Source organism: Bos indicus, chromosome 5, assembly GCF_029378745.1.
Source record: "Bos indicus isolate NIAB-ARS_2022 breed Sahiwal x Tharparkar chromosome 5, NIAB-ARS_B.indTharparkar_mat_pri_1.0, whole genome shotgun sequence".
In the NCBI taxonomy this organism is placed as follows: Eukaryota; Metazoa; Chordata; class Mammalia; order Artiodactyla; family Bovidae; genus Bos; species Bos indicus.
The window spans coordinates 718,155-862,333 of record NC_091764.1 but is presented as its reverse complement, the minus strand read 5'-3'; positions in this window follow the sequence as shown (position 1 = coordinate 862,333).

Sequence of the window (144,179 nt, the reverse complement as noted above, 5' to 3'; positions counted from 1 at the left end):
GCATTCTTTAAAGAGTATCTCATTTCTTTCTCAAAAAACTATGATTTAGAAATAAGTACACAAGGAAACCACATAGGCACAATTGGGTGGGCTTGTCAAAGATTATTCAGTGATAAGATGCAAGTTAAATAAAGTTCAGTCACTCAGTCATGTTCAACTCTTTGCAATGCCATGGACTGCAGCAGGCCAGGCCTCCCTGTCCATCAACAACTCCCGGAGTTTACTCAAACTCATGCCTATTGAGTTGGTGATGCCATCCAACCATCTCATCCTCTGTCGTCCCCTTCTACTCCCACCTCCAATCTTTCGAAGCATCAGGGTCTTTTCAAATGAGTCAACTCTTCACATCAGGAGGCCAAAGCATTGGAGTTGTAGTTTCAGCATCAGTCCTTCCAATGAATGTTCATTGGATTTCCTTTAGGATGGACTGGTTGGATCTCCTTGCAGTCTAAGGGACTCTCAAGAGTCTTCTCCAACACCACAGTTCAAAAACATCAATTCTTCAGTGCTCAGCTTTCTTTATAGTCCAATTCTCACATCCATACATGACTACTAGAAAAAAACCATAGCCTTTACCAGACGGACCTTTGTTGACAAAATAATGTCTCTGATTTTTAATATGCTGTCTAGGTTGGTCATAACTTTCCTTCCAAGGAGTAAGCATCTTTTAATTTCATGGCTTCAGTCACCATCTGCAGTGATTTTGGAGCCCAGAAAAATAAAGTCTGACACTGTTTCCACTGTTTCTCCATTTGTTTGCCATGAAGTGATGGGACCAGATGCCATGATCTTAGTTTTCTGAATGTTGAGCTTTAAGCCAACTTTTTCACTCTCCTCTTTCACTTTCATCAAGAGGCTCTTTAGTTTTTCTTCACTTTCTGCCATAAGGATGGTATCATCTGCATATCTGAGGTTATTGATATTTCTCCTGGCAATCTTGATTCTAGATTGTGCTTCTTCCAGTTTGGCATTTTGCATGATGTACTCTGCATATAAGTTAAACAAGCAGGGTGGCAATATACAGACTTGACGTACTCCTTTTCCTATTTGGAACCAGTCTATTGTTCCATGTCCTGTTCAAACTGTTGCTTCCTGACCTGCATACAGATTTCTCAAGAGCCAGGTCAGGTGGTCTGATATTCCCATCTCTTTCAGAATTTTCCACAGTTTCTTGTGATCCACACAGTCAAAGGCTTAGGCATAGTCAATAAAGCAGAAGTAGATGTTTTTCCGGAACTCTCTTGCTTTTTTGATGATTCAATGTATGTTGGCAATTTGATCTCTGGTTCCTCTGCCTTTTCTGAAACCAGCTTGAACATCAGGAAGTTCGCAGTTCCTGTATTGCTGAAGCCTGTTTTGGAGAATTTTGAGCATTACTTTACTAGCCTGTGAGATGAGTGCAATTGTGAGGTAGTTTGAGCATTCTTTGGCATTGGCTTTCTTTGGGATTGGAATGAAAACTGACCTTTTCCAGTCTTTTGGCCACTGCTGAGTTTTCCAAATTTGCTGGCATATTGAGTGCAGCACTTTCACAGCATCATCTTTCAGAATTTGAAATAGTTCAACTGGAATTCCATCACCTCCACTAGCTTTGTTCATAGTGATGCTTTCTAAGGCCCACTTGACTTCACATTCCAGGATGTCTGGCTCTAGGTGAGTGATCACACCATCGTGATTATCTGGGTCGTGAAGATCTTTTTTGTACAGTTCTTCTGTGTATTCTTGCCACCTCTTCTTAATATCTTCTGCTTCTGTTAGGTCCATACCATTTCTGTCCTTTATCGAGCCCATCTTGGCATGAAATGTTCCCTTGGTAGCTCTAATTTTCTTGAAGAGATCTCTAGTCTTTCCCATTCTGACACTGGAGCTGTGGGCAGCAGCTGCGTGGCACTGGAGCAGTGAGCTATGCAGTGCTGGAGTGACAATATGATGCAACTAGGGCTAAAATCTAATTTTTTTGTTCTGAGGTTTATGCTCTTTTTACTGCACCTTTTATTTTCTAAATCATGTTGTCCAGCAGTAAATTTGTGATATTTCCTCCTGTGGATAATTATAGCTTCAATTAATCAAGCACCTTATATGTGTGATAATCTCTTGGGAGCCAGGCAGGTCTGGGATTGTGTCTTCATTCCAGCAATTACAGGCTTTCCAGAAAGTATAATTTGGGGCAAATTACTTATTCTCCTTGGATTGTCTGTATAAATAGGAATAATAATCTTACCTACCTTGTGGGCTTACTCTGAAGATGATTTGAGAAACTACATGTAAAGTGGTTAGAACTTCTTGCACACAGTAGTTGCTCAATAATTCTTAGCTATTATACTCATTAACTCATTAAATCCTTCCCAAAACACTTGTGAGAAAGTATTATCTTTATTAATAGACACGTAAATTAGACTCAGCAAAGCTAGTTGAGTTGCCTAAGATCAAGATCAAATAAAGCAAGATCAAACTAGCAAGAAGGCTAGTTTATTTTACATCAGGGTTCATTCTACACTTTACTGCAAAGTTGAAATGATATTTGCACACTTGATAGGACAAATACTTGATACTGTAAGTTATTTAATATAGTTCAAGTTGTGAACTTCAAAGCTAAGATGCACGTTACAGGCAGAGGGCGGGGCTCATCAGGTATGTGAGGGTGGTGCGCCAGCAGGGGGTGCTGAGCGCGGCCGGAGCTGCCTCAGCGGACCTGTCCACATCCCAGTTTTCCTGCCCGAAGAGGTTGCGTCTGATCTTGGCCGGGCCATTCAGAAACCAGACAGGACCCGCTTGGTGAGGCCCGTCTTTTGCGCGAGCTGCTCTAAGTCCTTGGGATTGGGGTTGTGGTTAATGGTAAAGCAAGACTTCATGGTCCGAAGCTGGTGGTGCTTGAAGGAGGTGCACAAGCACTTGTCTTCTGGCTCGATAGCCTTGACTATAGGGACTTTTGTTGGCAAGGTGATGTCTCTGCTTTTTAATAGCTGTCTAGGTTTGTCATTGGAGAAGGCAATGGCACCCCACTCCAGTACTCTTGCCTGGAAAATCCCATGGACGGAGGAGCCTGGTAGGCTGCAGTCCATGGGGTCCTGAAGATTCGAACACAACTGAGCGACTTTGCTTTCACTTTTCACTTTCATGCATTGGAGAAGGAAATGGCAACCCACTCTTGCCTGGAGAATCCCAGGGACGGTGGAGCTTGGTGGGCTGCCGTCTATGGGGTTGCACAGAGTTGGACACGACTGAAGTGACTTAGCAGCAGCAGGAGCAGCGGGTTTGTCATAATTTTTCTTCCAAGAAGCAAGTATCTTTTTATTTCATGGATGCAGTCACTGTCCGCAGTGATTTTTGAACCCAAGAAAATAAAATCTGTCAGTGTTCGTGCTTTTTCCCCATCTATTTGCCTTGAAGTAATAGGACTGGATGCCATGATCTTAGTTTTTTGAATGTTGAGTTTTAGATCAGCTTTTTCACTCTCTCTGTCACCTTCATCAAGGGGCTCTTTAGTTCCTATTTGCTTTCTGCCATCAGAGTGGTATCATCTGAAGTTGTTGATGTTTCTCCTGGCAATTTTGATTCCAGCTTGTGATTCATCCAGCCCATTTTGCATGATGTACTTCGCCTGTAAGTTCAGTAAGCAAGATGACAGTTTACAGCCTTGCTGTACTCCTTTCCCAATTTTGAACTAGTCTTTCCATATCTGGTTCTAACTGTTGCTTCTTGTCCTGCATACAGATTTCTCAAGAGAGAGGTAAAGTGACCTGGTATTCCTATCTCTTTAAAATTTTTCCACAGTTTGTTGTGATCTACACAATCAAAGGCTTTTCCATTTGTGACTATATGGATTTCAAGGTTTTGAAAGCTAATGCCAATTGAAAAGAGATTCTGCAGACAATGGTCATGGCTCTAAGTGTCCACTTTGGAAGTCTGTCTCCAAAAGATTGCAGAGTTAGAGACAAAGCCTGAAGCAGAGCATTGACTGAGTGAAAGTACAGAAGAGGAACTGATGGGTGAAGTTCGGCAGGTATTAGCATTAGGAGATGGTTGGCCAAAGAGAGAGGGACTCAGGCAAGGGGATTGCACTTCTACTTTGTAATGTTCATCTTAAGTTCAGTGCTGAGTCCATGGAAAGAACCTAGATTGATAGCGGTAAAGGAAACTTTACAGTGTGCTTCCTTAGGCAGTGAAGGTGATTTCATTTTTCATATTCTGATTTCCATTCCCAGGTGATGAAATTGAAATTTAGAAGGATTAAATTAACAATACAAGGCCACAACTAGTAAAATTGCTGATACTGTGCTTAAACCTGGAGACTTTCATTGGCAAAACCCATGGCTCTTTTCATTACAGGGACTGCCTTTTATAGGCAAGTTTGCCGAGTGCTGTGTACTGGGAATGGAAAGGAAACAGAAATGTGAGACTGGATATTTAAATATGCAGTGGATTTCAGATTGTGCTAGTTTAGAAACCCATTGTGGAAGGGGCCTCTGTGAAACCCCAGGATTAGCTTAGTTTGTGAGTAAATATTAAACCTCAGATATACTCTTTTTGGCAGTCTGTTCATATGGATTTAATATGATGTTAAATTGCTCATAGAAGTTAAATAGATCTTGGGGGCCCTACATTTCACGGAAGTTTCCAAGAATTTTTTTATTGCATGTTCATAAAATTTTACAAACACTGCAGTGTGTGACTTCTGACCAAGTCTCTGCAAAGGACACAATTAACTAGATACCACAAGAAATCATCACTGACAAGTTTTTGTAATTCCATGTTGTCATCCTTAGGAATTATAGTCCCAGAAATACCCAAATTCAAGTGAGCCAAACACAAGCTGAAAATTCAGCTGTCAACTGCAGCACTGCTCAAAGCAGAAGCAAGTCCAGAGTGAGGAGAAAGAATTTGAGTCTGTATGGAAACCATCAGTTTCCTTTCTTCCCTGGAGAGTGGATGTGTAATTAAAAATAGGATGTAATTACTGCTCTTCAGTATTTGAAAGAAAATTCAGCAAGGAACAGGCAGCTGGAAGAATTAAATCACAGGTGCATTTAAATCCCAACTTGCAACTTGGGAGGTTACTGCCACATAATTTATACTGCATCATGAATTAGGCTCCAGATGAGGAACATTTGGTGCACATAACATGGAGCAGCTCATTTTTATAATAAGCAGCAGGAGAATATTTTAATCTCTCAGATCATCACTATGTTAGTGAAAGGCAAGGGTGATTTTAGCAAAAACTTCAACTAAATTTTGAACCCCAAACTGAAGTGATGCTTACTAATTTGCTGACCCTCACCCAATGGGAGACGATTTTTAAGCATATGTGTATTTTTAAAATAATTTACAATATGCCTACTTCCAGAAAGGATTTAGTACTAATGGCACCCCACTCCAGTACTCTTGCCTGGAAAATCTCATGGACAGAGGAGCCTGGTAGGCTGCAGTCCATGGGGTCGCTAAGAGTCAGACACGACTGAGTGACTTCACTTTCACTTTTCACTTTCATGCATTGGAGAAGGAAATATCAACCCACTCCAGTGTTCTTGCCTGGAGAATCCCAGGGATGGGGGAGCCTGGTGGTCTGCCGTTTATGGCGTCGCACAGAGTCAGACACGACTGAAGCAACTTACCAGCAGCAACTCCACTCTAAAGAGAAAGCAAACTAGAATACAAGGCAAACAAAAATATGTGTGTGTATGTATGTACAAACTAAAAAAAGTATTATAAAACTATCTAGCTCTTTTATATTTTTGAATGAAAAAATAAGAAGGCTGAATAACAATATGAAAATATTATCTGAATATAATTCTACAAGACCAATCTTTTTTCCATCTGTAAGAATTCAGTAATCAAATCACCTTGTTCCCCTAGGAGGGCCTTTCAGGTTTTTTTTTTTTTTAGATTTCATATTTTATTTTATTTTTCAGCATCTGAATTTTTTTTTAACTTTACAATATTGCATTGGTTTTGCCATACATCAACATGAATACGCCACAGGTGTACATATGTTCCCCATCCTGAACCCTCCTCCCTCCCCATACCATCCCTCTGGGTCATCCCAGTGCACCAGCCCCAAGCATCCAGTATCGTGCATCAAACCTGGACTGGCGACTCATTTCATATATGATATTATACATGTTTCAATGCCATTATCCCAAATCATCATACCCTTGCCCTCTCCCACAGAGTCCAAAAGTCTGTTCTATACATCTGTGTCTCTTTTGCTGTCTCACATACAGGGTTATCGTTACCATCTTTCTAAATTCCATACATATGCGTTAGTATACTGTATTGGTGTTTTTCTTTCTGGCTTACTTCACTCTGTATAATAGGCTCCAGTTTCATTCACCTCATTAGAACTGATTCAAATGTGTTCTTTTTAATGGCTGAATAATACTCTATTGTGTATACGTACCACAGCTTTCTTATCCATTCGTCTGCTGATGGACATCTAGGTTGCTTCCATGTCCTGGCTATTATAAACAGTGCTGCGATGAACATTGGGGTACATGCGTCTCTTTCAATTCTGGTTTCCTTGGTGTGTATGCCCAGCAGGGTATACACCCACGATCGCTGGGTCGTATGGCATTTCTATTTCCAGTTTTTAAAGGAATCTCCACACTGTTCTCCATAGTGGCTATACTAGTTTGCATTCCCACCAACAGTGTAAGAGGATTCCCTTTTCTCCACACCCTCTCCAGCATTTATTGCTTGTAGACTTTTGGATCGCAGCCATTCTGACCAGCGTGAAATGGTACCTCATAGTGGTTTTGATTTGCATTTCTGTGATAATGAGTGATGTTGAGCATCTTTTCATGTGTTTGTTAAAAGCCATCTGTACATATTCTTTGGAGAAATGTCTGTATAGGTCTTTGGCTCATTTGTTGATTGGGTCATTCATTTTTCTGGAGTTGAGCTGCAGGAGTTGCTTGTATATTTTTGAGATTAATTCTTTGTCAGTTGCTTCATTTGCTATTATTTTTTCCCATTCTGAAGGCTGTCTTTTCACCTTGCTTATAGTTTCCTGTGTTGTGCAGAAGCCTTTAATTTTAATTAGGTCCCATTTGTTTATTTGCTTTTATTTCCAATATTCTGGGAGGTGGGTCATAGAGGATCCTGCTGTGATGTATGTCAGAGAGTGTTTTGCCTATGTTTTCCTCTAGGAGTTTTATAGTTTCTGGTCTTACATTTAGATCTTTAATCCATTTTGAGTTTTTTTTGTGTGTGTGGTGTTAGAAAGTGTTCTAGTTTCATTCTTTTACAAGTGGTTGACCAGTTTTCCCAGCACCACTTGTTGAAGAGATTGTCTTTTTCTCCATTGTATATTCTTGCCTTCTTTGTCAAAGATAAGGTATCCATAGGTGCATGGATTTATCTCTGGGCTTTCTATTTTGTTTCATTGATCTGTATTTCTGTCTTTGTGCCAGTACCATACTGTCCTGATGACTGTGGCTTTGTAGTAGTGCCTGAAGTCAGGCAAGTTGATTCCTCCAATTCCATTCTTCTTTCTCAAGATTGCTTTGGCTATTCGAGGTTTTTTGTATTTTCATACAAATTGTGAAATTATTTGTTCTAGTTCTGTGAAAAATACCATCAGTAGCTTGATAGGGATTGCATTGAATCTATTGATTGCTTTGGGTAGTATACTCATTTTCATTATATTGAATCTTCTGATCCATGAACATGGTATATTTCCCCATCTATTAGTGTCCTCTTTGATTTCTTTCACCAGTGTTTTATAATTTTCTATATATAGGTCTTTAGTTTCTTTAGGTGGATATATTCCTAAGTATTTTATTCTTTTCGTTGCAATGGTGAATGGAATTGTTTCCTTAATTTCTCTTTCTATTTTCTCATTATTAGTGTATAGGAATGCAAGGGATTTCTGTGCATTGATTTTTTATCCTGCAACTTTACTATATTCATGGATTAGCTCTAGTAATTTTCTGGTGGAGTCTTTAGGGTTTTCTATGTAGAGGATCATGTCATCTGCAAACAGTGAGAATTTTGCTTCTTCTTTTCCAATTTGGATTCCTTTTATTTCTTTTTCTGCTCTGATTGCTGTGTCCAAAACTCCCAAAACTGTGTTGAATAGTAGTGATGAGAGTGGGCACCTTGTCTTGTTCCTGACTTTAGGGGAAATGCTTTCAATTTTTTTACCATTGAGGATAATGTTTGCTGTTGGTTTGTCATATATAGCTTTTATTATGTTGAGGTATGTTCCTTCTATTCCTGGTTTTTAGAGAGTTTTTATCATAAACGGATGTTGAATTTTGTCAAAGGCTTTCTCTGCATCTATTGAGATAATCATATGGCTTTTATTTTTCAATTTATTAATGTGGTGTATTACATTGATTGATTTGCAGATATTGAAGAATCCTTGCATCCCTGGGATAAAGCCCACTTGGTCATGGTGTATGATCTTTTTAATGTGTTGTTGGACTCTGATTGCTAGAATTTTGTTAAGGATTTTTGCATCTATGTTCATCAGTGATATTGGCCTGTAGTTTTCTTTTTTTGTGGGATCTTTGTCAGGTTTTGGTATTAGTGTGATGGTGGCCTCATAGAATGAGTTTTCTGGAAGAGTTTGAGTAGGATAGGTGTTAGCTCTTCTCTAAGTTTTTGGTAGAATTCAGCTGTGAAGCCATCTGGACCTGGGCTTTTATTTGCTGGAAGATTTCTGATTACAGTTTCAATTCCCTTGCTTGTGATGGGTCTGTTAAGATTTTCTATTTCTTCCTGGTTCAGTTTTGGAAAGTTAAACTTTTCTAAGAATTTTTAAATTTCTTCCAAGTTGTCCATTTTAATTGGCATATAATTGTTGGTAGTAGTCTCTTATGATCTTTTGTATTTCTGTGTTGTCTGTTGTGATCTTTCCATTTTCATTTCTAATTTTATTGATTTGATTTTTCTCCCTTTGTTTCTTGATGAGTCTGGCTAATGGTTTGTCAATTTTATTTATCCTCTCAAAGAACCAGCTTTTGGCTTTGTTGATTTTTGCTATGGTCTCTTTTGTTTCTTTTTCATTTATTTCTGCCCTAATTTTTAAGATTTCTTGCCTTCTACTAATCCTGGGGTTCTTTATTTCTTCCTTTTCTAGTTGTTTTAGGTGTAGAGTTAGGTTATTTATTTGACTTTTTTCTTGTTTCTTGAGGTATGCCTGTATTGCTATGAACCTTCCCCTTAGCACTGCTTTTACAGTTCCCACAGGTTTTGGGTTGTTGTGTTTTTACTTTCATTCGTTTCTATGCATATTTTGATTTTTTTTTTTGATTTCTTCTGTGATTTGTTGGTTATTCAGCAGCATGTTGTTCAGCCTCCATATGTTGGATTTTTAAATAGTTTTTCTCCTGTAATTGAGATCTAATCTTACTGCATTGTGGTCAGAAAAGATGCTTGGAATGATTTCAGTTTTTTTTTTTTTTTTTTTTTTTTAATTTACCAAGGCTAGATTTATGGCCCAGAATGTGATCTATTCTGGAGAAGGTTTCGTGTGCACTTGAGAAAAAGGTGAAATTCATTGTTTTGGGGTGAAATGTCCTATAGATATCAATTAGGTCTAACTGTATCATTTAAATTTAAATTAGGTCCACTGTATCATTTAAAGTTTGTGTTTCCTTGTTAATTTTCTGTTTAGTTGATCTATCCATAAGTGTGAGTGGGGTATTAAAGTCTCCCACTATTATGGTGTTATTGTTAATTTCTCCTTTCATATTTGTTAGCATTTGTCTTACATATTGTGGTGCTCCTATGTTGGGTGCATATATATTTATAATTGTTATATCTTCTTCTTGGATTAATCCTTTGATCATTATATAGTGTCCTTCTTTGTCTCTTTTCACAGTCTTTGTTTTAAAGTCTATTTTATCTGATATGAGTAGTGCTACTCTTGCTTTCTTTTGGTCTCTATTTGTGTGGAATATCTTTTTCCAGCCCTTCACTTTCAGTCTGTATGTGTCCCTTGTTTCGAGGTGGGTCTCTTGTAGACAACATATATAGGGGTCTTGTTTTTGTATCTATTCAGCCAATCTTTGTCTTTTGGTTGGGGCAATCAACCCATTTACGTTTAAGGTAATTATTGATAAGTATGATCCCATTTCCATTTACTTTATTGTTTTGGGTTTGAGTTTATACACCCTTTTTGTGTCTCCTGTCTAGAGAATATCCTTTAGCATTTGTTGGAGAGCTGGTTTGGTGATGCTGAATTCTCTCAGCTTTTGCTTGTCTGTAAAGCTTTTGATTTCTCCTTCATATTTGAATGAGATCCTTGCTGGGTACAGTAATTTGGGCTGTAGGTTATTTTCTTTCATCACTTTATGTATGTCTTGCCATTCCCTCCTGGCCTGAAGAGTTTCTATTGAAAGATCAGCTGTTATCCTTATGGGAATCCCCTTGTGTGTTATTGGTTGTTTTTCCCTTGCTGCTTTTAATATTTGTTCTTTGTGTTTGATCTTTGTTAATTTGATTAATATGTGTCTTGAAATGTTTCAACTTGGGTTTATCCTATTTGGGACTCTCTGGGTTTCTTGGACTTGGGTGATTATTTCCTTCCCCATTTTAGGGAAGTTTTCAACTATTATTGCCTCAAGTATTTTCTCATTGTCTTTATTTTTGTCTTCTTCTTCTGGGACTTCTATGATTCGAATGTTGGGGCATTTAACATTGTCCCAGGTCTCTGAGATTGTCCTCATTTCTTTTAATTCGTTTTTCTTTTCTCCTCTCTGATTCATTTATTTCTACCATTCTATCTTCTGCCTCACTAATTGTATCTTCTGCCTCTGTTATTCTACTATTTGTTCTCTCCAGAGTGTTTTTTTTATCTCATTTATTGCATTATTCATTAAATATTGACTATTTTTCATTTCTTCTAGGTTCTTGTTAAACCTTTCTTGCAACTTCTCAATCCTTGTCTCCAGGCTATTTATCTGTGATTCCATTTTGATTTCAAGATTTTGGATCATTTTCACTACCATTATTTGGAATTCTTTATCAGGTAGATTCCCTATTTCTTCCTCTTTTGTTTGGTTTGGTGGGAGTTTATCCTGTTCCTTTACCTGCTGGGTATTCCTCTGTCTCTTCATTCTTGTTTATATTGCTGTGTTTGTGGTGGCCTTTCTGTATTCTGGCAGTTTGTGGAGTTCTCTTTATTGTGGAGTTTCCTTGCTGTGAGTGGGGTTGTATGAGTAGCTTGTCAAGGTTTCCTCATTAGGGGAGCTTGTGTCGGTGTTCTGGTGGGTGGAGCTGGATTTCTTCTCTCTGGAGTGCAATGAAGTGTCCAGTAATGAGTTATGAGATGTCAATGGGTTTGGAGTGACTTTGGTCAGCCTGTATATTGAAGCTCAGGGCTGTGTTCCTGTGTTGCTGGAGAATTTGCGTGGTATATCTTGCTCTGGAACTTGTTGGCCCTTGGGTGGTGCTTGGTTTCAGTGTAGGTATGGAGGCGTTTGATGAGCTTCTATCAATTAATGTTCCCTGGAGTTAGGAGTTCTCTGGTGTTCTCAGGATTTGGGCTTTAGCCTCCTGCTTCTGGTTTTCAGTCTTATTTTTACAGTAGTCTCAAGACTTCTGCATCTATACAGCACCATTGATAAAACATCTAGGTTAAAGATGAAAAGTTTCTCCACAGTGAGGGACACCCAGAGAGGTTCACCAAGCCACATGGAGAAGAGAACAGAGAGGAGGGAGATAGAGGAGACCAGGAGGAGAAGAGGGGGAATCAAAAGAGGAGAGAGCAAGCTAGTCAGTAATCACTTCCTTATGTGCACTCCACAGTCTGGACCGCTCAGAGATGTTCACAGAGTTATACAGAGAAGAGAAGAGGAAGGAAGGAGACAGAGGTGGCCAGGAGGATAAAGGGGGAAATCAAAAGGAGAGAGACAGATCCAGCCAGTAATCAGTTCCCTAAGTGTTTTCCACCCTCTGGAACACACAAAGAGATTCACAGAGTTGGGTAGAGAAGAGAAGGGGGAAGGAGGAGATAGAGGCGACCTGCGGGAGAAAAAGGAGAGTCCAAAGGGGGAGAGAGCAGTCAAGCCAGTAATCTTGCTCCCAAGTAAAAATGGGTACTGAAGATTGGGTTCTTAAAGGTACAAAATTGATAACAAATACCAAAAAGCAAAGATTAAAAGTCTAGAGTAGAAGTTGGATTTTCAAAAATACAATATTAATGGGGAAAAAAAAAACAAAGTCACAAAAATTATAAAATATATATATGAAGTTTGCTTTAAAAATTAGGGTCTGTCTTTTTTTTTGCAAAGTAATAGTAGGTTATAAAAATAAAAATTAAAGGAGTAATAGAGGACTTAAAAATAAAAAAAAATTAAAAAAGATAGTAAAAATAATAAAAATATATCTAGGACTTTCTCTGGTGGTGTTGTGGGCAGTGTGGGGTCAGTTCATTTTCGGATAGTTCCTTGATTCTGCTTATATTTCTCAAGATCTATAGGCCCCTTCCTATGTAGTTAGTACTAACTGCTGCTGCTGCTGCTAAGTCGCTTCAGTCGTGTCCGACTCTGTGCGACCCCATAGACAGCAGCTCACCAGGGTCCCCCGTCCCTGGGATTCTCCAGGCAAGAACACTGGAGTGGGTTGCCATTTCCTTCTCCAATGCACGAAAGTGAAAAGTGAAAGTGAAGTCGCTCAGTCGTGTCTGGCTCTTTGCGACCCAATAGACTGCAGCCTACCAGGCTCCTCTGTCCATGGGATTTTCCAGGCAAGAGTACTGGAGTGGGGTGCCATTGCCTTCTCCACAGTACTAACTACAGGATTTTAATCTATGGCACCTGTCACTTCCAAGGAGGTTCCCTCTGTTTTAGCTCCTTCTGTTTGCTGGTCTCTTCAGTGTCTAATTTCCACCCTGACACAAGGTGGGTGGTGGTGGACACTTTTTAGGCTCACTTGTTCCGTCGTGCTGTGGGGAGGGAGGGACGCTGCAAACAGATAACACTGGCATGTGTTTGCAGTGTCTCGGCCACACTGGGTTTGCCCCTGCTCACTGTGTGTGTGCTTTCCCTGTCTACACTGCTTAGGCTCTACGTTGCTTTGCTGGGAACCCTCTGAGGCTGGCCCTGGGTTGTATGCACTTCCCAGGTCTAAGCCGCTCAGGTTCAGGCACTCGGGTAGTGCTCAGAGGCATAGACTTGGTTGGGCCTGCGTTTTGTGCCCTTCCCAGATCCGAGCAGCTCAGGTGACCTGGTGTTTGGAGAGCACGGTTGCTGCGACTCATCACCTCCCCAGTCCCTGCCACTCAGTTTTCTGGGTGTACAACCTGCGCACCTTCTCAGGTGGATGTTGACCGTTCAGAATCCCAAGAAGTCTTGGTTAGCAACGAAGCCTGCCTGCAGTTTGGTAGATAATGCCTCTCTGTGGCCACGATTGCCCTCTTCCGGCTCTGGCTGCCCTCGCCTGCCTGTCACCAGAGGGGGATAGGATGGTCTGCAACCGGCTAGCTCTTCTCAGCCCTTTCTTCTGTGAGTGGCCTGGCAGTGTCTTAGGTTAGGGCTTTTCATGTGGTAGCTATCTCACAGTCTGGTTTGCTAGCCCAATTTAGTTCCCTCAGATTGCCCTCGGGGCATTCAGGCCCAGTCCTTACTCTAAGCAATGCAGCCTGTGCCTCTCCGCCCAGCCCCCGTTTGCTAGTGGCGGATGCACTGCTTCTCCGTTGGGGGAGTTACCGTTGGGCACATAATCTGTGGCTTTTAATTATTTATTTATTTTTCCTCCCAGTTATGTTGCCCTCTGTGGTTCCAAGGCTTGCCACAGACTTGGCAGTGAGAGTGTTTCCTGGTGTTTGGAAACTTCTCTTTTTTAAGATTCCCTTCCTGGGATGGAGCTCTGTCCCTACCTCTTTTCTCTCTCTTTTTGTCTTTTATATTTTTTCCTACCTCCTTTCAAAGACAATGGGCTGCTTTTCTGAGTGCCTGATGTCCTCTGCTGGCATTCAGAAGTTGTTTTGTGGAATTTACTCAGCGTTCAAATGTTCTTTTGATGAATTTGTGGGGGAGAAAGTGGTCTCCCCATCCTATTCTTCCACCATCTTAGGACCGCCCCACCTTTCAGGTTTTATTTTTTGTTTATTTTTAGTTTTCAGGTATTTTTAATTCAGTTATACTCTGTGGCACTGATAATGCCCCCCAAATTGACTTTTTCTTCTTTCCTTGATGCATTGCTGAAGTAATTTCCCAGAGTTCCTGTATCAGGTAGGTCTGAGTGGCTACTTCCTAATGATAGAAAGTGAACAAAAGTGGTGCCTGTTACCTCATAGCAAAGATGGTTAGGAGCAGGTGAGCTTTCTCTGAGAAGTCTTCTCCCCACCCACTAGTTGAACGCTGAAGGTAGTTCCTGGAGGCTCTTCAACTGTGGTCCTGCAATGGGATCCCAGGACCAGTAGTGCACATGCCACCTGGAAACTTGTTCAAAATGCAGATTCTCAGGACCTACTCAAGACTTACAAAGTGAAGGTCTCTGGAGTTAGGCCCAGCGGTCAAGGCATTAACAAGCTCTCTAGGTGATTCTGAGTTTGAGAATCACCTTCTAGACAATAGCAAGGTCACAGGATGGAAGAATCATGGGTCCCTGGATAACTGTAGAAAACAGAGACTCCTCTCCTGTCCCCCTTCTTACTTCAGTGCACTGAGACAGAAAACAAAATGCACATTGCATTAAGCCCTTAAGACCTGCAGGTTGCTTTCTATAGCAGTTACTCCAATTTGACTAATAACTGCTTCCTGCTGTTTTTTCTATAATTGCTCTTGAGGAATGCAGTATCTTCCTGATCTTGTCCTGGTCACAACAGGTCCTATAGGGAATGAAGAAGTAGGAATAAACCAACCAGCTGATAAACATTGTTTTCCCTCAGGTTATGCTATCTTCTCCCTCTTTGAATTTTCACCTACTGTTCCCTCTGCCCCAGATGTCACCTACTGCTCACCAAACAAACTCCTACTCATCCTGCAAGCATCTCCACATCTATAAAATCTTCTAGGAGCATTTTATATGGTATGGGGATCACCTTTCTACAGAATTCCTTGCCCTTCAAAGATCTGATGTCCCTTAATATGAGAGGCGTTTCCCTGGTTGCTCAGTGGTAAAGAACCCAACTGCCAATGCAGGAGATGAGGGTTCAGTCCCTGGGCTGGGAAGATCCCCTGAAGAAGGCAATAGCAGCCAACTCCAGTATTCTTGCCTGGGAAATCCCATGGACAGAGGGGCCTGGCTGGCTATGGTCTGTGGGATTGCAAAAGAATTGGACATGACTCAGTGACTAAACAACAACAATATGAGAGAAGCTTCTCAAAACCCAAATTTTGGCATAAAATTACATAAGATGCTATTTATACAGCCGAAATTTTTTAAAAACTTTTTTTACATGGACCATTTTTAAAGTCTCTATTGAATTTGTTACAATATTGCTTCTGTTTTATGTTTTTTGGCCTCAAGGCATGTGGGATCTTAACTCTCCATCAGGGATCAGACCCACACACCCTTGCATTGAAGGTGAAGTCTTAACCACTGAACTGCAAGCAAAGTCCCTAGTTGAAATTTTTTTTTATTTTAAATTTTATGCTACATTTTTCTGTTATCTCTCTTTAGGGGAAATGCTTTTCTCCCACCATGTATATGTATTTCTAGTGAGTATGTGACAGCTCTATCCAACCAGAGTCCGCCCTTGAAATTTTTCTATGTGGGCTTATCGGAAAACTTTAAATTGTTCTCAGCACTGTAAGGTTGTGACCCTGGAGCTGTCTGCTGTCAAGTTGACTTTCATATGAAAAAATCTGTGAGAAAGAAAGAAAGGAACACTCAGAGATAACAAAGTGTCAGTTCTGACAATATCCTTCTCTAGGGATCCAGTCATACCTGAGGCTGGATCCACATCTCTGTGATTTGGATACTTAGGTAATAAATTTTAATCCTTTGCTCGAGATAGTTTGCATTCCTATCACAGGCTTTCAAATACTGCCAGCTATAATGGATATAGAAATCACTTTATTCACTTCTGAAAATGAGACATTGCAGTAGACTTAGGGCTGCCAGGAAGAAGAGTTACCTAGAAGAGTAGGAAGAAGTGAAAAAAAAAATAAAGATGATTTAAGCATAACAATGAGAAATAATATAGGAAAATGTCAGATGAACGAAGAAATTCATCTCAGTTAAGATAGGGCAATACTCCTCAGACCTAATCTTTTATTTAAAAGCTTCATGGTTTTTAATTTTTTTTTTTTTTTGTATATGTCTCTTGTATTTTCTTAACCTTAAAAAAATGCAGCTTTGGTTTAAGCAACAATGTCAACAAAATTATGGTTTGAGTTGCTACTTTTAAATACATGTGCATGCTGCCTGCATGCTAAGTCACTTCAGTTGTGTCCAACTCTTTGCGACCCTGTGGACTGTAACTGGCCAGGCTCTTCTGTTCATGGGATTCTCTAGGCAAGAATACTGGAGTGGGTTACCATCCCCTCCTACAGGGGATCTTCCCAGTCCAGGGATTGAACCTGCATCTCTTGTGTCTCCTGCATTGGCAGGTGGGTTCTTTACCACTAGTGCCATCTGGGAAGCCCTTTTAAATACAGAGTCAATAGAATTTTTCAAGCTCATTATGACCTCCTAAAGTGATAGATACAAATGGTATGAATATCATACCGGGAAATACTGAGGTGGTGGATCAAGTCTGCTGCAGACTAGAGGGAAGTGTTCGTGGGTGGAGGGAGAAAAATCAACCTTCTCTTCTCATGTCTGGAATTTAGTCTGCTTAAGAGCAGCTTTGCTACCTTTGGTTGACAGCCTAAGTGAGAGCAGTAGACAGGAAAACCACATGGCATATGCAGAAAATGTGGTGGCCTTATAGCTATATGTCTTGTTAAACATTGAAACACTTCTGTGCAAGCTGAAAAACAGCTATTGCTCTGAGCTCAGACAGAGCTCCAACACCCTGATTACCTTGGCCTCACCTTGGGACCATTTGAATCACCTCACGGTCCAGAAAGGAAAGGGGAAATACCAGTACAGCAGGGAGCCTCTGGGACTTTGTGCCAGCTCTGGGGCTAGCTTCTGGGCTTCCCTGGTGGCTCAGTCGGTGAAAGAATCTGCCTGTAATACAGGAGATGTGGGTCTGATCCCTGGATTGGGAAGATCTCCCAAAGAAATGAAGGGAACCCACTCCAGTATTCTTTCCTGAGAAATGTCATGGACAGGGGAGCTTGGTGGGCTAATCCCCATGAAGTCACAAGAGTTGGACACAACTTAGCAACTTAACCAGCACGGCCATGGCTAGCTTTTATTCTGATTGATCTGTGTCTTTCCCAGCTTTTGTGAAATAACATAAAATTCCTGGATATATTCCTCTATGCGAATCCATAGACTGTTGCCCACGTATTCCTCTATGAATGTGTAGAGGAATAGGTTGTATTTATTAGTTTACTTGTCTGTTTTCCTTCCCTGATTTTCATTAGTCTAAAGGTAGGAATTACACCTATCATATTATCCAGTGTCTGATATGACTTGAGTCTTCAAGTTGGAAAGAGGTGAGGAGATGGCTGGGATCTAGAGCTTTCTGGCTGCTTAACCATTTATTAACTGTATAAAGAAAGACATTAGCAGTTGGGCAGGAGGTGATCAAGTGCTGTGCTTAAGGCTGGAGTCTGAAGTTAGTCTGCCTGAATTCAGATTCTGGTTTTGTTCCTTACAAATTGAGTGCTGGTGGATAAGTTACTTGATCTCTTAGTTTCCTCATCTGTTAAGTAGGGGAGAATACCAGGACCTATCGCATGATGATGATATGAAGATTATATGATTTAACATATATGAAGCATTCAGAATGGTGCCAGGAATATAGTAAACATTCAATGGGTAGCAGCTATAATTCTGATTGTTACTTTATGAAGATGTGAAAACAGTTCCAGATAGAAGTCACTCTATGATTCTAAAGCAGTTTTATATAATCAATTTTACTCTTTTACAACATGTAAATAGACCTTCCATGTAAAGAATTTCTGTGGTTAATTTTGGTTTGGAAATGTAGAATTATTGGAGATTGAATAAACTTTGCCGCTGGATACATTAATATTCTAATCTAGTCTGTTAGATTAGACTAGATTAGACTAAAACTCCAAGAAGGTTTTTAAAAATATCAGTTTAAAAAACTCTAAATTTTATCATCAAACTTTTTTTTTGAGAACACCTTTTTGGCAATGCCACTCTAAGGATTTTGGCCTCAATCCTTGTATAAAAATACCAGGACCTCTTGGGTGGATCATAATTGAACCACAGTGTGCTTTTTAAAAGGCTGCTAAGTGGTCTGGACACCAAATAGGCACGTGGGTGCCCTCACTGGCTTATTTCCCCTAGACTCACCTTATGTAGGTGAGATGACTTATCTTCTGGTGTGAGAAGAAGCAAGGAAACACCAACCTTAGTTCAAGAATGCAAGTGAAAGGCCCTTTCTCCTTTAAGCTTAGAATGGCTCACCAAGGCCTTCCACATAATGCGTCCTGATTCTAATCTGGTCCTGTTAGTCCTTCCCAGGCCAAACGCTTTTTCCTACACTGAAGTCAATCCCAGTCCCATTTTACCTATCAGTGGATTTTAGTTTCAATAGACATTTCAAAGAAAGATTACATTTAAAAACATATAGACACAGGAAACACAACCATCTTGGCTTATAATCTAAGAAGTAACCATGTGCTTGACCTTAACCAAACACATGAGTACCCCTCCTCATGTCTAGAGTCAGAAGGAGAGGTAAAGGCTCAAGTGTGCCCCTAGAGCAGGGTCTGGCACAGTTAACAGTCAATAAATGCTTGTTGAATTAATGAAAGGATTAAAAATATATATTTAGGTAAGACATGGGAGATAAAACTAAATTTTTAGTGATGCTCATAATATTGCTGTCCTTACACAAATTCTACCAGCACTAAAATAATAAATGTAAAGGTACTTAATAAATAAAATAAGTTTTCACTGTGGAAAATTCTGAAAGAGATGGGAATACCAGACCACCTGATCTGCCTCTTGAGAAATTTGTATGCAGGTCAGGAAGCAACAGTTAGAACTGGACATGGAACAACAGACTGGTTCCAAATAGGAAAAGAAGTAAGTCAAGGCTGTATATTGTCACCCTGCTTATTTAACTTCTATGCAGAGTACATCATGAGAAACGCTGGGCTGGAAGAAACACAAGCTGGAGTCAAGACTTCCGGGAGAAATATCAATAATCTCAGATATGCAGATGACACCACCCTTATGGCAGAAAGTGAGGAGGAACTCAAAAGCCTCTTGATGAAAGTGAAAGAGGAGAGTGAAAAAGTTGGCTTAAAGCTCAACATTCAGAAAACGAAGATCATGGCATCCAGTCCCACCACTTCATGGGAAATAGATGGGGAAACAGTGGAAACAGTGTCAGACTTTATTTTTCTGGGCTCCAAAATCACTGCAGATGGTGACTGCAGCCACGAAATTAAAAGACGCTTACTCCTTGGAAGGAAAGTTATGACCAACCTAGATAGCATATTCAAAAGCAGAGACATTACTTTGTCAACAAAGATCAGTCTAGTCAAGGCTATTGTTTTTCCTGTGGTCATGTATGGATGTGAGATTTGGACTGTGAAGAAGGCTGAGCGCTGAAGAATTGATGTTTTTGAACTGTAGTGTTGGAGAAGACTCTTGAGAGTCCCTTGGACTACAAGGAGATCCAACCAGTCCATTCTGAAGGAGACCAGTCCTGGGATTTCTTTGGAAGGAATGATGCTAAAGCTGAAACTGCAGTACTTTGGCCACCTCATGCGAAGAGTTGACTCATTGGAAAAGACTGTGATGCTGGAAGGGATTGGGGGCAAGAGGAGAAGGGGACGACAGAGGATGAGATGGCTGGATGGCATCACTGACTGGATGGACGTGAGTCTGAGTGAACTCTGGGAGTTGGTGATGGACAGGGAGGCCTGGCGTGCTGCAATTCATGGGGTCGCACAGAGTCGGACACGACTGAGCGACTGAACTGAACTGAACTGATAGAGGCATTTTAACCTTTATTTTCTTCTCCCTTTCATTGATCTTCAGCATTTTCATATACGGGTTTGGTGTTCTCATTTTTCATGTGTGCATGGGTGTCCTAATTTGCTAATGAGATCTAGTTGTGTTGACTTATTAGCATCATCTCTCTTCCTTAAGTAAATTTTTCTTCAGTTATAGCCTTGATTATCTGTCCTGTTGTGTTGATCCTACATTCAGAAATACCTATTAATTTTTAGTTAGAGTGCTGTTCTACTTTCAACATCTGTCATCTTCTCTTACGTTATTGTTTGTTGTTGTGCATCCTGCATATGTTCCTGGAATCTGTCTGTTGTTTCAAGAATATGATTCCCCATAGGAAAGTCTATACTTTTTACTGCCACTGCTGTCAACAGAATAGTTCTAGAATTCAATCTTGTCTGTCCTTACCATTCTTCTTTTCATCTTGTTGATAATGGCTAATAGTTCTAACCCAAGCATTTCCTTTGAGACTTCTGCACATTTCTTTTTCTTTCGCTGTCGGGTATTTTCTTAGAATGATTCATTACTCCTAGTTTCCTATACCCAGGATACTGGACTTAGGCTGAGGTTCCAGGAGCAAAATGGGTCAAGATTGACCTATGGGTTAAAGACTAAGGAGAAAAAGAAATCTGGAAAGCAACACTGAGTGATGAAGCCAGGGTCAAGATCCAAAGACAAAAAGAAGGCAGCAATGTGAAGAGAGGCAAAGACTTGGTGTAAAACACTTGGGTGGAAAGCAGAGTAAGTGGCTTTGGACTGGAGAGAAGAGGTCAAGTCTTGAATCTCTGAGACACTCTAGGGAGCTAATAAATTTACTGGGAAGTTTAGACAGGAGAAGTTGGGGCAGACAAAAAACTCCCATCTCGTACTTCTTGTGGAGCTTATGTTGAAGAAGACTAGGATGGGGTCCTAGGGCTTCTGGTAGAGATCATTCTTAAGACAACATTTGTAGGTCAGTTTGCCTGCCAATATTGCCTTAATCCCATTGATCACAAATAGGAATAAGCCAAATTCCATTTATTTTGGCAATTGATGAGGCAGCTTCTCTCTTGTGTATGATTCTACAGGTATTTTACTGGGGGAAAAAAAGGGAAAGAGTTATTGGGAGCTTTGATTCAATTTTTTTTATTTTCTGTTCATTCCCCAATTTTATTTAGAGGCATATGGATCAGTGGTAAAGAATCCACCTGCTAATGCGGAAGACATGGATTCAATCCCTGGGTCAGAAAGTTCCCCTGGAGGAGGAACTGGCAACCATTCAAAATTCTTGCCTGGACAATCCTATGGACAGAGGAGCCTAGCAGGCTATAGTCCATGGGGTCACAAAAGAGTTGGACACAAATTAGTAACTAAACAACAGTAACAACAACAAATCTTTGTAACACACAGAAGAAATATGAACATAAAATATAAGTCCCTATTTCTGTATAATATTCTACAAGCATACTTCCCCCACACCCACTCGCAGAACAGACTAGAATTAATTTTAGATGTAGTACTCATGGATATAGACTGTTTACATAAGATGGTGAACAGAAGTGTCAGTTGCTCAAGTTTAAGTGATGTGGAAATGTGCCCAGAAGAAACTAGAATGATATTGTTAGATCACTTTGGATTTTCCAAAGCCTTAATATGATAATCTCTTTGAGAGATGACTGGAACGTTTTGGTATTAAGTTTCTAGAATCAATGCCATTTAAATGAAGCATATCTTTTAAGGGAATTTTCGAAAAGCTAATGTGTTAGTGTAGAAGTATTAAGGTAAGAGTCAAGGAAGCTTGCAACATAATGTGCTTTACCGGGCTAAAAACTTACTGTCTAGCTCAGTCTTGGATCAGGGAAGACAACCTCTGGAGACTTGTAAAAACATAAACAGAGCACTGAGTCACAGCACGTCTTGGACTTGAGAAATAAGCCTTCTATTATCATGCTTTCATTCCAGAATTCCCTGCTTAAGTTCTACTATATGCTGAATTTTAAAGATACATGGACAGAGTCAGTATGCAGCACAGGCTCAGGCCAATGAAGATTAGATTAGGATTTTAACAGCTAGTATACATGAGCTTGTCTTTCCAACCATGGGGAAATGTTTCCTTCATTTCATTCATAAATCTTGCCTTCAAAACTTACTCTCACTTGGGAACTATTTTCCTTAGCACCTGTTTATTGACATCTTCATTCATCCATCCTTCCGTTAACCCATTCAGTATCTTTTGAATGCTCTGTTGTTGTTGTTCAGTTGCTAAGTCGTGTCTGACTCTTTGCAACCCCATGCACTTCCCTGTCCTTCACTGTCTCTGGGAGTTTGCTCAAACTCATGTCCATTGAGTCTATGATGCCATGCAACCATTTCATCCTCTGTCATCCGCTTCTCCTCCTGCCCTCAGTTTTTCCCAGCAGAAGGGTCTTCTCCAAAGAGTAGGCTTTTCGCATCAGGTGGCCAAAGTATTGGAGCTTCAGCTTTAGCATCAGTGCTTCCAATGAGTATTCAGTGTTGATTTCTTTTAGGATTGACTGGATTGATCTCCTTGCTGTTCAAGAGACTCTCAAGAGTCTTCTTCAGCACCACAGTTCGAAAGCATCAATTCTTTGGTGCTCAGCTTTCTTTATGGTCCATCTTTGAATGCTTAGTATGTGCCAGTCCTCAAGTGAGTGGCTGGGAATACAATGAAGAATCAAAGAATAAAAATAAACAAGACAGACCCTGTCTTTGATCCTGTCTTGTGAAATCTAGCTGCCTTTACCTCCCCAGACTTTCAGCTCCTCCTCAACTCAGGAATTTTTCTGGATTCTGCCTGGGCTTTCCCTCCCTGCACTATGTAATGGAAACATTCCCAAGGCAGTAGACTGGGGAATCCTAGAACTCGCTTACTCATTTCCTTTCTCTTGTTATCACTGTTCTTTATTGCCTGATGTCCAGTATCTTAAAAACCATTGTGTCATATATTTTGTGTATTCAATTTGGGTTATTTTAGCCAAGAAGGTAAGTCCAGGCGCTGTTTCTTGACCTTGCATAGAAGAAGATTTTTACTGTTGAATCCTGAGTGTTTTTTATATACTCTGATTTTTTTTTTTTTTGTCAAATGTGTGATTTGCAAATATTTTCTCCCAATCTATAGCCTGTTTTTTAATCTTTTAATGATGTCTTTTGCATAGAAAAAGTTTGCGATCCAAAAGTCTACAAATAATAAATGCTGGAGAGGGTGTGGAGAAAAGGGAACCCTCTTACACTGTTGGTGGGAATGCAAACTAGTACAGCCACTATGGAGAACAGTGTGGAGATTCCTTAAAAAACTGGAAATAGAACTGCCTTATGATCCAGCAATCCCACTGCTGGGCATACACACTGAGGAAACCAGAAGGGAAAGAGACACGTGTACCCCAATGTTCATTGCAGCACTGTTTATAATAGCCAGGACATGGAAGCAACCTAGATGCCCATCAGCAGATGAATGGATAAGAAAGCAGTGGTACATATACACAATGGAGTATTACTCAGCCATTAAAAAGAATACATTTGAATCAGTTCTAATGAGGTGGATGAAACTGGAGCCTATTATACAGAGTGAAGTAAGCCAGAAGGAAAAACATAAATACAGTATACTAACGCATATATATGGAATTTAGAAAGATGGTAACAATAACCTGGTGTACGAGACAGCAAAAGAGACACTGATGTATAGAACAGTCTTATGGACTCTGTGGGAGAGGGAGAGGGTGGGAAGATTTGGGAGAATGACATTGAAACATGTAAAATATCATGTAAGAAACGAGTTGCCAGTCCAGGTTCGATACACAATACTGGATGCTTGGGGCTGGTGCACTGGGACGACCCAGAGGGATGGTATGGGGAGGGAGGAGGGAGGAGGGGTTCAGGATGGGGAACACATGTATACCTGTGGCGGATTCATTTTGATATTTGGCAAAACTAATACAGTTATGTAAAGATTAAAAATAAAATAAAATTTTAAAAAAAGAAAAAAAATAAAATATAAGTTGAGATGTCAAAAAAAAAAAAAAAAAAAAAAAGTTTTCAGTTTTGATGTTCAATTTGCTCTCATAGCCAGCCAAGAACTCTTTTCCTAACAATCTAGGTTGCAAAAGTTTCCTTGTTCACCTTTGCTACTTTAAACTATTGTTCCTTTCATTCTATTTCAGTTGTGTGCATGTGAAACATGAGTTTTTGTTTCTGCATTGTATATCAACTGTCTCAAACCAGATATATCTGTTTTAGGCTATAGTCCTTGGGGATTTTGAGACACCTGTAATTATCCTCTGTCTCCACTGGATGTCAACACTGCTCAAGGAAAAGAAGTTCAGACAATATTTTGGGTACACAAAAAGCAGTCTATGCTTTTAAGAAGTGTTAGGTTGGAATTGTCAAAAAGGAGGCTGGAAGGTATGAAATTCACAAAGAAGAATATTTCTTCTTCAGCCCTGCAATAAATGTCAAGCAAGGTGCTGGGATGTAGGGCTGGAATTTGTAGCAGCGTTGAACTTCAAACTTGAAAGATTAAATTCCATTTTCCACTCTGGCTCTTTGGTTGCTGACTCATGCAAAAATGAAACCACACTTTTACTTGAGTTATTTGGCTACTTCTCACAAGGTATTTTACTCAACTAGAGTTAGAGGTCCAATCTTTTTTCTTTTTGTTCACCCCCAAACATGTACAAATTTCACCACTGATGAGGTAGAAAGAAATGACTTTGGTAAGAAAATTACTTGGGCCATTTTGGTCTATATCCAAGGATATCACTATGCTCAGGAATAAGAAACAGTATGGCAAGAATCAAGTGCCCTTTGATAATATTTCTGAGCAGGTTTTGCTTCCAGGAAGGAGCTAGACTATTCAAGGACTGAAACAAGATAAGAAAAGTTGGATTTATATTGCTTTTGCCCTCCTAATGATATGCCACAAATTGGGATATGAGGATTAAACACCTTAAAATTTAATTCTAGCTAGTTGTTTTTAGTTTCCTCATTCTGAAGTAGGTAACTATATATTTTATCAGTAAGTTTTTATATAAAATCTCATCTGTTTATAAAGTGACCAATTTTGAAAATTGCAAAGGGTAGAACCTATAATATTTTGACTATATATCTTACAGGTGGGACACAAGGATACAGGATTCACCAGGTTCTTCAGCCAGGAATTGTTTCAGTATATTAGATATGTACTGAAATAACTACATTAATAGATATTTTCAAAATATCTCAAATGCATTATATTGTACTTAACAAGGCTGTCAGTTGACAGAACATAGAAGTCAGCTTGCCACTGTCTGATAAGCACTGTACTAGCAGTAATAAAAGTCTTGAAAGACTGGAAATAGAACTGCCTTATGATCCAGCAATCCCACTGCTGGGCATACACACTGAGGAAACCAGAAGGGAAAGAGACACGTGTACCCCAATGTTCATCGCAGCACTGTTTATAATAGCCAGGGCATGGAAGCAACCTAGATGTCCATCAGCAGATGAATGGATAAGAAAGCTATGGTACATATACACAATGGAGTATTACTCAGCCATTAAAAAGAATACATTTGAATCAGTTCTAATGAGGTGGATGAAACTGGAGCCTATTATACAGAGTGAAGTAAGCCAGAAGGAAAAACATAAATACAGTATACTAACGCATATATATGGAATTTAGAAAGATGGTAACAATAACCTGGTGTACGAGACAGCAAAAGAGACACTGATGTATAGAACAGTCTTATGGACTCTGTGGGAGAGGGAGAGGGTGGGAAGATCTGGGAGAATGACATTGAAACATGTAAAATATCATGTAAGAAACGAGTTGCCAGTCCAGGTTCGATACACGATACTGGATGCTTGGGGCTAGTGCACTGGGACGACCCAGAGGGATGGTATGGGGAGGGAGGAGGGAGGAGGGTTCAGGATGGGCAACACATGTATACCTGTGGCGGATTCATTTTGATATTTGGCAAAACTAATACAATTATGTAAAGTTTAAAAATAAAATATACATATAAAAAAAAAGAAGACATAGATATAAAAAAAAAAAGTCTTGAAAGAACAATGTAACTAAGCAGATGGAATTTTTGAGTAAACAATTTTTTAAAAGTTCTAACATTTGGAAGAAGATATCCAAAATATTGCTTGAAATATGGGGATAATTTGATTCAAGCAGAATCATCTCTTAAAAGTAAGGTGCTATTTCAATAAATATTGTATATTCAATTGTCAGAGATAGAGCAAACTTAAGGTTTTTAGCTTTTTCTACACATCGACATCACCAGATGGTCAACACAAAATCAGATTGATTATATTCTTTGCAGCCAAAGATGGAGAAGCTCTATACAGTCAACAAAAACAAGACCAGGAGCTGACCGTGGCTCAGATCATGAACTGCTTATAGCCAAATTCAGACTGAAATTGAAGAAAGTAGGGAAATCCACTAGACCATTCAGGTATGACCTAAATCAAATCCCTTATGATTATACAGTGGAAGTGAGAAATAGATTTAAGGGACTAGATCTCATAGACAGAGTGCCTAATGAACTATGGACTGAGGTTCATGACATTGTACAGGAGACAGGGATCAAGACCGTCCCCATTGAAAGAAATGCAAAAAAGCAAAATGGCTGTCTGGGGAGGCCTTACAAATAACTGTGAAAAGAAGAGAAGTGAAAAGCAAAGAGAAAAGGAAAGATATAAGCATCTGAATGCAGAGTTCCAAAGAATAGCAAGAAGAGATAAGAAAGCCTTCCTCAGCCATCAATGCAAAGAAATAGAGGAAAACAACAGAATAGGAAAGACTAGAGATCTCTTCAAGAAAATTAGAGATACCAAGGGAATATTTCATGCAAAGATGGACTCGATAAAGGACAGAAATTGTATGGACCTAACAGAAGCAGAAGATATTAAGAAGAGGTGGCAAGAATACACAGAAGAACTGGACAAAAAAGATCTTCACGACCCAGATAATCACGATGGTGTGATCACTCACCTAGAGCCAGACATCCTGGAATGTGAAGTCAAGTGGGCCTTAGAAAGCATCACTATGAACAAAGCTAGTGGAGGTGATGGAATTCCAGTTGAGCTATTTCAAATCCTGAAAGATGATGCTATGAAAGTGCTGCACTCAATAAGCCAGCAAATTTGGAAAACTCAGCAGTGGCCAAAAGACTGGAAAAGGTCAGTTTCATTCCAATCCCAAAGAAAGCTAATGCCAAAGAATGCTCAAACTACCTCACAATTGCACTCATCTCACAGGCTAGTAAAGTAATGCTCAAAATTCTCCAAGCTAGGCTTCAGCAATACGGGAACTGTGAACTTTCAGATGTTCAAGCTGGTTTTAGAAAAGGCAGAGAAACCAGAGATCAAATTGCCAACATCCACTGGATCATGGAAAAAGCAAGAGAGTTCCAGAAAAACATCTATTTCTGCTTTTTTGACTATGCCTAAGCCTTTGACTGTGTGGATCACAATAAACTGTGGAAAATTCTGAAAGAGATGGGAATATCAGACCACCTGACCTGGCTCTTGAGAAACCTGTATGCAGGTCATGAAGCAACCGTTAGAACTGGACATGGAACAACAGACTGGTTCCAAATAGGAAAAGGAGTACGTCAAGGCTATATATTGTCACCCTGCTTATTTAACTTATATGCAGAGTACATCATGAGAAACACTGGTCTGGAAGAAGTACAATCTGGAATCAAGATTGCTGGGAGAAATATCAATAACCTCAGATGTGCAGATGACACCGCCCTTATGGCAGAAAGTGAAGAGGAACTCAAAAGCCTCTTGATGAAAGTGAAAGAGGAGAGTGAAAAAGTTGGCTTAAAGCTCAACATTCAGAAAAGGAAGATCATGGCATCTGGTCCCATCACTTCATGGGAAATAGATGGGGAAAGAGTGGAAACAGTGTCAGACTTTATTTTTGGGGCTCTAAAATCACTGCAGATGGTGGTTATAGCCATGAAATTAAAAGACGCTTACTCCTTGGAAGGCAAGTTATGACCAACCTAGACAGCATATTGAAAAGCAGAGACATTACTTTGCCAACAAAGGTCCATCTAGTCAAGGCTATTGTTTTTCCTGTGGTCAGGTATGGATGTGAGAGTTGGTCTGTGAAGAAGGCTGAGTGCTGAAGAATTGATGCTTCTGAACTGTGGTGTTGGAGAAGACTCTTGAGAGTCCCTTGGACTGCAAGGAGATCCAACCAGTCCATTCTGAAGGAGATCAGTCCTGGCATTTCTTTGGAAAGGATGATGCTAAAGCTTAAACTCCAGTACTTTGGCCATCTCATGCGAAGAGTTGACTCATTGGAAAAGACTCTGATGCTGGGAGGGACTGGGGGCAGGAGGAGAAGGGGACGACAGAGGATGAGATGGCTGGATGGCATCACTGACTCGATGGGCGTGAGTGTGAGTGAACTCCAGGAGTTGGTGATGGACAGGGAGGCCTGGTGTGCTGCAATTCATTCGGTCGCAAAGAGTCAAACATAACTGAGCTGCTGAACTGAACTGAGGGACCATGAATTTTTCATTGTGACACGTTTGCTGTAGGAGTTTGACTTCCCTGTATAGTCAAATATCCAATGATCTTGTTATAGGAATTGTAGTAAGTGTTGATGTTTTGTGGGTGTTTGCTCAGTCGTGTCCAACTCTTTGAGACCCCATGGACCATAGTCTGCCAGGCTCCTATGTCTATGGAGTTTTCCAGACAAGTATACTGGAGTTGGTTGCCATGCCCTCCTCTAGGGGATCTTCACAACCGAGGGATCAAACCCATGGTTCTTACCTCTCCTGCAGGCATTAGCAGGTGTCTTCTTTAACACTGCACCACCTGGGCAGCCCAGGTAGTAAGTGTGCTACCTGACAAATGCATGCCCTGACATCCGCACAGTCTTCTGTCCAGCTGTATGTGGTTGGTAGAGTTCAATTGCATTCAGTTTAATATTTCATATGGGGACAAATTCTGTCCTAGCATGTGTAATTTTTTTACCTATTTCTCTATAGCATGCAACATGTCAGATTGTTCTAATCTTATACATGCTTTAGTAGCTGACTTAAAGCCTTATACTATTATTCAGCCCTTGAATCAACAAGATTTGTAAGAAATGTAAAATTAGCAACACTTTTATTCATCAAATTTGCTCACATCAAATAGAAGACCTCGATTGTCTGCTTGTAACTCATGGGTTGTATTTTCCTATAGGTTGCTGGCATAAGATACAGAAAATTGTGAAGGTGTAAATCATACTCCAATATGGCTAAAAGCTTTGTTCCAGACATGGTATTGGCTCAAAACTAAAAATATTGGATTGATTTTCCCTAAATCCAGAGCCATGGTTTTCATATCCTTTATTTTAATGCCAAATTATATCACTAGTGTTATTTTTCTGTTTTGACATGATCTTGTATTATGGTCCCATCTTTCAAATTTCCTATTCAAATTATTCTCTGGCTTGTCTTTATCAAATCAGAGGAATTCTGAATCTGGAATACTGCTTAAAATCCTTTGGATGACCACTTTAATACTTAAAGGTAAAATACAGCCATTCTATAAAGATAGAATATTGGAAACATTGCCCTAGAATAAAATCAAAACAGTTAAAACAGGTTTTTAAATAGTAATCATTGGTTCCAGCGTGTCAAATTAAATCTATGCCTCATAAGATAGTAATTTTTCCGTTTTCAAATTAATTGAACTAAGTTTTAACTTGTGTTACATAATAAATCTTTTGCTATCATTTGTTTGGATAATAAGTAAACATTAAATTGTTTGAATTAGAGCTTTGTTGTTTTATAAAAATTTTTCCTAGAAAGGGAATGCATGGTAAGGAGAAAGCCTATGTCTCGATAATAATAATTAAACAAATTTTTAAAATCCCAGGCATTTTTAAAGTATTACTTGTTACTCAAGATTACTTTCACATAAACTTGTTCAGCAGTGGTGTTTTCTTAGATGACTCAAAAATACTAATTAAAAATAGATTTCACCATCAGAATCCTTTGAGTAGAAGGTATAAAGGTAAATATTTCCTCCCCCCCCCCCCCCCCCCATAGCCTTTGTAAACTAGGAAGTCTAGAATTTAGGAATGTGTGGCTTTAGGCTACAGAGTCACTTAATAAAATAGCTGAGTCACTATTTGTAGTGTGTTTCTAGTGTCAGGTGGACCCATAGTGGGTGTTCAGTAAAATCAGTCATTTACTCTAATTGAATGAATGAATTTGTGGCTTCAGTGCATTAAAGTATAGTACAACCAGGGGTTCTCTGAGAGTGGCAGAGTAGATTTGGAAGCAAATCATGGAAGTGGAGTAGCAATAAAGGTGCCAGAGGTAGAGTCTGTTGCATCTTTATCCCTAAACTAGTAATTTATGTTGAAGGAAAGCATACAGGCCCACAATCTTTTATATCCATTTTCAAAAAGCTCAAAAAACTGAAAGCCTTTTTCCTAACTTATTTGAAGGTAAAACCGGACCTAACTTTGCAGAGGGAATTTAGGTTGTTTATGTATCCTGCTTCATGTAAATATTCACATATTTTGCTGCAGAAACACTGATATGTTTGATTTCTGAGTTCCACTTCAGACATTGGTGGGAGATTATTTATTATGTAATATAGGCACTTTGGGCTTTCCCAGTGGCTCAGTGGTAAAGAATCTGCCTGCAATGCAGGAGCCACAGGAGCCTCAGGTTCAATCCCTGGGTTGGAAAGATCCCCTGGGAAGGGAATGGCAACCCACTTCAGTATTCTTGCCTAGAAAATCTTATTGACAGAGGGGCCTGAAAGGCTACAGTTAATGGGGTCACAAAGAGTTAGACAAGACTGAGCGACTAAAGAACAACAAATAGGCACTTTAGTACCTTTCTGAAATACATATAATTCTGAGTTTTAAAACATTTTGGCCTGAGGTTTGGAACAAGGGGACCTTTGTTACCTGTACATAGTTTGTGAATAATTGGAATACATTCTGTGTATTTTCGTGTTTTTCAGTCATCTTCTGTTTTTTGATGCTTTCATGCGTGCTAAGGCCCTTCAGTCATGTCAGACTCTTTGTGACCCCATAGACTATAGCCCATCAGGCTCCTCTGTCCATGGGATTCTCCAGGCAAGAATACTGGAGTGGGTTGCCATCTCCTTCTCCAGGGGATCTTCTGATGCTTAGCTTAAAACGACTTTCTTGGGCAGGAGCTTCTCTTCCAGAGGATGAATGCTGCTCCTTCTGTTCCTTGATTCACAATGTGAGTTGCTTCCCGTCATCAGCCATCAACCCTCACTGTGACTTGGTGCTCGGGGGTGATGCTGTCTGTGCTTGGTTAACAGGGGAGCGTCCCAATACCACATGTGGCCATATTGAGGAGCACACAATACGTGACTTGGCTCACTGTGACATGTCTGAGACCATCGGAGATGTCACACCATATATATGATCACGCACACAGAGTGATTAGTATCTATAGACTGTGTACAGTTTTCCCCATGGAGTATATCAGAATATAACCTATCATTTGGGCTTTTTCAGTTTCCTTAGCATTACCCATCTGGAGATCCAGGCTAGAAAATCCAGCTACTACATATTTGTCTTTGACCAAAGAATGGACTTCCTGTATCACTAGAGAAAGGTGTTTCTGGATAAATTGAACTTTTCCATGAAAGCCGAATCTGATAGATCTACTCTATAAGGGACAACTCCTAAGTAAGAATGCTTTTACATCTGGCTTTAAGTAACTCATCTCTTTTGCCCAGATCAAGACTTAATCAGAAGAGCAGAAAAGTGAAAGTGGAAAGTGAAGTCACTCAGTCGTGTTCGACTCTTTGCGACCCCATAGACTGTAGCCTACCAGGCTCCTCCGTCCATGGGATTTTCTAGGCAAGAGTACTGGAGTGGGTTGCCATTTCCTTCTCCAGCAGCAGAGTAGGAGTAAGACTAAAACTAGTTAAGTCAGTTCTTCATAAACAGTTCTGGCTATGGAATTTGCTGAGAGGATTAAGGGTATTTAATGCGCTAAATTTATCCATGTAATCACTGTGCCTAACTCTACTAATGGTAGAGTTGCCTTGAAACTTGACAACCCAGAGAACTAGTATTTCAAGACCTGCTGTGATAACCCAGACATAGGAGAGCGGGAATTGGGTGGCTTGCATGTCTTATTTCTCCTTGACCCTGGATTTTGGAAGGTCCAGAGAAAGCAGTAGCCCTGTTTCATTGCTCTGGTGACGTCTCTCTCCCTCCTCTTGCACCCTTCCTCCTGACCCTCCTTCCCATGTCCCTGGCTCTGACTTTCTCTCTGTAATTATCTTTTGCTCACTGTTAGTCTCTTCTTGCCTGACTATGTCTGTCATTCACCTGTTTGCTTTTTTCCCCACACTGGGAAAGTATGAGAAAAGATGGGAAAGGAGAGAAATGGACATTTGATATCTACTCTGTAGACTTAAAAATATTACTGAAATAATTTTTATACTATTTTTAGCTTTATAAAAAAAATCCTTTGTGTAGTAGTCATGACAATTCTTAAATTTCACTTTGAGAGCCACTTAAACTAGAGGTCATTTCATCTGGATGCTGTGGAAAGGAGAGTTAATCTATAAACCATTTTGAATTCTTTGGGAGATTTCAATTCAATTGAAAGGTGCTAATCCTTTGTATTAAAATGAATCTGCTTATCCATTGACCCTGGAATACATTTCCCCAAATTACGCCACATTGAATTTATTTAGCTATCCCTCAGTGGGTAAAGAATTTGTCTTCAATGCAGGAGACACAAGAGACTCTTTCAATCCCTAAGAACCCCTGGAGGAGGAAATGGCAACCCACTCCAGTATTCTTGCCTGAAAAATTCCATGAACAGAGGAGCCCGGCAAACACAAAGAGTTGGACACGATTGAGCAACTAAGTGTGCAGCATGTCAGGGAAGGTTCTAAAAGTTTCATTTTGGAGGAGAGCACATGGGAAATTTTCTTATCCAAATTCTTGTCTTGATATGTAGGCTATGTGACTCTTTTATCTAGTCAGAAAACAATTAAACAAATAAATAAAACTCCAGAGTCTGTAGAAAGTGAGTAAATACTTCTTGTTTACTGTTTCTGAATGCTTGTGCTCAGAATTGTTTTGTGAAGTGTGTTCAAGAAATCTTTTTGCCTTCTGAACCAGAAGCTAGAAGGTGAGTTTTACACAGTTGCTGACAGGGTGGCTGCAGGGCACGAGGCTCTGTAAGTGGCATCTCTAGGGGGAGGCAAATCTCAGCTTCTCACCTGAAACAAGCAGGAATAATAAGAAAGATGATCTCTGGGAAGCTGAAAACCTTAATATCCTGCATTCTGGCACTTTTTGCCCTCTCCTGTTTTTCACCCCATATTTTTCACGCTTCTTACCAAAGCTTCGATGCTATTGTTGGTTGCACTGACCCTGGACCAGGGATTATAAAGACAAAAGCAGACAGGTCCCAAGTAAGAGCTATGCATGAGTGAAGTGGGCCAGCAGTGCTGCAGCCTGGGTCAAAGGAAAGGTTTCTGCCCAACTCTCAACCAGGACACACATGTGACCCACATAGACAGACACGTACATGACCAAATAGAGATTCCAGTCTTTATTTTCAAAAGAAACACAAAATCCAGAATATATTTTTTTTCCTTCATCTTTTCTTTTATTAAAGTACATGCTCATTCGCCAGTCATGTCTGACTCTTTCGCCACACCATGGGCTGTAGGCCTGCCAGTCTCTTTTGTCCATGGATTTCCCAGGCAAGAATACTGAAGTGGGTTGCCATTTTCTTTTCCAGGGCATCTTCCTGAGCCAGGGATTGAACCCGTATCTACCTGTGTCTCCTGCTTTGCAGGGAGATTCTTTACTGCTGAACCACCAGGGGAGCCCATACATTTGGGAAAACAGATCTGGTTGCATTAGCAATAAAGCTGTATTATGCCCATCTATGAGTGCCTGGTGAATGGATAGTATCTGAGTTATTTTTGTTTTCATTATTTCCAGTAGCTGACACATACTAAATATTGCATGAATGAATGGAAAATGGATGATTACAGATTGATGTCCCAGACATAAGTCATCATACTTAGAAGATAAAGTGAATTTCCCTTAATATTTTCAAAATTTTCTCAACAATTGTTAGTTGTTTTTTTTTTTTTAATTTTAACCTTATTTAACTATATACATATATACAATAGAATATTACTAAACTGTAAAAAGGAATGAAATTATGCCATTTGCAGAGATGTGGATGGGCCTAGAGACTGACATACAAAATTAAGTAAGTCAGAAAGAGAAAAACAAAGATCATATATTAATGCATATATATAGAATCTAAAAAATGATAGATGAATCTATTTACAAAGCAGAAATAGAGGTACAGTATATCTTTTAGATGCAATTTTGTAATTTAAAACTATTCTATTGTCACTATTCAAGTTTTGTTTTGTTTTTTAAAAAAAACAATCATGGCATCAGGCTGAATCTGGCCTGGGAGTTATGGGCTGCAACTTCTGACCCAGATGAAACAAACCCAGGAAAAGATTTCTTAAAGTTCACCTCTGCACTCAGTGGTTCATATAGCCCACATTTTAAGGCTCAGGGCTTATTTTTAGCTTAATAGGAATCACAGCTAAAACCTAGAGCTGATTTAATGCCACATGCGTAGAGCGTGTGGAAGAGTCATTGCAGCACTCTCTGTTGTTAGAGGTCGCATGCACACCAAGTGTCTGTGGCCTTGTGCTGTCCAGCTGAGGTCTGCTGCAGACTTTACTAACATTGATTGGTCAGCACATACCCTGCTTTACTGAGAAGGCAGTCCGAGCATGAGGCGCTAACCATGAGGAGCCTCCTTAAGAGGGGACCACCCAAAAAGAAGCTGAATTACATGGTTTGCATCCTTATAATACAATCCATTGCTCCCGGAAAATGAAAAGGACGTAAGAGATGACTAAAATTTACAGTGATATCAGACCCACTTGGTTTCTGTTTCTTTTCACTAAATAAAGCTGTCTCATTTCAAGTGATTTCCTATAGCTGGTGATTGTGAGGGGGAGCTTCCCATGTGGTGCTGGTAGTAAAGAACCTGCCTTTCAATGCAGAAGATGTAAGAGACACAGGCTTGATCCTCGGAAAGATCCCCTGGAGGAGGACATGGCAACCCACTCCAGTTTTCTTGCCTGGAGAATCCCATGGACAGAGAGGCCTGGTGGGATACGGTCCATAGGGCCACAAAGAGTCACAACTGAAGTGACTTAGCATGAATGCACACACTCCTCATAGGTCCTATCTTGAAATAAAGTCACATTTGAAAACTATAGCTTCAACATGTGATTGGAGGAGAGGGAGACACAAAGTCTCCCTAAGTTACCTAAGTCCTAACACCTAGGTAAGACCAGATAAGACCTGCCTTCTGCATTGAAAGGCAGGTTCTTTACTACCAGCACCATGTGGGAAGCTCCCCCCCCCCACCCCCCCACCCCCCCCCCCCCCCCCCGCCACCACCCACAATCACCAGCTATAGAAAATCACTTGAAATGAGACAGCTTTATTTAGGGAAAAGAAACAGAGACCATGTGGGTCTGATATCACTGTAAATTTTAGTCATCTCTTACATCCTTTTCATTTTCCAGGAGCAATGGATTGTATTATGAGGATGCGAACTATTTAATTCAGCTTCTCCTTGGGTGGTCCTTTCTTAAGGAAGTTCCTCATGGTTAGCTCCTGTGGCACATGGGACAGAGTTGAGGATATAAAATGAAGCAGACTTGCCTCTTGAAGATCATCTACCTGTGTGCTGAGTCAACTTGGGCAAGAGATAATCTGGACACTTCTACTGTCTTAGATTATTCAGTGGCATGGGGAGAAGTGATCAATTATATTCTTTTCTGTGCTTGAAGTCCATGAATCCATGAACAAAATGGTTGATCCCATTCTGAAGAACATCTGAGTGTTTGTATCCAGGGAGTGTTGTCAGCGGGCAGTGCAGTTGCCCGTGGGACGAAGACTAATGGCAGTCAGTGGAACAGAAGGGTAGCAGGAGCAGCAGACAGTGGAGAAGAAGAACCAGGGGCTGTTAGAAAGCGGTGATTAAATCTAAGACAATTCCCAAGCCCACCCCCCAGAATTCTCAGAAAAAGTGGTTCACATGGGTTACATGCAAAATCCTTGGGGATTTGGTGGAATATTCAGTGAGGGAATTCATAAGGACATACTGGACTCCCTCTTAGAAGAGCAAAAAAGGATTTAAAACATGAAAATTTGGTGTATTTTGGTAAATGTGGTTTATTTTTAGTCTGCTAAAGTGTCCAAATGTTATATAAGGAGACTAAGTGTGAGGAAAAAATCATGAATAAGGTTTAGTGATGACATTCAAAAGTCCAGTTAAATTAGCTAAATTTAGTTGTTTTCTTCATTACAAAATGGTAGCTGTCACAGTCGTATCATCGTACATTCTTTTTATTTTATTTTTTTTATTTTTAAAATTAAAAAAATTTCAGGTATACACGTGCTCCCCATCCTGAACCCTCCTCCCTCCCCCCTCCCCATACCACCCGCCTGGGCCGTCCCAGCGCACCAGCCCCAAGCATCCAGCATCGTGCACTGAACCTGGACTGGCATCTCGTTTCATACATGACATTTCACGTGTTTCAATGCCATTCTCCCAAATCTTCCCACCCTCTCCCTCTCCCACAGAGTCCATAAGACTGCTCCATACATCAGTGTCTCTGATCTCAAAAATATACAAGCAACTCCTACAGCTCAACTCCAGAAAAATAAATGACCCAATCAAAAAATGGGCCAAAGATCTAAATAGACATTTCTCCAAAGAAGACATACAGATGGCTAACAAACACATGAAAAGATGCTCAACATCACTCCTTATCAGAGAAATGCAAATCAAAACCACTATGAGGTACCATTTCACACCAGTCAGAATGGCTGCGATCCAAAAGTCTACAAATAATAAATGCTGGAGAGGGTGTGGAGAAAAGGGAACCCTCTTACACTGTTGGTGGGAATGCAAACTAGTACAGCCACTATGGAGAACAGTGTGGAGATTCCTTAAAAAACTGGAAATAGAACTGCCTTATGATCCAGCAATCCCACTGCTTGGCATACACACCGAGGAAACCAGAAGGGAAAGAGACACGTGTACCCCAATGTTCATCGCAGCACTGCTTATAATAGCCAGGACATGGAAGCTACCTAGATGTCCATCAGCAGATGAATGGATAAGAAAGCTGTGGTACATCGTACATTCTTGACTACTGGTCTCATCTGGGCCTTTGATATTCTTCAGCATCTTCACTGCATTTCTCTGGTCAGTTTGCTCCTTCATTTCTCCACAATGACTGTGTCAGACCACCTTTAATTTCCTCAAGCCACTGACAACTTTTGTGCTCTTTCCTTTTCAGTAGGCAGCCCTGCCTCATATTTATGTTGCTAATTAAGGCTATTTATACCAGGGAACTCCTTCAAATTCCTGAGGTTGTGTCTGCAAACCCAAGTGCCTCTGTATCCATTGTTTCTCCTTTCCTGTTACATGTGTCAAAGGTAAACTACACTAGACACGGGTTAAAAACAGCAGGGGAGATTTTATTCAAGACTATTATAATGGGGGGGAGAGATTGAACTCAACTCTATTGAAACAGAAAGGGTCGATTTTGTAAGTGCTGGGGTGAGCTGTTGGAAAAATACTGGGGGATATTAAGGAAGAGGTTGGCAATGTGATTAGACCACTAGTGTTTGCTGATTGGTACTTAAGTTAGGCTCCTATCCTCCCACTGAGACTGAGATATAGTGATCCTGTCTTTCTTGATGATTACATTTCAAGATGATGGTTCCCAGGTCCTTGAGAAAGACATTGATGGGTAGTAGAAAATTTACGTCTCAAAAATCACAGAAATAATTTATAACTGCAAATTTTATAAAGTAAGAGCTCTTAAGTTTACTCAGGCTGAAGGAAGCTTACAGGCTCTCCTGGTTGCAGGGAAACAATTCTCCCCCCTCAAGTCCCTTACTCTTACCTACTTCTGCCTCCTTGAATGGTGTCACTTCTTAGGTGAAGTCTTTCCCATCTCTCCACCTTTTATGTTTTTCTGGATCCTTCTTGACAGTATTCAGACATTCCAAATATATCGAACAGCACTCATCTGAAACCAAACTATAACAAACAGAAATCCCACAGATCTCCTCTTTACTTCCATATCTCCTTTTGGGCCTGGTTCCATTCTTCTGTTACCATGACAGCTAGACTTTTAGATAGGTTTCCTTGCACACACTTTCTCCACATTCTTACTTCTCCCTTCCTCTTCTCTCTCTTTCTCTTTCGCCTTCTCCTGAGTCTATCGGTATAGATGATGCAGGAGAAAAGAAGTGGAAACTACTCAGCTGGTTAAGGGCTATGCCCCAAATGAACACAGCATTATTTCCACATATTCTGTTAATCAAAGCAGGGACAGGGCTGACCCAGACTCAAGGGACAGGAAAAATGGGCTCTACCTCTTGATGTGGGATAATTTAATTGTTGCATCTGTCTTTGGAAAAGTACTATTGCCATATGTCTTATATAATGAATTTTGCAATTTCTTTTGTGTTCTATAATTTTAAAATCATATGTTGAGGTTATGGCATTAGTTGCAGGCACATTTAAAATTATTTTATCTCCCTGGTGAATTGTACCACTTATTATTATGAAGAGATCCTCCCTATTTTGTGATGCTTTTTCCTTTTATCTTTTCCTTGATAAATAGAAACTTAAAAAAATACTTGTCTAGTATATTTCACCATTCCTTTATTTACAGTTGTTCCATATCTATATGTTTTAGATATTCTTTTTTTATCTGACAGTCTTAACTATATCATTTAGTCAGTTGCACTGACTATATGTCCAGTTGTTTAATGATGTATCTGGGTTTACATATTCTATTTGCTTATTGCTTTTAGGATTTTTTCCCCTCTCCTTGCTTACATTCTTTATAATTAAAATTTTTTTCTCATTACATTTTCTCCTCAACTCGTTTAGAAGCTGAATACTGTGTCTATTACTTAGTGATTACCTTCAAAACTAAAGAAAACCAAAATCTAAATTTAATCAATAACTTTAACTTTCTCTGAGATAATTTTAAAAGCCTTTGAATAATTTAACTTTATCTCCCTCATGCCACATTTTTATGCTTTTATTTTGAGTAATATAATTCTGATGTTTAACCTTATAAAACATTATTATTATTGTTTTAAAACAGTTGTTGTTCCTTTAGATTTATTTAAAAAATTATAATCCTATGTGTTTTCCATTTCTTCTTCTATCTCAAACTTTCTGTCTGGGGTCATGTTCTCCTAAAATTCTAAAGTAATTTAGAATATTTTTCAATAAATGGCCTTGAAGTGGCAAGCATCTCTTTTTGTTTGTCTAGAAGTATCTTCAGTTCAGTTCAGTAGCTCAGTCATGTCTGACTCTCTGCAACCCCATGAATAGCAGCATACCAGGCCTCCCTGTCCATCACCAACTCCCGGAGTTCACTCAGACTCATGTCCATCGAGTCAGTGATACCATCCAGCCATCTCATCCTCTATCGTCCCCTTCTCCTCCTGCCCCCAATCCCTCCCAGCATCAGAGTCTTTTCCAATGAGTTAACTCTTCACATGAGGTGGCCATAGTACTGGAGTTTCAGCTTTAGCATCTTTCCTTCCAAAGAAATCCCAGGGCTGATCTCCTTCAAAATGGACTGGTTGGATCTCCTTGCAGTCCAAGGGACTCTCAGGAGTCTTCTCCAGCATCAGAGTTCAAAAGCATCAATTCTTCAGGGCTCAGCTTTCTTCACAGTCCAACTCTCACATCTATACATGACTACTGGAAAAACCATAGCCTTGATTAGAAGAACCTTTGTTGGCAAAGTAATGTCTCTGCTTTTGAATATACTATCTAGGTTGGTCATAACTTTCCTTCCAAGGAGTAAGTGTCTTTTAGTTTCATGGCTGCAGTCACCATCTGCAGTGACTTTGGAGCCCCCAAAAATAGTCTGACACTGTTTCCACTGTTTCCCCATCTATTTCCCATGAAGTGATGGGACCGGATGACATGATCTTCATTTCCTGAATGTTGATCTTTAAGCCAACTTTTTCACTCTCCACTTTCATTTTCATCAAGAGGCTTTTTAGTTCCTCTTCACTTTCTGCCATAAGGGTAGTGTCATCTGCATATCTGAGGTTATTGATATTTCTCCCGGCAATCTTGATTCCAGATTGTGTTTCTTCCAGTCCAGCGTTTCTCATGATGTACTCTGCATATAAGTTAAATAAGCAGGGTGACAATATACAGCCTTGATGTACTCCTTTTCCTATTTGGAAACAGTCTGTTGTTCCATGTCCAGTTCTAACTGTTGCTTCTTGACCTGCATACAAATTTCTCAGGAGGCAAGTCAGGTGGTCTGGTGTTCCCATCTCCTGAAGAATTTTCCACAGTTTATTGTGATCCACAGTCAAAGGCTTTGGCATAGTCAATAAAGCAGAAATAGATATTTTTCTGGAACTCTCTTGCTTTTTCCATAAGCCAGCGGATGTTGGCAATTTGATCTCTGGTTCCTCTGCCTTTTCTAAAACCAGCTTGAACATCAGGAAGTTCGTGGTTCACATATTGCTGAAGCCTGGCTTGGAGAATTTTGAGCATTACTTTACTAGCCTGTGAGATGAGTGCAATTTTGCGGTAGTTTGAGCATTCTTTGGCATTGCCTCTCTTTGGAATTGGAATGAAAACTGACCTTTTCCAGTCCTGTGGCCACTGCTGAGTTTTCCAAATTTGCTGGCATATTGAGTGCAGCACTTTCACAGCATCATCTTTCAGGATTTGGAATAGCTCAACTGGAATTCCATCACCTCCACTAGCTTTGTTCATAGTGATGCTTTCTAAGGCCCACTTGACTTCACATTCCAGGATGTCTGGCTCTAGGTGAGTGATCACACCATCGTGATTATCTTGGTCGTGAAGATCTTTTTTGTACAGTTCTTCTGTGTATTCTTGCCACCTCTTCTTAATATCTTCTGCTTCTGTTAGGTCCATACCATTTCTGTCCTTTATCGAGCCCATCTTTGCATGAAATGTTCCCTTGGTATCTCTAATTTTCTTGAAGAGATCTCTAGTCTTTCCTATTCTGTTGTTTTCCTCTATTTCTTTGCATTGATGGCTGAGGAAGGCTTTCTTATCTCTTCTTGCTATTCTTTGGAACTCTGCATTCAGATGCTTATATCTTTCCTTTTCTCTTTGCTTTTCACTTCTCTTCTTTTCAGAGTTATTTGTAAGGCCTCCCCAGACAGCCATTTTGCTTTTTTGCATTTCTTTCAATGGGGACGGTCTTGATCCCTGTCTCCTGTACAATGTCATGAACCTCAGTCCATAGTTCATCAGGCACTCTATCTATCAGATCCAGACCCTTAAATCTATTTCTCACTTCCACTGTATAATCATAAGGGATTTGATTTAGGTCATACCTGAATGGTCTAGTGGTTTTCCCTACTTTATTCAATTTAAGTCTGAATTTCGTAATAAGGAGTTCATGATCTGAGCCACAGTCAGCTCCCAGTCTTGTTTTTGCTGACTGTATAGAGCTTCTCCATCTTTAGCTGCAAAGAATATAATCAGTCTGATTTTGGTGTTGACCATCTGGTGATGTCCATTTGTAGAGTCTTCTCCTGTGTTGTTGGAAGAGGGTGTTTGTTATGACCAGTGCATTTTCTTGGCAAAACTCTATTAAATAGTCTTTGCCCTGCTTCATTCTGTATTCCAAGGTCAAATTTGCCTGTTATTCCAGGTGTTTCTTGACTTCCTACTTTTGCATTCCAGTCCCCTATAATGAAAAGGACATCTTTTTGGGGTGTTAGTTCTAAAAGGTCTTGTAGGTCTTCGTAGAACTGTTCAACTTCAGCTTCTTCAGCGTTACTGGTTGGGGCATAGACTTGGATTACTGTAATATTGAATGGCTTGCCTTGGAAACGAACAGAGGTCATTCTGTCGTTTTTGAGATCGCATCCAAGTACTGCATTTCAGACTCTTTTGTTGACCATGATGGCTACTCCATTTCTTCTGAGGGATTCCTGTCCACAGTAGTAGATATAATGGTCATCTGAGTTAAATTCACCCATTCTAGTCCATTTGAGGTCGCTGATTCCTAGAATGTCGACATTCACTCTTGCCATCTCGTTTGACCACTTCCAATTTGCCTTGATTCATGGACCTGACATTCCGGGTTCCTATGCAATGTTGCTCTTTACAGCATCGGACCTTGCTTCTATCACCAGTCACATCCACAGCTGGATATTGTTTTTGTTTTGCCTCCATCCCTTCATTCTTTCTGGAGTTATTTCTCCACTGATCTCCAGTAGCATATTGGGCACCTACTGACCTGGGGAGTTCCTCTTTCAGTATCCTATCATTTTGCCTTTTTATACTGTTCATGGGGTTCTCAAGGCAAGAATACTGAAGTGGTTTGCCATTCCCTTCTCCAGTGGGCCACATTCTGTCAGATCTCTCCACCATGACCCGCCCGTCTTGGATTGCCCCATGGGCATGGCTTAGTTTCATTGAGTTAGACAAGGCTGTGGTCCTAGTGTGATTAGACTGACTAGTTTTCTGTGAGTATGGTTTCAGTGTGTCTGCCCTCTGATGCCCTCTTGCAACACCTACTGTCTTACTTGGGTTTCTCTTACCTTGGGCATAGGGTATCTTAGTCACTGATAAAAAAATTTCCTTTGGCAGCTGTGTTTTTTCAGGGTATTAATAATATTAATATTATTAAACAATTTTTTGGCTTTCATTATTGTTGTGGAAAATTTGGTTTCTGTCCAGGTCTATCTTTTGAAGGTAACCTGGTCACTTTTAAGATCTTCTTTATATCTTTAATATCTTAATGTTAATTATTTTGTTTCTAGATGTGAATCATTAAAAATTTATTCTGCTTGAACTTCTTAAATCTGGGAACTATTGTCTTTCATTAGTTTTGGAAAATAATTATTTCTTCAAATACTGTATTTTTTTTTTTTATTATATCTCTACTCTCCTTCTAGAATTACTATCGTACATACATTAAATTTCTCAATGTTGTCATTTTAACCTCTTTTTCATAATTTCTTTGCTTTTCTCTCTTGCATTCTGAACCATTTTCCAACTCACCAAATCTCTCTTCAGCTATATCTGATCCAATGCTAATCCTTTGAATAACTTTAAAAACATTATGTTTTCCATTCCTATAAATTCTGTTTTGTTTATTTCAGACATATAAGATCACGTTATTTACTTTATATGTCCCTTGAAACTATGTTAGAAAAAGCAGAGGAACCAGAGACCAAATTGCCAACATCCACTGGATCATTGAAAAAGCAAGAGAGTCCCAGAAAAATATCTATTTCTGCTTTATTGAGTATGCCAAAGCCTTTGACTGTGTGGATCACAAGAAACTGGAAAATTCTTCAAGAGATGGGAATATCAGACCACCTGACCTGCCTATTGAGAAACCTATATACAGGTAAGGAGGCTACAGTTAGAACTGGACATGGAACAACAGACTGTTTCCAAATAGGAAAAGGAGTATGTCAAGGCTGTATACTGTCATCCTGCTTATTTAATTTCTATGCAGAGTACATCATGATTAACACTGGGCTGGAAGAAGCACAAGCTGGAATCAAGATTGCTGGGAGAAATATCAATAACCTCATATATGCAGATGACACCACCCTTATGGCAGAAAGTGAAGAGGAACTCAAAAGTGATGAAAGTGAAAGAGGAGAGTGAAAAAGTTGGCTTAAGCTCAACATTCAGAAAACGAAGATCATGGCATCTGGTCCCATCCCTTCATGGGAAATAGATGGGGAAACAGTGGAAACAGTGTCAGACTTTATTTTTTGGGGCTCCAAAATCACTGCAGATGGTGACTGCAGCCATAAATTAAAAGACATTTACTCCTTGGAGGGAAATTATGACCAACTTTGATAGCACATTCAAAAGCAGAGACATTACTTTGCCAACAAAGGTCCGCCAAAGCCATGGTTTTTCCTGTGGTCATGTATGGATGTGAGAGTTGGACTGTGAAGAAGGCTGAGTGGCGAAGAATTGATGCTTTTGAACTGTGGTGTTGGAGAAGTCTTTTTTTTTTATTCTTTTTTTTTTTTTTGAATTTTTTACTGTACAATATTGTATTGGTTTTGGCATACATCAACATGCATCCACCACGGGTGTACACATGTTCCCCATCCTGAACCCCCCTCCCACCTCCCTCCCCATACCATCCCTCTGGGTCATCCCAGGAGAAGACTCTTGAGAGTCCCTTGGACTGCAAGGAGATCCTACCAGTCCGTTCTGAAGGAGATCAGTCCTGGGTGTTCTTTGGAAGGAATGACGCTAAAGCTGAAACTCCAGTACTTTGGCCACCTGATGCGAAGAGTTGACTCATTGGAAAAGACTCTGATGCTGGGAGGGATTGGGGGCAGGAGGAGAAGGGAGCGACAGAGGATGAGATGGCTGGATGGCATCACCGACTCGATGGACGTGAGTTTGAGTGAACTCCAGGGGTTGGTGATGGGCAGGGAGGCCTGGCGTGCTGCGATTCATGGGGTCACAAAGAGTCGGAGACGAATGAGCAACTGAACTGAACTGAACTGAAACTACTTTTAATCCTGAATTGTCAAAAAAAACCAAAAAACAAAAAACAAAACAAAAAAACAAAATAGAAAACCTGAAGTTGTACTTTAAATTTGTCGTGCCAAAGGCACTAGGATGAAACAAGTGCAAATTCTTGCTGGAGGAATTTACCTTTATTTTAGGTCTCAAAGAATCTCTATAAATAATTGTCATAACCACATATATAAGGAAATTGTGCATTTTTTGGGTGGGCAGTGCATTTCCAATCTCCCATGAATAACATTTTCTTTTTCCTGCTGCTCTTCTTCTCAGTCCCAAGGTTTTCCCTTGCAGTTCTCTGGGGGTGTGAGGTCAGTTAAGTTTGCTTCTGGTTAACTTTTAACTTGACAGTACAGTTTTGGGTAATAGCTTTATGGAGGAAAGAGATAATCAGTTCAATGGATACGATGTGGTTTTCACCCCATATGACCACTTGTTACTTTTGATACAGTAAACTACTCACTTCTTGAATCGACTTCCTTTGCCTTCCATCAAATGACTGGAGATCAAACCAGTCAATCCTAAAGGATATCAATCTTGAATATTCAGGAGGGACTGATGCTGAGGCTGAAACCCCAATGCTTTGGGCACCTGATGCAAAGAGCTGACCCACTAGAAAAGACCCTGATGCTGGGAAACATTGAAGGCAGGAGGAGAAGGGGACGACGGAGGATGAGATGGTTGGATGGCATCACCAACTTGATGGACATGAGTTGAGCAAGCTCCAAGAGTTGGTGATGGGCAGGGAAACCTGGCATGCTGCAGTACATGGGGTCGCAAAGAGTCAGACACTACTGAGTGACTGAACTGAACTGAACTGCCTTCCATAGTGTGTTATTTTCTGACTCTTTAGTTTTGTAATCCTACGTGGAAACTAATCCTTTGCTCTTCATCTTTTAATGTTAGAATCTCTATGGCTCAGGTATTGACTGTTTTCTCCTTTTGTGTTCATTTCCTAGGTAAAATAATCTAAGATGACTTTAAATGCCATCTTGAGTCTAGTGAAACCTAATTACCTATATACAGTGGAATTTTGTGTCTCTTCTGAGTTCCATTCCTATTTGACATCTCCACTTGCATATCTCAGTTTCCTAAAACTTAACTCAGAGACTGCTATCTCTCCATCCTCCAACAGTCTCCAAATCTGATCCTTTTCTAGTCTTACTTATTTCAGTCATAAGATACCATAATTCAACTACTGCTCACTCCAGAAATCTTCCTGCCTCTGTATCTTACATTTTAAGACATTTTCTCTCTCACTAGGCTGCAGTCACACTTGTCTAAATTCCAAACTTCTTGGGAACTCTTACCCAAGTTCTTTCATCTGCCAGGACTTACTCCTACATATATTTCAAATCTCCATTAAAATATCATGTCATCACTTGGAAAAAATGGACAAATTCTTAGAAAAGTACAACGCTCCAAAACTGAACCAGGAAGAAATAGAAAATCTTAACAGACCCATCACGAGCACAGAAATCGAAACTGTAATCAGAAATCTTCCAGCAAATAAAAGCCCAGGACCAGACGGCTTCACAGCTGAATTCTACCAAAAATTTAGAGAAGAGCTAACACCTATCCTACTCAAACTCTTCCAGAAAATTGCAGAGGAAGGTAAACTTCCAAACTCAATCTATGAAGCCACCATCACCCTAATACCAAAACCAGACAAAGATGCCACAAAGAAAGAAAACTACAGGCCAATATAACTGATGAACATAGATGTAAAAATCCTTTAGAAAATTCTAGCAAACAGAATCCAACAACATAGTAAAAAGATCATACATCATGACCAAGTGGGCTTTATCCCAGGGATGCAAGGATTCTTTAATATCTGCAAACCAATCAATGTGATACACCACATTAACAAAGTGAAAGATTAAAGACCATATGGTTATCTCAATAGATGCAGAGAAAGCCTTTGACAAAATTCAACATCCATTTATGACAAAACCCTTCAGAAAGCAGGAATAGAAGGAACATACCTCAACATAATAAAAGCCATATATGATAAACCCACAGCAAACATTATCCTCAATGGTGAAAAATTGAAAGCATTTACCCTAAAGTCAGGAACAAGACAAGGCTGTCTACTCTCACCACTACTATTCAACATAGTTTTGGAAGTTTTAGCCACAGCAATCAGAGAATAAAAAGAAATAAAAGGAATCCAGATTGGAAAAGAAGAAGTAAAATCCTCACTGTTTGCAGATTACATGATCCTCTACATAGAAAACCCTAAAGACTACGCCAGAAAATTACTAGAGCTAATCAATAATATAGTAAAGTTGCAGAATATAAAATTAACACACAGAAATCCCTTGCATTCCTATAGACTAACAATGAGAAAACAGAAAGAGAAATTAAGGAAACAAGCCCATTCACCATTGCAACGAAAAGAATAAAAAACTTAGGAATAAATCTACCTAAAGAAACAAAAGACCTATATATAAAAAACTATAAAACATTGATGAAAGAAATTAAAAAGGACACTAATAGATGGAGAAATATACCATGTTCATGGGTTGGAAGAATCAATATAGTGAAAATGAGTATACTACCTAAAGCAAGCTATAGATTCAATGCAATCCCTATCAAGCTACCAACAGTATTTTTCAGAGAACTAGAACAAATAATTTCACAATTTGTATGGAAATACAAAAAAACCTCAAATAGTCAAAGCAATCTTTAGAAAGAAGAATGGAATTGGAGGAATCAACCTGCCTGACTTCAGACTATACTACAAAGCTATAGTCATCAAGACAGTATGGTACTGGCACAAAGACAGAAATATAGATCAATGGAACAAAATATAAAGCCCAGAGATAAATCCATGCACTTATGGACACCTTATCTTTGACAAAGGAGGCAAGAATATACAATGGAGAAAAGACAGTCTCTTCAACAAGTGGTGCTGGGAAAACTGGTCAACCACTTATAAAAGAATGAAACTAGAACACTTTCTAATACCACACACAAAAATAAACTCAAAATGGATTAAAGATCTAAATGTAAGACCAGGAACTATAAAACTTCTAGAGGAAAACATAGGCAAAACACTCTCTGACATAAATCACGGCAGGATCCTCTATGACCCACATCCAAGAGTAATGGAAATAAAATAAAAAGTAAATGAATGGGACCTAGTTAAACTTAAAAGCTTTTGGACAACGAAGGAAACTACAAGCAAGGTGAAAAGCCAGCCTTCAGAAAGGGAGAAAGTAATAGCAAACAAAGCAACTGACAAAGAATTAATCTCAAAAATATATAAGCAACTCCACAGCTGAATTCCAGAAAAATAAACAACCCAATAAAAAAAATGGGTCAAAGAACTAAACAGATATTTCTCCAAAGAAGACATACAGATGGCTAACAAACACATGAAAAATGCTCAACATCACTCATTATCAGAGAAATGCAAATCAAAATCACAATGAGGCACCATCTCACACCAGTCAGAATGGCTGCTATCCAAAGTCTACAAACATAAATGCTGGAGAGGGTGCAAAGAAAAAGGAGCCCTCTTACACTGTTGGTGGGAATGCAAACTAGTACAGCCACTATGGAAAATAGTGTGGTGATTCCTTTAAAAACTGGAAATAGAACTGCCAAATGACCCAGAAATCCCACTGCTGGGTGTACACACCGAGGAAGCCAGAATTGAAAGAGACACATGTACCCCAATGTTCATCGCAGCACTGTTTACAATAGCCAGGACATGGAAGCAACCTGGATGCCCATCGGCAGATGAATGGATAAGAAAGTAGTGGTACATACACCCAGTGGAATATTACTCAGTAATTAAAAAGAATGCATGTGAATCAGTTCTATTGAGGTGGATGAAACTGGAGTCTATTATATAGAGTGAAGTAAGTCAGAAAGAAAAGCACCAATACAGTATATTAACACATATATATGGAATTTAGAAAGATGGTAATAATGACGTTATATGCAAGACAGCAAAAGAGACACAGATGTAAAGAACAGTCTTTTGGACTCTGTGGGAGAAGGTGAGGGTGGGATGATTTGAGAGGGTAGCGTTGAAATGTATATATTATCATATGTGAAACAGGTCGCCAGTCCAGGTTTGATGCATGAGACAGGGCGCTCAGGGTTGGTGCACTGGGATGATTCAGAGGGATGGGATGGGGAGGGAGGTGGGAGTGGGGTTCTGGAAGAGGAACACATGTAATCCCATGGCTGATTCATGTCAAAGTATGGCAAAACCACTACAATATTGTAAAGTAATTAGCTGCCAATGAAAATAAATAAATTAATTTAAAAAATAGAAAAAAAAATTATGTCATCAGATGAATCTGCTGAGATGGGGTTGGGGAGGGTCCTTTGTATGCAGGATCCTAACCTGCTGTTCTTCTTCTTCATAGTACTTTCATGCTTCTTCATAGTGCTTATAACAACTATGATGTAAACTATTATATTAAAATAAGTAACCATTTGTTCAACACTTCAAAGTCTATCTCCTTTTCCATAAGCACCTTGAATGTGAGGTTTGCCTGCCTGGTTTACTACTGCATCACCAGAGGAATGCTTACCACATAGAAGGCATTCATAGGTGCTTGTTGAATGAATACATGAATGGGTTATTAATGACCCCATTTATTATTCAAACACTTGTAAAATGCTTTTGTGAATGCTCAAGAGGTCCCAAACCTACCTAAAATATGCTATAAAATTTGTTTCACTTCCTTAAGAAATATTTTCAGATTTTTCAAATTTGGGCTTTATCCATGGAATTGTGGACTTCAATTTTATCCCATTGGCTGGAAATAACATTGAAAATTACCAGTGGGAAATTGTTGAAAGATTTTGATCAAAGGAATGGAACATGGTGAGATATATGGTTTAGAAAAGGAACTTTAGGGTCAGTGTGCAAATTGGATTGAGTGGGGAAAGAACTAAAGCTAATGAAAAATTATGAGAGACAAATAGAGGAGCAGTAGTGAGGCATGGGAAACAGATCTATTTGAGAGGTATTTCAGAGGTAGGGGCTTTCCTGGTGGCTCAGATGGTAAAGAAGCCATCTGCAATGCAGGAGATCTGGATTCAACATCGGATTGGGAAGATCACCTGGAGAAGGTAATAGCTATCCTCTCCAGTTCTTGCCTGGAGAATTCCATGGACAGAGGAGCCTGACGGGCTACAGTCCATGGGTTTTCAAAGAGTCAGACACTACTGAGTGACTAACACTTTATTGAGTAGAATCAATAGTTTGGTAATATCATTGGAGTGTGAAAAGGAGTGGGGGTTCAGGATACATAGGAGAATCTGATGAGATTTGGGATTAATCCTGTTTTTATTAACCTGTATTACTTGTGGTGTGGTTAATTAAAGCATGCACATGTATGAATATCAGAATTTCTCCATTTTTTACATTATAAAACTGAGACAGGATCCCAGTTTTCTGGACGTTTATTTTTTTTCCTGATTCTAATTGTATCTATTATGAAAGTCTTTTTTCCCCAAACCCTGGCCTCCTTGGCTGCCTCCTGACACCCAACTAAAAAGGCTCAGTAACCTTCTAGAAGGTTAGGTTCTGTCTCTCAGCTGCCAATCCCAATTTAGAGCCTATTGTGATTCCATTACCCCATACCAAATTTTCTTTTCAAATTATTGCTGTGTGGACTCCCACTGCTTACATTAATTCATATTTCTTGGTCCTAGGATTTTCTTGTATTACCTCTCACTTGGCTAAACCATTTGGATATTCAATTATCTCCTCTTATAAGAGCAAGCTATTGCCAAGTTAGTTTCCTCCAACATGCTTCATGCCCATTCTCTACCTTCTCTCATCTGGCCTTTATTTCTGACATCTTGGTCTGTCTTTTCTCCCAAATGTTTCTTAGTGATGGAGCTTTCCAACTCAGGCAGCCACGTAAATGAAGAATCAGTTTAGCCATCCAGTCTCCCCCTCTCCTTTTGCCTTGTTGAGTGTGTTGCATCAACATTTTTTTTTCCAATGCTTGTGTATCATAGCAAATATTTGTTCTTTCAGAAGCCCTGTAATTTTTTCCAGCCTTCAAACTCATGTTGCTTTATTGATATATAAATATGCAAAGTTTCTAAATATGTAAAGTCTCAACTCAGTGTTTGGCCCTATAAGAGTCTCTACCTGACTGATCTTGATGGACCAATCATTGCAAAGCTGAATCTATTTAGCACAGGGATGACATATTCTCACTGTTCTGGAGACCATTTCTACTCTTCAAGAACACTGGGTATGTGTGTGTGTGGTGGGGTGGTCATCTGCCACACTGCTTATGATCAGCCCCATTTATCCCTAAGGGTCTTTCTTGAAGGCACTTTTGTTGCAGTTACCTTCAGTATCTATAATATCATGCAGTACTTACAGTATCATTTCAAAGCTTTAGAGAAGAATTTCCTGCAAAGAAAGTTTATGGAAACTTCTTTTATAGTTTTGATTATTTGCCCATGAACAGCCTAAATATGATATGACATTGTAATTTGTAAAATGATGACTTCACACGTGAATATATGTAAACATGGGCTTCCCTGGTGGCTCAATGGTAAAGAACCCATCTGCCAATGAAGGAGACGTGGATTCAACCCGTGGGTCAGGAAAATCCTCTGGAGAAGGAAAAGGAAACACACTCCACAGAGGAACCTGGTGGGCTACAGTCCATGGGGTTGCAAAAGGTCAGATATGACTTAGCAATGGAACAAGCAAATAAACTATAGTTAACTTATCAGACTTCATCCAAATTGTTTTAGTTTGGGAAGTCTCATCAAAATGTACAGTTAATTTGTATGTGAAAGTATTAGTCACTCAGTCCTGTCTGACTCTTTGCGACCCCACTGACTGTAGCCTACCAGGCACCTCTGTCCATTGGATTCTCCAGGCAAGAATAATGAAGTGGGTTGTCATTTCCTTCTCCAGGGATCATTCTGACCCAGGGATCAAACCTGGGTCTCTTGCATTGCAAGTAGATTCTTTACCATTTGAGCCCCTAGGGAAGTCCAACTTGTGTCTGTGTATACATATATATGGTGGTGGCAGTAGTTTAGTTGCTAAGTCATGTCTGACTCCTGTGACCCCATGGACTATAGCCCATCTGGTTTCTCTGTTCATGGGGTTTCCCAGGCAAGAAAATGGAGTGGGTTGCTAGCTCCTCCTCCAAGGGATCTTCTCGACCCAGAGAATGAATCCTCATCTCCTGCATTGTAGATGGTATCCTGTATTGCAGATGAATGCTTTACTGTTGAGCTACCAGAGAAGCTCAATTTGTGTGTACACACACACAAATAACTATGTGTATATATATATATATATATATATATATATATATATATAGAGAGAGAGAGAGAGAGAGAGAGAGAGAGAAATTATAGATTGTATCATGTGAAGAGTTTAATGTGTACTTAATATGGAATATGATTTCAATTTTAACACACATTTAAACTATTGATATGAATTTTGTGTATTGTATTTTTCTTTAGATAGAAAGCAAAAGTCTATTTTGGAAGGATTAAATTCTGAAGGGGGATAAACAGTATTTTACAGGAATAGAGATTGAATTACATGCCAGAAATGCTCAGAACAAATTCAGTTATTTCAAATGTATCAAATATCAAGATGTAATTTTCAGATTTTAAAAAGTGCTATTAACATTAGCTTTCAATTTTTATGTGGGTTGTTAATACTAGTGAGCAGTGCCAAGTGGCTCCTAAAACCAAGTTATACTTTTCCATTTAAACTGTACTTTCCAAAATCCACAGGGTTATTCCACTCCAGTATTCTTAGGTGTATTTATATGTTCAGTATAAAGTCAACATCTTTGGATGTGATATTGAGTGTCAGATTGACTATAATATTTTTTATTATCTATAGAGTTCTTACAGTATAAAATGTTTATTTATAGGCATTAATAGGAAAGATTCTTTAGATTTTTATCTTACAAAAACAATGGAAAATCATAATGTCAGTTGGATATCTTGACTGAATAATGCCTAAAGTAAGTATGCTTCTAATAAATAAGCAATTTCCAAAATGGTTACTTCATGTTTGCTACTCACAAAATATACTGGAGCCCATTAGGACACTGGTATAGGGCTTGACAAGCAGTCTTTTCCTCTTAGAGTCTGCCATATTCAATTTTTTACTCCCTGCCATTATTAGGTTTCAGAAGCTTAATCTGATGTATAGTCCTTGAAATATAAAAATAGTCTTTATATAACAAAATGATGTGCCATGGAGTTCCTTTTAAATGGCAAGCTTTTTACACAACTCCCCTCTAGCTGAGCCAAGGACCTGGTGTGCCTTTGAAAGGACTATATTTGTGGCTGTTTCTTTGTCATTCATCTCTCAGAGGTTATTGTCACAAATCAGAACAGAGAATCCCCAGCCTTCCTCTGATGTTCCCTCCCTACAATAAGAAGCTTTGTTCAAAAAATGTCTAGGAGTCCTCCTAGATGTTGTCTTTACACAGTAGGCTGGCCACACAAGTCCCTAGAATTTGGAGCTAAGATCTTTCTGTCCTTATTTACAGAAAAAGTGCTGGTCCCTTACCCAACTCTAAATCTAGGAGCTCCCTGAATCTTGCATCCAGTCATTGGAGAAGTCCTCTCTGCTCTCTTCTGTATATCTCAGAATCCATCCACTTCACTCCATGCCCAGTACCACTATCCTAGTTCTGCTTATTATCATCTCTTGTCTGTCTTACTGCCGAAGCTCCCTACTGTTACCTTGACCTTCAGTCTCACTTTCCAGAAGTCTACTGTCTGTTGCTGAAATGCAGATACTTCAGTGAAGCTTCTTTTTGCCACCAGCATAAAGTCCAAACTCAACATGGTATAATTTTTACTGCTCTCTACCATCAACTTGACTTCCCTAGTGGCTCAGTGGTAAAGAATCTGTCTGCCAATGCAGGAGGCACACGTTCGATCTCTGGGTTGAGAAGATCCCCTGGAGGAGGAAATGGCAACCCACTCCAGTATTGTTGCCTGTGAAATCCCAAAGAAGAGGAGCCTGGTGGGCTCCTCTGGGGTCTCAAAGAGTCAGACACAACTTAGGGACTAAAACAAACAGCAACAGTGTCACCTCTCATTTTGTGTTTCCAATTTCTTTGTGTCTCTTGGTTTCATTACTGATCCTGTGTGTTAGTTGCTCAGTCGTGTTGGACTGTTTGTGACCCCATGGATTTTAACCTGCCAGGCTTCTCTATTCATGGAATTCTCCAGGCAAGAATACTGGAATGGGTTGCCATTCCCTTCTCCAAGGATCCCACATTGCAGGCAGATTCTTTACCATCTTAGCCACGAGGGAGGCCACATTTGTTGCTGATCCTAAGCCTTTGCATATGCTGCCCCTGGCTTGGAATGCTGTTCTTTTTCTGTTCTCCTTCTGCTTCTTCCCTTGTCTTACCCTTCTTCTCCCTGACAAACCATCTTGCCTGCTCAATTGAACTCATTATTGACATATAGACCTTGATGTCACACACTCTGGAAATCTACTCTGACTCCCCAAACTGAGTTAGGTACCATGCTTGTGTGCTCCTGTAAGACATGCCACTCTGTGTGTAATGGCCTATGTATGTGTTACCTTCCCAACTAGGCCGTAAGTTCCTTGAGGATGAGCACCAGGTGTTGCTCAGTACTGAGTCCTCAGCACCTGTGATGTTGCCTGACACATAACACGTAGCTGCTTTATACTGGTTAAATGATTATTCTCTTGTGCCCACTCACCCCTCACTCCTGATTTTGTTTCTGTATTTCATTAGCTCCTGGACATCTGGGCTTCTCTCCTGCATGCTATTTTGTGATTGCCATGGTTGAATCTGACATCCACTTCAGCTTTTCTTCTTTTGATCTTGGCACTTGTTGTCTCTTGGATATGTTTTATATCAGCCCTTTGGCCCTCTCTGCTTTAATTGCTTTGGAAAGCTACCCTCATGATGACATTGCCTGCCCAACTGATGTCCCTTCTGAGTTTGTGTCTACGAAAGGTGGGGAAGGATAGAGAATATGGTATTTTTTTCCTCACTATTTATTATAGTATCACTGTGAAAAGGTAAACAAATTTGACTTTCTTTTCAATAGTTCAAGAACTACTCCAAAGCATTATTCTGTCAACTGAATTCATCACAATGCAGTCACATTGTCCTTACAGATGGATTATGTGCCTCTGCTAAAAGTCTTGCACCTGCTTCTTCAGCCTATTCTCTGTAAGCGTCAAATCTAATTAGCTGCTTACTCTAAAACTTCGGCCGTCTCTTTTCTGAGACTGCTTTTTGCAAGTCATACTAAGAGTCAAGGGGAAAAAACACCTTAGTTTTCAACAACCTCTATCTGTTTTCTCCCATTTCCAAGTTCTAACTCAAAGGATAAAGACAAAACTGTTCCCCTAAATTCTTTCCAAGTTTTCAAAATGTTCTTCTAAAGAAAAGAAAGTGACTAAATTATTCTCTTGGTTCTGTTTTCTCTTCTCTTTTGTTTCCTGATCTGTCAGGAGGTTTTGCCTTCCTGAAGAGTGACTTTGTTCGTCTCTCCATATACCTGGTGGCCATTTGTTTGTTTTCTTTGGAGAAATGTCTATTCAGGTCCTTCGTCTATTTTTCAATTTGGTTCTTTCTTTCTTTTTCTTTTTTTTACTATTGAGTTGAAGGAATTCTTTATAAGCCCCTATCTGATACATAGTTTATAACTATTTTCTTCCTTTCTTAAGGCTGCCTTTTCATTATGTTAATTGTTTTCTTTGGCTATGCAAAGCCAAAGAAATTAGCTACATTTTAATTTGATGTAGTCCCACTTATCTATTTTTCACTTTTGCTAGCTGCATTTTTCAGATCATACCCAGGAAATCATTGCCAAGTCTAATGTCATGATACTTTTTCCCTACGTTTTCTTCTAGGAGTTTTCAATTTCAGGTCTTACATTTGTCTTTAATCTATGTTGAATTGGGTTTTTTGAATCCCTAAAAAATTAAAAATATGAATATCATATGATGCAGCAACCCTACTTCTGAGTATTTATCCAAAATAATTGAAAATAGGTTCTTGAAGTAATACTTGCACTCCCATGTTTATTTACCATTATTTACAGCAGCCAAGATGTGGAAACAACCTAAAAGTCCACTGATGGATGAATGGATAAAGAAAATATGGTATATACATACAATAAATATTATTCAACCTTACAAAAGGAAATCTTTCCATCTTCAACTTAAGGGGATAATGCTAATAGGTGAAATAAATCAGTCATAGAAAGGCAAACCCTGCATGCTTCCACTTACATGAAGTGTATAAAATAGTTAAACTCATAGAAACGGAGGAGAATGGTGTTTTCCAGGGTCTAGAAGAAGGAGGAGATGGGGAATTGTTGTTCAATGGGTATAAAGTTTAGTTGCGCAGGATGAATAAGTTCTAGAGACCAGTTGAGCAGCACTATACAGCATTGTACAGCTTTATTAACCAAAAAAATTGTCTAAGAGGGTAGATCTCATTTTAAGTGTTCTAATAATAATTGTTAACTGCAATATTTTGGCTTCTTTTTGAGTCAGGTATGCCAAGCAATTTAAAACATTTTATGAAGTTCTACAGAACCCTGCTTAAGAGACTTTGAATCATTTTTCCCTTTGAAAATTAAATAGTTCAAATAGCAACTAATCTTATAATAACATCACATCTGCATACCTCTCAGAGAGGTCCTGAAATATGTTTTAATTGTGGGAAGTCCTTGTTTATTTGTTTGACCCAAATTGATGTTTTCCTGGTGGTCAGGAATAGCACATGGATTGTCATTTTTGAATAAACAAAGGAGTTCATTAGTGTTTCTCAGAGCCCTGTAGAAGAAAACTTTAGAGATGACCCTCAAATGAAAATGTTTTTTTTTTTTTTTTATTTTTAGAGAAAATGAAGTAAGTTTATATAGGACTTTGAGAATATCTAAGCAAAACTGTGAATTGAGTCAGAGTAAACTCAGTTAAGTTTTCATTACAGTAGGTCCCCTGTTCTGCAAAGCAACAATTGTAACCACAGTGGAAATGGCTTTGTTTAACCAAAGCAGCACTGAACAATAGAAATAATGCAATCTACATATGCAGTCTTCAAATTCTTAGTAGTTAAATTTAAAAAGTAAAAATAAACAAGAGGGATTATTTTTAATAATATATTCTATATAGCTAAATATATCCAAAATATTTTGAGGTGCTAAGTCTTTGAAATTGTGAGTGTATTTCAAACTTACATTTCATTTCAGTTCCGACCAGCCACAATTCATGTGGTCAATACTACACTGGGCAACACAATCTAGAGCCTGAAGAAAGTATCTGTTGTAGGTAATTTCAGAGGAACTAGAAGATTCAAACTGAGGATCCGATGCTTCCCTGATATGCCCCTCTTACCATGATGCTTATAAAGTATTCCAAATTTAGATGTCAACTGTGGGAAGAATTAAGGTCAGTGTCCTTAACTAACCTTAATGGATGACGATGCGTTGCTGCTCTTCACAGAATGGGGACCTAATATACAAATTGAGTTTAGCTTTAAATGAATTAGAAATGCATATTTCTTGTGCTCTCTAGTGTGCAGTGTGACTTCCCTACCTCTTACACTTAACTCACAAAGTGGTTTAGATTATTAAATAGGAAAATTAATAAAAAGACTGTGGTACAATATCTGACTTGTAGAAGGAATACATTACCTTCCTGTTTCCTCAGTTGGTTCAAATCCAGAAAGGCCAAGGCCATAGGTTTTATCTCTTTTAGGATCAATAAACTTTGGAAGATAGATGTCTGAATATTTCAGGCTGTGGTCATTGCAGTCATTAGGTGAGAAAGAATAAATGAGTAGATATCACTATATTCTTTTCACTAAAGGATAATTCACTTAAATTATATGATATTCTGAGACTATAATATCCACATTGTCTATGAAGACCGGAGCTTGGAATTGGAAACGTATGTATACTAAGGGGTCTGTTAAGTACAGGTACATACATTGGGCTATTTATTCATAAATAGACTAAACAAAATGCTGAAAAAGTTATATTTAGAGAAGAGTGTTTAAATTGTTTTAAAAGTGAGAAAAGCATCCTAACCACAGGAAACATCCAAGATTACGATCTTATTTTTTTGCTGTCTTCTGAGAAACATATTGATTTTGTTGTTGTTATTTAGATCAAGCACGAATGGAATTCTGTCATTTTGTCAACAGTGTTCAGGCCTAACCAGTAAGAAAATGACATTGGAGAGTAAAAAGAAAGTTCATATAGTTGATGTTAACCATACATGTGAGAAGCTGGATGGAAGAATGCAGTTATTCACAAATATGGCAGAAACATACCAAAGAAAAAGTTGAAGATTTGAGAGAAAAGATTGAGATCCTTCTTTGGGTAGTATTGTATGGCAATGAAATCCAAGAAACTATTGCCTGAAGACAAAATTATATTTAGGATATATACAATTAATATAACAAAGACTCAGAGGACTAGTGGTATAAATGATATAAAATTTTATTTTTCTTTCATGGAGAGACCCCAGAGCAGATTTTAGTATTGTCTGTATCTTTCTAGGTTATGGCCAGATGGCCCTTTGATCAGGTCAAGAATGGCTCAGTGGTTGGCCTTGTCTTCAGCAGTGTATTTTCTTTGAAATCTTAATAGGCTTATGGTCTATTGGTTTCAGATTTGTTTCACAAAGTGAAAATGAAAGTGAAAGTCACTCAGTTGTGTCTGACTACTTGTGACCCCATGGACTACACAGTCCATGGAATTCTCCAGAATACTGGAGTGGGTAGCCTTTCCCTTCTCTAGGGGATCTTCCCAACCCAGGGATCAAACCGAGGTCTCCCGCACTGCAGGTGGATTCTTTACCAGCTGAGCCACAAGGGAAGCCCAAGAATACTGGAGTGGGTAACCTATCTCTTCTCCAGCGGATCTTCCCAACCCAGGAATCAAACCAGGGCCTCCTGCATTGCAGGCGGATTCTTTACCAACTAAGCTATCAGGGAGGCCTGTTTCACAAATAAGTAGCTAAAAATACTCTCTTAGTCAGACTTCTTACACCTGAAGACGTTTTATTAACTGGACTTGTTTGTTTGCCCATTCTCCTCAAGTTATTAGTGCCTCATTGAGTTCATCCAGGGTAATAGAGTTAATGGGAAGGCTCTAACATTAATCAGATCATTGCTTGTGGACTGGACTCACTGACTTAAGGGGAGATACTTGAGAGGGCCTGGGGGCACAGTATTGTCTTGTTGAGTTTCTGTCTTTAAATCACTTAACTGTTTTGGATATGGAAGCAATGAACTTTTTCAGTGTTGGACTTTTCTAAATTACTGGACTCTTTGTTCATTTAGGTTGAAGGTTACATGCAGAGAAAAACTTCCTTAAATGTATTCCCTTCAATCCATGCTTGCAAATGTTCTAGGTATTTTTTCTAGCTCTTTGCTAAAAATCTCAAAATTCAACCAAAATAGACAAGCATCCTGAGTTTTTGCAACAAACTCCTAAACTCACAGGCCATATTCGAATGTGTTCTGCCTTCCAAGCCATCAGAGGTAACAGGTTTTCTAAATGTATTTCCAAGAAATAGTAAAGTCACCAACTTTCCAGTTTCTAAGTCTCTGTCCCTTCCACATGCTTTCTACCTCTTAAGCCAAGGTCACATATATTAGGTTCTGTTGTGGCAATTCCAATCTTGGAATCAAATTCAAAATTAGTTAGACTATTGACACAATTGCTGTATGAAATTCAAAAATAACAGTAGTTTAAACAAGATAATTTATTTCTCTCTGCTTGGCAGCCCAGCTGGAAACGATCCAGAGCAAGGAAGCAGCTTTGAGATCATGTCCACTTTGTGGCTAAAGACGACTTCTTGAGTTCTTGTCATCACACTTGTGTGATAGCGGCTGGGAAGGAAGAACTAAGAGAAGGAATGTGCCTTCTTTGTCTTAAACACATGACTTTGGGAGTTTTGTATCATTTATGCTCCTACTACATTAGCAAGAACTTAATTGCCTGACCACACTTCACTAGAAAGAAGGCTGAAAAATGAGGTCTTTACCTGAACAGCCATGATTCCAGCTAAAAATATTGGTATGATGTTGGTATCACTGTCCAGACAGATGACTTTACAGACTTTACAGTCAGATGACTGTGACTTTCATTTTATCATTCAGTAACCATTCCCTCCTTTCCCTTCTTAGGAACTAAAGAAGGCTATGGTTTTTCCTGTGGTCATGTATGGATGTGAGAGTTGGACTGTGAAGAAAGCTGAGCACCAAAGAATTGATGCTTTTGAACTGTGGTGTTGGAGAAGACTCTTGAGAGTCCCTTGGACTGCAAGGAGATCCAACCAGTCCATTCTGAAGGACATCAGCCCTGGGATTTCTTTGGAAGGAATGATGCTAAAGCTGAAACTCCAGTACTTTGGCCACCTCATGAGAAGAGTTGACTCATTGGAAAAGACCCTGTGCTGGGAGGGATTGGGGGCAGGAGGAGAAGGGGACAACAGAGGATGAGATGGCTGGATGGCATCACTGACTCGATGGACGTGAGTCTGAGTGAACTCCGGGAGTTGGTGATGGACAGGGAGGCCTGGCGTGTTGTGATTCATGGGGTCGCAGAGAGTCAGACACAACTGAATGACTGAACTGAACTGAACTGAACCAAGCATGAACTTAAATGGTGCTCACGGATTCCAAAGTGGCAGAGTGTTTTTGAAGAACTTATGTTTTGTTTGGTAAAGTAATTAACCCCGTGGTAAGGTCAGCATGTATTTCTTGGTCTTGAAGATTTTATAACATTTCCATAGACCACAAAACTAACAGGACAACTGTGGGCAGAATATTGGAAACTACAGAAACCAAAGGAGTGTTTCCCAAATAAATGTTCACTTTTTAATCTTCCTCTCTAGACTTGTTTTCTAGAAACAGCCCTCTTCTTGTCCTTGCTTTTTCCAGTGGTCTTTCATTGAATGCACACAGACAAAAAGAACAGAGCATCTACATCTAGATTCAGATCTCCTCAACTGCAGTAAAACCACAGTAATGATTTCCCCCTAGACCTAACAAGGGCTCATATTGGGAGTCTCAACTATTCTTCAGCCTGTTTCAGACTTTTCTCATTGTGGATTAAATGGTAGTTCAAACTCTGGGGCTTATTAGTTCTGCTATGAATAAAACCAGACCTGACTTCTGACTCAGTTTTGATACAAAATAATGGAAAGTGTAGGTTTGGTTCAAGAAACTGTGGTTCAGACTGTGCTGTGGTAGATATGTCTTAGCCGATCACTTGTATATGGGGGAGTAGATGTCGATTTTCTTGTCTCTTCAAGTTTTATATTTGTGATATTAATTTCAGCTATCAGTTTTCAATGTATATGACTACCTCTGTTCTTCTTCCTAAGCTTTTTTCCCTGTATTTCTGATTGGACAGTTGGGAATCATAGTGGAAATTACTTGGGCTGTAGATGGTTTAACAGGATGACAATAAAATTGCATAGGACAGTGTCTAACAGTCAAATGATAATTAATGTTATTGTGGTCATGTGGAATGAACAAATCAATAAATCTGTCATTTGTAATACACTTTATAAGAAATGGTACAGCAGTGTGTGTGTGGTGTTAACATAAAAACTGTTCAACTTGACACAGAGGTTTATCAGAACATTTTTGTTTAAAAAGGGGCTATAATTGAGAAATACTACTATATCTAATCTAGAATTTCCCCCTTCTCTGCTCTATACTTTACAAATAGTGTTAGTTCAGTTGTGTCTGAGTCTTTGCAACCCCATGAACTGTAGCCCACCAGGCTCCTCTGTCCATGGAATTCTCCAAGCAAGTATACTGGAGGGGGTTGCCATTTCCTTCTCTAGGGGAATCTTTCTGACCCAGGTATCGAACCCAGGTCTCCCACACTGCAGGCAGATACTTTACCACCTGAACCACCAGGGAAGCCCCAGATAGGTAGTTTATAAATGTTTGGCACTTACTAAAATGATTTAACTAAATATTCAGATTTTAAAATTAGTCTAAGACTCTTCATTAGTAATACATTTACATATTAGTATGTTAATACCATAATAGCTCTATGCCATTGCACTTGATGGTGTATCTCATTTCTGTTACACAGATAAATTTACTGGTGCTCATAGCAGCTTGCTGACTTATTGAGAAGCATATTACAAGTACCTAGGAGATTCAGGAACAGAACTCAGGTCAGTTATCTTTAAAGTCTCTTCATCGAAATATTTTACAAAATTTTAAAATGTATGTGTGGAAATATCAGAATACCTATATACTAGCAGTATTTATACCAATAACACAAGCTTAGAGTATTTTCCTCTAGGTCAGCCTGAGACCAAGTCTCTGTGACCTTGTTCTCCCAGAAAACCAGGAGCGTAGAAACAGACTTCACCTGCAGTGGGAAATGCCAGTCAAGACTGTCAAGTGTATCTCACTGATGCTTTCTGGCTTTGTATTGCACTTTCAATTTCATTTGGATCTAAGAGTGAGCGAACAAATGAGGAAAAGGAGATTCAAAGAAGAGTTCTGATACTATCATTCTTTTATTCCCAGTGTCAACTGTCAAAATAACATGCTTTTCAGTTCATGTCTCTTTGACTAACATATGCAGAGATGTGATCAGTCATGAGAATGATCAAATGCACTGGAGAGAGCCAGTGAAGAGTCAAAAGGCAGCCACAGTATCTCAGCAGACCAGTGCCATCATCAAGGGAATTTGCATTTCACATTTTTAGCTACAGTTGAGAAAGGCTACTATAAAAATGATATTAGACCTTTTGGAGGAAAACTTCTCATTAGAACGTAATGGAACAGTTTAAAATGTTCAGAATTGGTAGTCTGGATGGAGTCCCTGTCCTGTCAGTGTACTACTTTTCAATAGCCCCATAACAAACTACCAGAAAACTTAGCAGCCCAAAACAGTATTCATTTATTATCGCAGAACTTCTGTAGGTCAGTCATCTGAGCACAGCATCACTAGGTCCTCTGCTTACTTTCTTGGACATGATGTTCTACTACAAGAAGTGTCTCAAGGGCTGTAATGAAGGTGTTGCCCAGAGTTACAATCCCATTCGAGGCTTGGGTCCTTTTCCTAGTTCCTGCAATTTTTGGTAGAATTTAGTTCCTTGTAGTTGTAGAACTGAGGCTCTCAGCTTCCAGAGACCATTCATGTAGAAGTCTAAAAAGAAATGTAAACTACTTTATAGGGACATAAAGCAGATGAGTAATTATGAGGGAAGGAGACAGAATAGGAAGAAGTGGATTACCAAGGGCCTTGAGAACATTTGGGGGATACTGAATTTTTCATAATCTTGAACTGTGGAGATGATTTTCCAGGTGTATGCATACATTAAAATTAAAAAATTATATTCTTTAAACGTGTGTAGTTTATTGAACATCAATTGTATCTCAATCACTTTTAAAAACAATATAAGGAAAGAGTAATCACCATGCAAAATATATTAAAGTCTTTCTGTGATGAAGAGCTAGGATGTCCTTAACTTGTCATAGTAGAAACAAACTTATCATAAGAAAGACATTTTCCTGGCCAACTCAGCTAAGACTTAATTAGTCAGCATCTACTTATTGAGCACTTGCCATATGCCTTTCATGATATTAAGCACTTTGTGTATATATGTGTGTGTGTATATATATGTATATGTTGTCTTATGAGACTTATCATTCTGCAATACAATAACTTCGAGTGGCTCATTCCTTCCATAAAAAATAAATGCTCTGAGTCACTACACACAAAAACATTAACAACCTTTCACACCAAATAAAGATAAGCAATGTTCTGAGAGATACCATAGCAGAGGCCTCTGAGTTACAGAATACTACAAATAAAACCAGCTGGTTTTACAAATAAAACCAATTTTTTTTCAGGCTCTATCTAGGAAGTTTACTGGTTCAGAAAGTACAACATTTAGAGAGGAGAAGGGGAGAGATGGCTCTGTTCACTGACATTTAAGCCATCAACAACAAAATCTCTAGCCAGTAGAAGGCTCTTTATGAAATGTACAATTAGTCTAACATTGTAGCACCACTATTTATTCCGGTGGGTAGCAAGGCCAGTGTTCTCCAAAGGAAAGGGAACGGTCTTGTGATTGAAGTATGGAAAGAGATCAAGATCTGACGTAATATTGACCCAGGTCAGTGAATTCTTTACATGAGTAAATGAGATATTTGAATGGGGAATAACATAAGCATCAGAGCAGCCCTTTCAAAGTGCTGCCATAATGTGAGAATGGGATGGTTGGTAGGAGAAGATAGTGTCATGCGCATGCATGCGTGTGTGCTCAGTCGTGTCTGACTATTTGCCACCCCATGGACTGTAGCCTGTCAGGCTTCTCTGTCCATGGGGTTTCCTAGCCAAGAATAGTTGAGTAGGTTGCCATTTCCTTCTCCAGGGGATCTACACAGCCCAGGGATTGAACACAGCCCAGGTCTCCTGCACTGGCAGGTGGATTCTTTACCACTGAGCCGCCTGGGGACCCAGGTAGTGTCACAGTTATGTCTTCATGAGGCCTGGGGAATAATGAAACAGAATCAGACTAGTAAATAAGCCATGACTTTGAAAGTCTTATTTATGTAGCTATGGGGCATTTCTGAGCCCTCTGCTGGGATTGTTCACTTCAGATCTATGTGCAAGTATATAAAGTCACGTGGTTTATAGAACTTCTCTGATCAATTAGGCAGATGAGCAGCAGACTCTCAGTTGGGAAAGTTCGTGAAACTGACCTGTTGATCTTGCACACCAGGCCTTATCTACCCATGGAGTACTCACACATGACTGTGGATATTTCAAGGGCTTTAAGATGACTGACTTTTTAAAAAGTTGATTCATGCCTCAGATTCCATATTTATTAACTTCATTTTGAAACTTTGATCACTATTAAATGAAAACAATCTCTGAAAAGGTAAATAATTTTAGCAATTAAATTATATTAATATTTATAATACAATAAAATATAATCTGTAATTTTGAAAATATAATTACACTATTTAATTATAACTTATTTGATTATAGTTATATAATTTTATAATTATATAATGATAGTGTTTTAAGAATGGCAAATATCTAAGATAAGGTGCTCACATTGTTTTTTGGTGTTTGTTTCCAATGAAGTCTAAAATTTTTATGCAACAAAAGGTTGTTCATGTAGAAATCTGTAAGATTGTTTCACTAGGCCCCTAGGAGTATATCCACCACAGGCAAAGAAGAGGCTTAGAAATAAAGCAGAAGAGCATTAAAATTTTTCAACTGCTGCTTCATTAGATAAAATCATGCTATTGCAAATGACTTGAATCTGGAAAGTAGTAATTGGAATCTAATGCAAAACTCACGGATGATGATATTGCCATAGTATCAGGATTGTAAAACAAGCAGCACTTTTTGGAGTTAATGATGGAAATTTACCTTCAAATACTTTAAAACAACTTTTGTCTTCAGAGACTTGGTCTATCAATGCAATTTGGAGCTACGTTATCAAACACTTTTAATACATTTGCACAGACTGAATCCATCCCTCTTGACCTATCCTGTTTCAGATTCCTTTATTTTCTGCAGTATAAATTTGCACACAATCAATGAATAAAGGATTATTTTTCAAATTAGGTACAAATCCAGTTTTCAAAATTTAATGAAATTAAAATTAAAGCAACACATCAAGGAAGCTTGTAATGGTTAAAACTTAGTTAGATGGAGCAAAATTTGTTCTAGGAAAGCTGCTTTTCTTTTTCTCTTGCTTTTCTGAAAGTGAGTCAGCCTTTTACCTGTGTGATAGCACTCATTCTAGATTTAGAAAACCTTGCAGGACTTACCTGTGGTTCAGTGGTTACGAGTTGGGGCTTCCACTGCTGGGGCCTGGGTTCAAGACCTGGTCAAGGAACTAAGATCCCATAAACCAAGCAACATGACAAAAAAAGAGAGAGAGAGAGAAGGAAAAAACAAAGAAGAAGAAAAAGAAATCCTCGCCTGGAAAATCTTTTGCTTGGCTTTCATTTCAGAATTTTATTATTTTTACATATTTACAAACTTCTCCCAAAGCAGTAATAGTAAAAAATTGCCCCAATGCCCCACCCATACCTATGAGGTAACCATGTCTATCTATTTAATTGGACCAGACAATATCTTGTCATCTCGTTGTATTTGAATATCTTATTCTCATTGCTTAGGACACTCTCGTTTTTGAACCTGGGCATGGATTTCTTAGAAAATATGATAAAGTAATGGACTCTTTTCTCATAAATAAATGCACATACACAAAATTTTGCACATACACTGCCTGGCTTAGACACAGTCCCCTACAAAGTAATCCTTACACTGCCAGACACTGATGGTGCCCCAACATCTGTCATTGTATTTGGAGAATGTGTTTATGTATTTGACTGTCTCCAGTATGCCCACCTCCTAGAAGATGAGGTCTATCCCTTATTTGGGTTTTATCTCTGGGATGCTCAGTAAATATTTGTTGAGTGAATTGATTCCTTGAGTTTCAGCTACTTGAGGCTCAATTTGTCATCAATGATAAATATTTAAGAGCAAATTCAAAATCTGGACACAGGTTTCTCAACAAAAATTAAATGAATGCTGCAACATTTTAATTGCTTGAATATATGGTACTGTGTAATGAAAAAGATGTCTCAGTTCAGTCACTCAGTCGACATGACTGACTGACTCTTTGTGACCCCATGGACTGCAGCATGCCAGGCTTCCCTGTCCATCACTAGCTCCCAGAGCTTGCTCAAACTCATGTCCATCAAGTTGGTGATGCCATTCAACCATCTCATCCTCTATTGTCAACTTCTCCTCCTGTCTTCAATCTTTCCCAGCATCAGGGTCTTTTCCAATGAGTCAGTTCTTTGCATCAGGTGGCCAGAGTATTGGAGCTTCAGCTTTAGCATCAGTCCTTCCAATGAATATTCAGGACTGATTTCCTTTAGGATTGACTGATTTGATCTCCTTGCAGTCCAAGGGACTCTCAAGAGTCTTCTCCAGCACCACAGTTCAAAAGATGTTTATGATGTATTAGTTTTGTGAACAAGCCAAGCCCCCTGACCCCTGCTCTCTCTTTCACGTACACAAACACACATATGTGCACACACACAGAGACAGACACATACACATGTTCTAGTTAGAATTGGACAATATAAGAATGCTACTAAAATATCCAGTCATTCACATACAACAAGACATTTGTATATATTTAATATGTTGATTTGTATGCAGATCAGGAAGCAACAGTTAGAACTAGACTTGAAACAACAGACTGGTTCCAAATAGGAAAAGGAGTAAGTCAAGGCTGTATATTGTCACCCTGCTTATTTAACTTATATGCAGAGTACATCATGAGAAACGCTGGACTGGAAGAAGCACAAGCTGGAATCAAGATTGCCAGGAGAAATATCAATAACCTCAGATATGCAGATGGCACCACCCTTATGTCAGAAAGTGAAGAGAAACTAAAAAGCCTCTTGATGAAAGTGAAAGAGAGAGTGAAAAAGTTGGCTTAAAGCTCAACATCCAGAAAACGAAGATCATGGCATCTGGTCCCATCACTTCATGGGAAATAGATGGGGAAACAGTGTCAGACTTTAGTTTTTTGGGCTCCACAATCACTACAGATGTGACTGCAGCCATGAAATTAAAAGACGCTTACTCTTTGGAAGGAAAGTTATGACCAACCTAGATAGTATATTCAAAAGCAGAGACATTACCTTGCCAACAAAGGTTCATCGAGTCAAGGCTATGGTTTTTCCTGTGGTCATGTATGGATGTGAGAGTTGGACTGTGAAGAAGGCTGAGAGCTGAAGAATTGATACTTTTGAACTGTGGTGTTGGAGAAGACTCTTGAGAGTCCCTTGGACTGCAAGGAGATCCAACCAGTCCATTCTGAAGGAGATCAGCCCTGGGATTTCTTTGGAAGGAATGATGCTAAAGCTGAAACTCCAGTACTTTGGCCACCTCACGGGAAGAGTTGACTCATTGGAAAAGACTCTGATGCTGGGAGGGATTGGGGTCAGGAGGAGAAGGGGATGACAAAGGATGAGATGGATGGATGGCATCACTGACTCAATGGACGTGAGTCTGAGTGAACTCTGGGAGTTGGTGATGGACAGGGAGGCCTGGCATGCTGCAATTCATGGGATCGCAAAGAGTTGGACACAACTGAGCGACTGAAGTGAACTGAACTGAGTATGTTGATGCTCTTGGATTATAAGGCTCCTACTTAAGAGGTATCAGTCATCCCACATTTTTCCATTCTGAAGAGAGTCATCAAAAAATTAAGCCAGATATTTCTAGGCTTGTTGTGAGGTTGTTGACTGCTACCTCCTAGATATCATGGCAACACTGACACCCATTTTTAGATGATATAAGAGGAACAGAGAGGCAAGGGGGGTATACTAGTTTTCTATTTCTGCACAACAAATGACTTAATGGCCACAAACTTAAAACAATGTACATTTATTATCTGGTTGTTTCCCTGGGTACAGGTTAGCTGAGTACTGTGCTCAAAGTCTCACAAGATTAAAATCAAAGTGTCAGCCAGACTGTATCCTCATGAAGGTTCAACTAGGGAAAGATTTGCTTTCAAGCTACCTCTGAGAGTTTGCACAATTCATTTCTGAGTGCTTATAGGATTGAGGTTCCCACTTGTCTTCATCCTAGAACTATTTCAGCTTCTAGAGGCCACTCTCAGGTCCTTACCCTGTGGTCCCTGCCAATGGCCCTCTTGCACTTACAATCTCTCTGCCCAGTTTCTTTTAAGTGCTAATTTAACTAGATCAGGTCCATCCAGATATTTCTCTTTTGATGAACTCAACCCATTAACAACACATTGAAGGAGTAATATCCCTTTGTTCACAGATTCCACCCACTCAGTGGTGAAGAACCTGGAAGCCTGGCATGCTGAAGTCTGTGTGGGCGTGTGTGCCAAGTCCATTTCAGTCATGTCAGACCCTTTGCAACTCTATGGATTGTAGCCTGCCAGGCTTCTCTGTCCATGGGATTCTCCAGACAAGAACACTGGAGTGGGTTGCCATGCCCTCCTCCAGAGGATCTTCCAGACCCAGGGATTGAACCGTGGGAATCCTGCCTCCTGAATAGACAGGCAGATTCTTTGTCACTAGCACCACCTGGTCTATGGGGTCACAAAGAGTCAAGCATGACTGAGAGACTGAACAACAACAAAACCTACCCAAAGGAGAATATCCCACAACACATGTACACAAGAGGCAGAAGTCGTGGGGGTTCCTTGAGAATTCTGCCCACCATGGAGATATGCCAAGATGTGTCTATGGAGCTCTATAAGGGCAATGAAATGCAGGAGAAGAATCTCATTTTTCACTACCATCTTACACTGCTGGAGCCCTTGAACCAGAATAGAGCATGGAAGGGGAGCTCCTGGGAGGAAGTAATCCTGTTACTTTTTACAGCCAGCATATTTTCTGCAATGGCAGAAGACTTGACAGAATTTTTGGCAGCAGAGAGGCAATAACAGGTGAGGATTGGTGCACCTTAGAAGAGGAGAGAGTCACCTCATTCCAGTTTCCAGGACTTCCAGCAAAGGGGTAAAGAGATGCACCCTTCTGGGAGGTGGGCCACTGGAACATGGACTAATCCAGGGGTACGAAAAGGATACTAGGCTGCTCCCCCTTGAGGGGTCCCAGAGGCTGAGGAAGCTGGGAAAGTTGAAATCCTTCCCAGGAGAGCCATGCATAGAATCTCAGTGGAAACTGTTCTATCAGAAGAGCAGAGGTGCTGGACCTGAGCCTAAGTCCTAGGAGGCCTCCCACTATCAGTAGGTGCCCAGTGTCTCCAAAAGACCTTTGCTTCTCCTATTTCTCTTTCTGACTTCTCAGTCAGGGGAATTGAGCATTGAAATACAGAAGGGAAGGAGTAACCCAAATCAGACCATTCCTTCACCCCATTGCAGATCTTTCACCCACAAGCTTGGTTTACTGGAAAGGGGAGAATAGTAGGCAGGAAGATTAAAAATGTCGTGTAAGCCCATGGGCTTCCCTGGTGGCTCAGATGATAAAAGACTCTGCCTGCAGTGCTGGAGACCTGGATTCAATTCCTGGGTTGGGAAGATGCCCTGGAGGAGGAAATGGCAACCCACTCCAGTATTCTTGCCTGGAGAATCCCATGGAGAGAAGAGCCTCACAGGCTATAGTTCACGGGGTTGCAAAGAGTCAGTGATATTAACACTTTCACTTTTCACTTTACTTTAAGTGCATATAAGATGAGAGTCTTAAATAGACCTGGACTTCTAGTGGAAGATATGACATATTCCCAAGATGTCCTTAAAGAGTAAGTAAGTGACATGGGACAGAGCATAATTGAAAGCAGCAACTAGAGAAAAATAAAAGAGTTTCATGTCATAAACTCATTTTAAAGCTATTCAATGATACAATTACAAATATATTTAAAATTTCTCCCAAGCTTCCAAATTTTTTATGTTCAAAAAGAATTTTTCTCCTATGACTCCCAATTTTCCGAGAAACAAATGATATCACTAAGTTACACAGTAGAGTGAGTTAGATCCAGATACATTTCCCAAGAGCAAGTTTTGGTAAGAAGGGTTAGGATGTGTCGACTAAAGAATACAGTCACAACCTGAAAACAGAAAGTTATTTTACTTGGTGGGAATGTTAACAACTCCAAGTCTGGGAGACAGCATCTCAGTATCTCTGAGAAAACTGCTCCAAGGAGGCAGGAGGGGAAGTCAGGGGAAGTCAGGCTATACAAGTTTACACCAAGGGAAGCAGGCGGTCTGAAAAGCAAAGATCAGATATACAGTTAAGGAATTCAGCATTCTCTGGGAAGGCGCAGCCTCTGGGCTCGCTGAGTCCGTTCCTTTCACAATCGCCTCAGCCGTCCGCGGCCAGCCCTGCTTCCCTCCTCACCTTGCTCTTGCATCCCACCCCCTCCCCCCGCCCCCGCCCCCGCCCCGCTCCTCAGCCATCACCGTGGGGGTGACGGCATCCTCTGGGTCGCCGTTTGGGGAGCCCTCATTCACATTTGGACACCAGAAATCACTGATGTCTGTGACATTTCACGTTTATGAATATGGCAGGAGATATTCACATTTCACAGATGAAATCAGTGCACAGCATGTATTAGTGAGGTGGTGAAGACAAGATGCTACTAAAATGACTAATTAGAGAAATACTCAAAAACCATAGCTGGATGGAAAAAGGATGCATAGTTTGAAACGTTTGCCAGTAATAGGACATTAAAAGGAAGTCCTAATAATTGTTTCTGAATGCAGCTATTATTTCATGTATGGTATGCTTGGCATTTAAAATAATGTGAAGATACATCTGATAATACAAAAGTATTTCACAAGAACTCAAAGAAGCCAAGAAACCAGGGAAACAGCTGATTTTGAACACCCCCCTCTAAAATACGTTGACTCATTATAAGATGAAACTAGTTCTTGTGATGCTCAATCATTTGAATATAATTGTGCTGAATATAAATAATTTCCATAAAACTTAAGGACAAATGATAAACCACAAGTTGTTATTGTTGCATTGCTAATCCAACTGATACCCATTCCATTTTGGGTTCCCACGGCACATATAAAATGGTTTGCTTGAGTGTGTGTGTGCATGTGTGTGTGTGCTATAAGTCACACAGCACATTAATCATAGCCTAAACCTTTAGAAAAATTTATCTTTAACTCTAGGCAAGCAGTAGTAAGGGAAAATTAGTATCAGAAGAAATCAATCTCTTCCAATTGAACAGTAAGAAGTATTAAGTTTAGTTACATTTGTATGTTGGAGAAAACCACGTGTTCCAACAGAAGGAAAAATAGGCTACAAAGAACTATCTTGATTTTGCCAGTTTGGCATATGGATAGCCAGCACAACAAACAGGACATCTGAATGTTAAACTAACTTTTAAGACATAGCACTGTTAAAATTCAATTTTGTTAAAATTCTTTATTTCAAGACAATGTTATGTAAAATTTCAGTCTTTTACAATAAATACTTTGTATTTGAAAGGATTGCTTCAAATATATGAACTATTTTGCTAGGAAGTCCTATGTACTACACACTTTTTGGATGTGCAACAAATTATGGAGTCACCAATGGAAGATGAGTGTAGTGGATGGTGAACCACCAATGAACGATGTGCCCTTAAAGCTGTGGTACATATACACAATGGAGTATTACTCAGCCATTAAAAAGAATACATTTGAATCAGTTCTAATGAGGTAGATGAAACTGGAGCCTATTATACAGAGTGAAGCCAGAAAGAGAAACACCAATACAGTATACTAACGCATATATATGGAATTTAGAAAGATGGTAATGATAACCCTGTATGCGAGACACCAAAAGAGACACAGATGTATAGAACAGTCTGTTGGACTCTGTGGGAGAGGGAGAGGGTGGGATGATTTGGGAGAATGGCATTGAAACGTGTGTATCATATATGAAATGAATCGCCAGTCCAAGTTTGATGCATGATACTGGTTGCTTGGGGCTAGTGCACTAGGATGACCCAGAGGGATGATACGGGGAGGGAGGTGGGAGGGGGGCTCAGGATGGGGAACATGTGTACACCTGTGGCAGATTCATGTTGATGTATGGCAAAACCAATACAATATTGTAAAGTAATTAGCCTCCAATTAAAATAAATAAATTTATATTAAAAAAAAACGCCTTGGCAACACAATTGAGGGTATATGGCATGCATTATGTATGATTTTAAATGTGATTAACAACATTATAATATTTATTCTCTTTCAAGCTCAGGTCTTTATAAAAGAGAATTTACTATTTTAGATTGTGTTGGTTTTGGATTTTTTTCTATTTTGGATAATTGAGAAAGTGTTAAAAGTGCATTTATGTATCTCAATTATATGCAATTATATATATATTTATATATACACATATACATAATACTTAAATGCTTGACTGTACAAAGGACATTTTGGGATGGTAAAAAACTGGTAGAAGTGGCTGCCTTTCAGATTAGGATAATGTGGTCAGGGACAAAGGTGAGAAAGTGTTTTAGTTTGGTTTTCTTTCAAAGAAGATGCTAGGTTAAGAATGAGAGTACAGGTGATCCCTAAGAGATGATGGCAGGAAACACAAGATACAGGAGCAGAGAAGGTGAGACAGGGAAGTATAAAATTCAGAGTATAGTAATGAGTATATCATGATAGTGTGATCACTCACCTAGAGCCAGACATCCTGGAATGTGAAGTCAAGTAGGCCTTAGAAAGCATCACTACGAACAAAGCTAGTGGAGGTGATGGAATTCCAGTTGAGTTATTTCAAATCCTGAAAGATGATGCTGTGAAAGTGCTGCACTCAATATGCCAGCACATTTGGAAAACTCAGCAGTGGCCACAGCACTGGAAAAGGTAAGTTTTCATTCCAATCCCAAAGAAAGGCAATGCCGAAGAATGCTCAAACTACCGCACAATTGCACTCATCTCACACGCTAGTAAAGTAATGCTCAAAATTCTCCAAGCCAGGCTTCAGCAATACAGGAACCACAAACTTCCAGATGTTCAAGCTGGTTTTAGAAAATGCAGAGGAACCAGAGATCAAATTGCCAACATTCACTGGATCATGGAAAAAGCAAGAGAGTTCCAGACAAACATCTATTACTGCTTTTTTGACTATGCCAAAGCCTTTGACTGTGTGGATCACAAGAAACTGTGGACAATTCTAAAAGAGATGGTAATACCAGACCTCTTGATCTGTCTCTTGAGAAATTTGTATGCAGATCAGGAAGCATCAGTTAGAACTGGACATGGAACAACAGACTGGTTCCAAATAGGAAAAGGAGTATGTCAAGGCTGTATATTGTCACCTGCTTATTTAACTTCTATGCAGAGTACATCATGAGAAACGCTGGGCTGGAAGAAGCACAAGCTGGAATCATGATTGCCAGGAGAAATATCAATAACCTCAGTTATGCAGATGACACCACCCTTATGGCAGAAAGTGAAGAGGAACTCAAAAGCCTCTTGATGAAAGTGAAAGAGGAGAGTGAAAAAGTTGACTTAAAGCTCAACATTCAGAAAACTAAGATCATGGCATCTGGTCCCATCACTTCATGGGAAATTGATGGGGAAACAGTGGAAACAATGTCAGACTTTATTTTTCTGGGCTCCAAAATCACTGCAGATGGTGACTGAAGCCATGAAATTAAAAGACGCTTACTCCTTGGAAGGAAAGTTATGACCAACCTAGATAGGATATTGAAAAGCAGAGACATTATTTTGCCAACAAAGGTCCACCTAGTCAAGGCTATAGTTTTTCCAGTGGTCATGTATGGATGTGAGAGTTGGACTGTGAAGAAGGCTGAATGCTGAAGAATTGATGCTTTTGAACTGTGATGCTGGAGAAGACTCTTGAGAGTCCCTTGGTCTGCAAGGAGATCCAACCAGTCCATTCTAAAGGAGATCAGTCCTGGGTGTTCTTTGGAAGGAATGATGCTAAAGCTGAAACTCCAATACTTTGGTCACCTCATGTGAAGAGTTGACTCATTGGAAAAGACCTTGATGCTGGGAGGGATTGGGGGCAGGAGGAGAAGGGGACGACAGAGGATGAGATGGCTAGATGGCATCACGGACTCAATGGACATGAGTTTGGGTGAACTCTGGGAGTTGGTGATGGACAGGGAGGCCTAGTGTGCTGTAATTCATGGGGTCACAAAGAGTTGGACATGACTGAGTGACTGAACTGAACTGATATCACCACTGTGGACAAGGGTTCAGTCCCACTGGGGACTCCTTTAGAAACCATATGAAATGTACTTCAAAAGTTTCTCTCTGGATGATCCACCCACTCCCACTCTCACCATGCCTTCATGGTCAAGAGCACCCCAAGAGTGTCTCCTCCACCCTCCCTGTGCAGAGAAGAGACACTCAGATGCTTGTGGTAGAAGTTGCCATTATCTCTCCAGAGATTCTCTGGGTGCTGGAAGGCTGGGGATAATGTTTTCACAGCCCATCCAGTCCACCTAGCTCTGAGTTCCTGCTTCCACTGTTTTGCCCAGTGTTGCCCCCTGTTAGACCCTGCTTCCCATCCCTGATCCTCTATCTACAACCATGCATTTCTTGCACAAGGAAATATATGAAACAGACTTTATTAAAAGTTCGAGATAACAGAGCCTGGAAAACTGTAAACAATTTGGAATTAATTATTAGCATTTCTTTTCTTAAAAAGGCTTCCCAGGTGGCTCAGTGGTAAAGAATTTGCCTGCCAGTGCAGGAGACACAAGAGATGTGCGTTCGAACCTTGGGTCGGGAAGAATCCCTGGAGTAGGAAACAGTGACCCACTCCAGTATTCTTGCCTGGAGAATTCCATGGACAGAGGAGCCTGGTGGGCTACAGTCTATGGAGTTTCAAAGAGTCGGACACAGGTGAGCAACTTTATTCTTTTTCTTTCTGTTCTTAGAAGACTTGGGAATCTCCCTTGCATCAAAACAAGGATTCTTGCCATGGTTTCCCACAATCTAGTGTAGCCTTTTCCACTTCTTCTCTAAAATCTTTATTTTACCCATTCACTGTTTACAGGATCATATTCCTAAACTTCTTGGGCAGAGTAATTTAACTCTGCTGTTTTCTTATAGATGTTTGTGAAGCTTCATCTTCTACTACTACTACTACTACTACTACTACCACTACTACTACTACTAAGTCACTTCAGTCGTGTCCGACTCTGTGCGACCCCAGAGACGGCAGCCCACCAGGCTCCCCTTTCCCTGGGATTCTCCAGGCAAGAACACTGGAGTGGGTTGCCATTTCCTTCTCCAATGCATGAAAGTGAAAAGTGAAAGTGAAGTTGCTCAGTCGTGTCCGACTCTTAGCGACCCCATGGACTGCAGCCTACCAGGCTCCTCCATCCATGGGATTTTCCGGGCAACAGTACTCGAGTGGGGTGCCATTGCCTTCTCCATCATCTTCTACACCCAAGATTAATTACCGTGTTATTTTCTTATCAAAGGCAGTTCCCTCCCAAAGAGTAACACTAGTTCTTACTCTTAAGGTAACAGAGGATGAGATGGTTGGATGGCATCACCAACTCGATGGACATGCGTTTGAGTAAGCTCTGGGAGTTGGTGATGGACAGGGAAGCCTGGCATGCTGCAGTCCATGGGGTTGCAAAGAGTCAGACATGACTGAGTGATTGAACTGAACTGAACTGAAGACAACAATTACTTTTTTTTTTAAACCCTGCTATACATGTAAAGTTGAAGCACAGTAAACTGTATTATCTTTTTTTTTCTTAAGAATTTTTTTGATGTGGACCATTTTTAAAGTCTTTATTAAATTTGCTACAACATTGCTTCTGCTTTATTTTTTGTTTTTTGGCAGTGAAGTATGTGGGATATTAGCTTCTAACCATGGATGGAACTCATACCCATTGCATTGGAAGGCAAAGTCTTAACCACTAGACCTTCAAGGAAGTCCCTATGTATTATTTTGATTCAGTCTGAGTCCTCTTCTTAGGTCCCTGATTCGCTCTTTTCTTCCTACATAGTTTTTGTTGAAATGTCTACCTCTTGATGATCTTTATGTTTCTTAGATATTTTTTGTTTAACCCAAGAGTCACTGTGTAATGTTCTGTGCTCATGTAACTGGTAAACTTTTCTCCTTTGTGAAGGATTAAACTTCTTATAGCAGGAAGAAATTTTTCTGGCTTGTAGTTCTAACTGAAAGCAGTGTCCCTCCTCCACTCAGCAATGTAATCTTCTTCCCCTATTTGGGTCAGACTATGACACTTGCTGAGCTAAAGAAAGTGAGCAGCAAAGAACAGATGGTTTTGAACTGTGGTGTTGGAGAAGACTCTTGAGAGTCCCTTGGACTGCAAGGAGATCAAGCTAGTCAATCCTAAAGGAAATCAGTCCTGAATATTCATTGGAAGGACTGATGCTGAAGCTGAAGCTCCAATACTTCGGCCACCTGATGCGAAGAACTGACTCACTGGAAAAGACCTTGATGCTGGGAAAGATTGAAGGCAGAAGAAAGGGATGACAGAGGATGAGATGGTTGAATGGCATCACTGACTTGATGGACATGAGTTTGGTCAAGCTCTGGGAGTTGGTGATAGACAGGGAATCCTGGCATGCTGCAGTCCATGGGGTCATAAAGAGTCAGACATGACTGAGCGACTGAACTGAACTGATGGCACTTGCTGGGTAATGTCATTAAAACCTCTCCAGGCCAAAGAAGCTCAAAGTGAATGTTGCAGTCCCATGGACTGTATAGTCCATGGAATTCTCCAGGCCAGAATACTGGAGTGGGTAGCCATTCCCTTCTCCAGGGGATCTTTCCAACCCAGTGATCAAACCCAGGTCTCCCACATTGCAGGTAGATTCTTTACCATCTGAGCCACCAGGGAAGCCCAATACTGGAGTGGGTAGTCTATCCCTTCTCCAGGGGATCTTTCTGATCCAATCTTCAGGAATCAAACGGGGGTCTCCTGTTTAATCATGCACGTTCCAATGGCATCCCTTGATTCTCTATAATTATCAGAGGATATATGAGAGATTATCAAATTGAGTTTGAAAAGAGTTATATTTTAAGCTGCAGGTCTTCCATCCTGAGCTGAGCTGAGCATGTAACTTTAGGGAAATAAATATGTTATTTATTGCTTTGGAGCTTTTAATGTTGACATGATCCCTCTTTTGCCATGAGGGAATTTGACTAATGGTAAGTCTATAATGGCTAAAAATTTAGAGAGAGAGAAAAAAAAGGAAAGCAAGATTCTCTCCAACTCCAACCTCTATAATCCCCCGGCCAATATGCACTGTTCATTCAATCATCCTCTTAGGAGGGAGATGAGTTCTGATGAAAATACAACTTCAAGCAATTACTAAGCTCAGCTTTCCTTCTTAATGATCTAGCTGGTAATTCATCATGAATTATGATTAATGATTTCCCAAAAGGTTCTTGCAAATTAACATTCAATTGAAACAGACAACTTGCAATAAATCCTGGAACCAGGTCATGGAGATACAAATTTATCTCCTGGAGATTTTTAGGTGTCTGTACAACTAAGTTCTTCCATCTTCAGGCATCTTTCAACTCACTATTCTATTATTACTCTTTCCCAGAGGCTTGACATTCTGCTCACAGCCTTGGAGGTCTAATTCTTGCTCTACCTCTGTCTCAACCCATCAGTTTCTCTCACGGTCAAATGCAAATAATACTATCAAACTGTCTAACATAATTGCAGTGACTCATAACTAGAAATTCTTGTTTTAAAGCACTTCCAAATTATTCAAATGATAGGTTATTTTAGAAGAGAAAAATATAAGCTAGTATATGAAAAATATTGAACACAATGGTAAAAACAAACTTGACCACCTGTTTTAAAATGTCTTAAATCAAGAAATGAGAATTTAAAGTAACTGTTTCCTTAGCCTAAAGACATAAAAAGACCTATCTGTCTATTTATGTTTTAGGAAATAGCTGTGCTTTAATGTTTTGGGAAAAAAAATACTTGTATTATATCACAGACATACATGCTTAGGGAACAATTGGAAGACAGAACACAAGAATAGTGTATCCTTCTCCTCGTTCCTCTTCCTTCCTTCCCCCTCATGCCCACCCTGAGTGACTGTTCACAGCTGAAATGTACAAGATGTTTCTGTGTAGTTGGTGGGTTCAAGTAAAGATGATGTCAATAATACTTTATATTTGCATAGCATCTTATGATTTTCAAAATGCTTTCGCTTAGATTGTTTCATTTAGAGAGAAGCATTGCACAGATGTTTTGTGGATTTGCAACCATTAAAATTGCCAGTTCTGATTAGACTAATGTTTTAGGTTCTGTTTCATTTACTTCTTTTCTCTTGCCTTCTGGTTTATTATGTTGATATAAAATGTTGGTCATGTTCCAATTACTAAAGCTCTTCCTTAAATGAAATCGTAAGAAGGTTTAAGTCAGAAAGAGCTTTGGATAAATTTCATTCTAACCTTATTTTGTAGATGAAGCACTGTGTTTCAGACAGACTGTGAATTGCCCAGGCTCCATATTCTGCCCTAAAATCTGGAAGGTTTGCTGATGTAAAGTGTGTAGGTTATTTATTTCTATTTTAAAATCCTTTCTTTGTTTTAAGAAAGTCTTTCCAGAAGGAAATTTATTCAATGTTTAAAGTGACTGCTTCCTTAATTCTTCTTGTCTAATATTATCAGATATCTTTTTTTGGCCCTTCAACTCTTTATTTCTTATTTCAAATTTTTTTTCTTGGAGGATAATTGCTTTACAATATTATGGTGGTAATATGTTTTATTTGCATAATTAAATCAAAGGGCTTTAGACTCCTAATTAGGTTTTGTTTTTACTCTTTTCTCTTTAGATCCTTATAAGAATCTTATAAAAGAGGCACAGCAGATATTGTTAGCCCTGTTTTAGAGTTAAGAAATATGATTGGACATCTAGGTTGCTTCTATGTCCTGGCTATTATAAACAGTGCTGTGATGAACATTGGGGTACACATGTCTCTTTCAATTCTGGTGAAGTAAGCCAGAAAGAAAATACAGTATAATCACACATATATATGGAATTTAGAAAGATGGTAACGATAACCCTGTATGCGAGACAGCAGAAGAGACACAGATGTATAGAACAGTCTTTTGGATTCTGTGAGAGAGGGTGAGGGTGGGATGATTGGGAGAATGGCATTGAAATATGTGAAATGAATGGCATTAACATATGTGAAATGAATGGCATTAACATATGTGAAATGAATCTCCAGTTCAGATTTGGTGCATGATACAGGATGCTTGGAGCTGGTGTACTGGGATGACCCAGAGGGATTGGATGGGGAGGGAGATGGGAGAAGGGTTCAGGATGGGGAACACATGTACACCTGTGACAGATTCATGTCAATGTATGACAAAACCAATACAATATTGTAAAGTAATTAGCTTCCAATTAAAATAAATAAATTTATATTTAAAAAGTAAACAATGCCCTTACTTAAAAAAAAAAAGGATTGGAGAGGACACATGAACTGTAAAAAGTCACATAGCTAGTTGGTGAATTCATAATATTAGAAATCATCTTATCTGATTTTTAGTTGTCTTTTTTTTTTTCTTTTTCTTTTTGCTACATGTCACTGTTGTTGGCCTTACAATGGTTGGGAATCATCAGATTCTCCTGAAGATAGATTTTTGCCTTTTTTCTAAATAGCTTGAAAAAAGGAAATGGTAACTGAATTGGATACAAGTTGAAGGTTATTATATATGCGTGTATTTGTAAAAATGCTTAACTGTAACATTATGAGTTTCTCTTTACTATATTATTTTCTATTTCTAGCATTTCCAGAATTAGTTGTGTGAAAGATTTTTATATGATGTGAATATTTTAAATTGTAAATAGAAAATTTTACATTTAAATTAGATACACAGTCATAAAACTGGAAATGATCCTAACTGGAAAGTGGGTGCTATGTATCTACCATGTCATAAACTGCTTTTTCAGTGTAAATACCCATGGCAATTCTGAAAAGTCCCTAATATTAGTCCCATTTTTATAGATAATGAAAATGAGGCTTAGAAAAATGAAGTAGCTTGCCCAGAGTTACAGTTCTACATGATCCCAAGTTTGTGTTTTTTTCCTGCCATCTCTCTCATCTTTCCCAAAAAGCACAACTGAACTACAAAATTTCAAAGCATATAGAACACTAATCATTTCAGTCAATTATGAAAAAAAAAACTTGCTTTTGACTGAATAGACCTGTTAAGATATCTTTGTCTACTAAAATTCCTAAACATCTTATGCCACCAAAACACAAAGTATTCTAGAATGTATGACTAATACTACATAGTGGCCTTTCAGACTAATATCTGTCCTATTTTTAAAAATTGAGTTATAGAAAACATTCTTTCCTTAATGCCTAATTTATCTTTATGTACTTATACTTATGAAATAATAATAATGAGAATTTTTATCATAATTGATGAACTAAACCAACTGTAACTAAGACTTGAAAAGATATCACAAACTGTTATTTGTATATTTGGAGTTTCACCAGCTCTATTGGTTTTAACTTTTTCAAGTGTGTAGGTTTAAAAAAAAAGACATTTTGTTTTAAATTTACTGTCACTAAAATCATGAGACAGCAGTGTACTCTTATAAAAAGCATTGACTATTATTATAAATAGCAGATGACCTAAATTCTTAGACACACTGTTTTAGTTATGAAATCTTGAGGTTTAATATTTATTGTAACATCTATTTCTGCTTTATTGACTATGCCAAAGTCTTTGACTGTGTGGATCACAAGAAACTGTGGAAAATTCTTCAAGAGACGGGAATACCAGGCCACCTGACCAGCCTCTTGAGAGACCTATATGTAGGTCAGGAAGCAACAGTTAGAACTGGACATGGAACAACAGACTGGTTCCAAATAGGAAAAGGAGTATGTCAAGGCTGTATATTGTCACGCTGCTTATTTAACTTATATGCAGAGTACATCATGAGAAACACTGGGCTGGAAGAAGCACAAGCTGGAATCAAGATTGCCAGGAGGAATGTAAATAACCTCAGATATGCAGATGACACCACCATTATGGTAGAAAGTGTAGAGGAACTAAAAAGCCTCTTGAAAGTGAAAGAGGAGAGTGAAAAAGTTGGCTTACAGCTCAACATTCAGAAAATGAAGATCATAGCATCTGGTCCCATCACTTCATGGGAAATAGATGGGGAAACAGTGGAAACAGTGGCTGACTTTATTTTTCTGGGCTCCAAAATCACTGCAGATGGTGATTGCAGCCATGAAATTAAAAGACGCTTACTCCTTGGAAGGAAAGTTATGACCAACCTAGATAGCATATTCAAAAGCAGAAAGTGTTCTAGTTTCATTCTTTTACAAGTGGTTGACCAGATTTCCCAGCACCACTTGTTAAAGAGATTGTCTTTAATCCATTGTATATTCTTGCCTCCTTTGTCAAAGATAAGGTGTCCATATGTGTGTGGATTTATCTCTGGGCTTTCTATTTTGTTCCATTGATCTATATTTCTGTCTTTGTGCCAGTACCATACTGTCTTGATAACTGTGGCTTTGTAGTAGAGCCTGAAGTCAGGTAGGTTGATTCCTCCAGTTCCATTCTTCTTTCTCAAGATCGCTTTGGCTATTTGAGGTTTTTTTGTATTTCCATACAAATTGTGAAATTATTTGTTCTAGCTCTGTGAAGAATACTGTTGGTAGCTTGATAGGGATTGCATTGAATCTATAAATTGCTTTGAGTAGTATACTCATTTTCACTATATTGATTATTCCAACCCATGAACATGGTATCTTTCTCCATCTATTAGTGTCCTCTTTGATTTCTTTCACCAGTGTTTTATAGTTTTCTATATATAGGTCTTTAGTTTCTTTAGGTAGATATATTCCTAAGTATTTTATTCTTTCCGTTGCAATGGTGAATGGAATTGTTTCCTTAATTTCTCTTTCTGTTTTCTCATTATTAGTGTATGGGAATGCAAGAGATTTCTGTGTTGATTTTATATCCTGCAACTTTACTATAATCATTGATTAGTTCTAGTAATTTTCTAGTGGAGTCTTTAGAGTTTTCTATGTAGAGGATCATGTCATCTGCAAATAGTGAGAGTTTTACTTCTTCTTTTCCAATTTGGATTCCTTTTATTTCTTTTTCTGCTCTGATTGCTGTGGCCAAAACTTCCAAAACTATGTTGAATAGTAATGGTGAAAGTGAGCACCCTTGTCTTGTTCCTGACTTTAGAGGAAATGCTTTCAATTTTTCACCATTGAGGATAATGTTTGCTGTGGGTTTGTCATATATAGCTTTTATTATGTTGAGGTATGTTCCTTCTATTCCTGCTTTCTGGAGAGTTTTTATCATAAATGGGTGTTGAATTTTGTCAAAGGCTTTCTCTGCATCTATTGAGATAATCATATGGTTTTTATTTTTCAATTTGTTAATGTGGTGTATTACATTGATTGATTTGCGGATATTGAAGAATCCTTGCATCCCTGGGATAAAGCCCACTTGGTCATGGTGTATGATCTTTTTAATGTGTTATTGGATTCTGATTGCTAGAATTTTGTTAAGGATTTTTGCATCTATGTTCATCAGTGATATTGGCCTGTAGTTTTCTTTTTTGTGGGATATTTGTCAGGCAGCAAAAGAGACACTGATGTATAGAACAGTCTTATGGACTCTATGGGAGAGGAAGAGGGTGGGAAGATTTGGGAGAATGGCACTGAAACATGTAAAATACCATGTATGAAACGAGATGCCAGTCCAGGTTCGATGCACGATACTGGATGCTTGGGGCTGGTGCACTGGGACGACCCAGAGGGAGGGTATGGGGAGGGAGGAGGGAGAGGGGTTCAGGATGGGGAACACATGTATACCTGTGGCAGATTCATTTTGATATTTGGCAAAACTAATACAATTATGTAAAGTTTAAAAATAAAATAAAATTTAAAAAATTAAAAAAAAATCGACAATTACAACATAAGTGGGGGAAAGGAGGAAAAAAAAGGAAAAAAAAAAAAAATCCAAATCTACAGAACATGTCAAAACATAAGAATAATAAATGTTTTTCTTGAAAAAAAAAAAAAAAACAAAAGCAGAGACATTACTTTGCCAACAAAGGTCCGTCTAGTCAAGGCTATGGTTTTTCCAGTGGTCATGTATGGATGTGAAAATTGGACTGTTAAGAAAGCTGAGTGCTAAAGAATTGATGCTTTTTAACTGTGGTATTGGAGAAGACTCTTGAGACTCCCTTGGACTGTAAGGAGATCCAACCAGCCTATTCTAAAGGAAATCAGTCCTGATATTCATTGGAAGGACTGATGTTGAAGCTGAAACTCCAATACTTTTGCCACCTGATGCGAAGAACTGACTCATTTGAAAAGACCCTGATGCTGGGAAAGATTGAAGGTGGGAGGAGAAGGGAATGGCAGAGGATGAGATGGTTGGATGGCATCACCGACTCAGTGGACATGAGTTTGAGTAAACTCTAGGAGTTGGTGATGGACAGATAAGCCTGGCATGCTGCAGTCCATGGGGTCACAAAGAGATGGACATGACTGAGCAACTGAACTGAACTGAACTGAACAGGGAATTAGAATTCCTGTTAGTCCATAGTTTTTAAAATACTTAGTATATTCTGCTGCTACTATATGGAGTAGTTAGTATCTTATTTTTGGAGAAGGCAATGGCACCCCACTCCAGTACTCTTGCCTGGAAAATCCCATGGATGGAGGAGCCTGGTAGGCTGCAGTCCATGGGGTTGCAAAGAGTCAGACACGACTGAGTGACTTCACTTTCAGTTTTCACTTTCATGCATTGGAGAAGGAAATGGCAACTGACTCCAGTGTTCTTGCCTGGAGAATCCCAGTGATGGGGGAGCCTGGTGGGCTGCTGTCTCTGGGGTCGCACAGAGTTGGACATGACTGAAGTGACTTAACAGCAGCAGCAGCAGCATTGGTTGTTTCACTTTTCTCTTTTGTTTCACGAGTGCTCAGGATTTTTCTTCCATTATCCTATTTTATTGCTCTTACTTATAGAAGTTCTCTATGGCAGAAAGTGAAGAGGAACTAAAAAGCCTCTCAATGAAAGTGAAAGTGGAGAGTGAAAAAGTTGGCTTAAAGCTCAACATTCAGAAAATGAAGATCATGGCATCCAGTCCCATCACTTCATGGGAAATAGATGGGGAAACAGTGGAAACAGTGTCAGACTTTATTTTTGGGGGCTCCAAAATCACTGCAGATGGTGACTGCAGCCATGAAATTAAAAGACGCTTACTCCTTGGAAGGAAAGTTATGACCAACCTAGATAGCATACTGAAAAGCAGGGACATTACTTTGCCAACAAAGGTCCGTCTAGTCAAGGCTATGGTTTTTCCTGTGGCCATGTATGGATGTGAGAGTTGGACTGTGATGAAGGCTGAGCACCGAAGAATTGATGCTTTTGAACTGTGGTGTTGGAGAAGACTCTTGAGAGTCCCTTGGACTGCAAGGAGATCCAACCTGTCCATCCTAAAGGAGATCAGCCCTGGGATTTCTTTGGAAGGAATGATGCTAAAGCTGAAACTCCAGTACTTTGGCCACCTCATGTGAAGAGTTGACTCATTGGAAAAGACTCTGATGCTGGGAGGGATTGGAGGCAAAAGGAGAAGGGGACAACAGAGGATGAGATGGCTGGATGGCATCACTGACTCGATGGACGTGAGTCTGAGTCAACTCCGGGAGTTGGTGATGGACAGGGAGGCCTGGCGTGCTGTGATTCATGGGGTTGCAAACAGTCGGACACAACTGAGTGACTGATCTGATCTGATCTGATCCATTGCATATATTGAAGATGGTATCTCCCAGTCTGTATCTTTTTTTTTTTTTTTCATTTTCTTTTTGTTGTCTTTTGAAAAAATATTTGAAAAATATTTAATGTAGCTGAACTCTTAATAAGAACAAAACAGCCTAAACATGAAAACTCGACAAGAACATTTCAAGAAACAAAATTACGAACAAATCTTTCTCAAGAACATAAATGCAAAAATTATTAAAAATATTAACACAACTTCCTGTGAGATATGTGTCTGTACATACAGATACCTACAAATACACATTCAGTTACCTGATGATGGCAAAACTGGCAATGCACTGCAAATGACCTTTTCAAAAATAGTACTGAATCAATTGGATTTACCAACAGTGGGAAACATTTCCTGATGTCTATCTTACACTCATAACAGGATAGCTTACAAATCGTAAGAGAAAATATAAAACTGACTCTTTTTACAGACTATATAATTACCTATGTTAGAAAATTCTTAGAAATTTTTCTTAAAAAAAAGCTGATGGAATTATTAGGTAAGTTCAGCAAAGTCAAGGACGTAAGTTTAATACATAAAAATTAAGTAAAAGCAAATAAGATAAAATAAAAATTTAATAAACAAAATTGAATTTTTGAAAATACCATTTATGATGGCCAACAAAAAGGAAATAATTTGGGAAAAATTTAACCAAAAATGTTCAACCCTTGTCCAGTGAAAGGTGTAACATATTGCTGAGAAAAATTGAACAATAAATGGAGACACAATCTTCATGGATCAGAAGACTTGATATTGTTAGGTGAACAGTTCTCCCCTATACAGTTGACATTGTCCCATAGAAGTCTCAGCTGACTTGCCTGCCAAATTGAAAAGTTAATTCTAAAATGTATACAGGAATTCAGAGTACCTATAAGAGTGAAAAGAATATGAAAGATGAGCACAACTGGGGGACTTATACATGATAGCAAGACTGACTTAGGTGATAGTTATCAGAATAGCTTAGTATGGGCTTAAAGGTGGGCTATATATGTCCATGGAACAGAACAGAGTCCAGAAACAGACTCACAAATATATGATCAACTGATCTACTAAGAGGCCTGCATGATTCAATGTAGGCAATGAGAATATTTTAAATATGAATCTCAAGGTAATTATGCTAGTGAAAGAAGCCAGACATATTAGACTGATAGGTTTAATTTATATTCTGTATATTTAATTATACAGAATTCTAGAAAAGCAATGATGAATATATGATGAATGGTAGGCTGCCAGGGGCTGAAAGTAGTTTTACTATGAAGAGGCACAAGAGAACTTATGGAGGATATAGAAGTTTTCTATAGCTTGACTGTAATGGGTGTTTCAAAGACTATCTGTATTTATCAAAACACAGATTCATGCAGTTAAAATTGGTGAATTTTTATTTTTATCTCAATAAAGCAGATTAAAAATAGTTTTAAAAAACTTATGAAAACAAATGTTTTCTCTATGGAGATGGGAAATAATGTAACTAAACAACATATTAAGACTCCATAGGGAATTGTTGCTTTCCTATGAAAGAAAGAGGTATCACAGTGTGGAAATGAGTAGCACCAGAATTGGAAACTTTCTGGATCTCCAACACAGTGATACTTTCTCTCTATCACATATCTCTTACTTGTTAAAATTATTTTTGGTTATTTCAGACAAGCAATGCACAAATAAAATTAGTTGGAGGATAAGACGATTCTTTGTGTTTACTTAATTATAGTTGCCCAAGATGTAGGTTATTATTTGGGGCTTTGCTGATGGCTCAGTAGGTAAGGAATCTGCCTGCAGTGCAGGGACACAGTAGACTCGAGTTTGACCCCTGGATCAGGAAGACTCCAGAGAAGGAAATGACAACCCACTCCAGTATTCTTGCCTGAGAAATCCCATAGATAGAGGAGCTTGGTGGACCATAGTCCATGGGGCCACTAACAGAACTAAGCACACATAGTTGACCAAGATAAAGATTATTATTTGTTTTAAATAGCCCACATACCATTTCATTGGTAACAGAGATGAGGAAATCATCTGTAGATTTCATACTATGTTTAAATTCAGGTCAAAGAAAGAGGTGCCATTAGTATTACTAGGTTTTATAGTGTGGAAGCAAGTCTCAGTCTGTATTGAGTATCTGTACAAATCCCATGGAGCGATTTTTCATGAGTCAGCCTTTGTTGCAACACCTGAATCTATTTTTCCTTTTTTCCTAGAATTTATACTCATTGTCAGTAGTGGTCTGTGCTAGGAAGGAGAGAAAGAAGGAAAGGAGGGAAGAAAAGGAGAAAGAAGGTAAGAAAGTCTAAAATACCTAGAATTGAAGAAAGACTTCAGGGTATCAGGAATTGTATCTATAGTTTGAGTAAATTATCACCAGATAGCACTTTTACATATCTAGTAGTGGAGAATGTGTCATAAATTTCCAGCCAGTACTATGAATTGCGACTCAAGTTTTCTTAAATAAACTTGTTATTAGTAGAATACGATTATGTAACTTAGTAACTTGCTCTTCTGTACCAGAAGTAGTATATTATTTGAACATGCAAGTTCATGCTCAAAACCAAGTATTTTATTCAATTTTTAACTTCTTTTAAGCATGCTCCAACTATGTTCAAGATGCTGTAGGCAACAGGAAGATGAATAAAGCTTATGTTGGGGGTTCTGAGACAGATCAAGGTATAGATAAATGCCAGTGTTAAAAACACAATTATAGTGGTACAAATAAAGTCCCATAAAGTCAGATATTAATTCTCACTGCTAAGATCAAGAAAAGTTTCATTGGTGTTGATGAAATATAAAATTCCCTGATTTTCTTTGTCTTGAAGTTAAATTGTGGTAGACCACTAGAATCTCTTCCAGTTAGAAACCTTCTGTTTCTTCTCTTGAATGAGATGATGAATGCTCAGCAGCTGTGTCAGTGCAAGACACAACATAAATGCTTTAGAGACATCCATCTCCTCTTTCCTGGCCAGTACACCCAAAGTTGGTTCCAGTTGTACCAGAGAGAGTTCTAGACTACTAAAAACTTCCATGAAGGAATCAAAACTCATCTATTCTTTTTTTTTTTTAACTGAAGTATAGTTGATAATACTTCTTATAACACAACTTATAATGTTGTGTTAGTTTCAAGTATATAGCAAAGTCATCCAGTATACATGCATACATTCAGATTCTCTTCCATTATAGGCTGCTTTAAAAAATATATATACTTTCATTTGAGTCATCAGGAGAAAGATTAACTTGTGATCCAAGTCAAATGGTCAAAATCATAGCAGGCCAGAAAGATTTGATCCTAAGCACAAGCCCACAAAGGAGGGGAACAAAACAGACCAAGACCTCCACCCCATGCAGAAAAATGAATGGATGGCTTCACACACACACGCAGATGAAATACTTGGACCCTGAGACAAATTTCACAATGGTAATTTCTGTTTCTTTTTAAATTCAGGTTTCTGGGGTGGTATTTTTTCCAGCTATTAAGAAGAAGGCCCCAAGTACATATGTGAGGGGTGGGGAAGGCAGAAATTAAGCAATAAAATAGTTTTCCCTGGAGGGACACAAGGAAGAAAACAGGAAGCAATATTGAGAGCATTCACTTTTCTCACATTGGGCTTCTTGCCTTTTATTATTGGTCCAGTAAATTTATACTCACTGTCTAGCTTTGCTGCATCTTCTTTCCTGAGATTAGGTTGGCTAAAAAATTCTCTGTGAACTGTAAGAAAAGACCAGGGACTTGGCCTAGCCCTCAGGTTCTGAGCACGTCTAGAGATGGATGGTTCTGGAAAGGAATAAAGACTCCCTGTAGCTGCTGGATGCCTCAGCACTAGTATGACAGTCTCTCCTGTCTCTGGGAGTATGTCAGAAAAGGTCCCCTACTTGTAGGACGGAGGAGCAGAGGGCTGGCAGCAAGATTACAGAGGAATTCGTTTAAAGTTATTACAAGATGTTGAGTATAGTTCCATGTGCATACAGTAGGTCTTTGTTGTTTATTTTACATATAGCAGTGTGTATGTGCTAATCCTAAACTTCTAATTTATTCCTCCCTGCTTCCCTCTTTGGTAACCATAAGTTTGTTTCCTATGTCAGTAAGTCTATTTCTGTTTCATAAATAACTTCATTTCTAATATTTTTTTTAGATTCCACATATAAGTGATATTGTATGATATTTGTCTTTTTCTGTCTGGCTTACTTCTCTGAGCATGGTAATCTCTAGGCCCATCCATGTTGCTGAAAATGATAATATTTAATTCTTTTTTATGGCTGAAAACTATTCTTGAACCCAGTTTAATACTACTCTTCTTTACCTGGAACATCCCTTCTTCTTTATGCCTCTTCCCTCCACCCCTCATTCAACTGTGTGTGTGCTATGCTAAGTTGCTTCAGCCATGTCCGACTCTTTGTGAGCCTGTGGACTGTAACCCACCAGGCTCCTCTATCCATGGGGTTCTCCAGGCAAGAGTACTAGAGTGGGTTGCTATGCCCTTCTCCAGGGAATCTTCCTGACCTAAGGATCGAACTCACATTTCTTACATATCCTGCATTGCAGGCGGGTTCTTTACCACTGGTGCCACCTAAGAAGCACCTCTTCACCCCATCCAACATGTGTATGTTTAATAGCAAGAATCATTACCTTCCAGCTTGTGTTGTTGTTCAGTCACCAAGTCATGTCTGACTCTTTGCAAACCCATGGACTGTAGTGCGCCAGGCTTCCCTGTCTCTCACCATCTCCTGGAGTTTGTCCAAGTTCATGTCTTGTTACTAATATGAACAGTATTGCTTCTATTAATTAATAAATTCAGTTTAGTTCAGTCACTCAGTCGTGTCTGACTCTTTGTAATCCCAGATATGCAGCATGCCAGGCCTCCCTGTCCATCACTAACTCCTGAAGCTTGCTCAAACTCATGTCCATTGAGTCGGTGATGCCATCCAACCATCTCATCCTCTGTCATCCCCTTCTCCTGTCTTCAATCTTCCCCAGCATCAGGGTCTTTTTCCAATGAGTCAGTTCTTCACATCAGGTGGCCAAAGTATTGGAGATTCAGCTTCAGCATCAGTCCTTCCAATGAATATTCAGGACTGATTTCCTTTAGAATTGACTGGTTTGATCGTGAAGTCCAAGGGACTCTCAAGAGTCTTCTCCAGCACCACAGTTTGAAAGCATCAGTTCTTTGGCACTCAGCCTTCCTTATTTCTTATTCTTTATTTCTTCCTTATTTCCAGCTAAGAAATAACTAATATTTATTGAAAGCCTATATGCACTAGGACCAGTTATAAATGTTTTATGTTATCTCAGGATTTAAGTGTGATAAAATTAAATTCTCTCACATACATTCATACAAGAATGATGTGTTTTATTAGAGAAAGATAGCATGGCATAGGTCTACTTATCAGAGATCAAGCCTTTAAGCCCTGGAATCAGACTGCCTCATTTAAATCTTAGCTCTCATGCATGCTATCTTTGTGTCTGCAAGCAAGCTATCTTTTTTGTGCCTCAGTTTTCTCATTTGTAAATGGGCATGATAATAGCATTGTTGTAGACTGTGACAAATTGTATTTTCCCAAGATGGCTGGAATAACATCTCCCATCTCATGGGTCCTTACAGTGTGAACTTATTATTTTCCCCCCAAGAGTTGGAATCTGTATCTCCTCCCCCTGACACTGGGAAGGACTCTGTGACTGCTTCATCCAATGACGTATGAGAGAAATGAAGTTATGTGACTTTCAAGGTCATAAACAGCTATACAACTTTGCCTGGCTTTCTTTTGGGATGCTCACTCTTAGAACCCAGACACCATGAGGAAGCCTAAACATGTAGGTGTTCCAGCAGACAGCCCTAATGAGGTCTCAGCCAACAACTACTATAAGTGAGGAAGCCTTTGAAATGACTTTGGCCCAGACATGGTCTGACAGCAAATGAATAAGAGATACTGAGAACTACCAGCTGAGCCAAGTCAATCCCTCAAACCATGAGAGATAATAATAAAAGAATTACTGCTCTATTCCACTAAGTTTGGGGGTGATTTATTATGAAGCAGTAGATAATGGTTACAGATCAGCTGGGGTTTTAGCAGAAACCGCTAAAGGTGGCCTTTTCATGTAACCTGGACTTCCTTACAGCATGGTAACTGGATTTCAAGAACACATATCTCAAAAAAAAACAAAACAAAACACATATCTCAAGAATCTTAGAAGCTGTATTGTGTCACTTCCACTGTTGTCACTGCTGCTGCTAAGTCGCTTCAGTCATGTCCGACTCTGTGTGACCCCACAGACGGCAGCCCACCAGGCTCCCCTGTCCCTGGGATTCTCCAGGCAAGAACACTGGAGTGGGTTACCATTTCCTTCTCCAATGCATGAAAGTGAAAAGTGAAAGGGAAGTCGCTCAGTCATGTCTGACTCTTCGCGGCCCCATGGACTGCAGCCCACCAGACTCCTCCGTCCATGGGATTTTCTAGGCAAGAGTACTGGAGTGGGGTACCATCGCCTTCTCCGACCCACTCAGATTCACAGGAAGGGAATATAGATCCCATTTCTCAATGTGTGTGGGCTAAGTCCCTTCAGTCGTGTCCAGCTCTTTGTGACTCTGTGGACTGTAGACCACCAGAATCCTCTAACCATGGGATTCTCCAGGCAAGAATACTGGAGTGGGTTGCCATGCCCTCCTGCAGGGGATCTTCCTGACAAGGGATCAACCCATATCTCTTAGGCCTCCTGCATTGGCAGGCGGGTTCTTTACCACTGCTGCTGCTGCTGCTAAGTCGCTTCAGTCATGTCTGACTCTGTGTGATCCCATAGACAGCAGCCCACCAGGCTCCCCCATCCCTGGGATTCTCCAGGCAAGAACAATGCAGTGGGTTGCCATTTCCTTCTCCAATGCATGAAAGTGAAAAGTTAAAGTTAAGTCGCTTAGTCGTGTTCGACTTTTCATGACCCCATGGACTGCAACCTACCAGACTCCTCTGTCCATGGGATTTTCCAGGCAAGAGTACTGGAGTGGGGTGCCATTGCCTTCTCCTAGCGCCACCTATATGGAATGGATGTAAATGTCACATTGTAAGAAGAGGATGTAGAATGATAAATCTAATTGTAGTCATCTTGAAAAAACATAATATCATATAGAATATACATACATTTATCTGGCATGTTTAGAATAATGCCTGACACAATTTTATGAATATTCTCATTGTTCTTATTGCTCCAAAAATATAGAATAGTGGTAAGAATGGAAAGTAATTTGAATAGAGGTAAGTCAGTGAAAGTGAAAGTTGTTCAGTTGTGTCTCTCTCTTTACGACCCCATGGACTGTATGTAGCCTGCGAGGCTCTTCTGTCTATGGAATTCTCCAGGCAAGAACATTGGAGTGGTTAGCTATTTCCTTCTCCAGGGGATCTTCCCAATCCAGGGATAAAATCCTTGTCTCCTGTACTGCAGGTAGATTCTTTACCCTCTGAGCAATCAGGGAAGCCCTCTAGAGGTAAGTCAACCAGTGATTAAAACAAAAATAGATATGAACTTGTCCCAGACATCCCAAGAAATAGTATCTCTCCATATTTGGCCCTTTTCTGTGCTCTGATCCTTTTTCCCCCTTTATGGAAGTAACATTGTTATGAAGTTCATGGGCACATATCTAGAACTTTTTCTCAGTATTTACATTTGTAAAATTACACAGTTTTGGTTTTCATTGTACTTTTTCCAAACTATCATATTGTAATTTACTAATTTGCAGTCTTCTTTTTAGTTTGTTTTGATCTTTTGTTCTCTTTGCTTACTTAATCATAACTTAAGGCATTTGTCATGCTAGCATATAAAAATCTACTTCATTCCATAGTTTCCCTCTCCCCAGTAATCGCCATCAACTTGTTTCCAGTTCTTCATTCTGTAAACAAAGCTAGAGTTTGCACGTTTTCATCTTTAACAGAACCTCCCAAGTTGTATACCCAAATGGCTGTGCTGATTCACACTCCCATCTGCTCTGCAAAGAGCACATGTTGCTTTACATCCTTGTTGACAGTGGATATTATTAAAATTTTGCATTTTGCCTCCTTGTGAGATCAAAAGCTGATAAATTATTTTAATTGTCATTTTTCTTACTATCAGAAATGTAGAATGTAAAAAATATGATCAGTTAAGTCTCCTCTTATTATCTGTTTATATCCCTTGCCCATTTTTCTGCTAGCTTGTTTGTCTCTAGCTTATTGATTTTGATGGGTATATACTTATATATAAGTTACATGATACACTAACATTTTCCCAGATATTAATTGCTTATCTCTTATACATATCACAAATAAATATGAGCTCCCAAGGTAATGATTACTCTTTCACTTTGTTTTTAGTTTCAGTTTAGACAAACTTGTCAACCTTTTCCTCTGTGACATTTGCTCTTTGTGTTTTAAGGCCTTCTTTCCCCCTATTCATCCCCCTATTCACAACCCCACCATATTCATTACTAATACGTAATATTTTCATTTAGGTTTTTAGATGAGCTGAAATTTATTTCATTTAATGATTTGAGATAAGACTCTACTTCTCTACCTTTTCATTTACCCAAAACATTGAGTTCCTCATCATTTCCCACTGGTTTGTAATCCTGGCCTTCATCATATATTAAATTACCTCACATACCTGAGTAAAATTCTGGATTTTCCATATTTCCAGAATGAAAAGTTCAGAACTTCACTCAAGTATATATGATTAATACATTTTGTCTTATATCATACATGCTGCTTTATCACTATTTTAATTTTAGCTCTATACTTCTGATATCTAGTTGAATGCATTGCACAGTTGCTTTCTTCTTTTTAAGATTGTCCTGGTTTTTCTTAAGCATTTCCTTCTCTATATGAATTTTAACATCACTTTATCAAGTCTCATGAAATTATTTTGGTTGATTTTATTTAATTTGTAGACTAATTTGAGTTATTAAAATATTTAGAATATTGCGCATTCCTATTCATAAATACAGTTTATTTTCCACTTAGTTTTTTTTAGTTTTTTTGGTAACATATTAGAGATTATCATAATGTATTACATAATTTTAACTTATAATTTAATAAAGTCTTTACTTCTGTTTTAAAATGAAATCTTCTAAAAATGTTTATCTAATCTATTTGTGTGTGTGAGTGTAAGATGGAAGCCTACTAATTTTTGTTTGCTAATTTTCTATCTGGTTACCTTACTGAATTCTAGTACACACAGTTCTAGGTAAATGGCTTAGTCTCTTTTCAATATATATACTTACAAACATTTTTATTCCAGTTAATATATGGTTTATTTCTTGTCTTAGGTATTTCCACCTACAGAGATTTAAATTGAGATTTTATTTCTTTTTATTTATCTAAGTGAAAGTGAAAGTCGCTCAGTTGTGTCTGACTCTTTGTGACCCCATGGGCCATAGCCTGCCAGGCTTCTCTGCCCATGGAATTCTCCAGGCAAAAATACTGGAGTAGCTAGCCATTTCCTTCTCCAGGCAATCTTCCCAACCCAGAGAGAGAATCCAAGTCTCCCTCATTGCAGGCAGATTCTTTACCATCTGAGACATTTAGATGAATTTATCTTATTTATCTAAATCTTCTGCAAATAAACAGTTGTTGCTTTCATAGTCAGAAAATACTCAATAAGTATTGTTTCTTAGAATTTGGTTTTAGTGGCATTTCATTTTTCTCAAGTATCCCTAACTTTTAAAAATGCATATTGAAAAAGATAATTAAATATTTAGCTTAAAATTTTAATTCACTGTCTTTTAGTACTTTATTGAAAATTTTTTATATTTTATTTCTTCTGTTAGCTAATTCTTTTAGAAAAACATTAAACTTTAATATTTGTTCTACAGATCTATTTATGTCTACCTTGTTTTATGTTCTTATTAAAAGGGCATACACACCAAGGAAACTAGAATTGAAAGAGACACATGTACCCCAATGTTCATTGCAGCACTGTTTATAATAGCCAGGACATGGAATCAACCTGGATGTCCATCAGCAGATGAGTGGATAAGAAAGCTGTGGCACATATACACATACACAATGTATACATACATATATACACAATGGAGTATTACTCAGCCCTTAAAAAGAATACATTTGAATCAGTTCTAATGAGGTGGATGAAACTGGAACCTATTATACAGAGTGAAGTAAACCAGAAAGAAAAACACCAATACAGTATATTAATGCATATATATGGAATTTAGAAAGATGGTAACAATAACCCTGTATGCGAGACAGCAAAAGAGACACAGATGTATAGAACACTCTTTTGGACTCTGTGGGAGAGGGAGAGGGTGGGATGATTTGGGAGAATGACATTGAAACATTTATAATATCATATATGAAACGAATTGCCAGTCCAGGTTTGATGCAGGATACAGGATGCTTGGGGCTGGTGCACTGGGATGACCCAGAGGGATGGTATGGGGAAGGAGGTGGGAGGGGGGTTCAGGATGGGGAACATGTGTACACCCGTGGTGGATTCATGTTGATGTATGGCAAAACCAATACAATATTGTAAATTAATTAGCCTCCAATTAAAATAAATAAATTTATACTAAAAAATAAATAAAAACCATATTAAAAAGTAGAGACATTACATTGCCAACAAAGGTCCCTCTAGTCAAAGCTATGGTTTTTCCAGTAGTCATGTATGGATGTGAGAGTTGGACTATAAAGAAAGCTGAGCGCCAAAGAATTGATGCTTTTGAACTGTGGTGTTGGAGAAGACTCTTGAGAGTCCCATGGACTGCAAGGAGATCCAACCAGTCCATCCTAAAGGAGATCAGTCCTGGGTGTTCATTGGAAGGACGGATGCTGAAGCTAAACCCCAAAACTTTTGCCACCTGATGTGAAGCACTGACTCATTTGAAAAGACCCTGATGCTGGGAAAGATTGAAGGCGGGAGGAGAAGGGGATGACAGAGGATGAGATGGTTGGATGGCATCACCGACTCAATGAACATGAGTTTGGGTGGACTCCGGGAGTTGGTGAAAGACAGGGAGGCCTGGCATGCTGCAGTCCATGGGATAGCAAAGAGTCAGACATGACTGAGCGACTGAACTGTTTTATGTTCACCACATTTACTCGTGGTTTTTGAACACAAAAATGGAGCTTATAGCTCCATCTGGATTCTAAGTATGGTCATAATACCTCTCCTTCCCAAGATTTAACTAGTCAAGCTAACTTTTCTTGAAAATTATCAGCAGCACTGAAAAGCATTATATTTACATGAAGTTTGGTCTTATTTATTTGCCTTTGCATCACTCTACCTAATTACTCCCTTGTGTGCTTCATGTCAACCATTAAGTTCAGTGATTTACTTTAGCAAATTGTTTATGAGGAGTTATCAATTTCTTTCTCTGAATTTCCACATTTACTCTGGTTTATTTTCTTGTCATTGTGTATGAGAAGTTTGTGTGTGTGTGTGTCTGTCATGAAGGATGTGTACACATCGATTTAGCTCATACACACATGCACATACATTATCAGTATTTTTCAAGTGGGCTTTCATGATTTCTCAGAGAACATATGGAATCAGTTTCCTGTAACATGATTTCCAAATATTCTGTGATACATATTTGAAGAGGAGAGTCAATATTTCACTTTTAATTAAAAAGAATATTCTCAGAGTATTATAATAATCCAATACTAACTTTGGATATTTCAGTAGGCATAAGTGATTGCTGACAATCCATGCTTCCTTCATTACTGGTGCTGTGTTATTCTATAACATGAAGCCATTTAATAGTTGTTTCTATGAGAATGGCATCTATGGATAAATTTTACTTGTACTGAGTATGTATCTGTTGTATGATTTTGGGCATTAAGGGGAAAGAAAATAAAGTGTGACTGGATAGTTAACCTGTGAGAACTTCTGTCTTTCTCTTTCTGTGTCCTGCACGTCTCATTCTTATTTTATAAATCCTTGCAGTAATGAGATATTTGCCATACCTGAAATGGTTAGATATACAAAGTCCAGTCCCAAGAGAATAATAATTTCTACTAGTAATTATGACTGCGATTCCAAGAGTTGCCTTTAGAGAGGTGGTATTTTTTTTTTCAAAGATTTTGCTTTTCCTTTTATTTTTTTTTATCCTCCTGTAAAATTAAAAAAAAAATAGAGAGGTGGTATTTTGGCTTACAAAGCATAGGTTGGGCAAAATGACATTTCTCCAGATGTTACCCTTGAAAATCAACATCTGTGCTAAACCTCCAATAAACAGGCTGTTCAGTAAACATTAATAGAAATTAAGAGCCATTACAATTTGTTTTCCCTGACTAATAGTTATTTAACTTTGATATAGTTTCCAGTTAATCTTACTTGAAATATTTGAGATCATCTCAAATTATTTTGTATCATTTCACATGCTATTCAGATACTTTTACACTCCTAATGACTATCCTTGAGAGCACACTTCTATAGAGTCTTTAAAAAAGTTGACTTTAAAGTGGAAAAAAAAAAACCAATAAAAAAGATCTCCAAACTTGAATTGGTTTTTCTCTAGCTCTTTCAGCATAGAGAAAGTAATAGACTTTGCTCAATGGAGTGTATTGGATGTTGTGATTTTTGATGCAGACTATTAACCTGTGTTGTTCCAGGTTGAACAGAAGATTATAATTTTTGGCAAAGTTCTTGTCCTACTTTTACACATAGTATTACAGGTGTTGATTTTTATTCACATGATTAGCACATAAATTAAGAAGTAAAATCAATGTTTGTGTAACTTCTTTTTTAAATAACTAAAGAGCAGTGCCTTTTTCTGAAGTCTTCTAGGAGTATGGATTCAAATTGGCTATAGTGTACATATAGAACTTCTCCTCTTGTGCTCCACACTGCACTGCTTTAATTATTATAGCTTTATAATTATTCTAAACACCTGAAGAGTAAGCAGTCACAGCAACTCCTTTCCATGTCATTTAGTTATTATATATTGCTTTCATATAAATTTTAGAATCATATTATCACTTTTACCAAAGAGCACCTAACAAGATTTTGATTAAAACTGTATACAATTTATATATTGATTTGGAAATAATGGAAATCTTTATTTTATTATTTTATTTTATCCAGATCGAAGAACCAGGGCTTCCCTTGTGGCTCAGCTGGTAAAGAATCCACCTGCAATGTGGGAGACCTCAGTTTGATCCTTGAGTTGGGAAGATCCCCTGGGAAAGAGAAAGGCTACCCACTCCAGTATTCTAGCCTGGAGAATCCCATGGACTGTATAGTCCATGGGGGTCACAAAGAGTTGGACACGACTGAACGACTCTCACTTTCTCCTTATTTTATTGAGTCTCCCAGCTAATCAACATGGGATATCTATCCATTTTAAAAAATCCCTTTAAAAATCTTTCAAAGTTTAAAAAGTTTCTTCAGGAAGATTTTGCATATCTATATTATATTTGGTAGCTATTTTATGTTTTTGTGACTGATACATTTAAAAAATTTCAATATCTAATTCTTCCATAATTGCAGATATATAGAAATACAGTAATTTTCTACATTTATTTTTTGTTCCCTAAACTTGGTAACTATTTTATTAAGTCTAATAATTTATTGTTTAGATTTTCTATCTACACAATCTTATTGAACATAGATGTTGACGCTTCTGCTCCTCAGGGTTTTGGACTTGGAATAACTACACTACCAACTTTGCTGGGTCTCCAGCTTGCGGATGGAAGAGTGTGGACTTCTCAGCCTCCATAACTGTGTGAATCAATTTCTATAATAAATCTCCCCTTGTATATGTTGATATCCAGGGTGGCTCAGTGGTTAAAGAATCTACCTGCCAATGCAGGAGATGTGGGCTCAATCTCTGGGGTGGAAATATCCCCTGGAAGAGGAAATGGCAACCTACTCTAGTATTCTTGCCTGGGAAACCCCATGGACAGAGGAGCTTGGCAGGCTACCGTCCATAGGGTCTCAAAGACTCAGACACAACTGAGTGACTGAGTCACATGCAATGTGTTTACATCCAGTTGATTCTGTTTCTCTGGAGAATCCTGATTAGTCCAGAAGCATGTTCTTCCCCAGAGCCTCCAGGTCAGAGTCCAGCCCAGACCACATCTAGATTACAGTCCTGGTAGATCCTGAGCAGAGAAATAGTCAAGCCTCCTCAGACTTCTGGCATACAGAACTACAAGATAATTCATGAGTGCTGTTTGAGCAGCTAAGTTTGTGGCAATTTGTTACATACCAGTGGAAAATTCCCTGGAGAAGGGCATGGCAACCCACTCCAGTATTCTTGCCTAGAGAATCCCCATAGAGGAGGCTGGTGGGCTACTGTCCATGGAGTCGCAAAGTCAGACACGACTGAGTGACTAAGCACAATAGAAAACTTACACACTTACTTTTGTTTTCTGATTTCTAATTAAACCACATCTTGGTTAGATACTATGACTGTTATAAACTTTTTGACATCAGTTAAGACATGTCTTATGGCCCAGTGTGTGGTCAACTTTTGTAAAGGCATGGTGTGTTCTTAATAAAAATATGAATTCTGCCGAAGTTGCATACTGTTAGACACACCCACATAGTCACTAGATAAAACTTTTTATTTGTGCTATTCACATCCTTCTGTCTATATTTTTAAGATTTGACTGTTTCTGTCTGCTTAATATATCAATTTCTTAAAAATGTGCATTAAAACATTTCATTACACTGGTAAATTTTTCTCTTATTGAAACAATAATTATTAACTCTTTTCCATAAATGGGTTTCAGAGTATCTGTGGACTGACTGAAATTATATGGCTTATATTTTTACATGTGCTCATATCTTTTTGCAGAAGTTTAAGTCCTCATCTGGAGAAGGAAATGGCACCCCACTCCAGTACCCTTGCCTGCAAAATCCCATGGATAGTGGAGCCTGGTAGGCTACAGTCCATGGGGTGAAGCACAACTGAAGAATGAAAAGAAAAATGACTAATATTTTTACATGGAGAAGGAAAGCATTGGGAATTTGAAAGTATTTACTCTGGAAATGAGATGTGCCTTGGAATCAATCATGGAATTTTTGTGCATGTAGGTGCACTCTTCTTAATATTCTGATTTAGTAAGTTTATGGTAAAGCCAAAGAATATGAATTTTTTATAAGTATCTCAGATGTTGAGACAGCTACTTCATGAACACAGTTTGAAACATATTGGCATAAAACCTCTAAGTGTGTACAAAGAACATGGCAGCCATCTGAAGCTCTACAGTGGCAGAGGAATGCATTTACCTCTCCCTTTGGCTTTGAAGCAAGAAGACTTGGGTTCAAGTCCTTATTGTAAAGGCTTGCTGATATATGTTCCTGGATTGATTCAGTTCAGTTCAGTCGCTCAGTCATGTCTGACTCTTTGCGACCCTATGGACTGCAGCACGCCAGGCTTCCCTGTGCATCACCAACTCCTGGAGCTTGCTCAAACTCATGTCCATCGAGTTGGTGATGCCATCCAACCATCTCATCCTCTGTCGTCCCCTTCTCCTCTCACTTTTAATCTTTCCCAGCATCAGGGTCTTTTTCAAGGAGTCAGTTCTTTGCATCAGGTGGCTGGAGGATTAGAGTTTCAGCTTCAGCATCAGTCCTTCCCATGAATATTCAGAACTGATTTCACTTAGAATTGACTGATTTGATCTCCTTGCAGTCCAAGGGACTTTCAGGAGTCTTCTCCAACACCACAGTCCGAAAGCATCAATTCTTTGGCACTCAGCTTTCTTTGTAACCCAGCTTCCCTTGTGGCTCAGCTGGTAAAGAATCTGCCTGCAATGCAGGAGATCTGGGTTTGATCCCTGGGTTGGGGGATGATCCCCTGGAGAAGGGAATGTCTACCCACTCTAGTATTCTGGCCTGGAGAATTCCATGGACTGGATAGTCCCTGGGGTCACAAAGAGTCAGACACAACTGAACAACTTTCACTTTTACTTTCTCACATCCATACATGACTACTGGAAAAACCATAGCTTTGACTAGACGGACCTTGGTCGGCAAAGTAACATCTCTGCTTTTTAATATACTGTCAAGGTTTGTCATAGCTTTTCTTCCAAAGAGCAAGCATCTTTTAATTGCATGGCTGCAGTCACCATCTGTAGTGATTTTGGAGCCCAGAAAAATTAAGTCTCTCACTGTTTTGATTACTGATTGTTTGATTACTTTTTTTCAAACCTCAATGTCTTTTTCTCTACAACATGCATACAAAAAGCACAACATGCTTTCTCTCTATCTTGCAAGATAACTGTAAAGATGAATGACTTACATATTGTGTAGCACATAATAGGCACTTTAATAATTATTTTTACTATTTATAATTTCATACTATAAATACTAATGACAATTTATGGTACTTTATGATTCTATAATACATTTTTGCCTATAATGATTATTTAATTTTTATCCAGCCTTGTGAAGCAGATTTTTTTTTATTCTTCATATTAAGAAACTGATGTTCAGGCAGATTAATGATTTTCTCCAAAGTCAAGGAGCTTGGGGTAAATATGCTGGTAGGAAAAGCCCAATAGTTTGACTCCATGTCCAAAATTTTTCATTAGACCAGGCAATTTATTTGAAATAAATGCTTACCATTGTATTATTTTTATCAAATATAGCTAATATTTAGAGTTTGCCACATATATAAATTACACTTAAAAGCAATGTAATTGGTGAAATATAATTCTTATCTAATAATTTATTTGGTAAATAAAAAGATATCATTTCCAATCAGTGTATTTGCCAATGTAAAAGAATATGGTTTATTGTCCAAAGTATAATTTTTAAAATTAGAACATGATTGCTCTACTCACCATTTTTCATGTGTATATGTATATATTCATCTTTGAATAACAGAGAAGTAAGATTTGTTCTTCGTACCCTAGCAGTGTTTACATTAATCTGGACCTTATATGTTTGGATACCATATTCACCACTATCTTTACATTGGTTTCATTTGCACCATTGCTTAGTAGCAGCTAAAAGCAAAAATGCTTCTCAGAAGTTAATATGCACTTAAATAGACCTAGAGCCTTTGTATTTTATGTTCTTAGATCTCCAGAAAAGTTGTTAATAATGATCAAATGCCACATGAATGTTACTGAATGAATATGCCCATGTTCAGGCTGTGACCAATTAAATACACTGAAATAGCAAACTGAAAGTAAAAATTGAAGTCAATCAAAAGATTTGAGTTCACCCCCCACTTAACTGACTGGTTGGTCTAGTGTCACATAAACACAGTCTTAGTTTATTCCTTTGTGCTGATGGAGTTGACATGAGTAAAACTTAATTTAAAACCTAAGAAAGTCTTGAAGTTTCTTTGACAGTTATTGGAAGTTTTTCAACTTCCCCTCTCTTTCTGAGCTGTTGCATTAGTGACCATTGTTTTGACTCACTGACAGTTGGAGCAACTTGAGAAAAAATTCTGCAGGCTGTTGCTTCTTCTCCGTTAGAGCTAATCTTCATCGGGCTGTTGGCAATATCATTTGGCTTAAGACAATAGTGAGGCTTAAAATGAGTATCATTTATTTTCAGACTGGCTAACACTGTTGCTTTGATATATTTGTTGGGGAAAATATGCAGGTTCTATTGGAGTTAAGAGTTATACCTCTTGAACAAAAATGTTTGCTGGTTCTTTTCAGTGAAAAGAAACATGAGAAGCTTCATGGGAATTAGATTTTAATCAAAGAATCTGATTCAAAAATGTTTGCTATTGTAACAGAGGGAGTTTTTTTTTTTGTTTTTTCTCCTGCCGTTGCAAAATATATTTTCTCATGTGTACTACTGTTGTTGTTCTTTAGTCATTCAGTTGTGTCTGACACTTTGTGACCCCATGCCAGGCTTCCCTGTCCTTCACCATCTTCTGGAGCTTGCTCAAACTTCTGTCCATTGAGTCAGTGATGCCACCCAATCATCTCATCCTCTGTCATCCCATTCTCCTGCCTTCAGTCTTCCCCAGCATTAAGGTCTTTTCTAATGAATCAACTCTTTGCATCAGGTGGCAAAATATTGTGTACCATAGCCTGCTTTATTGCTAAGAATATTTCAAAAGTTTGATCTTTAAAATTGTAAACATAAATGCATCCACCACACCAGCCCAAACAATTTCTTGGATTAGAAAAGCAGTAGCTTTTCTTTCTTGACTGAATAAATAAGATAAGTTATAAAAGTTGACAATTACTTGGCCACTGTTATTAGGAGAACCCAGGAGGACTAAAGGGTTCATGAGAACAACATCCTATGGTAGATTTATGGAAGGTGCCTTTGTGAAATCCCACTGGTTGGTGAGTTCTTAGGAGGTTGACTGAATGCACATCTAACCTTAGTGATGGCTAACCCTGCTCAGCTTGGGCCTTTTACTTCACACCAACCCTTCACAGACACAGCAAGAAAAATAAAATGTTTCATTACCTCTGAATTGGCAAATGCTTTCAGTTTTGCATTAGCACTGGACTTTTTAAACTGAAAGGCTAAGGAAAATCTTCTTTGTTCATGTAGCATTTTTTTAAATTTATTTTTTAATTGGAGGAAGATTGCTTTACAATGTTGTGTGTTTCTGCAAATCAGCCATAATTATATTGTATTATATATCACCTCCTTCTTGAGCCTCCCTCCTCTCCCCTTTAGATCATCACAGAGCACCACACCGTGTTCCCTGTATTATATAGCCACTTATCACTAGCTATCTATTTTACACGTAGTGTTGAAGAAACAGAGAGGGTGGTTGTGACTTGCTCAAGGTCACACAGCTAGAGATAGAGACAAAACTTAAATCCAAATCTGCACAAGTGCTCTTTTGTCCAAGTAACAGAGCCAAGATCAGTGGTTTTCATCATCAGAGCGGAAGGGGCAAAAAGAGAGATCTCTTTCCAAAATGAATCCTTTCTTTTCCTGACTGTGATATGAGATGTCATAAATAGAATATGTTTGATTATTGATCCTGACTCATCTATATGCATTTGTTTTAAAAAGGTAACTTTTATTATATTAGAGTGTGTATAACTGCATGGTCACACTACAATTTACTGAGAATTTAGGACAGGTATTTATTGGAAAGTAAATAAATTTACTGCTCTTAAATGTATCCATTTATCTGTAGCATTAAATTTCATATCTGTCCAAATACTATCTTTCCACTAAATGAGATTTGAAAGCTTTATTTTTTTTTCTTTTTTCTTTTTTAAATTTAATTTTATTTTTAAACTTTACAATATTGTACTAGTTTTGCCAAATATCGAAATGAATCCGCCACAGGTATACCTGTGTTCCCCACCCTGAACCCTCCTCTTTCCTCCCTCCCTATACCCTCCCTCTGGGTTGTCCCAGTGCACCAGCCCCAAGCATCCAGTACCGTGCATCAAACCTGGACTGGCGACTTGTTTCATACATGATATTATACATTTTCACTGCTATTCTCCCAAATCTCCCCACCCTCTCCCTCTCCCACAGAGTCCATAAGACTGATCTATACATCAGTGTCTCTTTTGCTGTCTCGTACACAGGGTTATTGTTGCCATCTTTCTAAATTCCATATATATGCATTAGTATACTGTATTGGTGTTTTTCTTTCTGGCTTACTTCACTCTGTATAATAGGTTCCAATTTCATCCACCTCATTAGAACTGATTCAAATGTATTCTTTTTAATGGTTGAGTAATACTCCATTGTGTATATGTACCACAGCTTTCTTATCCATTCATCTGCTGATGGGCATCTAGGTTGCTTCCATGTCCTGGCTATTATAAACAGTGCTGCGACGAACATTGGGGTACACGTGTCTCTTTCCCTTCTGGTTTCCTCAGTGTGTATGCCCAGCAGTGGGATTGCTGGATCATAAGGCAGTTCTATTTCCAGTGATTTGAAAGCTTTAAAGTAATGTCAACTAAACTGATAAGACTAATGGCTGACAGGAGTAGCCAGATAGCATGATTATACATGGTTGCAATATAAACCTTATGTGTCAGATTCCCTGGCACCACTCTTTTGGAGTGGTCCAGATCCAAAGAAGGGAGCTTTGAAAGGATATAGAACTGAAAAGAGTGATCCTGAGAGTACTTACACAGAAATGAATTTTTATCTTCTACCCTGAGGAGCAGAAAGAGATGGACAAAGGCAGGTAACTCCAGGGTAACATGATCAAGGAACAGCCTTTAGTGCTCTGATGGAGTTCGCGGGGTGAATGCCCAGGAGACCCTCACTATAGAGGGGCTTGAGGGAGCTTCCATCGTCCCAACCATCTGTAAATCCCCATAGGCAATTCCAAGGCCATTGTGGAGTTAGCTTCATTCCAAATGCAGCAAGAACAACCATAAGAAAACATTTGATACTGAAAACAGTTTTAAGACAGGGTGGTTGGAGGACTTCTTGTGTGGTTCAGTGATTAAGAATCTGCCTTGCAATGCAGGGGACATGGGTTCAATATCTGGTCAGGGAACTAAGACCCCACATGCCACAGGGCAGCTAAGCCAGTGTGGCACAACTAGAAAGTCCATGTGGTGCATTCAGGATGCAGCCAAACAAATAAGTAAAATGAATACACATTAAAAAAGGAGAGGGTGTTTGAGGGAGGAGAAAGGAAAAGGAAGAAAAAGGGGAGGAGAAGGAGAGGAAAAGAGGGGGAGAGAGAGATCAGTATCAATTTGTAGAATATGTCAGTCTCAAGAATTAAAACCTAAGCCACATGATGTTGACTCTTGAAACACTATCTGTGACCTCAGTTTGAAACTATTGGGTTGGCCAAGAAGTTCATTTGGGTTTCTGTAATATTGCATGGAAAACCCCGAACGAACTTTTTGGCCAACCAAATAACTTATTAAAAAAAAAATTTAGACGTAATTTTTTAAGGAAAAAAGGGACACATATTTGGAAAAGTTCTCTCCTTCTAGGAACTTTACATGGTTGGGTATTCTGGGGTACAAAGCAAGCTACAAAGTTCTTGTCTGAGAATGTACTGTAATGCCTTTATCCTAACAGACTCAGGAGCTATCAGCCAACCTCCCAGCTTTTTGATATTAACAGGTTAGAAGAAGGTTCTTTTTTAAAAACTGCTGCATTGAATCTGCTAAATTGCTCAGGGTTGTAGTCAATAACAAAGCAAGTAGAAAGACACAACCTTGCTTACAAGTGACTATTAGTTCTTCCTGGATTTAAAGAAATGAGGTTTAGTAACCAACTCCAGTTTGCCATGCTCTCTATTTAAAAGGCTACCATGTAACAGAAAACTGACTTGGCAAACTGAACAGAACAGTGTTCTGGGTTCAATCATTTTGTGGGTCAGTTAACTTTGTTGTGCTCTAAATTCTAATCATTTCCCCTTGTGTACTGTTGGTTGGAAACAGAAAATAGACTAATATGTAAAAAATCAAATCCCTACTACTAGAAAAACAAACAAATGTCCTCAAAATGTATATTCTACCTTGGTTGATGGTTGGTTGGTAGCATTGTCTTCCTGTACAATGATTAACAAAAATAAAGTGACCTCTCAGAAGTATCTTGATCATTGCTTTCTTAAATAGAATATGCATCCAGACAATGTGTATCATAGTTTGTGGAAGAACTCACAGGAAGATACATTAGATTCAGTTCAATATATTTTTTACTGTTGCCACAGGAGCAACAGGAGAGAATATTTATATCTTCTCTGCTGGTAGTGGAGCCTCACATGTTGGCTTCAATCAAGCATCGCCCCACCCCTAAGATTCTCTTTTAACTCTAAGTCTTCATAAATCCATACATATACAGCTTTAATTTGGATTCAAAACAGGTTCTTGGATGAAAAATGTTACGCATTTTGTATAGTTGTATTAGTAACCTTCAGCTAAAGATAGAATGTGAAATTTCTTTTAAGTGGAACAAATGGTAAGCAGGTATAGTTTTATTTTAAGAGTTATAGTTAATTAACATGTCTACTTCCCCAAGGGATTACTAAGCATGTTGGGTTACCAGTCTATGAAGTATTTACCCAAATATGGTCAAAGTTTATGGAACCTCTGTGATCTGTGTTGAAATATATATGACATTACAACACATTGAAATGTTGTGATTGATCTCATTTTACTTAGTAGGCCTTAAGGAAGAGCCAGTTTCTTTTTTTTTTTTTTTATTTTATTTTTAAACTTTACATAATTGTATTAGTTTTGCCAAATATCAAAATGAATCCGCCACAGGTATACATGTGTTCCCCATCCTGAACCCTCCTCCCTCCTCCCTCCCCATACCATCCCTCTGGGTCGTCCCAGTGCACCAGCCCCAAGCATCCAGTTTCGTGCATTGAACCTGGACTGGCAACTCATTTCATACATGGTATTATACATGTTTCAATGCCATTCTCCCAAATCTTCCCACCCTCTCCCTCTCCAACAGAGTCCATAAGACTGTTCTATACATCAGTGTCTCTTTTGCTGTCTCATTAGTATACTGTATTGGTGTTTTTCTTTCTGGCTTACTTCACTCTGTATAATAGGCTCCGGTTTCATCCACCTCATTAGAACTGATTCAAATGTATTCTTTTTAATGGTTGAGTAATACTCCATTGTGTGTATGTACCACAGCTTTCTTATCCATTCATCTGCTGATGGACATCTAGGTTGCTTCCATGTCCTGGCTATTATAAACAGTGCTGCGATGAACATTGGGGTACACGTGTCTCTTTCCCTTCTGGTTTCCTCAGTGTGTATGCCTAGCAGTGGGATTGCTGGATCATAAGGCAGTTCTATTTCCAATTTTTTAAGGAATCTCCACACTGTTCTCCATAGTGGCTGTACTAGTTTGCATTCCTACCAACAGAGTAGGAGGATTCCTTTTTCTCCACACCCTCTCCAGCATTTATTGTTTGTAGACTTTTGGATTGCAGCCATTCTGACTGGCGTGAAATGGTACCTCATTGTGGTTTTGATTTGCATTTCTGATAATAAGTGATGTTGAGCATCTTTTCATGTGTTTGTTAGCCATCTGTATGTCTTCTTTGGAGAAATGTCTATTTAGTTCTTTGGCCCATTTTTTGATTGGGTCGTTTATTTTTCTGGAGTTGAGCTGTAGGAGTTGCTTGTATATTTTTGAGATTAGTTGTTTGTCAGTTGCTTCATTTGCTATTATTTTCTCCCATTCTGAAGGCTGCCTTTTCACCTTGCTAATAGTTTCCTTTGATGAGCAAAAGCTTTTAAGTTTAATTAGGTCCCATTTGTTTATTTTTGCTTTTATTTCCAATATTCTGGAAGGTGGGTCATAGAGGATCCTGCTGTGATGTATGTCGGAGAGTGTTTTGCCTATGTTCTCCTCTAGGAGTTTTATAGTTTCTGGTCTTATGTTTAGATCTTTAATCCATTTTGAGTTTATTTTTGTGAATGGTGTTAGAAAGTGGTCTAGTTTCATTCTTTTACAAGTGGTTGACCAGATTTCCCAGCACCACTTGTTAAGGAGATTGTCTTTAGTCCATTGTATATTCTTGCCTCCTTTGTCAAAGATAAGGTGTCCATATGTGTGTGGGTTTATCTCTGGGCTTTCTATTTTGTTCCATTGATCTATATTTCTGTCTTTGTGCCAGTACCATACTGTCTTGATAACTGTGGCTTTGTAGTAGAGCCTGAAGTCAGGTAGGTTGATTCCTCCTGTTCCATTCTTCTTTCTCAAGATAGCTTTGGCTATTTGAGATTTTTTGTATTTCCATACAAATTGTGAAATTATTTGTTCTAGCTCTGTGAAGAATACCGTTGGTAGCTTGATAGGAATTGCATTGAATCTATAAATTGCTTTGGGTAGTATACTCATTTTCATGATATTGATTCTTCCAATCCATGAACATGATATATTTCTCCATCTATTAGTGTCCTCTTTGATTTCTTTCACCAGTGTTTTATAGTTTTCTATATATAGGTCTTTAGTTTCTTTAGGTAGATATATTCCTAAGTATTTTATTCTTTCTGTTGCAATGGTGAATGGAATTGTTTCCTTAATTTCTCTTTCTGTTTTCTCATTATTAGTGTATAGGAATGCAAGAGATTTCTGTGTTGATTTTATATCCTGCAACTTTACTATAATCATTGATTAGTTCTAGTAATTTTCTGGTGGAGTCTTTAGAGCCAGTTTCAAAATGATTAATGAAGGGCAGAGTAAAACTTAGGAAGCTTCAGAAAAAGAGAATCTACCTGATTCTTCAGGGCAGTCATTATCTCTGGTTCTGTTATAAAACTGAGTAAAATAAATCAAACTCCTCAGCTTCCCAAGGTTCAGATCTAATGAGTGACATAGCATTTTATTCAGTGATGCAGCCATGTGCAACTTAAATATCTCAACGAAGAGCTCAATCTTTTCTCAGGAAGACAGAGAACACATTTCAGATTTGAAATACTAAGTCCTGAGATTTTTAAGTCTGAGTATTTCAGATGAAATACTAAGCTCTGAACATTTTCAAATGGATGTTGGCATAAGGTTTATTGATGAGGGAAAGACAGAATGGATTTCACTCTCAACAGAATGGACTATTTTCAGGTCAACTGCTGAATTATTGATTGCATAACTGAATGTCAAATCAAATTTTGTTGCTATAACAACCAAACTAACTGGCCCATTAAAAGTTGACCCTGGTCAGTAATAAAATCTGCTGTTCAGAGTATGACTGTTTTGAATGTCCCCAAAGGTAATCCCATTAGACTATTGAATTGGTGCCATCAGGCCTTAGGATGTTGAGAAAGGACATACGAGGCCCTTAGTTTCTTTCTTGGATGTGGAATGACACAAAACCAACTTATATATTTGTTTTCTACTTTTGTTCTTAAATTTTGGCATTCTGGGAGGCACTTCAAAAGTGAATGAACACTTTGGGTTAAATTTGAAACAAATAAGGAAAAGCCAGCAATAAAAAAACGTGATTTGTTCCAATCATATTCAGAAGGTTATATTTGTTTACAAATGTCAAAGCTGCAAGAGGAAACATAAAAATATAGACGTAAATGATAATGCTTAAATCTGCTAGTAATCAAAGAAATTAAAATTAAAATGATAATAGGGATCCTCTGGGTCAGAAAATCAAGCAGCTGTGGCAGCTGCCATGGGGTTGGTGTTGTGTGTACAGTGATTTTGAAAAACAATCCAACAATAAATTTTAAGAACCAGAAATATTTTGCTACCATTGAAAATTTTTTTCCTAAGGAAAGAGTTCACAAGAAGAAAAAGGTTAAAGTTGTGAAAAAGTCTAATTGGTTCACCATTGTAGAAATGTGGGAGGACTGAAATGGTTAATCTTAGAGGAATGGACAGATAAGAATAGTTTTTGATAGAATATTAATAAGTAGCCATGAAAAGTTTTAAATATGGAGACAGTGGAGCTACATGAACAATGTTCAATGAAAAAAGGAGTATAAAATCTCTATTTTCACAATTAGAATATATGGTGTATGTTTATATATGGACAGGAAGTAAAGTGAAACAGAAGAAATAAAAATCAGTTGTGTTTGAGTGGAGAAAATTTAGAATCATATATATGGAGTCCTAAATAAGAGCAAATACATTTCTTTGGAAATCACTAGGTATATGGTATGGTAATGAAGTTAACATACTAAATGAACCAAAACTGTTATAGTATAAATATTGGAGCATTTTAATTTGAGACTTAGAGAACAGTGAGAAGCATAAATCTAAAAGTGTTTTTATCACTGTGTTTTTATTTTCAACCCCCTTTGTCTCAAATTATGAAAACCACATAAAATATGCAAAAAGAACAATCCATAACTCATCACCCTCTCACTTTATTCCAGCCCTACTACCATGGATACTATTTAGTGACTTTATACCAAGTAGTCTGAATTTGTAGAGCCAATTTCTATTGTTAGATAGTTTTTGTTTTCCATCACCTACTACCAGCTAGTGTGCATTTGTGTTTGTTAAGTTGCTTCAGTCTGGTCCAACTCTTTGTGACCCTAGGGACTGTAGCCCACCAGGCTCCTCTGTCCATGGGATTCTCCAGGCAAGAATACTGGAGTGGGTTGCCATGCCCTTCTCCAAGGGATCTTCCCGTCCCAGGGATCGAACCTGCATCTCTTACATCTCCTGCATTGGTAAGCAGGTCCTTTAGTGCTAGTGCCACCTAGGAAGCTCCACTAACAGCTAGTAGCTGCTACTATTTATTGATTCAGCAACCAGTACTACAGTACTATTAGTTGTAGGGCTAATATGAAGTCACTGATGACAGACAAAGATATCTTAGTCCCATTTTTATAGAAATTATATCCAAACTTATCTAGCTAATAAACAGTAGGGCTGGAAACCCAAAGCAATTCTTTCTGACAGCAGAGCACATGCTTTTCAACCCTGAAGTGTCTGTTGTAAGCAATACCACTCTTATAGTGGGCAACTGTGGTGGCCCAGAAGGGGATCAAACTTCAGCTCTCCTTCTCCCAAAGCAAATTCCTCTGTGGTGGCTGGGATTGGCCAAACAGGTGGTGCCAGCAGGTGGATGCCTTGCCCAGACCTTGTCCACACATGCCTCAGCCTCCTTGTTTCCTTCTCTGGTGCTCTCTGCCACCCTCAGCCATGTGTTCTGAGGTGTTCTAGTACTCATACTCACAAGTTGAGGTTGTCTCTTGATGGGCCTGTGATTGTAGCAGAGTGACTGACTGCAGATCGTTGCTGCTGGCTGAAGTGATACTTTTGTTTCACAGGATCATGAGAGATTCTGACAATAACACTGGAATGTCAGCCCACAGTCCTCCTGAAAGCCACTCTGATCCTAAGAAGTATTATTACTTCTTACCATGACTGAGGCAGTCATGTAAAATTTAGAGAATCCCATTACCTTAGCATCTAAGATGCTAAGAAAAGCTATGAAAGGGATGCTTTTCAGAAACAGTTGCATGCTCATCAGCATGCATTGAATTATCCTCCTTTTATATCCTAATAGTCCCCTGGTGTGCCTTGACCCAGACTTCCCCCAAAAGACCACTCCTTTCACTGTCTTCACCCATGAGGAAACTACCAGCTCCTTTCTTCAGTCTCCATCAGGCAGACCGGGATTAGAATCCTAATTCTGTCCCATACCAGTCATACCAGTCTCCTACCAATTCTTCACTTCCTTGTCCATAAAATGAGTACATCAACATTAATTCACAGAGTTTGTAAAAATTGTTTAACCTATTGCCTGGCACATGCAGATATCCACATAAGCTTTATTTACCTTTCCACCTGAACAGAAGCTGGGATTCAGTCATTCTCAATCTTCCCTTTCTATACCCTTGAATTCCTTATTTATCCTCTGTTCTACTCACCATGCACATTTCTAGCCCTCACTGGCCACCACCATCTGTTTTCCATGTTTCCATTCCAATACTGCTTATTACAGTATTATGCTGGCTGCTACAAACTCATGCTACATGATCTGTGTTCTGTGACTTCAGTCTGCTTGGTCTTCACAAGTTTTATTTCTCTGAAATTGCTATAGTAACCTCACCAAATCTACATAATTTTAAAGATCCCAATTGCATGCCCCTGTTCTTTATTCAGCAGATGTTCTGGGCTCCTGTTACAAAGAGGATAACACAACGGGGGTGTGACAGCATAAATACATGTTGTAATAATCTCTATAAAGCATTCCTGTTAGAACTATTATTTCTCTCCTGAAAAGCATTCAGGTTATATCCTCACATGCAAAGCAAAATCATAATAATGATTTTGATTTGATTTTATATTCTTTTTATGAACCCTGCATTTCAACCAATCTGGACAGGAACCACAAGCCCCTTTCTATTCCACCTTTGCAGTTCAGTTCAGTTCAGTTCAGTACCTCAGTCGTGTCCAACTTTTTGCGAACCCATGAATCACAGCACACCAGGTCTCCCTGTCCATCACCAACTCCCAGAGTTTACCCAAACTCATGAGTATCGAGTAGGTGATGCCATCCAGCCATCTTATCCTCTGTGGTTCTCATCTCCTCCTGCCCCCAATCCCTCCCAGCATTAGAGTCTTTTCCAATGAGTCAACTCTTAGCATGAGATGGCCAAGTATTGGAGTTTCAGCTTCAGCATCAGTCCTTCAAATGAACACCCAGGACTGATCTCATTTAGGATGGACTGGTTGGATCTCCTTGCAGTCCATGGGACTCTCAAGAGTCTTCTCCAACACTACAGTTCAAAAACATCTATTCTTTGGCACTCAGCTTTCTTCAAAATCCAACTTTCAGATCCATACATGACCACTGATAAAACCATAGCCTCACTAGACAGACATTTGCTGGCAAAGTAATATCTCTGCTTTTAAATATGCTACCTAGGTTAGTCATAACTTTGCTTCCATGGAGTAGTTCAGTTCAGTTCAGTCACTCAGTCATGTCCGACTCTTTGAGACCTCATGAATTGCAGCACGCCAGGCCTCCCTGTCCATCACCAACACGCAGAGTTTACCCAAACTCATGTGCATCAAGTCAGTGATACCATCCAACCATCTCATCCTCTGTCGTCCCCTTTTTCTCCTGCCCCCAATTCTTCCCAATATCAGGGTCTTTTACAGTGAGTCAACTCTTCGCATGAGGTGGCCAAAGTATTGGAGTTTCAGCTTCAGCATCAGTCCTTCCAATGAACACCCAGGACTGATCTCCTTCAGAATGGAATGGTTGGATCTCCTTGCAGTCCAGGGGACTCTCAAGAGTCCCAGCACCACAGTTCAAAAGCATCAATTCTTTGGCACTCAGCTTTCTTCACAGTCCAACTTTCACGTCCATACATGACCAATGGAAAAACCAAAGACTTGACTAGATGGACGTTTTTTTGCAACATAATGTCTCTGCTTTTAAATATGCTATCTAGGTTATTCATAACTTTCCTTCCAAGGAGTAAGCATCTTTTAATTTCATGGCTGCAGTCACCATATGCAGTGATTTTGGAGCCCAGAAAAATAAAGTCTGACACTGTTTCCACTGTTTCCCTGTCTATTTCCCATGAAGTGGTGGGACTAGATGCCATAATCTTCGTTTTCTGAATGTTGAGCTTTAAACCAGCTTTTTCACTCTCCACTTTCACTTTCAACAAGAGGCTTTTTAGTTCCTCTTCACTTTCTGCCATAATGGTGGTGTCATCTGCATATCTGAGGTTATTGATATTACTCCCAGCAATCTTGATTCCAGCTTGTGCTTCTTCCAGCCCAGTGTTTCTCATGATGTACTCTGCATATAAGTTAAATAAGCAGGGTGACAATATACAGCCTTGATGTACTCCTTTACCCATTTGGAACCAGTCGGTTGTTCCATGTCCAGTTCAAACTGTTGCTTCCTGACCTGGATATAGGTTTCTCAAAAGACAGGTTAGGTGCTCTGGTATTTCCATTTCTTTCAGAATTTTCCACAGTTTCTTGTGATCCATGCAGGCAAAGGCTTTGGCATAGTCAATAAAGCAGAAATAGATGTTTTCTGGAACTCTCTTCCTTTTTGTATGATCCAGCGGATGTAAGCAATTTGATCTATGGTTCCTCTGCCTTTTCTAAAACCAACTTGAACATCTGGAAGTTCACGGTTCATGTATTGCTGAAGCCTGGCTTGGAGAATTTTGGGCATTACTTTACTAGCGTGTGAGATGAGTGCAACTGTGAGGTAGTTTGAGCATTCTTTGGCATTGCCTTTCTTTGGGATTGGAATGAAAACTGAATTTTGCAGTCCTGTGGCCACTGCTGAGTTTTCCAAATTTGATGGCATATTGAGTTCAGCACTTTCACAGCATCATCTTCCAGGATTTGAAATAGCTCCACTGGAATTCCATCACATCCACTAGCTTTGTTCGTAGTGATGCTTTCTAAGGCCTACTTGACTTCACATTCCAGGATGTCTGGCTCTAGGTCAATGATCACACCATCATGATTACCTTGGTCATGAAGATCTTTTTTTATACAGTTCTTTTGTGTATTCTTAATATCTTCTTAATACATTCCAGGTGAGTGACCGAAGCAAGGTCCGATGCTGTAAACAGCAATACTGCATAGGAACCTGGAATGTCAGGTCCATGAATCAAGGCAAATTGGAAGTGGTCAAACAAGAGATGGCAAGAGTGAATGTCGACATTCTAGGAATCAGCGAACTGAAAAGGACAGGAATGGGTGAATTTAAGTCAGATGACCATTATATCTACTACTGTGGACAGGAATCCCTCAGAAGAAATGGAGTAGCCCCGTCATGGTCAACAAGAGTCGGAAATGCAGTACTTGGATGCAATCTCAAAAACGACAGAATGATCTCTGTTCATTTACAAGGCAAACCATTCAATATCATGGTAATCCAAGTCTATGCCCCAACAAGTAACGCTGATGAAGCTGAAGTTGAACCGTTCTATGAAGACCTACAAGACCTTTTAGAACTAACACCTAAAAAAGATGTCCTTTTCATTATAGGGGACTGGAATGCAAAAGTAGGAAGTCAAGAAACACCTGGAGTAACAGGCAAATTTGGCCGTGGAATACGGAATGAAGCAGGGCAAAGACTAATAGAGTTTTGCCAAGAGAACGCACTGGTCATAACAAAAACCTCTTCCAACAACACAAGAGAAGACTCTACACATGGACATCACCAGATGGTCAACACCAAAATCAGATTGATTATATTCTTTGCAGCTAAAGATGGAGAAGCTCTATACAGTCAGCAAAAACAAGACCGGGAGCTGACTGTGGCTCAGATCATGAACTCCTTATTACCAAATTCAGACTTAAATTGAATAAAGTAGGGAAAACTACTAGAGCATTCAGGTATGACCTACATCAAATCCCTTATGATTATACAGTGGAAGTGAGAAATAGATTTAAGGGCCTAGATCTGATAGAGTGCCGGATGAACTATGGAATGAGGTTCATGACATTGTACAGGAGACAGGGATCAAGACAGTCCCCATGGAAAAGAAATGCAAAAAACCAAATGGCTGTCTGGGGAGGTCTTACAAATAGCTGTGAAAAGAAGAGAAGTGAAAAGCAAAGGAGAAAAGGAAAGATATAAACATCTGAATGCAGAATTCCAAAGAATAGCAAGAAGAGATAAGAAAGCCTTCTTCAGTGATCAATGCAAAGAAATAGAGGAGAACAACAGAATGGGAAAGACTAGGGATCTCTTCAAGAAAATCAGAGATACCAAAGGAACATTTCATGCAAAGATGGGCTCGATAAAGGACAGAAATTGTATGGACCTAACAGAAGCAGAAGATATTAAGAAGAGGTGGCAAGAATACACAGAAGAACTGTATAAAAAAGATCTTCATGACCAAGATAATCACGATGGTGTGATCACTCACCTAGAGCCAGACATCCTGGAATGTGAAGTCAAGTGGGCCTTAAAAAGCATCACTATGAACAAAGCTAGTGGAGGTGATAGAATTCCAGTTGAGCTATTCCAAATCCTGAAGGATGATGCTGTGAAAGTGCTGAACTCTATGCCATCAAATTTGGAAAACTCAGCAGTGGCCACAGGACTGGAAAAGTTCTGTTTTCATTCTAATCCCAAAGAAAGGCAATGCCAAGGAATGCTCAAACTACTGCACAATTGCACTCATCTCACATGCTAGTAAGTAATGCTCAAAATTCTCCAAGCCAGGCTTCAGCAATACGTGAACCGTGAACTTCCTGATGTTCAAGCTGGTTTCAGAAAAGGCAGAGGAACCAGAGATCAAATTGCCAACATCCGCTGGATCATTGAAAAAGCAAGAGAGTTCCAGAAAAACATCTATTTCTGCTTTATTGACTATGCCAAAGCCTTGGACTGTGTGGATCACAAGAAACTGTGGAAAATTCTTCAAGAGATGGGAATACCAGACCACCTGATCTGCCTCTTGAGAAATTTGTATGCAGGTCAGGAAGCAACAGTTAGAACTGGACATGGAACAACAGACTGGTTCCAAATAGGAAAAGGAGTACGTCAAGGCTGTATATTTTCACCCTGTTTATTTAACTTCTATGCAGAGTACATCATGAGAAACACTGGACTGGAAGAAACATAAGCTGGAATCAAGATTGCCGGGAGAAATATCAATAACCGCAGGTATGCAGATGACACCACCCTTATGGCAGAAAGTGAAGAGGAACTAAAAAGCTTCTTGATGAAAGTGAAAGTGGAGAGTGAAAAAGTTGGCTTAAAGCTCAACATTCAGAAAACGAAGATCATGGCATCTGGTCCCACCACTTCATGGGAAATAGACGGGGAAACAGTGGAAACAGTGTCAAACTTTATTTTTCTGGGTTCCAAAATCACTGCAGATGGTGACTGCAGCCATGAAATTAAAAGGCGCTTACTCCTTGGAAGGAAAGCTATGACCAACCTAGATAGCATATTCAAAAGCAGAGACATTACTTTGCCAACAAAGTTTCCTCTAGTTAAGGCTATGGTTTTTCCTGTGGTCATGTATGGATGTGAGAGTTGGACTGTGAAGAAAGCTGAGCACCGAAGAATTGATGCTTTTGAACTGTGGTGTTGGAGAAGACTCTTGAGAGTCCCTTGGACTGCAAGGAGATCCAACCAGTCCATTCTGAAGGAGATCAGCCCTGGGATTTCTTTGGAAGGAATGATGCTAAAGCTGAAACTCCAGTACTTTGGCCACCTCACGGGAAGAGTTGACTCATTGTAAATGACTCTGATGCTGGGAGGGATTGGGAGCAGGAGGAGAAGGGGACGACAGAGGATGAGATGGCTGGATGGCATCACTGACTCCATGGACGTGAGTCTCATTGAACTCCGGGAGCTGGTGATGGACAGGGAGGCCTGGCGTACTGCGATTCATGGGGTCGCAAAGAGTCGGACATGACTGAGCGACTGAACTGATCTGATGCAATATTTCTCTTTACAGCAACGGACCTTGCTTCTATGACCAGTCACATCCACAACTGGGTATTGTTTTTGCTTTGGCTCCACCCCTTCATTCTTTCTTGAGTTATTTCTCCACTGATGTCCAGTAGTATATTAGGCACTTATCAACCTGTGGAGTTCCTCTTTCAGTATCCTATCATTTTGCCTTTTCATACTGTTCATGGGTTTCTCAAGGCAAGAATAGGACAGCACAGGAAGCATGGAGGCTGTGAAGCACAGTGCATGAAGTGCGGCCAAGAGGAGCTACCCCACGCCCAAGGTGAAGGATGGCGACCAAAGTGCCAGGCTGCGGTGGCACAGGAGCAGCTGAGAGGGGCTACCCCATGTCCGAGGTCAGGGGCAACAGCTGAGAGGAGGTACCCCACCTCCAAGCAGCGGCGGCTGCGCAGGCACAGGAGGGCCAAGAGGAGCTACTCCACGTTCCAGGTCAGGAGGGGCGACCCATCCAAGGTAAGGAGCAGCAGCTGCGCTTTTCTGGAGCAGCTGTGAAGAGATATCCTACGTCCAAGGTAAGAGAAACCCAAGTAAGACGGTAGGTATTGTGAGAGGGCATCAGAGAGCAAACACACTGAAACCATAAGCACAGAAAACTAGCCAATCTGATCACACGGACCACAGCCTTGTCTAACTCAGTGAAAGTAAGCCATGCCATGTGGGGCCACCCAGGAAGGATGGGTCATGGTGGAGAGGTCTGACAGAATGTGGTCCACTGGAGAAGGGAATGGCAAACCGCTTCCAAGGAGTAAGTGTCTTTTAATTTCATGGCTGCAATCACCATCTACAGTGATTTTGGAGTCCAAGAAAATAAAGTCTGACACTGTTTTCACTGTTTCCCCATCAATTTCCCATGAAGTGATGGGACCAGATGCCACGATCTTAGTTTTCTGAATGTTGAGCTTTAAGCCAACGTTTTCACTGTCCTCTTCCACTTTCATCAAGAGGCTTTTTAGTTCCTCTTCACTTTTTGCCATAAGGATGGTGTCATCTGCATATCTGGGGTTATTGATATTTCTCCCAGCAATCTTGATTCCAGCTTGTGCTTCATCCAGCCCAGCATTTCTCATGATGTACTCTGCATAGAAGTTAAATAAGCAGGGTGACAATATACAGCTTTGACCTACTCCTTTTCCTATTTGGAACCAGTCTGTTGTTCCATGTCCACCTTTGCAAGCCCCCTCTTATTCCACCTTTGCAAGCCCCTTTCTATTCCACCTTATATTATGATAATTCCTTTTTTAAAATTTATTTTTAATTGGGGGATAAGAGCTTTACATTATTGTGTTGGTTTCTGTGTTGGTTACATCAACATGAATCAGCCATATTTGCAACACAGCAATGGGGATGCAGACATGGAGAACAAATATGTGGACACAGTGGGGGAAGGTGAGGTTGGGACGAATTGAGAGAGCAGCATTGAAACTATACCATTTCTTTTTTAGAATGCCATTCCTCTGCATTTTTTGCGTATCAAAATTCTACCCATCCTTCACCATCACAATTAAAATTTCACATGCTCTATAAAAAATGCTCATATGATTATTCCAGCTCACTTTCCTATTTTAAAACATATGGCTCTTTGTTCTACTTTTAGGGTGCATTCCACTTTTTATTATGTCATTTGACTACATTTCATCTGTCCTCTGAGAATATAAGCTTCTTAAGAAAATGCAGCCAGAAGTTAACTTATATTTATAGATGCTTAGGAAGCCATTGTTGATGTATTTCACAGACAATGAAGGGGACAGGTTTAAAGGACTCCATCTGCTCTTTCCCTGTCTCTGTCTTTGGAGTCTCTTTGAAGTGAAAGAAACCTCTATCCAGAGAAAAGCTCCTCAGGGAGATGGGTCAGATGAGCATCACGTCCTGTGTGCTCCAGGAGGGATCTTTGGAACTGAAGAGACAAAGCTGAGAGAAGAGGATACACTTGAAATGTGGTCCAGGCAGCTTTGCTGTCTCCTATTGCCAAACAGTGTTGATGACCTTGTAACTTTCTCTGGGGCTGAGAAATCACTTCAGTCCCAACCTTTGGGTTTAATAGATGATAACCCTGCCAAGAAAAGCTACTTCCACCTGAAACTTGAGTCATGGTGATCTCAATGTGAGTATGCAAATCCCAGTCACCTTGTGTTCATGTCACACTCTTTTCCTTTAAAAAGCTTGGGCTAAACCCAGAAAGAATAGAGGGCCAGAAAGGAAGACAAAATAAACATTGATTCAAAATGTGTTTGTGTGTGTGTGCATGTATGTATATATACATATATATCACCCTTAATACCAGCAGCACCGTCTAGGGAACAAGACTTTTTGTCTTTTATTAGATCTCATCTTGTGCATAGGGATTCTTTGGAACAAGCATAATCTTTCATTACAATATTGGGCAAAGCCTTACAAGAAAAATAAAACCTTAGTTCTTAAGAAAAATGCTATAAAATCTTGGATTTCTCATTGTGTGTTTCTTAGCTACAGCATTAAACAGTTTTTAGAAACTTCTCTCCATTGAAAATAGATGGAGATCTGAATACATCATTTTCAAATATCCTATTTACAGTCAGAAAGGTGTATCTTTACTCTTCTTTCTATGAAACAGTGACATCTACTGCTCAATAGGGCAAATCCTGGAAGGTGTCCTAAGGCTAGAATGACCCATGATTCAGCTATTTAGCCTTTGGAGTCAGAGGCAGGACCACGATCGCTATCTCATCTACCTCTCCCTTCTGCTGAGGCCTCTCCTTTACACTATCATGTTTGAACTTCTGCACAAATTGCATTCTCTTCTTTAACAAATCTGTTAGAAAGCCTTTCCTCATAGTGAACTCAAACTTGTTTCCTTTTTAAAAAAAGTATTTATTTATTTGACTGCATCAGGTTTTAGTTGTAACACGCAGGATCTTCACTCCATCATGAGTGCGGGGCTCTGACTCCCTCTAGTTCTTGCACTCAGGCTCAGTGGTTGCCACGTGTAGGCTTTGTTGCCCTACTAGGGATTGAAAATGTGTCCCCTGTATTGTAAGGCAACTTTCTCTTAACCTTATCCTTGTGTGTGTGTGTGTCTGTGTGTCCACTCAGTTGCTCAGTTATGTCCAACTCTTTGTGACTCCACAGACTGTTGCTTGCTGGGCTTCCAGGCAAGAAAGCTGGAGTGTGCTGCCATTTCTTCCTCCAGGGCATCTTCCTGACCCAGGGATCAAAACCAGGTCTCTTGCATCTTCTGTATTGGCAGGTGGTTTCTTTACCACTGCGCCAGCTGGGAAGTCCCTTATCCTTGTAGTAGTGTTCAGTAGGTAAATTCCTTTTCCACGTGACAGCCCTAAAGACAGATTCAATATTCCATTAGTTTTCTTTTTCCACCTAAATAATCTCCCTCCCTTCAGCTCTCCTGGATATTATTTTAAGCCCCTCTCTACATTTTTTTTCCTAGTCTGTACGTGTACTTTTGTTGATTCACATACATCAGAAAAATAAAGGTGTGCATGCCACAAAATGTCTGTTGTTGTTTAGTCGCTAAGTTGTGTCCAACTGTGCTGTGACTCTCATGGACTGTAGCCCACCAGACTCCTCTGTTCATGGGATTTTCCAGGCAAGAATACTCAAGTGGTTCACCATTTCCTTCTGCAGGGTATCTTCACCACCCAGGGATTGAACCTATGTTTCCAGCATTGCAGGCAGATTCTTTACCACTGAACTATAAAATGTCTGTCATTATACAAATGAATGACTTCATCCTTAGTTAAATGGCAGCAATGGAGTAGTGGGTAAGGGAGTGGAATTTGAAGAAAGACCTGGGTTGGATCCCAGCTCCCCTACCTAAGCTATTAATCATATGCAAATTATCCAGCCACTCCAAGCCTTTATTTACTAGGCTGTAAAATGAACAGGACAATAACAACCACTTAGTAGGTTTGCTCCAAGGCTTAAAATGAAATTCAATGAGGCATTGTGTGAAGAGCACTTAGCACAGCTCTTCAGTGAGTATACAATAAATGGAAGCCTTCTTGGTATTAACCAGCTGCTGCTAGACTATATAAACAAACATGACAAAAGCTGAGGGGAAATGGGAAGTGAGAAGCAAAAGAGGAAATAGAAGAAATAAGGAATGCACAGCATGTTTTAAATTAACTACAAAATGTAAAGTTCCTTAAAGTCGGAGCCAATTTTATGCACATCCTATGTGCCAAGCTCATATCAAGTGTCTGGCATATAAAAGCAGATTAGTAAGTGTTTTCTGGATGAATTAATTTCATACAGATCAAAATATACTATACAGCAGTGGAGAAAAACATCATAAAGTTAGTATTATAGCAACATTTCCTATACGAAACGTGATACAGTATAAAAAGCCCAAATATAGCAGATGTTGAGCCATAGCTAGTTTGCATGGTACATTTAATAACCTGAAAGGAGCTATTCATTCAGCAATTTTTATTCATTTGGAAACTGTAGGATCCATATTGCATGCATACATCAAACCCTTTTCTACATGAACCTATCAACAAAAATTCATTTCAGTGACTACCTATATTTAAACATAGGTGCTAAGAATACAAACTATAAATTATCATTTCTTCCCTAGAGTAGTTTAAAGTATAGTTAAGGAAATAATTAAAGCACATAAAATGATCATGAAAAATACAAAGAATAAAAGAGTTGTCCAGCCAGTAGTAGCCAGACCATTCTAGCAGATGTCTCACATCATAGCTCATAACCAATGGAGTCATTTTCCATTATACATGAGTCAAACCCACCAATTTTGGAGGTTTATTATTCCCACTGTAAGTCAGGTAAAGTGCTGAAAGAAGGAAAGGAAAAAGGGAATTTTGAAGGTACGTGAATGAACTTGGAGACATTTCTTAATGCAGTTGCTGACCATGTGGCACGCAGAAAATTAAAGTGCTTTAGTGGTCTCAGGGAAAGCAAGCTGGATTCCACAGTGAATCCCAGGTAAAAGAATTAAGTTTTCTTTTTTATGTTTTCAGTGTGACCTTTGTTAGTTTCACCATTTGCCTAATGAAGTGAAGACTAACTGTGCTGTCTGAATAACAGAATCGTCATGAAAACTATATGAAATAATGCAGTAGAAAGGCCTTTGAAAATCTTGCTTTGCAATGCAGATTGATATTATCCCTTGTTACTATTCTCTTGTTAAGAGAAGCACATTCTCCTGCTTGTTCAAAGAGGTCATTCATGAGAAGGTTTAGTCTCACACCTCTCCTTGAGTCATCTAAACAAAATAATCAGTACTCTACTTTTTTTTTTTTTTTTTAATGAGTCTTAAGTAAAGTCATATAGAACTGATTAGTACACCTAAAATAAGTGTCTGGAGTGGCAAATTGGTTGGTCAATCTTACTAGGTGATGTGGATTTTTATATAATTTGGCTACAGCAGTCAATATTGATCATGAAATTGCTTAAATGAATAATGCAGGTAGATATGTGGCAGTTTAGTTATGCCGTGTAACACATGGTGGGTTTTAAATGATGAACACATGTATAAACACAGAAAAGCTTTTTACTGACCATAACAAATTCCCAGAATTCCATGTCCAATATTCTCTCATAAAAGTTCAGTTCAGTCCAGTCACTCAGTCATGTCTGACTCTTTGTGACCCCATGGACTGCAGCACACCAGGCCTCCCTGTCCATCACCAACTCTTGGAGTTTACTCAAACTCAGGTCCATTAAGTTGATGATGCCACCCAATCATCTCATCCTCTGTCATCCCCTTCTCCTCCTGCCCTCAGTCTTTCCCAGCATCAGGGTCTTTTCAAATGAGTCAATGCTTCAGATCAGGTGGTAAAATTTTGTAGTTTCAGCTACAGCATCAGTCCTGCCAATGAATATTCAGGACTAATTTTCTTTAGGATGGACTGGTTAGATCTCCTTGCTGTCCAAGGGACTCTCAAGAATCTTCTTTAATACCACAGTTCAAAAGCATCAATTCTTTAGCACTCAGCTTTCTTTATAGTTCAACTCTCACATCCATACATGACTACTGGAAAAATCATAGCTTTGACTAGATGAACCTTTGTTGGCAAAATAATGTCTCTGCTTTTTAATATGCTGTCTAGGTTGGTCATAACTTTTCTTTTAACAAAGCACTAGGCCTTAAGTCCCTGTTTAGGATCATAGAAAACCCTGTTAAGGAATTGCTCACAAAATAGGTAGAATCTTATCAGGATTACTGGAAGTATGCATCTATAAAGTGCATTTTACTATGTAATTTGACTGATCTTTGATATAGGAGCAAAGGCAATATAATGGTGAAACAATAGTCTTTTCAACAAATGATGATATAACAACTGGACATCCACATGCAAAGGAGAAAAAAAAAAGAATCGTGGCACAGGCTTCACATCCTTCACAAAAATTACTTCAAAATGGATCACAGACCTAAATGTAAAATGCAAGACTGTAAAAATGTTAGAATAACACAGGAAAAAACCTAGATGGGATTGGGTACTGCAATAACTTTTTAGATACAACACAAAAGGCAGGATCCATGAAGAAAAGAATTGATGACCTAGACTTCATTAAAATTAAAAATTTCTGCCCTGTGAAAGATATCAAGAGAATAAAAAGAAAAGGTATAGACTGGGAGACAATATTTGCAAATGACTTCTCTGATAAATGACTGTTATTCAAAATATGCAAAGAACTCAAATTCAACAATAAAGGCACAAACGATGGGGATGACAGTCTCATGCATTCAGTCTTTCTGCTCCCGCCCCACCTCTTCTGTGCACAAGGATGGGTCTTGGGAACACTTCCTTAGGAAGAGTTAAAGTACCCACAACAGGCTTTGCGAGGCTTATCACCTTCTGTGGAAACAGCTTTCCTTGTTTTAGTCTCAATGAGTACTCCATCTTTGTTTAAGTTCAGTTCAGTCGCTCAGTCATATCCAACTCTTTGAGACCCCATGAACCACAGCATGCCAGGCCTCCCTGTCCATTACCAACTCCTGGAGTCCACCCAAACCTATGTGCATTGAGTTGGTGATGCCATCTAACCATTTCATCATCTGCCATCCCCTTCTCCTCCTGCCCTCAATCTTTCCCAGCATTGGGGTCTTTTCCAATGAGTCAGCTCTTCACATCAGGTGGCCAGAGTATTGGAGTTTAAGCTTCAACATCAGTTCTTCCAATGAACACCCAAGGCTGATCTCCTTTAGGATGGACTGGTTGGGTCTCCTTGCAGTCCAAGGGACTCTCAAGAGTCTTCTCCAACACCACAGTTCAAAAGCATCAATTCTTCTGCACTCAGCTTTCTTTATAGTCCAACTCTCACATCCATGCATGACCACTGGAAAAACCATAGCCTTGACCAGATGGGTCTTTGTTGACAAAGTAATGTCTTTGCTTTTTAATATAGTGTCTATGTTGGTTATAACTTTCCTTCCAAGGAGTAAGCGTCTTTTAATTTCATGGCTGCAATCACCATCTGTGGTGATTTTGGAGCCCAGAAAAATAAAGTCAGCCACGGTTTCCACTGTTTCCCCATCTATTTGCCATGAAGTGATGGGACCGGGTGCCATGATCTTAGTTTTCTGAATGTTGAGCTTTAAGCCAACTTTTTCACTCTCCTCTTTCACTTTCATCAAGAAGCTTTTTAGTTCCTCTTCACTTTCTGCCATAAGGGTGGTGTCATCTGCATATCTGAGGTTATTGATATTTCTCCCAGCAATTTTGATTCCAGCTTGTGCTTCCTCCAGTCCAGCGTTTCTCATGATGTACTTTGCATATAAGTTAAATAAGCAGGATGACAATATACAGCCTTGACGTACTCCATTTCCTATTTGGAAACCGTCTGTTGTACCATGTCTAGTTTGAACTGTTGCTTCCTGACCTGCATACAAGTTTCTCAAGAGGCAGGTCAGGTGGTCTGGTATTCCCATCTCTTTCAGAGTTTTCCACAGTTTCTTGTGATCCACACAGTCAAAGGCTTTGGCATAGTCAATAAAGCAAAAATAGATGTTCTTCTGGAACTCTCTTGCTTCTTCGATGATACAGCAGATGTTGGCAATTTGATCTCTGGTTCTTCTGCCTTTTCTAAAACCAGCTTGAACATCTAGAAGTTCACAGTTCATGTTTTGCTGAAGCCTGGCTTGGAGTATGCATCATATGACACCTAGCCAACCTCACTGCTCTGTCTGTTCTCCAAGCAAGAATAAATGGAATTCCTTGCATTTGCAGCAAGTGAGAGGGAAAGACCTGCTGGCCATGGGGCACTGATGCCCACTACTGAAGCTGATCCTCTTCTATCTAAATAAAGTTTGGTTCCTAAATAAAGGAGCCCATCTAAATAAAGTGCTTGACAGTGTTGTATTTTTCTTAGTGACTCCAAAACCAAGATGCAATGGGCAGAATTGTTTGGAATTTTACTCCACTTGGTTATCAGAAGTAAGTTTTCTATTCTCCATGTAGTTGGAGTGGTAACCTGTACATGATACTCAGCCCAGTGCAGTCCATTAAAAATGGGGCAAACACCTTAACATATACCTCACCAAGGAAGATAAATAAATGGCAGATAAAAATGTGAAAAGATGTTCCATATCATACGTCATCAAGGAAATGCAATTTAAAACAGTGGAATGAAGGACCCCAGGCAAGGGATCCCTCTGATTTGCTTGAATGGGCAGGGCTAAGGAGAAAGACTTGTCAAAGAGGCCTTCTGATCTCCAGCTACAAGAGGCTTGAAAAAAAGACTCTGATAGGGCCATAACTCCTGCCACAGAGACAGTCTGTGTCCCTGCACACTTGGCCCCGCCTGGGTCCCCAAAAGCCAAACAGCTGCACCACCTTCACACTCAACTGTCACTGGGGCAGAGCTGCCCCAGTCGGGGCGGTGGGGGGGGGGGGGGGGGGGGCGGGGGGAAGTCTTGTGTTTATAAGCACAGGATCCCTTCAGTCCTGTCTGACTCTTTGCGACCCTGTAGATTGTGGCCTGCAAGTCTTCTCTGTCAGAGAGGGGGTTCTCCAGGCAAGAATACTGGAGCACATTGGCCAACACTGGTTGCCATACCCTTCTAGAGCACTGTATTTCCTACTACCCTAGCCGCCAACCCCCTTGGGTACCTGGAGCTGCCAGAACCCCTGCGACCCAAGCAGCTGCACCACCTCCACACCTGGCCTTCACAGGGGTAAACCCAAGACCTCCAGGGCAGCCTCAGAAGCTAAACCCCACATATAGAGGTGGAAATAAAACCACAATTGAAACCCGGGCACAGTGTGGCTAAGGAAGACGACCCAAAACCTTCCCACCAGCTATACAAGCTGCAGATTAAATCCACATGATCAACTAAGCAGACTCTGTGTTTATGGTATATATAAAAGACCACTGAGAGCTCCCACAAAAGAAAATGCAGTAGCTCTGATAGCTGTGGACATTGGAAGCAAGAATACACTGGAGTAGGACCAGATTAGAATCTGAGCAGCCCTCAAAGTAGGTCCAGAGAGTAATCAGTACAGTGTTGGAGGGCATCCTAGGGAGGTAAGGTAGACTGTGATTCCCAGTGAGGGAAAGTATTCTAACAGCAGTGACTCAAGAAAAACATTTATTATTCTTATTTTTAACTCATTCTGTAGATTCTTTTGGATTTTTTCTACCCCCCCGCCCTTAATCTCCCCCTCTGTTGTAGGTGTCAATTTTATTGGCACTAAGAATCCAAATTAAGGTTTTGAGCTTTTCTTTTCTTTTTCCTCAGTCACATTTTTTTATTGTTGTCATAAACCTCTGTCTCTACATTGGGCTTTTGCAGTTCTGTGAAATTTTCCTCTCTCTTTTTTTTTTTTTTTAAATTTTAATTTTTTAAACCTATTACTATTTTTCTCTACATCTATTTCTTTGTTTGCTTTTCCTACTGTTCTTTTCCCCTTGCAATTTGTCTTTAATATATATAAATCTTCTTTATCTACCTGTATTTAACTTTACATATCTATTCTTTCTTTCTTCTCATGCTCTCCTTTCCTCTCAACATATTTGTTAGTTTTATTTTTATTGATATATTCCCCAATTGGCACCTTGCTTTAGTTTTGTTTTCCAGTTTGTATTTTAATTAGATTTGTTCTGGTAAATATAATTTTTTATTTCATTTGTTCACTGGGTCAATCTATTTTACTTAATTTTTGTTGGACTGTTTTGATTTTGCTTATGGGTGTATATGAATATGTGTATATTCAGTCACTATTTCTGTTGTTGTTATAGACCTCTGCGTCTACATTGGGCTTTTGCAGTTCTGTGGAGTTTTCCTCCCCCCTCCCCCACCTCCTTTTCATTCTCTTCCATTTCTTTCCCTCTCTTTTCTCTTTTTTAAATTTTAATTTTCAATTTTTAAACCTATTGTATTTTTTCAACATTTATTGCTTCACTTGCCTTTCCAACTGTTCTTTTCTCTTTTTTTATTTTAATGAATTTAATTGGAGGCTAATTACTTTGCAATATTGTAGTGGTTTTGTCATACATTGAAATGAATCAGCCATGGGTGTACATATATTCCCCATCCTGAATCCCCCTCCCACCTCCCTCCCCATCCCATCCCTCTGGGTCATCCTAGGGCAAAAGCCCTGAGCACCCAGTCTCATGCATCGAACCTGGACTGGCAATCTGTTTCACATATGATAATATACATGCTTCAGTGCTATTCTCTCAAATCATCGGACCCTCGCCCTCTCCCACAGAGTCCATAAGACTGTTTTATACATCTGTGTCTCCTTTGCTATCTCCCACACAGGGTTATCGTTACCATCTTTCTAAATTCCACATATACTCATTTAGTTCAGTTCAGTTCAGATCAGTTGCTCACTTGTGTCCGACTCTTTGTGATCCCATGAACCACAGCACGCCAGGCCTCCCTGTCCATCACCAACTCCTGGGTCCACCCAAACCCATGTCCATTGAGTCGGTGATGCCATCCAGCCATCTCATCCTCTGTCGTCCCCTTCTCTTCCCACCTAAAATCTTTCTCAGCAACAGGGACTTTTCCAATGAGTCAGCTCTTCACATCAAGTGGCCAAAGTATTGGAGTTTCAGATTCAACATCAGTCTTTCCAATGAACACCCAGGGCTGATCTCCTTTAGGATGGACTGGTTGGATCTCCTTGCAGTCCAAGGGACTCTCAAGAGTCTTCTCCAACACCACAGTCCAAAAGCATCAATTCTTTGGGGCTTAGCTTTCTTTATAGTCCAAATTTCACATCCATACATGACCACTGGAAAAACCATAGCCTTGACTAGATGGACCTTTTTTGACAAAGTAATGTCTCTGCTTTTGAATATGCTGTCTAGGTTGGTCAAAACCTTTCTTCCAAGGAGTAAGTGTCTTTACATTTCATGGCTGCAATCACCATCTGCATAGATTTTGGAGCCCAGAAAAATAGTCAGCTATGGTTTCCACTGTTTCCCCATCTATTTGCCATGAAGTTATGGGACCGGATGCCTTGATCTTAGTTTTCTGAATGTTGAGCTTTAAGCCAACTTTTTCAGTCTCCTCTTTCACTTTCATCAAGAGGCTCTTTACTTCTTCTTCACTTTCTGCCATAAGGGTGGTGTCATCTGCATATCTGAGGTTATTGATATTTCTCCCGGCAATCTTGATTCCAGCTTACTCCAGCCCAGCATTTCTCATGATGTACTCTGCATAGAAGTTAAATAAGCAGGATGACAATATACAGCCTTGAAGTACCTTCCTATTTGGAACCTGCCTGTTGTTCCATATACAGTTCTAACTGTTGCTTCCTGACCTGCATACAGATTTCTCAGGAGGCAGGTCAGAATTTTCCACCATTTATTGTGATCCATGCAGTCAAAGTATATATATGCATTAGTATACTGTACTGGTGTTTTTCTTCCTGGCTTACTTCACTCTCTATAATAGGCTCCAGTTTCATCCACTTCATTAGAACTTTTCAAATGTAATCTTTTTAACGGCTGAGTAATATTCCATTGTGTATATGTACCACAGCTTTATTATCCATTCGTCTGCTGATAGACATCTAGGTTGCTTCCATGTCCTGACTACTATAAACAGTGCTGCAATGAACATTGGGGTACACGTTTCTCTTTCAATCCTGGTTTCCTTGGTGTGTTTGCCCAGAAGTGGGATTGCTGAGTCATATGGCAGTTCTATTTCCAGTTTTTTAAGGGATCTCCACACTGTTCTCCATAGTGGCTGTACTAGTTTGCATTCCCACCAACAGTGTAAGAGGGTTCCCTTTTCTCCACACCCTCTCTAGCATTTATTGTTTGTAGCCTTTCTGATAGCAACCATTCTGACCAGCCTGAAATGGTACCTCATTGTGGTTTTGATTTGCATTTCTGATAATAAGTGATGTTGAGCATCTTTTCACGTGTTTGTTAGCCATCTATATGTCTGCTTTGGAGAAATGTCTCTTTAGTTCTTTGGCCCATTTTTTGATTGGGTTGTTTATTTTTCTGGAATTGAGCTGCAGGGATTGCTTGCATATTTTTGAGATTAATTCTTTATCAGTTGCTTTGTTTGCTATTATTTTCTCCCATACTGAAGGTTGTCTTTTCACATTGCTTATAGTTTCCTTTGTTGTGCAAAAGGAAAACTTAAAGTTTAATTAGGTCCCATTTGTTTATTTTTGCTTTTATTTCCATCACTCTGGGATGTGGATCATAGAGGATCCTGCTGTGATTTATTTCGGAGAGTGTTTTGCCTATGTTCTCCTCCAGGAATTTTACAGTTTTCTGGTCTTACATTTAGATCTTTAATCCATTTTGAGTTTATTTTTGTGTATGGCATTAGAAAGTGTTCTAGTTTCATTCTTTTACAAGTGGTTGACCAGTTTTCCCAGCATTACTCTTAGAAGAGATTGTCTTTTCTCCATTGTATATTCTTGCCTCCTCTGTCAAAGATAAGGTGTCCATAGGTGCACATATTGATCTCCAGGCTTTCTATTTTGTTCCATTGATCTATATTTCTGTTTTTCTGCCAGTACCATAGTGTCTTGATGACTGTAGCTTTGTAGTAGAGCCTGAAATCAGGCAGGTTGATTCCTCCAGTTCCATTCTTCTTTCTCAAGATTGCTTTGACTATTCGAGATTTTTGTATTTCCATAAAAATTGTGAAATTATTCTAGTTCTGTGAAAAATACCGTTGGTAGCTTGATAAGGATTGCATTGAATCTATAGATTGCTTTGGGTAGTATACTCATTTTCACTATAATGATTCTTCTGATCCATGAACATAGTATATTTTTCCATCTATTAATGTTCTCTTTGATTTCTTTCATCAGTGTTTTATAGTTTTCTATATATCATTCTTTTGTTTCTTTAGGTTGATATATTCCTAAGTATTTTATTCTTTTCATTGGAATTATTTCCTTAATTTCTCTGTTTTCTCATTGTTAGTGTATAGGAATGTAAGGGATTTCTGTGTGTTAATTTTATATCCTGCAACTTTACTATATTTATTGATTAGTTCTAGTAATTTCCTGGTGGAGTCTTTAGGGTTTTCCATGTATAAGATCATGTCATGCGCAAACAGTGAGAGTTTTACTTCCTTTCCAATATGGATTCCTTTTATTTCTTTTTCTTCTCTGATTCCTATGGCCAAAACTATGTTGAATAGTAGTGGTGAGAGTGGGCACCTTTGTCTTGTTCCTGACTTTAGGGTAAATGCTCTCAATATTTCACAATTGAGGATAATGTTTGCTGTGGGTTTGTCATATATAGCTTTTATTATGTTGAAGTATGTTCCTTCTATGCCTGCTTTCTGGAAGGTTTTTATCATAAATGGATGTTGAATTTTGTCAAAGTCTTCTCTGCATCTATTGAGATAATCATATAGTTTTTATCTTTCAATTTCTTAATGTGGTGTATTATGTTGATTGACTTGAGGATATTGAAGAATCCTTGCATCCCTGGGATAAAACCCACTTGCTTATGATGTATGATCTTTTAAATATGTTGTTGGATTCTATTTGCTAGAATTTTCTTAAGGAATTTTGCATCTATGTTCATCAGTGATATTGGCCTGTAGCTTTCTTTTTTTGTGGCATCTTTGTCTCATTTTGGTATTAGGGTGATGGTGGCCTCATAGAATGAGTTTGGAAGTTTACTTTCCTCTGCAATTTTCTGGAAGAGTTTGAGTAGGATCGGTGTTAGCTCTTCTCTAAATTTTTGGTAGAATACAGCTGTGAAGCTGTCTGAACCTGGGCTTTTGTTTGCTGGAAGATTTCTGATTACAGTTTCAATTTCTGTGCTTGTGATGGGTCTGTTAAGATTTTCTATTTCTTCCTGGTTCAGTTTTGGAGCGTTGTACTTTTCTAAGAATTTGTCCATTTCTTCCAAATTGTCCATTTTATTTGCATATAGTTGCTGATAATAGTCTCTTATGATCCTTTCTATTTCTGTATTGTCTGTGATCTCTCCATTTTCATGACTAATTTTGTTGATTTGATTCTTCTCCCTTTGTTTCCTGATGAGTCTGGCTAATGGTTTGTCAATTTATTTATCTTCTAAAAGAACCAGCTTTTAGCTTTGTTGATTTTTGCTATGGTCTTTTTTTTTTTTTTTTGCATTTATTTCTGCCCTAATTTATAAGATTTCTTTCCTTCTACTAATCCTGGGATTCTTCATTTCTTTCTTTTTTAGTTGCTTTAGGTGTAGAGTTAGGTTATTTATTTGACTTTTTTCTTGTTTCTTGAGGTAAACCTGTATTGCTATGAACCTTCCCCTTAGCACTGCTTTTACAGTGTCCCATAGGTTTGGGGTTGTTGTGTTTTCATTTTCATTCATTTATATGTATATTTTGATTTCTCTTTGATTTTTTCTGTGATTTGTTGGTTATTCAGCAAAATAACCAACATGTTGTTCAGCCTCCATGTGTTGGAATTTTTAATAATTTTTCTCCTGTAATTGACATCTAATCTTACTCCATTGTGGTCAGGAAAGATGGCTTGGAATTATTTCAATTTTTTTAAATTTACCAAGGCTAGATTTATGGCCCAGGATGTGATCTATCCTGGAGAAGGTTCTGTGTGCACTTGAGAAAAAGGTGAAATTCATTGTTTTGGGGTGAAATGTCCCATAGATATCAATTAGGTCTAACTGGTCCACTGTATCATTTAAAGTTTGTGTTTCCTTTTTAATTTTCTGTTTAGTTGATCTATCCATAGGTGAGAGTGGGGTATTAAAGTCTCCCACTATTATTGTGTTATTGTTAATTTCCCCTTTCATACTTGTTAGCCTTTGCCTTACATATTGTGGTACTTCTATGTTGGGTGCACATATATTTATAATGGTTATATCTTCTTGGTTTGATCCTTTGATCATTATGTAGTGTCCTTCTTTGTCTCTTTTCACAGCCTTTATTTTAAAGTCTATTTTATCTGATATGAGTAGTGCTACTCCTGCTTTCTTTTGGTCTCTTTTTGCGTGGAATATCTTTCTCCAGCCGTTCACTTTCAGTCTGTATGTGTCCCTTGTTTTGAGGTGGGTCTCTTGTAGACAACATACATCTTGTTTTTGTATCCATTTAGCCAGTCTTTGTCTTTTGCTTGGGGCATTCAACCCATTTGCCTTTAAGGTAATTATTGATAAGTATGATCCAGTTGTCATTTACTTTGTTGTTTAGGGTTCGAGTTTATACACCCTTTCTGTGTTTTCTGTCTAGAGAAGATCCTTTAGCATTTGTTGCAGAGCTGGCTTGGTGACGCTGAATTCTCTCAGCTTTTGCTTGTCTGTAAAGCTTTTGATTTCTTCTCCATATTTGAATGAGACCCTTGCTGGGTACAGTAATCTGGGCTGTAGGTTTTTCTCTTTCATCACTTTAAGTATGTCCTGCCATTCCCTTCTGGCCTGAAGAGTTTCTATTGAAAGATCAACCATTATTCTTATGGGGATCCCCTTGTGTGTTATTGTTTTTCCCTTGCTGCTTTTAATATTTGTTCTTTGTGTTTGATCTTTGTTAATTTGATTAATATGTGTCTTGGGGTGTTTCACCTTGGGTTTATCCTGTTTGGGACTCCCTTGGTTTCTTGGACTTGGTGACTATTTCCTTCCCCATTTTAGGGAAGTTTTCAACTATTACATCCTCAAGTATTATAACTCCCTCCTTCACTTTGTTTTTAAACTTACTGTGAAAGCCTTCAGGGAATGTGAGCCTTCTTAGCATGGTCTGCCCTGGACTCTTTGCTCAGCACCGGCAACACAGGCTTCCTTTCCTTCACTACAACGTGGGGTCAGTGGACGGGCTTCACTCTGCTGGGGCCAGAATCTCAAGTGGGGTTCCGAAACTGAACACCAAGGGTTACCGATCACTCAGTAGAACAGGGAGCACAGCTGCCCCAAAGCTCCTGACCTCATGAATGCAACAAGAGCAGACAATGGACCACAGGTAAATCAGGGCAACACCCTCAACTCAGATGCTGCAAATCTCAGGGGAACAAGATACGCTACAGGAAAAGGAGAGAGAGGAGGTCTCTGGGTATACACGATCCTGACTCGTGCAGAGGGGTGAGACCCACACAATATTCAAACCCCGCACCTGAGGTCACCTGTAAACACTCTCAAAGGTGACCCCACCCCCAGATCCTATACATGGGGTCACACGTCCACAGTCTCCAGGGTGACCCCTTTCCCAGACCCTGAAACTGGGTTACATGTTCACAGTCTCCCAAGGTGAACCCCTTCCCAGACCCTGAAGCTGGGACCACACATCCACAGGTATGCACAGGGATGGACCTTAAAGGATCATTTCTAAGAGCAGTCAGTCAAGCATAGGAAGACAATAGTGTGTGATGTACCTTCTCGGTAAAATATCAATAGACATACAAAGAACCAAATTTACAAGCCCAAAGTGACTCTGAGGTTTCAAACACAAAGGATTCCAAGAAAAGAAAAATAAAAAAGAAAAGAATGTGAAGGCCTTGAAAATGAATTAGGAGCTCTGAACTAACATAAACATAGAAACCTGTATGTGTAATCAATAATCCCCAAGGATTATTCTCTTCCTTTCTCCCTTCCTTCCGTCCTTTCCCATATACATGGGGATTTGTACCTCTCACCTACACATGGAAATATGTATCTCTAGGAGAGAATCCACAGAAATTATCTGCTACCTTCCTTCTTTGTATACACAGAAAACTGTGTGAGATACATAATCCAACAGGATCTGCTGCTCACCACTCTGTTTGACCTTCTATGGCAAAAAAAAAAAAAAAAAAAAAATCCAAGTAAGAATAGATATATCTCATAGATACATTATACTGAATCAGGCAGCTATATATGACAGCAGTCAGAACATTGCAAATCAACTATACTGCAAAATAACATTGGCATGATACTAAAGAGAAGGAAAGAGAAGCAGTGCCTACTTTATTCCCTCCGACCTCCCTGACTGGAGCTGCTATCCCATCCCTAGAGCCTAAGCAGGCTTAGGTCCCACTGATGGACTGGGGTAAGTTTGACACAGCCTGGTAGGGTGCCCTTCATTGAACCCTTTTATTTAAACATCTACTGTCTGCTATGTTCTGGCTCAGACCAGACTCCCCAGCAGGATCCAGGCCTCCAGGGACTTGAGAGCAACTATTACAAACCTTGCACATGCCCTGGTGCTGGGCGCTCCAGCTCAAGCCTTCTTTCTGGAGTGCAGCCTCCTAGGCACCTAAGCACGTTCAGCAGGGTGCTGTTGACCCAGTAGTAATTAATCTGGTGTATGTGTGTGTGTGTGTGTGTGTGATGCTTTATGGGGAAAAGGAGTGAAACACAAGCCCTTAGGTGTTTGCTTAGGTATAATTCACTCTAATCCACAGCTCAGGATGCTGACTTTCCCAGGAACCAGAGATGAACTTTAAAAAGTGCCTGTAAACATTTCCTGTAACTACAACTTGACCAAAGAGGCTGACTAGCACTTCTAATTCACAAGGCCTGGGATTTTTGTTAATGACAGCTGCCCTCAGGAAATCTCCCAGGGTGGGGGTTGTAGAAATAAATTCCAAATACAACAGAGTTTCAAGAAACCAATTGCCACAGTAAATTTTCCTCACACACTTTAATGTAAAGGAAATAAGAAAAAAGAAAAAAAAAAGCCAACCTCCACCACAGGAGTAGATGCACAGCAACCCTAACTGCTGCAGGAATGTCAATCAAAACAATGAGAAATCAAATACCACCAGTTAGACTGGCCATCCTTACAGGTCTACAAACAATAAACGCAGGAGAGAGCCGGCAGGTGAGGTGAATGCAGTGCATGTTCAGTGGAAATGGACTTGACAACAGCCCCTAAAAAGCGTGGCCTCCGCATGTCAAAAAAAAAAAACAAAACAAAACACCTCTCAAGGGAGCCAGTCCTAGGATCAGACATCTGCGCACCTGGGCCGATATCCCAAGAAAGTCATCATTCAAAAAACACGTGCACCCCAACCTTCACTGCAGCTCTACTTGCAACAGCCAAAACAGAACCTGCAAAATGTCCACTGACATTAAAGGTTAAAGAAGATGTGTTACATACAGACGATGGGTGATTACTCAGCCATGAAAAGGCATCACTGAAATTATGAAATTATGCCACTGGTTACTAGGAGGATGGACCTTGAAGGATCATATGCTAAGTGAAATCAGCCAAACTGAGGAAGGCAACAGCCTTTGATGTCCCTTGTAGGAAAAATAAAAAAGAGATACAAAGGAACTAAGTTTCAACCCAAAAAGAGACTCAGAATTCAAACACAATGAAAAAAAAAGGAAGTTAAAAAAAAAAAAGAAGAAGAAAGGGCGGGGATGAATTTGGAGGTAGGGACTTACATATACACATAAATAAATAGCTGTAATAGATAATCCAAAAGGATTATCTCTTTCCTTCCTTCCATACATACACAGAAATCAGTAGCTGTCATAGATGCTCAAGAAGGACCTGATGTTCAGCAAGTGGAGCTTTGCTTGAGCTTATGCAATCATATCTGTGGCTAAAGAATCCAAAGAGGAACAGATATGCTGTCATAACTGAATCAGGCGGTTGTACACTATCAGGAGGCACTCTGACATAACTTCAGCATGTCCTAGACAAAAAGAAAAAAAATCAGTGCCTAATTTATTCCCTGCAACCTCCCTGATTTGGCCTGCTATCCCAGCCCTGGAGCCTGAGCCAGCTTGTGTCTTATGTTTGAACTGGGGTGGGGTCCAGAATACAGCCAGAGTATTGAAAAAAAAAAAAAAAAAAAAGATGGGTAACCCTGTGATTTTGACCCCCTAAGGTACAATAGCCAAGACTGAAAATCAAGCTAATTGTAGAAGCACAGTTGAATTGATGCAGACGATGGATACATGAACACAATGCAGTATTTCTCAACCATAAAGAAGTAGGAAATAATGCCAAGGCACGGCACAGGAGCGGAAGTAGAGATGATCATTCTGAGTGAAGTAAGGGACACAGAAGAGACAAGGATCAGAATCATAGGACAGACGTAATCTAAAGATGGATACAATTGAACTTCTTACCCAGAGACAGAGCCTCACAGACTAGAAACTTCTAATCATCAGGATATAAAGATGTGAGAAATGAGTTGCTTCAGACTAATATATGCACACTACTATATATAAAATAAATGACCAGGATCCACTGTATAACACAAGGACACTTATTCCACACTGTGTAATAACCTATATGGAAAAAAAACTCAATATGTATTAATAGAAGTAAAACTAGTTGTGGTAAAAGGAAAAAAAAGCCACCCACAAGACTGTAATTCACCTATATACTCCAGTTCAAATGAGGAGATAAAAACAGTAAAAGCAAAAAAGAAATAGTGACTCTATTTCCCTCAGGACACAGTAACCTGGGCTAGTGTCATATTCCTGGAGCCTGATTAGCTTGGGTCCCAAGGCTGGAGTGTCCTGGGGCTGAGGGAGCTGGGGACATGTGGCAGGCAGTGTGACTCCACGATGAACCTGGAGGGCCTGTTGCCCTCCAGACACAGGCTGGATAATTGAAGGGATTGGAATTAACATATACACATTAATATATATCAAATAGATGATCAAAAAGTACTTACTGAATAACATAGGGAAGTTTATTGAACACCATAGAAAAGAAATGCAAAAAAGCAAAATGGCTGTCTGGGGAGGCCTTACAAATAGCTGTGAAAAGAAGAGAAGCGAAAAGCAAAGGAGAAAAGGAAAGATATAAACATCTGAATGTTCCAAAGAATAGCAAGAAGAGATAAGAAAGCCTTCTTCAGCGATCAATGCCAAGAAATAGAGGAGAACAACAGAATGGGAAAGACTAGGGATCTCTTCAAGAAAATCAGAGATACCAAAGGAACATTTCATGCAAAGATGGGCTCGATAAAGGACAGAAATTGTATGGACCTAACAGAAGCAGAAGATATTAAGAAGAGATGGCAAGAATACACAGAAGAACTGTACAAAAAAGATCTTCACAACCCAGATAATCACGATGGTGTGATCACTGACCTAGAGCCAGACATCCTGGAATATGAAGTCAAGTAGGCCTTAGAAAGCATCACTACGAACAAAGCTAGTGGAGGTGATGGAATTCCAGTTGAGCTATTCCCAATCCTGAAAGATGATGCTCTGAAAGTGCTGCACTCAATATGCCAGCAAATTTGGAACACTCAGCAGTGGCCACAGGACTGGAAAAGGTCAGTTTTCATTCCAATCCCAAAGAAAGGCAATGCCAAAGAATGCTCAAACTACCACACAATTGCACTCATCTCACACGCTAGTAAAGTCATGCTCAAAATTCTCCAAGCCAGGCTTCAGCAATATGTGAACCGTGAACTTCCTGATGTTCAAGCTGGATTTAGAAAAGGCAGAGGAACCAGAGATCAAATTGCCAACATCCGCTGGATCATTGAAAAAGCAAGAGAGTTCCAGAAAAACATCTATTTCTGCTTTATTGACTATGCCAAAGCCTTTGACTGTGTGGATCACAAGAAACTGTGGAAAATTCTTCAAGAGATGGGAATACCAGACCACCTGATCTGCCTCTTGAGAAATTTGTATGCAGGTCAGGAAGCAACAGTTAGAACTGGACATGGAACAACAGACTGGTTCCAAATAGGAAAAGGAGTTCGTCAAGGCTGTATATTGTCACCCTGCTTATTTAACTTATATGCAGAGTACATCATAAGAAATGCTGAGCTGGAAGAAGCACAAGCTGGAATCAAGATTGCTGGGAGAAATATCAATAACCGCAGGTATGCAGATGACACCACCCTTATGGCAGAAAGTGAAGAGGAACTTAAAAGCCTCTTGATGAAGGTGAAAGTGGAGAGTGAAAAAGTTGGCTTAAAGCTCAACATTCAGAAAACAAAGATCATGGCATCCGGTCCCACCACTTCATGGTAAATAGATGGGGAAACAGTGGAAACAGTGTCAGACTTTATTTTTGGGGGCTCCAAAATCACTGCAGATGGTGACGGCAGCCATGAAATTAAAAGACGCTTACTCCTTGGAAGGAAAGTTATGACCAACCTAGATAGCATATTCAAAAGCAAAGACATTACTTTGCCAACAAAGGTTCCTCTAGTTAAGGCTATGGTTTTTCCTGTGGTCATGTATGGGTGTGAGAGTTGGACTGTGAAGAAGACTGAGCGCGGAAGAATTGATGCTTTTGAATTGTGGTGTTGGAGAAGACTCTTGAGAGTCCCTTGGACTGCAAGGAGATCCAACCAGTCCATTCTGAAGGAGATCAGCCCTGGGATTTCTTTGGAAGGAATGATGCTAAAGCTGAACCTGTAGTACTTTGGCCGCCTCATGCGAAGAGTTGACTCATTGGAAAAGACTCTGATGCTGGGAGGGATTGGGGGCAGGAGGAGAAGGGGACGACGGAGGATGAGATGGCTGGATGGCATCACTGAGTCGACGGACGTGAGTCTCGTTGAACTCGGGGAGTTGGTGATGGACAGGGAGGCCTGGCGTGCTGCGATTCATGGGGTCACAAAGAGTAGGACAGGACTGAGCGACTGATCTGATCTGATTGAACACACTGTGATCATCTACATGTGAAAAAGAAACCAAAAGAGAATAGATAAATGTCTAGGTATTAATGTAACTGAATCTAGTTCCTGAACATCTGAAACAAACACATTAGAAATCAATTATATCCAATAGAAAATAAGGAAATTACAGGTTAAAACAAAACAAAACAAAAAAGTGTGCAGCTTGGAGAAGTGCTGCCGCCTTGTGGCAATTTTCTGTAACAACACTATGAAGAGTAGTGCTGCCGGGCATTTATGTAAGGATTCAAGGTCTGTTAAGTTAACAGACACAACTTAACAGTCTCAACCTGAAAGGAGAAAGTTATTTTACTTGGTGGGAATGTTAACAAGTCCAAGTCTGGAAGACAGCATCTCAGTATCTCTGAGAAAACTGCTCCAAGGAGGCAGGAGGGGAAGTCAGGGGAAGTCAGGCTATACAAGTTTACACCAAGGGAAGCAGGCGGTCTGAAAAGCAAAGATCAGATACACAGTTAAGGAATTCAGCATTCTCTGGGAAGGCGCAGCCTCTGGGCTCGCTGAGTCCGTTCCTTTCACAATCGCCTCAGCCGTCCGTGGCCAGCCTTGCTTCCCTGCTCACCTTGCCCTTGCATCCCCCCCGCTCCTCAGCCATCACCGTGGGGGTGACGGCATCCTCTGGGTCGCCGTTTGGGGAGCCCTCATTCACATTTGGACACCAGAAATCACTGATGTCTGTGACGTTTCACGTTTACGAATATGGCAGGAGATATTCACATTTCACAAAGTAAAAAACACCTGCCCTCCTAAGGCATGGAGAACTGCCTTAGGGGTGGTCATCGGAAAAGAATTCAAAACAAGGCAGGCATTAATGAAGCCAATTTCAAGAAGTAAGTTTGACTCACACCCTTTAAAATAATTACAAGAAAAGATGTCAACCTCACTATTTATTAGTGAAGTGCAAATCTAAACTACAGCGAGGTATCACATCACATCGCACCAGTCAGAAGGACCATGGTCAAACACTCTAAAAACTAACTGCTGGAGAGGGTGTGCAGACAAGGAACCCTCCTCCACTGATGCTTGGAATGTAAGTTGGTAACAGCCACTGTGGAGGACACTGTGAAGCTTCCTTCAGCCATGAAAAGGAGAAAGAGATTAGAATACTCCTTAACGCCATACACAGAAATAAACTCCAAATAGATTTAAAAATCTAATTGTTAAGGATGGATACTATGAAATTCTTCAGAAATATAGAAATAGGACACAATTTGACATGAATGCAGCAAGTTCTTTGTGGATCCACCTCTTAGAAAAATAAAAAATGAAAAAATACACAAATCAGAAAATGAGACCGAATTAACCTTAAAAGCTTTTGCATACCAAAAGGAAACCCTCAAGGAAAGACAAGGGCAGCCCTCAGAATACAAAGAAATATTTGCAAAGGAAGAGACCCACAAGGAATTCATCTCCAAAACATACAAACAGCCTATGCAGCTCAATATCAAAAATACATACAAACCAAGAAAAAAAAAGGGGGGGCCAAAGATTGAAATGGATGTTTCTCCAAGGAAAACTTACAGAGAGCAGATAGGTACATGAAAAGATGCTCAGCATCACTAATGACTAGAGAAATTAAAATCAAAAGTCCAATGAGGTAAGCACTCACATTCATCAGATTGGCCACCTCAAAACATCCTAAAGAATAAGTGCTAGAGAGGTTGTGGAGAGAGAGAAACCCTCCCGCATTGTTGTTTGCAATGTACTTAGGAGAATGTATGGAGGGTCACATAAAAATAACCCACACGTGTTGCTGGCCAAAATCTTGGCTTTCTCGGTCCACCGTATTCAAAAAAATATGGAGACAAAGCTTGGAGGAATAGAAAGGTGGCTTTAATCCTCAGCCAGTGGAGAGGGGAACACAGTGGGCTCATGCCTCAAAAACTGTGCCCCGCACTCCCCTCCACGAGGAGTCTAGTGGCTTATATAAGGCAAGGGTTCACAGTGAGGGGTTGTTGAGGAGGAACAGACGTGTTAGAATCGTCTCAAAAAATAGTCACAGGCTAGCATCAGTAACCCAGTAATTGAGTCTGGTAGTTCGGTGGCTCTGCAGCCTTCTTTCTGATTTGTAACTACAAGGGGAAGAAGGATGTTGTAAGGGTAATCAAAGGACAATAGGTGTGTAATGTAGCTCCTGCAGAGTGAGGGGGCAGAGAAGCAAACTAGGTTACAGCATGCAGAGTTAGGAGTGGCTAAAGTAAAAATAAAAATAATAATAATAAAAAAAACAACTAGAAATGCTTAGGCCTGCTCACTGTTCTGTTTATCTTCTTTGTTCTCAGGAAAGAAGAAAAAAAACTCACTTTTTTTTTTTTTTTCCCTTTTCACTGCAACAAATTCCCGTGTCATTTTATTTCCTCCATATGAGTGAAAAGGTAAATGGGTGTCGTTCTTGTTCTTGCCTGGCTGAGGACAAAACCTCAGTTTTGCTCTGTTTGACAATCACCAGCTGTTCAGCCCAGGGGCCCATCTTTTCTTCAGCCCAGGGGCCCATCTTTCTCCTACTTCAATTTTTCCTTGAGAGATGTGAACTCCAAGAAATCTTTATTGGGGTGATGAGGGACAGAAGGTCAATCTTTCACAGCATCTTGAATGCTGACATGGAACTCAAAGACCCTGTCTAATCGGGGTCATGGCACTCTCGCCTTGTTTGATTAAGGGGCCCCAGGGTGACTTTTGTGGTTATTCCCACAGGATCTGTTCAGAGGAGTGGCTGTAATCGCCTTGGGGGCGTGGCTTTTCTCTCTTCATTGTTATTATCTTTATATAAATCTGTTGTCATCTGGAGGAGACAAGTTAAGAAAACAGAGGCCATAGATGAGTAAAAGAGTTATTGTAACTAGGGCTCAAAGAACGAGTAAGAACCAAGTTATGTTTGATGGCAATTTTGACTGTGGTCAAGACAGGGTCAGTGCTTAGGTCATCCTGTCCAAAGGGCTGGAGCCATTAGGACTCAGAAATAGTCGGAGGAATGACAACCTGAACATAAATAGACAAACTAGAAGAAATTAAGCCTGAAATTGAGCATGAGTCTTAATTTAGACTTAACACTTTGAGGGGACTTGTAGCCAGGTCATCAGTTGTCTAGGTTTATCTAGGTAGGTCTTAACCTTTAATGTGGCTATTGGTCATTACACATAATTTTTCTTGTCAACATATGATCCAGAGCAATTTCCTTGTCTAAACACATAACAGTTACAAGAACAGACCTTTAAAAAGTACGGTTGTAGTCACCTACTGCTAGCAGACTTGGTTTTCAAAATGGCTGATGACATCCTAAGTTTGATACAGCTCAGAAAACTCAAGTTCTCAACAATACAAGGACGTGTCTGAAATCACACCATAGTGTCACCTAGTTATTTATTCTATTTGACTTTAATTGTAAAGTTTTTTCTTAAGAGCCAAAGTGGCTGCTGCTGTCAGTGATGCTAGTGCTTCTCTAAGTTTAAGATCCAAGAATCAGGGGTCATAAAAATTTCCTCCCCAAAGTGTGCAACTATCTGAATGCCTTTTCTGCAGTTTTTTTCAGAGCACAGAGTGCTTCATTCCTAATTTCTACCCTGAACTCCTTTCAGGGGGTGTTAAAGGTCAGTGGCCTCAGTGGCAGATGGCAGAGCCTCTTCCGGGTCATGAATCTGACCATAGTTTGGGGGCATTACATAACCATTTTGTCACACACTTGGTAATGTAGAGGACACCGCTTTTTAAAAATTCTTTATAAAATTAATTACTTTATTTTAATTGGAGTATAATTACTTTACATATTGTGGTGGCTTTTTGCCAAACATCAGCATGAATCAGCCAGAGGTGCACATGTGTCCCCCCATCCCGAAACCTCTCCCACTTCCCTCCTCCTCCCATCCCTCTGGGTTGTCCCACAGCACCAGGTTTGAGTGCCCTGCTTCACGAATCAAACTTGCAGTGGTCACCTATTTTACACATGGTAATACACATTTCAATGCCATTCTCTCAAATCATCCCACCCTCACCTTCTCCCACAGAGTCAAAAAATGTGTTTTTACATCTGTCTCTTTTGCTGCCTTATAGGGCTGTCATTGACATCTTTCTAAATTGCATACATATGCTTTAATATACTATATTGGTGTTTTTCTTTCTGACTTACTTCACTCTGTATAATAGGCTCAGGACAACACTTTTGAAACAGGCAATATAGAAAACAATATAGCTAGCAATAATGATAAGGTCATCCGTAAGAACTTGAGGCAAGAACTTCCATTATGCATAGCCCAGTATATATGTAAGTCACCTGCCTTAGTTTGTTCCATACCAATCCGTATTTTTTAGGGAAACTATATACTGGCATTATTATAAGGCACCCAGCCTAGCTTTCTAGTGTTATTAGACTGACTGTCCTTAGTATGATTTAACTGTTCCCAGTATAGAGGAGATTTTACATAGGACAAACTGTAGTTCCTACAGAGTTAGGGGCAGGAAAGCAA